Source organism: Pinus tabuliformis, chromosome 4_2 (genome assembly GCF_031772625.1).
Source record: "Pinus tabuliformis cultivar Carrire ecotype Pingquan chromosome 4_2, CPIR1, whole genome shotgun sequence".
Taxonomy (NCBI): domain Eukaryota; kingdom Viridiplantae; phylum Streptophyta; class Pinopsida; order Pinales; family Pinaceae; genus Pinus; species Pinus tabuliformis.
The window spans coordinates 827,379,310-827,523,488 of record NC_142304.1 but is presented as its reverse complement, the minus strand read 5'-3'; the positions used below and the strand labels follow the sequence as shown (position 1 = coordinate 827,523,488).

Genomic DNA, 144,179 nt, shown 5'->3' with positions numbered 1-144,179 from the left:
GACAAAAAAGCTACAGAGGTTTGCAACACTATAAGTAATACTAATATAATTTGTTTATGAATACCTAGTGCTTAAAAATAAATAGAAGCCACCTAATGTCCAATTTCAATGGGTGTTGTGGGCAAGGCAATCCTCTCAATTGTTAAATTTAACAGCCAACGAGTATTTACTATTTAGTATAAAACAATGGTCTCATGGTTGCTTCTTGCGCTTTCATTCATTTCTTGTGACAAATTTTGTATAGTTTCAGTGGTTTTAGATTAAGTTTTGAATTTTGGCTACCATGCCCAATAATAGTGATTGAGTGTTGCAACTGGCATCTCATAGCATTGCATAAACATACAATTTGTTTCACAGGCATTCATTATGCCTTAAGTTGTTATCATTCCTGTTTGTAATTTTCTATTAAACCATTAAATAATGATGAATTAATGTTTCCCTGTTCATGTTCAAACTATGTTAATACTTTTTAGTTCCTGTACAGGCATGGTTGGACCTTTGACAAATGAGAGTGCTACAAGAAACTCTATCTATTTTTGCTCACTGCACATCAGAAATTATCTATATAACACATTTGTTGGCGGAAGAGCTTGAGAAATTGACAGGCCCACTTCTGGCTGATACATATGTTACACTGTTGAAGGGAAGAAATGTGTGGTATGGTCAACGGATTGCAAAGGGAGAAATTAGGTCAGACATGGGGACATCACACAAGGAAAGGAATGATACAGGTTTAAATCCAATTTTGAGCTCAGGCAATATTTTTCTTTTTCTCTTTTATTTATTACCGCAATACATGTTTCATAGTTTAAATGAGACATAGCAACCACAAAGTGGGAAAACTGCTTTTGGAAAGCTTCCAAGGAGACCCATAAGCTTTTTAGCAGTCCTTGGCATAATCTAAAAGTAAGTTCATAATCCAAAGATGGCAGAGTATTTATGGTTGGAAATGCAGTATCAAATTCCATATTGCAGAAACATGAATGGCTACTTTTTGTTTTTGATAATATAGGGTGTATCAGTCGTGGAAGCATTCTATGAATTGATTTGCCAACCGAGTTTAAGTATCATGCACCCAGAGAGGAAAAAGGAGGTGGTTCCTGTGGAGCTATGTCCCATTCTTAAGACTCTGTACAATATCCTTATAAAAAGGTAATAATTTTATGTTTTCTTGTAAGGTTTCAGTGTAGAACAATCTTGTTACGAATGTCATATCCAAAGAATTTGTCTTGCGAAAGTGTCAATAGGACATCTAATTCCCTTTCCCCTAAACATGATCAAAGTTTATAATTTTTGAAATATTGGCACGAACAATCATTTATATTCTACACTTGAGAAAGGATTGACTAGAGCAATTTTAACCTCTTAATGCAGGGAAGCATCAACATAAGCTATATTACAAGCCTTGAGAGATGAGAATATGTATGATCGACGTCATCGTATTGAGATTGCTTCAGTAAATAAATGCTCCATGCTTCATTTGCCATGCACTCCGAAGACAGTCCAACTTGACAGGGAGTCAATTCTAGAGTGTTAAGATAATAAATTACGATATTTTGTGAGGGGGTGTTAATGTCGTCAGAGATTTTCTTCAGTGACCAAAAATACAGTTGTCCCTTCATTTGAAGTATTTTGTCATGATTGTGTAACTGCACAATAACAATGCATTCTTGGATAAAAATTGTTGTTGGTACTAGCTAAAAGATTTAGGTTGTGCAGTGCGTTATTGGTTTCTGGGTTTATCATTGTGTAAGCATGGAAGTGAACTCTTCACTCATCATGAGGGCAAATGGAATAACAACAGCAATGTGTGAAGACTCATTTTCCCTGTCGATGATTGAAGAGTTCACTAAAACCGAAATGCATTGATGTCAGTTTTTTTCTTATATTTATGTATGTAAGTTTCTTTTCTTATATTTATGTCTTACGGTGTTTCCTTTGCAGCATGTGGTGCAAATGCTAGTATATTTACTTTTATTTTTTATATTAAACATTATTGATTAACAAGTTTGAATTTTTATTATTCAACGATGTGATATTAAATTCATTAATAATTAAATTAATTCAATGTAATATTTTTTTACGTTTAAGTTGTTTAATTCGTATAATTTGAGTGTCCTACAAGTTTTTCAAGGCGCTAAATCTATTTTTACATTAAAAAATGTATCATAAACAACAAAAAATCACAATCTTGATTGAAATTGTATCACCAAATTATGGTCAAAAAATTTATTTTGGGGCTCTAGTATGATAGAGATGTAATGTAATGTTTAGCATTTTGAATAAGTTAAATTACATCAAAAAAGAAGAAGATTAATGTAATGTTTAACATTTTAACTTGTTCAAAATAAAATAAAAATAAAAATAACCCTATAAAAATAAAATAATAATAAAATTAAAAATGACTCATGGTATTCATGTAGAATATATCCTATTTAACTTGGGGAAATTAAACCAACCTAGATCCATCTTAACTCTAGATCTACCAAGAGCGAAGAGGGATCAAATCTATATTCACTCCAAAAGAGGTTTGCAAAGTTGTTTTGTCTAAAAGTTAGAATGCACACTTTTTTTATATCATATACTTTCATTTAAAGTATATATTAAAAAATAAGTAGACAACATTAAAATTTAATACAATTTCATTTAATTATTATTTATTTATTTACTTAGAATGAAAGCACGAAAAACTCCAAAGTACTTCCCTACATTTTGTAGATGATAAACGAGTGATCTTTTTTTCCACTGGAAAAATCAGTAACTTTCATTTATATTTGAAAATTACATAAGTAGATGCCGAGGCATTGCTGTATTGTTCATACAAAAATCCCTTTTTCAAGGTATTGTTCTGTAGGAATATGCAAAAAATTATTTCTGTGTTCATCATCAGGCTGTACAAACTGTCCAATGTCCATTAAAGGACTCTGCTATATAACATAGTATCCGTGATCTATATGTTTCTGTTAACAAAAAACAAAAATGCCATCATCAATCATCTGTTGGGACTGTTGTCCCTTTGTTCCCTTTGTTCTATGAATGGCCTGTGGTAATATTGGTACTCCTCTGCTCCATTCTGTTCTATTATTATCCCCTCGCCTCTGGGAAGTAGCGTGGCCTCTTTGGATAATTTGTCAGCATCGCTGTTATGCTCTCTGTAAATATGAAAACATGTGCAGACGTTAAAAGCAGCTTTGAGAATGAGAGCATCGTGTAATAAATTGCTGAGAGTGTGTGAGTGACATGTAGTAATGTTGTTAATCCAGTTAACAACCACCAATGAGTCCCCATATATATTGATGCTTGTAAGTTGATGCGATAATGCAAATTGAAGTAGATTGTGGACAGCAGATAGCTCAGCAAAGTTATTCGATCCAATGCCAAAACCAATTTTGGCAAGGAATCGGTGGTGATCATTTATGTGCAGAATAAAACCCCCGCCACATCCTTCCTGATTTGCTGCTCCGTCAAAATATGCCCACGGGACAGTTCTGTCGATTTCGGGCATGGGTTGTATGGTACGCGGTCTCGGGGGAGGGGGATCAGGTAATTCGTGATATGCTGCTATGATGGAGGCCTCAACCCGAGCCCAAATTATCGCTCTGTCATCGAAAATAGACCGGTTCCGCGCAAGCCATATATGCCAGGTAGCTACAGGGGGGAGATTTTGTAGTTTTGTGCCCGGATGACGGTGTGCCCAGTTATCCCATGCACTCCCAATGTCATGCCCTGTCCAATCGACAGCGATACCCAGCAAATTGCAGATGTTAATCCAGAGGTTGACGATGATAGGACAAAAGAGAAATAGATGATCCTGTGTCTCTGTTGACTGTTTACAGAAGACACACCAAGAGGGGCCAAATATGGCTCTGCGAGTGAGATATTCCCCTGTGGGTACAGTGCCTTTGAGAGCGCACCAAAAGAAAAGTTTTGACCGGGGAGAGGCCTTTAGTTTCCATATGGCTTGCCACCATGGCTGCAACTGGTCAGGCATTCTGTGAGAAATAAGAGCAGTATATCCAAGTTTAGGAGCATATACACCATGTTCAGCAGCGCACCATATGAGCTCATCCGGGCCTTGCTTGATACGGATGTGTGAATCAGTTAATGCCTCAGTGAAACGATCCCACTCCTGATGCCAATGTAATGGAAGGTTCAATTGCTGGGCGGATTTCCAAGCCTGTGAAAATATATCAGTGCGCTGCTGGTCTGCAATATGAGCAAAATGACGGATATCCCGGGCCTGTAGGTGTAGGATAAGATCTGGAGTAAGGATGTGTCTCCCCCCACAGTTAATCCAAGGGTCTAGGCCAATGCGACCTGTCAAGCCATCATTTATGCGCCAAGCAAGATTGTTCCGTATGAGAGGCAGAGATTGGATCAGAGCCTTCCATACCGATGAGCATCCCGAAGTTGACCAAGTTGGGAGACGGGCCCAATCCAATATATTGAGGGGCCAAATGTATTTATGATAAACTACCTGTGTCCAGAGATTTTGTCCGGTAAGCAGAATCCACCCCATCTTGGCAGCAAGTGCTTTTGCAAATTCAGGTAGTTCCTTTAGACCCCAGCCACCCCATTTTTTAGGCAGTGTGATTTTCTTCCATCCTACCCAAGCAAAAAATCTTTTATCCTGTCTCCCATTCCAGAGGTATCTATTGCAGAGCTGTTGTAGACGTCCCAGGATGTTCCTAGGAATCCAGGCTAAAGCCATCCAGAACACAGGGGTAGCTTCTAATACAGACTTTATGAGCACAAGCCTACCAGCCCTGGAGAGATATCTGAAGCTCCAACTAGTAAGTCTTTTCTCCAATTTGGCAACCAACCAGACCCAGTCTGCAATCCTTTGACAAGTCGGTTTAAGGTTGAATCCCAGATATTTGAGACCTCGATCCAGGGGGTGAACAGAGTATGGGAAAGCTTGAAGGCCGGTCTGGGTCTCCTGAACAGATGTGCGAGCACATGTAATGGTAGATTTCAGCTGGTTAGGTACCATACCCGTAGCAGAGGAAAACAGTTGTAGGATCTTTAAGAAAGATCGAGAGTCACGCACACTGCCATTTAGAAGAATAAGAACATCATCTACAAAAAGTAGATGAGAGAGAAAACAGTGATCCGAGATGCGGAGTCCCCTAATGTCTCCAGAACGCATAGCAGATTCCAAGAGACGGCTGAGGCCTTCCATGACCAGTAAGAAGAGGAGAGGTGATAGAGGGCATCCCTGTCTTAGACCCCTTTCAGAGTGAAAGAAGTCAGTGGCCGAACCATTGATAAGAATGCTGAAAGATGGTGTGGTAATGCAGGCCATGATCCAGGTAATGTAGGCATGTGGGAAACCCAGATGAATGAGAATCATTTTGAGATATAACCAGCTGACACGGTCAAATGCTTTGGATAGGTCGATTTTGAGAAGGATGGCTTTTAAGTTCTTTGACCAGATGGAATGGAGGGCTTCTTGTGCTAGTCCAATGGCCTCATGGATCTGTCTAGATTCTAGAAAAGCAAATTGCTGCGGGCCAATGGAACGAGAGAGGATCGGTCTAAGACGATTTGCAATGGTCTTCGAAATAATTTTATAGAGGCAGTTACATAAAGAAATGGGTCTGTAGTCATCAAAAGATGCAGGGGAGTCAGATTTGGGGATAAGAGCGATAAATGTAGAGTTGATGGCATGGTATATAGATCCAGATGTCCTACTTTCTTCAACCACCTGAAGCAAGTCCTGTCCCAGAATGTCGAAGAAGGCAATGAAGAATTCGATAGTCCATCCGTCCGGCCCTGGACTCTTGTCTTTCTTGAACCATTTCAGAACTCCTTCTAGCTCCTCAGCAGTGACCGGGTCAGTAAGGGTCTCCACATCTTCATCTTCCACAAATCTCGGGAAGTGATTAGCTATATTAATAATATCAAGTAAGCTTTCTTCACGCGGACGCCTGTAGAGGTTCCTGAAATGTGATATGCCCAGCTGTGCCAGTTTATTAAAATTGTCCGCGATGTCTCCATCCGGGGTGGGTAATTTCCAGATAGTATTAGATACCTTCCTGCATTTTGCATAGTTGTGGAAAAACTTTGAGTTGTCATCCCCAGCTTGAATCCATAAGGCTCGGCTCCTTAATCTAATGGATTCCTCTCTCTCTTTGAGGATCTTGGCTTTTTGATTTTCAAGGTCAATAAGCCTAGTTTTGTCCGCAGCAGTCAAGAAGCCCTGTCCTCTGTCATCTGTTAATGAACTTAAGTCCGCTTCAATCTGGGATAGCACCGCTGTTTCCCGATCAAATTTCTCCCTTGCCCACTTAATAGAACAATGCTTAATTTCTGATAGGTTCCTACAGAAACCTTTAGCAAGGGGAACAGATTCATTGATGGGATGAGAGGCCCAGAAATCTTTTATCATCTGAATGTATGCCGGATCCTTCAGCCAAGAAGGATTGAATTTAAAGGGTGCCTTGGGTTTCTTAAAAGGTCCCAGAATCTCCAGGTATATCGGATTGTGATCCGATATCCCCCCCGAGCCAACCCATTGCCTGTATAGGTGAAGTTGTTGCAGAAGAGGACCCTTTAACAGAAATCTATCAAGTCTTCGTGCAAGCGCAGCATCCCCTACCCTTCGATTCCGCCAAGTAGGTAGCAGACGCTGCACTGGTATATCCGAGAAATCTGATTGTTCCAGGAGATTTGTCATATAATCAGTGATAGAGTCAATTTGAGCCTCAGTGCCCCATGACTCCCTGTAACCCAGAGAAAAGTTGAGATCTCCTCCTATAATAACATGGTCCTCATTTAGTAGGGGCATCTGAAGTGTATTCCGCCAAAATGTTTCTCTCTGGGAGCATGGGGCATAAATATTGACAATTCTTAGATCCTTACCAAGTTCCGCCGAGAAGAAATCCAGGCCAATGAAACCAGCACCTCCCCAGGTTGAGATGGGCTTGATGGAACGAGGATTTATCCCGATGGCGATGCCTCCAGATCGACCCACAGCATCATTAGCAAAGAAGTTCCATCCAGGGACCAAAGATTGCATAACACCAATAATTTGATCTGCGGAGCAAAGGGTTTCTTGAAGCATGATAATGTCAATCGGCTCAGTGGCAATGAGCCTCTTCATGGCTAGTTTTTTGGAGGAACTAGCCAGACCTCTGCAGTTATATGAAAGGCACTTCATGGGGGAACACCTCTCGGGGTGTGTCCTGCTCTAAGGACCCCGTCTATGGTTGCTTGCCGGCCCGAGACCACCTCAGCCCCTGCTTGTTTGATGGCTTTGGAAAGGTGCGATTTTCGCCCTCTGGAATTCAATGATGTCCCCTCAGGAATGATAATGCCCAGCCCCGAGTGTCCGACAGCCTGATCCTTTGATGTGTTCCGAGACCTAAGGAAATACGGGTGGGGAGGGGAGGATGGACACGGGGAGGTAAAGGACCCAAGAGATGTAGAGATAATAGGGTCGGTGCAAGTGAGAGGTTGAGATAGAGAGCAGGGGATCATGGGGATATGTGCAGATGAACCCGAGTCATGAAATGCATTTGAAGATGAATGCAAAGTAAAAGAAACAGAGGTCATACCCGCTTCTGCCGCCGAGCGAGCCCTTGTTTTTGGTGGCGAGGATCTCCGGAGATCAGCGTCGCTCGCAGGTGGAGAAGTCGATAGGGCCGGACCAGCAGACGGCGGACGAGATATGATGGGGGAAGCAGTCCTCGTTGATGCCGGGGTGCCTTTCACTGATTCTGCAGCTTTCTTATTGAGGGGACAGTCCTTTGCGAGGTGCCCCACTTTGTGGCATCGCCTGCACCGATATGGTACGCCTTCATAATCCAACAGTTGAACACGAATACACCTGCCCCATTGAAGCGTGATCTGTTCCTCGAGTCCCTCTCGAGTGTCCAAATGAACCAAAATCCGAGCCAGTGTACGATGCCCAGATTCCACATAGGTGCGATCATAGTCCAAGTATGTCCCTAGGGCATTCCCAACCCTAATGAAAACTTCCTCGTCCCAGAATGGAATTGGAAGGCCAGGGAGTCTCACCCAGATTGGACCGGCACCTAGCTGTTCTCGTTCTGGATCAAAGAGAGGGTTCCATCGCTTGAGAAGAACAGGGGCCATTTCGATGTGCCAATATCGACCCAGAACAAGTTCTGTTTGGCTGACCTTGGAGAATTTAAGAGAGAACCAACCTCTGGGGAGGACATGGACTTCTGGTAGATCAAAAAGTACTCCACCCCAGATCTCCTTAACCCAAAGATTAAGTCTCTGCCTCGAGTATGATCGACCCCTGACGTGCCCAACCAACACAGTGTTTGCAATGTCCATATATTCGCCAAGCGGTTTTGCTTCGTCAAATTTGATGGAGATATCTCTTGCCGTCGATCTGATGCACTTAACCTTCTTAGATCCAGAGCGAGGGGCCGACGGATGATCAACCAGGGGGTTTGTGATGCCCTCCCGGGGAGACGGGTTAGTGGGAAAGGAGGATACCGCCGGCGTCTCAAAGCATCCCGATGGGCGAATACCAGAGGCCGATGCGAATGTAGCAGGTGTAGAGATCGGCGGAGGGGGGATCACCGATGGAATAGTGGCCAGAGGATCAAATGAAGGTGATGGCGGAGTGTTGGAGGCCAGAAATTGTAGTGCCCCAGGCGAGAGCGGAGGAACCTCAAACGGCGGAGATACAGGAGGGTGAACGACAGCAGAGAGAGGTGCAGATGCAGGTGTAGGTTGATGCGGCTGGGCAGATGAGGAAGCGGAATGGGGGTTTAGTGAGCGAGAGATAAAATGCGGAGTCCCAAATATGACGTTCTCCGGTGTGGGATCCGCCGAATAATCAACCTCTTCATACTCCCAACGATCCATAACTGAATAATGTCGGTGACAGAAAGGGACAGGCGAGAAATTCGATAGTGTAGCTGTAGCAGTGGCGAAAGCTGAGTCCGTGACCGTAACCGTCCAGGAGCTGTCGAGTAGCTGTCGGTGCTTCCGCCCTGTGGAACCGTCTGTGCAGATGCCCTACGAACCCTAGAATATGCCTGTAAACCCTAGCCTTGTCCCTTGCGCGTGCCCATTTCCTCTCCTGCCGGTTCCCCCCGTCCCAAACTTCTGATAAACGAGTGATCATCAACAACTGGCAACAATATCAAAGAACTTCCCATAGTGCACCAAATAGAAGAAATGGTACTTTCAAGGCGTTTTTTGGTTAATTTTAGCCAAAATTTAGCAGAGACTTTTAAAAACTTGAGTTACTTGAGTTTAAGCTATATATATATATATATATATATATATATATATATATATATATATATATATATATATATATTCTCTAGACCACTTGAGTTATCCCTCAAGGGCCTAACTCTGAGGATGTTGAGAAGAATTGACCATGTGACCTCCCAATAGCAAGGTTCTTTAGCGACTTGAACTCAACTAATTGAGCTAACCCTCAAGGCCACTTTCAAGGCAACTAATTGAGCTAACCCTCAAGGTGCACCAAATAGAAGAAATGGTACTTTCAAGGCGTTTTTTGGTTAATTTTAGCCAAAATTTAGCAGATACTTTTAAAAACTTGAGTTACTTGAGTTTAAGCTATATATATATATATATATATATATATATATATTCTCTAGACCACTTGAGTTATCCCTCAAGGGCCTAACTCTGAGGATGTTGAGAAGAATTGACCATGTGACCTCCCAATAGCAAGGTTCTTTAGCGACTTGAACTCAACTAATTGAGCTAACCCTCAAGGCTATGATGATGGTGATGATTAATATCCACTAAGATTTAAATGGTCCTCCAAACTATATGTCAAGGTTCATAATGTAACGAATATTCCGAAAATTAAATCAAATGTGAGTATAAGATGGACAATTTAAGATAAAGTGATTTTCATCTTCAACCTTCTTAGGATTGCAAAAGTGACAAACTCTTTCATCCCATGACATTTTGGGAATCAATCAATTCCTGGTTTTACTATGAAGCTTATGAAAAACAGTTCTTATATTGGAAATGTTCATTTTTTCCTAAACACTAGCCAAGATCGAAAGATAATTTTGGTTTGTGAGATTAAGATTGATCACCTCCTTATAATATCTCAGTTTCCTTTTTCCCTCTAGCTCTTTATTTCCCCACAATTTCTCCTAATTTGAAAGTAATAATATTTTAATATTATCTGCATTATACAATATGATCTCCTCCTTTATTTTCTAGTGGTCCAGCCAAGATTAAACATCCTTATGCCACCCTTGCTTGAGTCAAAAGTGAGGGTTTTGGCCACAATTAGAAACAATTTTAGGAAACCTTTTGATATCCATGTTGTATAACGTTATTTTATACATAAGATATATATTTATAATCATACTTTCAATGGAAAAAAACTTGCTTAAATCAAGAGAATAAGATAAAAAGTATCTAAGGAAACTAGCTCGAGTGGTAGTTAGTGGGTTTAGTTACTTGTCAACTTGGGTTCTATTCTCTGGAGACATGATAACCTATGTGGAAACACATATAATTTGATTTATGTTAGGTCCCTATAATACTAGTGATTCCCCCATTACTATTGTCATTGTAGCCCTCATTGTTATTATTGTGCCCCTATTGTCCCCATATTGTTATTATTGTGCCCCATAGAAGCCCACTATTGTAATTGTTGTGCCCTTATATTAATATTGTTATGTTGACTTTGATTATATTGTGACCCCTTAGACTCTTATATATAGAAAGGACATTTTGTCATTTGTATCATCCAAGAATTGTTCATTTGTGTAATGTAAAGGAAGTTGCCCCCCTCGAAGACGCTGATTTTGAAGTCGTTGATCTATGTTTTCTATCTTTTTGTGAGTTGGTTTCAGAACATTTGGTATCAGACCTTTGGATTCTAGGGTTTCACTGCTCCAAACAGGTTATCGTGGCATTTTCACTATAACTATTTCTCTACGAAGTTTTACAAGCTAAAAAAAACCCATTTGAGCCAAAATATTGTTGAAGCTCGAGCCCAAATTTCAAATCTTGTTTCACTCTATTTCCGGAGATACAATCTAAGACATTTAGGGTTTCTGCATGCTCCTGAATTACATCCCAAACAGGTGACCTTGGGAAATTTGCCATAACTTTTTTTTGGGCATCAATTAATGTTAATTTTTCTTCAATATACCCTTTGAATTCCTTCAAACTGATTTTTCAAACCAAAAAAAAAAAAAACTACACACCTTTTTTCACTTTGTAGGAGTACTTTGTTGTACTTGTTATTTGCGAAAAACATATTACTTAATGTGATTTGAGAATGATATCTATGAAGTATATTTTTAGATATATTGGACATTTTTTGGATAAACTATATTTTGAATGCATAAATATATTTAAATCTTTTGAAAGATTCTTAAAACAGTAAAATTATAATGACTACAAAACTCAAATATAAAAATTCCACAAATCTTTCTTAAGTTTTATATAAAACTAATAAAATTGTCATAAAAAAACCGAAATGTAAAAAAACCAGTATAGATCAATCCTAACCACTAATCTAGTAAGCTTCAAAAGAGATCAAAACTTTCGAACTACAAACTTAATTTAGAGTGCAAAACTTGATTAAAAGGTTTGTAGCATGAGAAATTTGGTCTTCCTTGGGGTCTGATATATCTGTGGTTAAAATGGATCTCTCTCTCTCTCTCTCTCTCTCTCTCTCTCTGATATATATATATATATATATATATATATAGTGATTCAATGCCTTTAAAATCCCCTTGGTCACTTGGATTTTGTAGACTACACAACATAAATTTGCAATGTTTAAATTACATTTTTGAATGCATAAATGGATTTAGTGCCTTGAAAAACTCCCTAGCCACTTGGATTGTGTAGTGTACATAGCTTAAACTTGCAATTTTGACAAATCTTTGTTGGATTTCATACAAAATTGACAAAAAAATATACCAAAAAAAAAAAACAGCCAAAAAGTAGAAAAGTGAGGCTACTTGAAATGTTTGAATGATAACATTTTATTCTTTTCAATTACTTTATACAATATATACATAGTTTTTTGTTTAACCATATTTATATAATTAAAAGTGAAATATTTTGTTTAACATGTGCATTGTAATATTATGACCCATATTATTATTTTTTTAATTTTAATTTTTTTTGTTAAGTGAATTTTATTGATGAATTGAAACTAAAATACATAATATATAATCATGACTCTTATCCTTTTCCTCACATAGTGTGCCATATACTAATAAGAACATCGCTAAGATGTACAAGACTGAGAATATCAAACATTGAGTTATAGGGGAACAAAAGAAACAATTCCTAAAGAGAATCATCCAAATTGGGGTCCGTCCTTAGAGCGAGCTTGCTTTCTTTTCTTTTTCAAAATTGTGACCTCGCCTTGGGAAGGTTGGTTTCTCAAGGAAATATGAAGATTATCCTTGTGTGTTGAAGGAGAATATGTATCAGAGTCTTGAGAAGTCGACACATGAACTCACTTAATGTGCTCAAAGAAACATTATTAACTATTTATGTACTAGTCGAAAGAATATGGTTCACACTAGGGTCCTCAGAAAACTTTTGAGGATCAGAATTCTATACCTTGTCCACCGAATGCATTTCATCATCAGATCCTCCATATTTATTTTCTGAAATAGAGGAAGCTTCATCCTCGACAGGAGGCAGGGCATAGAGCTTCCAATTTTTTCCATTGGAATTTTGAGTATTCTGCTTTTGGTGAGATTTGAAGAGAGGGAAAGAATTATGTAAATGGCCTGTTTGCTGACAAAAGTGATAGCGAAAAGTAGTATCCTCATATTTCAGAGCTCAGCTCTAGTGAAAATCACCTATTTTTAAGTTGATTTGATCTAGCAATCCTTTACTACTATCGATTTCAACACATATTCTACCATAGGTGTATATGCCAAGATACCTAGAAGAAGAATCAATTGCAACAAAATGACCAGGAGTATTTCAAATGCCCCAAAAGACTGAGAAATTCCACAAGTGAGTAGGCAGGCTAGGAACTTGAGCCCATATTGGCAACTTGGTAATGATTATTGAAGCAGGGTTAAAATATGGAAACCAAGGGGTTAGAAATAGACTGACATTGCCCCAGAACCACGACCCTTCTGATAAAACTTTCTAGTAGTCTTCCTATTCAACAAAAGCCATAATGAATAAACCTTTGCAGTAAATAACCTTGCAATCTTTGGTCCATGAAGAATATATCCATTGGTAAAGATCAATCGAGTGGGTACATAAACCATTAAAACAAAAGATAAGGGTTGAACTACATAGATCTGATGGAGATTCTCAAGGGAAGGGTGAGCGATTTCTAGATAGGGAACTTCCTTAATTCCAAACAGGAACAGCCTAAAAGTCATCTGGGATTGAGCTTCCTAAGGGGAGGGTCATGCATGCACAACATCTTTTAAGAAAAGGCCAAAGATATGGAAATCTTGCCCCCGGGCCCCCCTTGTAAACAAAGGACCATAAAGATAGTGACATGTTTTTCAATATTATAGACTTAGCTTTCCCCCTAGGCCCCCTCATTAACAAAGGTCCATAAAGATAGTTGCATATTTTTCAATATTATAGACTAAAAGAGAGGGTGAATCATCCAACTGCTTACCTTCGAAAGGTAGGCATTAAATGTCTAAGGGAATATCCACATAGAGCTTTAGGTCAAGCTTGAGTTCCCATAACAAATTTGTGGGGTAAACCCCAAGGAGGAATGAATGCCCAGAGAGAAGTTTGATAAAGATCTAAAAATAAGTATGCACATGAATTCCCTTCTCATCTATCTGCATGCTCTCTAATTGACGCATACATCTACTCTTCACATCTACCTATATGCTCTCCATGTTATTCCCATTAACATCATTGAGAAATTTCATACGCATGCAAACTTCGTTATGTAGCCACACATTCTCATGTTCCACATCTAATCGATTGACCTAATCCTGCCAACATTGCAAGTCTTTATTTGGAGTGCAAGAAGTGGTCTTAGGATTATGGAACCCGCCCTTATTTGGAATTGGTCCTAACAAACAATTGAAGGAAACATTCAAAGAGTGAAGAGAAGCCATCAAAGTATTGGTATGACCATATGACAAAAGTTTTTGAATTGTTTCATATGCATCCCTCCATTCAGGTTCTCCATGGCCATGCAAAAAATTCACAAATGGCTGGAGAAAACATCCAGAACCCTTGATCATAGGGCCATGCAAAGTCCCGATGCGAGCCAAGACAGAGAGGTCCAAAACATTGTCGCCAATGACCATGCTGGGCCTTACCACTATTTGGATGTAGGCCTAAACAATCCATAAGACATATTTTGCTTTAAACAAAGAGAATTCTAAAGGGTGTTCAAGAACAAAACCCTCGTTGTAGATAGATCCATTGTCATTCTTCTTATATGATTTTATTATAATTATTATTAGTAATATTTTTTTAATTTTACATATTGATTTTGCATAAAAAAATTGAATCAATTATACATTTCCCTCTTATTATTCTCATTATAAAGTAACTGAATTATTTTACTTTTAATTGCTTCCTTTTTTGGACGCACACAAACACACACATATATATTTTTCCCTTAGAAAAGAATCGTAATTTCTTTGCAACTTGAAAGGGAAGAAAATTAAAATTTGCATATGCTTGAATACATTTGAGATATGCAAGACGAAAATCTTGTGAGAGCATATAACAACGTCTTGTCTCTAAAACAAAAATAATACATAAGGGCAGCTAAGTGCTATAATAGTCGCGTAGATTCTCTTTCTTTCCATTATTTCCTGGACCTTTTTCCAAACCCATGTCAATGAGTCAACATGAACAACTGCCAACTCAGACACAATCACCATAAGGGAGTGTTATTTATAAAAATCTGAACTATTTGATACATGGACTCTCTTTGTTCCCACCAGCCCATCCTCTTTGTGTGCCACATTTTTCAGCGTGTTCAAATGCATGGATCGATTTGGTTTCTTGTACATTCTGCATGGGTTTTGCATGTTCATTGAGATTCTGATTTTTCATAGCATCTTGTATTGAAGGGTTCTTGATTCCTCTTCTTCATCCTTTGAAAAATTGGGGTCAAAAGGTTGCCAACCCTTTTTCTTTTTGGGTTTTTTTTTTAGCTTGTGGACAAGAGCCTTGTAAATGTTATACAGTAATTTGTTGCACACCCTGTCACATACCCTGAATTGTCGAACTTTTCCCAAAATGTCGCAAAGAGAAAAAAGTTGTGAATGAATTCACCATGAAAAACATTGATAAGAGCATCCCCGAAGAAAAGAAGAAGAAATGCCTTGAAGTAATTCTGGAAGAGCTTGTTAAAAATCCCTATTCGCAAGCCCAGCACTACTTTTAGCAGGAAAACCCATGCTAATATCCTTTGGTCTAACTAGTGACTAGCGTTGGTAGTACGAATTTGGATAGGAAAATCAGCGTTGATCCTCTTCATGCAGTTTCTCCAAAAACGGAGCAAAAGCTTCTCTTACTAGAAGCCTCGAGAACGATGAGCTAGTTATTGTTGAATAAGTATATGGTCGAGTTCTCCCATTTTGAGACCTTGATCCTACCTTTAGGGATATTCCCCTTAAGATGTGGACCTTCTTCCCCCTTTTGTGGATCCCTAACTCCCTTTCCTTCCCTATAAATGCATTCCCTTACACCCTCAAATGGTTGGTGAGACTAGATTGGTCATGCTGCTGCTAAATTGTGCCTAATTGATGTCAATTTGTGAAGGAGAAAGGAGAGCTTGAGAGGTCTTGGCTTAGACTTGGAAACCCATCCCGAAGGAGGCTTCCAACATCAAGGCAGTGGTTTTATGCTTCCCTCTTGTGTTTATTATTAATACAATGCATGTTTACTTTCCATAAGCGTGTAAATGACTACTTGCTTAGTATGATGCTCCTTGATCTGTCGTATGGTTTACATTAGAATGCATATGCTATGTTTTTCCTTTGTTGTCTTTGTTTGATCTCTCTTGCAGGTATTCATTCGCAACAGAATAGCGAGGATCGAGCTTGGAAGTGAGGAGATTGAGATTGACATCGAAAAGTGACCGCATAGGAGTGAGGTAGGCCATCTTTCCTCTCTCATGTCATTCTGATTTAAACTAGGAGAGTTTTGCATGTATTTGTTTCGGTTGTTACTAGATCCACTCATTGGACTAGAGGGATCGCTTCTATCTGTAGAAGGGATTGCCTAGATAACAAATTGGCAACTCTTAAGGGGATCCTATAGCCCTTTCAACCCTCCTATTGCATTTGGCCTTTTTGATTAGTTTGGCCCCCTTTCAATGATCCTTGATTTTGATTGCCTTTGATTCTGTACTCTGAGTAGTCAGTCATTTAGGGTATCAGGTGTAGGGTTTTTCTCAAGATCTACTTGTTTTTCCTAAAAATTCCTCGCTTGACGCATTTATATGAGTTACAGTCATGCTGATAGCGTTGATTTTTCCCAGTACAGTTGAGTTGGAAACCCTGTCTTCTACTGTCTGCTCGTGTTGGTCCATTTTCTCGTCCAACACGGATTTTGGGGCGTAAAGTAGTGCTGTCAGCACAAATTTTTCTGTGTAAAGTAGCGTTGATGACCTTGTCAACGCGATTTTTCTATGTAAAGTAGTGTTGATCCTTAAAATTGAGAATTTTTAGGGTTTCTACTAAAAATCCTAGTGTGTCCTGATCTATGAGGTCATTCTCCTGCTCTGTGTGCATTGAATTTTCTTTGATTTGTGTTAGTTCCTTTGTGGTGTGCAAAAGTCCCTCCCATTGTTTGAAGTGATGAAGTAAATTTTGGTCGAGTCTTTAATTCTTTGAGTAAATTAAAATTGTTGTTTGTTGCTTGTATGTTTGGAAGGAATATTGATTTGTTGTTGTTTGAGAATTATTAGTTCTTTTGAGACCATAACGAAATTGATTTTGCATTCATTTAGTTTTCATCTCATAATTTACTTTTCGTAAAGTGCATTAGATCACATTGCATTGAAAAGTCATTTTTTGAGATTTATCATCGAACATAGGTTATATTGTTTAGTGATTGAAAGCTAAAAGTGCATCGAGTACATTCTCATTCATTGAAAGAAAAATTGAAATCATTTCACTTTTGGTGGTTGTACTTGGAAAATGAAAGTGAAAGATCTAGTTAGGAAAGCTTTGTTTGTTGCATTCTTTGTTGTTGCATCATTATTTGAATCTCTTCCCTTACTAGATTAACTTTTATCGAAACTAAAATAATACTTTTCTCATTATAGTTGCATCATAGGTGTTCAGGTGACATCGTTTTGAGCCATAAAACTGAAAATTAATTGAAAATCAACTTAAAATTTACCTTAATTAACTTAAGGAGCATTTATCATTAACAAAAAATATTTAGAGGTCTAGGCAAGAGACATATTTCAGCATCATTAAACGTAGGAGCTATTGTTATTCACTAATGTTGTGTCCCGGTTGTTAGTGTCCATTAGTTCTAGTGATCAAATGTACTCTTTCCATGTGATCGGTAGGGTCATTAGGTCAAATTATTATATTTCCAAATAAAATTTGATACCTCTTGGTTGTCAAATGGTCATTGGTTTCTGTCTAGGTCATTGATACTCCCTCCACTTGCTCAAGGTCATCATCACTCATCATGGTCATGTCATCATTTAGGTGTCCTAGGTCATCAAAAGAGTTAATGTATCATCATATAGGTCATGGTCTAGGATTCACCTTTGATTGTCATCATTATATCAGTCATCAAAAGCAAAAAGAGAGTCATGTTCATCATTTGGGTCACCATCATGGGAGTTAGCAACTTAGGGACAAAAAGAATCAAGGTACCATTTCCTTGTGAAGAAATTATGCTGCAGTACAATCACCTCATCATGTCATTTCTCAAAAGTACATGTGATGTCACACCACCACCAAAGCAAAAAATCGAGTTTCAAGCTATTAAAAGACCATCCAAGCATTCAACAACTTCATTTCATCCTCCAAGAGCTCTTCTCCACCATTGTGCCTCATCTCAACCATTAGAGCATCGATCTTCATCATCAAAACACCTTGCCCATCAGCTCGTTGTGTTTCTACTGCCTGCACACTGCGCTTATGGACATTCGTTGTGTTTTTGAGTTTGAAGGTCAAAGCAAGAAAGAAACAAGTTATTTCTCATTCAAGAAGTTTTAAAACTCCTAACCAAGTAAGTGAATAATTCATGAGCCCTCTCATGCAGTGATTTCCTTCAAAAAATGATGAAATCCCTCTCTTAGGGTTTTATGCTGTGTTTTTAAGATTTCATGGTGTTTGCTTTATTTCAAGGAGAAAACCCCTACGTTTTCTACCTAAACACCATTGTATACACTTGCTAAACCCTCCCCAACCATTTCCCATACCTGTTTTCCCTATATCACCACTTTTCCCCAAAACCCCAAGCCCACACTGCGTTTCTGATGTGTTTCTGGTTTTCCCTGTGTTTTCCATTTTTTCCCTTCCTTCCCTCTCCCATTCTAAGAAATTTCACTACCCTCATGTCCCTAACATCTACCCCTACCCCCTAAATTTTCCCTAGAATTTTCCCTAACTCCTATCCCCTCCATTTCCCTCCCTAAACTAGTTGCTCTGTTTTCCCTGTTTTACAACCCTAAACCCCTACCATTTCCCCTATCAAACTAGGGTTTTTAGTCAAGCAAAACCAACAAGATGGCCATTGAAAAGAAGAAATACAACAAGGGGGGACAGGTCTCAAGATATGATCCAACTCATATGCAAGAGATAAATTCTTTAGAGTTCATCAAGAGGTCATTTGAACAAGTGGGTTGCCTAGGGTTTTGTGAGAAAGTACAAAAGGTGGGCTACCATTGTGAGTTGACTAGTCTATTTGCCACTAATTTCAAGAGGAACAAGACCACCATAGTAGGGATGGACTTCCTAGTTTTAGCAATGGTCATAGCTTCAGCAACTACTATCCCTAATCATGCTTACACATTGCTGCCACTATTTCAGGCCACTCGCTGTGCTTTTGGGAAAGTTTGACTTCAAGGCAATTTTCGAAGGGTTTGGAGAAGGTATCTGCAGTGATTGATGACTCCATGGTGTAGTAGACATCATAAGATTTCCAACCATACGTTTTTCAGCCAAAAAAACATTCGGGAAGGCCTCCAAAACAATCTCCAAACTTCTGTTGTGCTTTTGCTGCGTTTGTGCAAGATTTGATGTGTTTTTAGTGACCAATTTCAAACTTTGCTTCTGAACAGATGGGAATGAATTTCACAAAACGGAGAGAGGTTTTTATTCAGAACAAACTTATATAAAGAAACCTCTCCCAGTTTTTTAAAACGTGTAATTTTTAAAGATATATCATTCTATCTTTGTTACCTATTTTTATAAATTAAAAAATGCAGAAATTGGACCCTACATAAACGCAATGTGAGAATGCTGCGCTTTTTCTCATAGGCTCCAAATGAAGAATTATAAGCATGTGTAGGTGTCTATTGACTAATAAGTCTCATAAATCCACTTTTTGTCTCTTTTCAGCTCATTAATTTTCAAAAAAAGGTCAAAAACCATCAATTTTTCACCCTTTTGCCACTGTTTTGAGGCACACACTGCGTTTCTGGAGTAGTTGTGGAAAATTGAGTTTTAAGTGGTCTTGGAGAAGTGTTTTTTTTGTTTATTTCAAGATTCGGTGATATAGAGGACATACTCAACTACCATAACCAGTCTTCATTTCATCTTAAAGATGCACCAAAGTCATTTAATCAGCCTTCAAACTTTCGTTGTGCTTCTATGCCTGCACGTTGTGCTTTTGACTATGTTTTTTGTCATAATTTTCAAAATAAGTTTCTGACCAAATGAAGATTAATTTTTGGAAGAAAAGGAGGTGTTTGTTAAGTACATACTCAATCACAATAACCTCCTTCAGATTCTACACAGGTTTCATGGATTGGGAGATATTCAAACTTTCTTGGAGGCCTATTTCAGAAAATCAAATTCTCCAATTTAATTGCTTTTTTAGTCATTCCTTTGTGGCACGAACTACAAGAATATGGAAATGAATTTCACAAAAATGAGAGAGGTTTTGCTTCACAACAACCTTATCTACAAAATACTCTTCCATTTTTATAACAGGTTTTATGGTTAAAGAGATATTAGTTCATCTTTGACCCCTATTTTTCGTTGCATTTCTGCAATGCACACTGCGCTTCTGTGGAAGAAAGCCTGTTTCTCAGTTTCATGGTCAAGAGTTGACTTTTCTCAATGTAATTAGTCTTGAGATGATTCTAAATAATGTAATTAATTATTTTAGAGATGGTTAGAGTTGATTTACTTGTAATCAATGCTTTTAAAGTCAAACTAAGTCAGTTAGTGCAAAAAGGGAGTTGGTTTCTAACCTCCCTAGTTTTTGGTATGGTTAGAGATATTGATGTAATTAGTTCCTAGGATGATGGATTCAACCTCCAAGTAAGGAAATCATGTTTTGAGTTGAAAATCATTATATATATATATATATATATATATAATGATTTTCAACTCAAAGAAAGGGTTGGATACTTGGTAATCATAGTGTGGAGCTAGTGTACACCATTTTACAGTGATATTAAAGACAGTTGCAACTATAATCTTGGGATTCCTGTGGTATGCTTATTGACAGTGTTTCTTCTTAGTTTTATCATCAATTTGAAAGTTTATTTCTCCTTGCAACCATATGTATGCTTTCATGTGATGATCTCATTAGTTTTTAAGCAGAATCCATAAGTTGTATGCTTTGTTTTGATGAGATCTTCATGTTTGTGTTCCATTTCTTATGATGAATGAATTCATAGTCATATGCTCATTTTGATCATTCATTTTTCAAACCTATACCGCAATAAAAACCCAAATTTGTCACTAAACATACCTACCTTGCCTCATTTTTATCCCTGCAATTGATCATTCGAAACCTTGACCTAGTTCCTAGATCTATGACCTTGATCTAACAAACCCCATTTCAAAACCCTAATGAGCTGAATACCTAGCCTAAAATCCACATATTCTCTAGTCACTTCCATTGACTGTGAGGTTGTTTTAGAGAGAGCCCTCTTTGATTTGGCAGGGCTAGCTGCCAAGTCCAAAGTCGGTCTGAGGTTACCTCCTTGGCTTCCTTTCTCAACCTTGGGACACTGAGGAGTGCTAAAAAATTTGGCGTCGTTGTCGGGGAGCGAAAGGTCACATTTTCCCTGGGTATGAACAACAAGGATCAGATATGACTTGCTGCTGGTGGACAACGGTCAGACACATATGAAGGATAAACCATTCACCTGACGACTCCAATCAAATTTCAACCTAATTTGAAGACTAGGCTGGAGGATGAGCCTTACCAACATAAACATGAAAAGACAACATGGAAAGGTCAAGTATTCAACTTGGAATTTCATCCAAGATTTCATGTTCCTTGTCGTAAATTATTTCTTCTCTTTTCCTGAGAATGTCAAGAAGGTTTTCCAAAGTATATTGTATTTGAGAAAAGATCCCAAACCTGCATTTGATTCCTTTCCTTTGAAGATTGTGAATACAAATTCTCCTTATGCTTTTGATCTTGGTCAAGACCCTTCTTCTGAAACTTTTGTTGATCATATTCAACTTGATGAGCCTCAAGAGATCAAGACTAATCTTACAGCTTTTGTACATACTCCTATACCTTGTAAAATTCCAGATAGATACAAGCCACTCATCTTACCTCCTATACTCCATGATTTCCCTAAAAATTATTACAAATATCTTCCCCAGTTTGATCCAAAATATGGTAACATCATTGCTGAAAAACACATTCAGAGTTTTGAAAATTTTCTCGACCTTTTTGAGGTTGAAGAAGATGATGTCAGTATCATGATTTTTGCTTTATCTTTGCAAGGCGAAGCCGAGAAATGGTTCAACAACTTGCCAGCTCCAAGCATTTTCGATCTCCACTAGTTTGTGGAATTCTTCCTTGATAAATGGGTGATCAAGAGGAATCCTTTTATGATTTTAGAAGAATATAATCATTCGAAAAGACATCCAGGAGAAATAGTGCAACACTTTTCAACTAGGTTTAATCAAGTATACCATTCAATGCATGATGATATAAAACTACCTCCCGGTTTAGCTCTCTTACACTACCCGGATGCCTTTGATCTGGAAACGGCGTTATAATTGAGAGAAAGGAACACTATAGCACTCGAAGAAATGCAGGACGATGTAATACCTATGGAAGTTAATCTGCTAGTCAAAAGGTCAAAGTTGAAGGCAGAAGATAGGAAGAACATAGAGGAGGAGCACTTGACATCTTCAGAACTGAAACCTGACATTTTGGTAAGCACAATGGAAGAAATGATGCAAAATATCATCATGAAATATGAACTTGTTGTTCAAAAACACCATGTCCCACTTATCGCAGAAGAAGGAAAGGTTATTGGTCCTAATCATTTTGTTGTTAATCCTTGTTACCATAAATCAGAAAATGATTGTTTTATGTATTCAATCCAAGCCACGTACAAAGATGAAACGCAAAATCAACCTGTGGAGAAGCAATCAGTTGATCCAATATGTATGCTTGATGACATTACTTATATTGATGATTTACCCAAGTATGATCAGTATGATGATGACTATGTTATCGAAATTGAGGCTAACTCTTCAAAGCAATCAACTGCACGTTTTTGGGAGGAGGAAGTTCAGTTACAACAAATCAAATATAGCACTTAGCCTATGCATATCAATCATGACAAAAATGAAGAAAATGCAGAAAATTCTAAAGCAAGTGAAAGGTCTTTGCCTTTAGGTTTTACTGCATTTCAATTTTTCAAAGAAAACTTTCCCAAGATTAGAAATCAACAGTCTTTCAGTTTTGATATTAAGCACGAAGAATATAATGAAATCTTTATCAAGACTCCTTACCCTTGTGTTTCTCCTCATTTGAAAAAGTAAGAGAAAACTATAAGGTTTCCAAGGAAGCAGCTAAGCAAGTTGACAGCAATTGGCAACCTTCTCTTGAAGTTGTTGAAAATGTTATTTGTGATTTAGAGCCTTTTTTTCAGTCCACAATCACAGTTACCAAGCAACATTCAATTAGAAAGTGAAGTTGAAAGTGTGGAACATGAAGAGTTTATACAAGATCATGCAGTTTCATCAAAACCAATCCACAACAGGTTACAACAACTTTCTCATATTTGCAATGATCCATTAGGAAATTATATGGATGATATTTCTATTCAAAATTCAGATCCTTTAGCTAGTGAGTTTGAAGATAGGGTTGTTAAATATTTAGTTTGGCATCGAGCTTCATTGTCTTGTTCAGCAGGAGTCTCATTACAAATCTCATCTGAAAATTTGCAGTCATATCAGGACAATTACAAGTTAGAATTGCACGAGAGTAAGGATGAAAATGAAAGTTTATATTCATGGTATAAAGACCACCTAGAGCAGAATTACAATCTGTTGGATGAGCTAAACCTTAGTGCACATTTGTTTGAAGACCCTATTGCCAATTTGTTGCAGCCATATGGGAAGATGACTTTTCTTGTATTTATGGATCATGAGCACATGTTCAGTGGACACTTGGAGTTGCCTATCTTTTGTTTTTTCTACCTGCTCAAGGAAAATGTGAGCAGAATTCAAATAAGTAGCCATTTGCTAGATTGGTTACACTGGAGGGATCATTTCACATGATTGTATATATATCTTCAGCAGGTGGGCGGTTATCATCGGGATTTGAAGCCCGAAGTGAAGGCCCTAAGATCCTGATGGTCTGCTACCATAAGTAAGTTCGGTCAGTGGCCAAGTTTTTCAGTCAAGTCAAGTCAATTTCAATTTTTTTTAAGTTTAGTTAGTCAATCATTTGAGTATCAAGTGTTTTATTTTGACTCCATTGCCCAATGGATTAGGCTACTTGGTCTACGATGTTCTTGACACCTCCTAAAGGAGATTCCATCCCCAGTTGGAGCCAATGTTAGTGTCCATTAGCTCCAGTGTTCAAATGTACTCTTTCCATGTGATCGATAGGGTCATTAGGTCAAATTGTTATAATTTCAAATAAATTTTCAAATAAAATTTGATACCTCTTGGTTGTCAAATGGTCATTGGTTTCTGTCTAGGTCATTCTACTCCCTCCACTTTCTCAAGGTCATCATCACCCATCATTTAGGTGTCCTAGGTCATCAAAAGAGTTAATGTATCATCATATAGGTCATGGTCTAGGATTCACCTTTGATTTTCATCATTATATCAGTCATCAAAAGCAAAAAGAGAGTCATGTTCGTCATTTGGGTCATTGTCATGGGAGTTAGAAAATTAGGGACAAAATAATCAAGGTACCATTTCCTTGTGAAGAAATTATGTTGCAGTACAATCATCTCATCATGTCATTTCTCAAAAGTACATGTGATGTCACACCACCAGTAAAGAAAAAAATCTAGTTTCAAGCTATTAAAAGACCATCCAAGCATTCCACAACTTCATTTCATCCTCCACGATCTCTTCTCCACCATTGTGCCTCATCTCAGCCATCAGAGCATCGATTTCATCATCAAAACACCTTGCCCATCAGCTCGTTGCATTTCTGCTGCCTGCACATTGCGCTTCTGGACATTCGTTGTGTTTTTTAGTTTGAAGGTCAAAGAAAGAAAGCAACAAGCTATTTCTCATTCAATAATTTTTCAACACTCCTAAACAAGTAAGTGAACCATTCATCAACCCTCTCATACAGTGATTTCCTTCAAAAAATGATAAAACCCCTCTCTTAGGGTTTTATGTTGTGTTTTTAAGATTTCATGGTTTTTGCTTTCTTCCAAGGAGAAAATCCCTATGTTTTCTACCTAAACACCCTTGTATACACTTGATAGACCCTCCCCAACCATTTCCCATACCTGTTTTCCCTATTTCACCACTTTCCCCAAAAACCCAAGCCCACACTGCATTTCTACTACGTTTCTGGGTTTTCCTTGTGTTTTCCATTTTTTCCCTTCATTCCCTCTCCCATTCTAAGAAATTTCACTACCCCTGTGTCCCTAACATCTACCCCTACCCCCTAAATATTCCCCATAATTTTCCCTAACTCCTATCCCCTCCATTTCCCTCCCTAAACTAGCTGCTCTATTTTCCCTGTTTTGCAACCATAAACACCTACCCTTTCCCTTATCAAACTAGGGTTTTATGTCAAGAAAAACCAACAACATAGTTGGTGAAAAGAAGAAATACAATAAGGGGGGACAGGTCTCAAGATATGATCCAACTCATATGCAAGAGATCAATTCTTTAGAGTTCATCAAGAGGTCATTTGAACAAGTAGGCTGCCTAGGGTTTTGTGAGAAAGTATAAGAGGTGGGCTACCATTGTGAGCTAACTAGTCTGTTTTCCACTAATTTCAAGAGAAACAAGACAACCATAGTAGGGATGGACTTCCTAGTGTCATCAGAGGTCATATCTTCAACAACTATTATCCCTAATCAAGATTACACCTTGTTTCCACTATTTCAGGCCAATCATTGCACTTTTGGGACAATTTGACTTCGAGGCAATTTTCAAAGGGTTTGGAGCAGGTATTTGCAGTGCTTGATGAATCCATGGTGTAGTAGAAATCATTAGATTTCCAACAATACATTTTTCAGCAAAAAAATCATCTGGGAAGGCCTCCAAAACACTCTCCAAACTTCTGTTGCACTTTTGTTGCGTTTCTGCAAGATTTGCTGTGTTTTTAGTGACAAATTTTGAGCTTGGATTATGAATAGATGGGAATGAATTTCACAAAATTGAGAGAGATTTTTATTAAAAACCACCTTATAAAAAAAAAACATATGCTAGTTATTTAAAAAGTGTTATGGTTGAAGAGATATCACTCCATATTTGATCCCTAGTTTTATATAAAAAATGCAGAAATTTGACCCTACAAACGCAGCGTGAGCACACTACACTTTTATCAGAGGCTCCAAATGAAGAATAGCACGCATGTGCAGGTGTCTCTTGACTAGTAAATTTCATAAATCCACTTTGTGTCTCTTGTCAGCTCATGAATTTTCAGAAAAAAAAAAAAAAAGGTCAAAAGCCATCAATTTTTCACCCTTCTGCCACTATTTTGAGGCACACTCTGTGTTTTTGGAGTAGTTGTGGAAAATTGAGTTTTAAGTGGTCTTGGAGAAGTGTTTTTGATGATTTAAATATTTATTGATATAGAGGACATCCCAAGCTACCAGTCATAGTCTTCATTTAAGCTTAAATATGCACCAAAGTCATTCAATCAGCCTTCAAACTTTCATTGCGCTTTTGTGCCTGCATGCTACGCTTTTGGCTCTGTTTTTAGTCATAATTTTTAAAAGAGGTTTCTGACCAAATGGAGATGAATTTTGGAAAAGAAAAGGAGGTTTGTGTTAATGATTAGTCACGATAGCCTCCTTCGGTTTCTACACATGTTTCATAGATTGGGAGATATTCATACTTTCTTGGAGGCCTATTTCAGAAATCAAATTCTCCAATTTAATTACCTGTTTTAGATATTCTTTTGTGGCACGGATTCCAAGGATATGGAAATGAATTTCAAAAAAATGAGAGAGGTTTTTCTTCACAATAACCTTATCTACAAAAAATTCTTCCAGTTTTATAACAAGTGTTATGGTTAAAGAGATATTAGTTCATCTTTTACCCCTATTTTTCGTTGTGTTTCTGCAATGCACACTGCGCTTCTGTGGAAGAAAGCCTATTTCTCAGTTTCATGGTCAAGAGTTGAATTTTATCGATTTGATTAGTCTTGAGATGATTATAAATGATGTAATTAATTATTTTAGATATGGTTAGATTGATTTACTTGTAATCAATGCTTTTAAAGTCAAACTAAGTTAGTCAGTGCAAAAAGGGAGTTGGTTTCTAACCTCCCTAGTTTTTGGTATGGTTAGAGATATTGATGTAATTAGTTCCTAGGATGATGGATTCAACCTCTAAGTAAGGAAATCTTGTTTTACATCTATATCTAGTGATTTTCAAATTAGAGAAATGGTTGGATAATTGGTAATCATAGTGTGGAGCTAGTGTACACCATTTTACAGTGATATTAAAGACAATTGCACCTATAATCTTGGGATTCATGTAGTATGTCTATTGACAATGTTTCTTCTTAGTTTTATCATCAATTTGAAAGTTTGTTTCTCCTTGCAACCATATGCACGCTTTCATGTGATCATCTCATTAGTTTTTAAGCAAAATTCATAATTTTTATGCTCTGTTTTGATGAGATCTTCATGTTTGTGTTCGATTTCTTCTGATGAATGAATTCGTAGTCATTTTTCAACCCTATACCATAATTACAACCCAAATATGTCACTAAACATACCTACCTTGCCTCATTTTTATCCTACAATTGATCATTCGAAACCCTAACCTAGTTCCTAGATCTATGATCTTGATCCATCAAACCCCATTTCAAAACCCTAATAAGCTGAATACCTAGTCTAAAATACAAATATTCTCCAGTCACTTCCATTGACTATGAGGCTTTTTTAGAGAGAGCCCTCTCTGATTTGGCGGGGATAGCTACCAAGTCCAAAGTCGGTCTGAGGTTACCTCCTTGGCTTCCTTTCTCAACTTTGGGACACTAAGGAGTGCTAACACAGGGGGTGAAATCTTGTTCCACGTACAGAAGTGTATAGGACCATTCTCCAGTACTTTCGGGTATATAGGAGGCGCTCCACACATGGTGAGTATATGAGAATGCTCTCATCGAACGATTATGCATTAGACAACACTACTACAAACTATACTACCATGTACCATCGCATATATTTTGGGAGCCCCTTATAGGTTGTTATCCATCTATAGGTAACTGAGTTTGCCGCCTTGTATACCGTGATGCACCGAACACAACATTGGAGGAGATTGGTTGTCGTACATAAAGTCCTTGGTTCACCAAGGTGTATATTACAGTTCACGGTTGCATGGTAAACCTTTATACCTAGTTACCCTTTTTGATTTATTTTTGTTAAGTTCTAAAATCAATTAATTGACCACAAAAAAACATCCTTCATGTGGAAATACTCCTTAATAGATCTTAGGTTGAGACTAATGGCAACAGTTCCTGAGTTCACTAACCAGGGAAACCCCTCTGACGGGAATCCTAGTCCTTATCCTTCTTTTGGAAATGTTGGTGCTTCCCATATGGAAACATTGCCCCTTCCTGGGTTTACCATTGGTTTTCCAGTTTGGTTATTTTCGACCCCTATGGTTCTGAATGTCCAAATTGCTCCTCAACCAGGCTCTCCTCCACCTGAACAGTATCAACCTCTGGTTGAGCCTAAAGTTGACTCTTTGCCTTCTTCACCTTTTTGTTCTTCTTCCTCTTTGTTTGGTGAAAGCTTGCAAGCTAGTAACTAGGTGGATAAGAAGAAGAAGAAAAGGAATATTAAGAAGAAGAAAAATAAGCAAAGGGCCAACCAAGCAACCATTGATACAGATGCAATTGATGTTGGAAAATCTTCCAATCAACCCCGTAAAGTGAAATTACCTTGAAAGCTTTGTAAGGGTGACCACCTTCTTCGAAAATGTCCTGATATTCCCAATATATTAAAAGTGTGGTCCATAGGTTCACATCGACCTTTGTCATCAACCTCTAGAGATCATGTTGGTGATAAACCTTCAACTAGTGACAATAAAGCCCATGGGAAAAAGGGAAAAGGAAAATTTCCTTCTAGGTTATGTGAAGGGAACCATCCTATTCACCTTTGTCCTTATATGGATGAAGCCTCGAAAGCATTGGATAACCTTATCGCTTCTCAACCTCGTCTTATGACTAGTTGTCAGAAGCTTTCACTTGACCCTCCACTAGTTAATCAAGTGATTGATCAGAGCTCATCTCTGGTCAATCCCACTCTCTCTGAAAGTGAATCCAATGAGTCTATTCCCGACCAACCATTGGTCGAGAATATGGTTGATCCAATTCTGCTTTTAGTTGATCATATTTATCCTATAGAGAGTGAAGTTCATACCACTCAAGTTCTTCTGGTTTCTTCATATTCCAAAGAATTAGGGGGAAATCCTCATGTTCCCACGGTACAAGGGCGTGATCCTCCTATTCCCACGGTACAGGGGGGTGATCCTCTTATTCCCGTAATGCAAGAGGGTAGTCCTCCCATTCCGATGGCTCCCTCTCCAAGTAGTTTAGTCACTTTTTTTGATTGGAATCAACTGGTAGGATATCGTCTTCTTTCTTATGTTCCTTTTCAGATCATAGTACAAGCTTATAATATACCCGTACCTGGTACAATCATAGATGAAGGAGCATCTGTTAGTATTATGTACTCAACTACTTGGAAAGCTTTAGGTTATCCGCAGCTTGTGCCCATTACCCATAATTTGTTAGCTTTTAACATAGGAACCAATCAACCCCTAGGGATCCTTCCAAAGTTTCCTATTACTTTGGGAGGAAAAGTCATCTATCTTGACGTGATGGTTGTCCAAGGCCCTTTGGATTTTAATTTACTCCTTGACCCTAACTATGTTTATATCATTGGAGCTCTTGTCTCTTCTCTCTTTCGTGTCGTATGTTTCCCACATGAAGGAAAAATTGTGGCCATTGATCAAATTTTGTTCATTGGTCTTAATTTGACTCCTGATCAACCATATTCTCTAAATGGTCCTTGTATGCAATTGGTATCACCTGCGCCACAGGTTAATTATGTGGCCACATGTTCCATGCCCGCGTCTACTGATGATCTAGTCAGTGATATAGTGCATCATGTACTGGGGACATTGGAACTTGATCTTTCCATTAGATCCCTTGACATGTATCTCTTCCAGAATGTCATTCTCCCATTTGATGAGAACCTCTTGGAAGCCATGGTCTCTTATAGTCCATAATCAAGGTAATGAGGATAATTCTTTTACTATGTCAACCTTATTAAAAAATGAAATAGGTCCCCATGAGGATAGTTCTTTTACTATGTCAACCTTGTTAAAAATGAAATAGGTCCACATGAGGATAGTTCTTTTACCATGTCAACCTCGTTAAAAAATGAAATAGGTCCCCATGAGGATGGTTCTTTTACTATGTCAACCTCATTAAAAAATGAAACAAGATGCCATAAAAGGGTTCCTTTACTTGTGTCAAGCTCTCTAAACAATGAAATAAGGTGTCATGAGCTTGGTTTTTTTCCTGTGTCAAGCTCATTAAAAAATGAAACAAACCCCCTTCCAATTCGAGTCTTTGATTAGATCTCGTAAAATCCCTGTCTAGTATTTCACTTGATCTCGTAAGTGAACCTTCATTCTGTCCACCTGTTAGTAACCAATAATCTTCTTAGGTGAATGAAATGAAGCTTGGGGGGCATGTAACTTGCATTGAGTCATTATGTTGGGGGCATGCAAACTCATCTAAAGCATAGTTTGTCTCTCTTTCAAGCTTGTGTAAAAATGAAACCAAATCCAAGCATAGTTTTCTCTCAAGTTTCAATATTGTGAAAAAATGAAACTATTTTCAAGTATCCTAAAGCATATTTTCCCATGTTTCAAGATTATGTAAAAATGAAACCATTTCCCTTTTTACCTCTCATGATTGTCATTTTATCAGCCTGTTTTTGCTTGATGAGCCTTGGTTTTTTCCTTTCCATCATCACCATCTCTTTGACCAATCATATGTTTTCACTTGGTTGTTTTACCCTTGCATGAGGAACATCTGTGATGAGTAGTCTTATTAGCCAGACTCATGACCTTTGCATGTTTTGTTCAGTTCCATCTTGACCGGAACCAATTGCTATCCTTTTATTCCACTCGTTCCTCCAGGCGGAGTCCTCTTTCAGCTCTACTAGAACCAGTTTCTATCCTTTTATACCACTCGTTCCTCCAGGTGGAGTCCTCTTTTATATCTACAGTAACCAATTGTTATCCTTTTATACCACTTGTTCCTCTAGGTGGAGTCCTCTTTCAACTCTTTTTAGACTCCAAAAACATGAAAAGATTGTCAAGCACTTGTCTTTTCGAACTCGTAAAAGTAAATGAAAAGACATCTACTCAGTATAAGTTTAACCCTTTTCCAGACTGAGATGGATTGGCTACAAAAAAGGAATACCTTAGTCGAACATGGCTAAGAGTATCGCTTGAATACCATTTTCTATCTTTTCAGATTCGAGAGACTATCTATGAAAAGGGACCTTTGGAGTTTCCTTTTTTATTCTTTTTCAAACTCTCTAAACATGAAAAAGATGTCGAGTTATCCCTCCATCAGACTCATAAAACTTAAATGACACAAGACTTGTCACCATGATGAGACTGAGTTACTCCTTCCTAAGGCTCATTAAAACTTACTAGGATGGATTCATCCGAAAGATGAACTTATATGACAAGCATATGTTATCCTCTTCAAGCTTGCAATAAAATATAATGAGGTACTCGCTAGAAATAGTGGGGGGAAAATGGAAGTAAACATATATCCTGTATTTTGTATAAAGGAAACATGTCGCTCTTGAACATGACACTTATATGTATCTCGTGTCAGGTTTTGGGTTATCCTCACTTCGTCACTTATCTTACTGGGATTGGGAAATCCATTTGCCTCTCATATGGTAATATCCTATTATCACCATGACCTCTGATCCTATGTTGAGTCAAATGCTGCCAAATTCTGGAGTCGTGTCATTAATATGTTCCAGAGAAGTCCCACCTACAAATTCAAACCACTTATACCATGTTTGATTTTTTATGCAACAATCCTTAATCACTCTTGACAACTCTGCAAAATCCTATGTTTTGTGTCGATGATGTAGGAAACATTATGGCCCTCCTTCGACGGATCACTTCTTGTCGACTCCAGCTCATTATCCAGGAAGATGATCTAGAAAATCCCTTTAAGTACCTTGGAGCTTGCATGCCTCCATGGCAGGTTCTTCACATTCGATGACAGGTTCACATTGTTGGCACTCGATCAGATGATTCTGTGAGTGTTCGACTTCAACTTCCTTGTTCACACTCGTGGATTGTGCTATTGTACCTTGAGAACCATTGTCATTATTGGTGGTTTATCTTGTGCCTATTAATGATTTACATCATTGACCGGTAATCAGGTGGTTTCTACCATGTTTGACTTCAACCCATTTATTCACATGGTTAGATTCATACTTTGGTTGGATCGGGACAGAGATGAAGACCCTGGATTTCATCTGATAAATCCAGGCTGCATGGAGTTATTTAGTATTCATGATTGTATACATGATCCTTTCTAGTCGAATGGCTGTGTCCATGCCGTGGATCCATATACATGATCCTTTCTAGTCGGATGGCTACGTCCATGCCGTGGATCCATACACATGATCCTTTCTAGTCGGATGGTTGCATCCATGTTGTGGATCCATACACATGATCCTTTCTAGTCAGATGGTTGCGCCCATGCCGTGGATTCGTGTATTGTTAAATGCTTACTCAGAGATGTCATATATGTTGTATTATGTTTGATTTGCAGGTCTCCTGACAGTAGTTCTCCAAATTCCTTACCTTGACTTGTAAAGCACTTCAGCCATCACTTCCTGTTCTGACTTCATGCTTTAGGGGGCATCTGTTATACAGTAATTTGTCGCACTCCCTATCTCATACGCCGAGCTGTCAAACTTTGCCCAAAATTTCACAAAGAGACAAAAGTTGTGAATGAATTCACCATGAAAAACATTGATTAGAGCATCCCTGAAGAAAATAAGAAGAAATGCCTTGAAGTAATTATGGAAGAGCTTGTTAATAAACCCTATTTATAAGCCCAACACTACTTTTAGCAGGCAAACCTGTGTTGGTACCCTTTGGTCTAACTAGTGACTAGCACTGACAGCGTGACTTTGGATAGGAAAATCAGCGCTAATCCTCTTCAGGCAGTTTCTCCAAAAATGGAGTAGAAGGTTATCTTACTAGAAGCCTCAAGAACAACAAGCTAGTTATTGTTGAATAAGGATATGGTCGAGTTCTCCCATTTTGAGTCCTTGATCCTACCTTTAGGGATCTTCCCCTTAAGATGTAGCCCTTCTTCCCCCTTTTATGGATCCCTAACTCCTTCTCCTTCCCTATAAATGCATTCCCTTACACCCTCAAATGGTTGGTCAGACTAGATTGGTCATGCTATTGCTAAATTGTGCCTAATTGCTACCAATTTGTGAAGGAGAAAGGAAAGCTTGAGAGATCTTGGCTTGGACTTGGAAACCCATCCCGAAGGAGGCTTCCAACATCAAGGCAGTGGTTGTATGCTTCCCTCTTATGTTTATTATTAATACAATGAATGTTTACTTTCCATAAGCATGTAAGTGACTACTTGCTTGTTATGATGCTCCTTGATATGTCATATGGTTTACATTAGAATGCATATGTTATGTTTTTTCCTTTGTTTTCTTTGTTTGATCTCTCTTGCAAGTATTCCTTCGCAACATAATAGCGAGGATCAAGCTTGGAAGTGAGGAGATCGACATCGAAAAGCGGCATGGGAGTGAGGTAGGCCATCTTTCCTTTCTCATGTCATTCTAATTCAAACTAGGAGAGTTTTGCATGTATTTGTTTCGGTTGTTACTAGATCCACTCATTGGAATAGAGGGATTGCTTCTATCCGTAGAAGGGATTGCCTAGATAATAGTAAATGTCCTATTTGAAAGCATTTTCGACATATAAAAGCCATATTTCCATGATCCAAAGTTTGGATCCATTGAAAGGATCTATGTTTTAGTAGAATGCAGTTGGGTAGACCTTTACTTAAGTCTATTTCTACACATATACAAGCAAAGGTAAATAATCCTTGTTGCATTATTTCATTATCCACATTTTTTTTAAAGGACCAAATGTACTTCTAATGTTCTCTAGTACCTTGTGATGCCATAATGGAAGAGGAAGGTTTTCCAACCTTACTTAGACTAGCATTTTTGTTACCACCTTTTTTGAAGAATCAAACTCTAGAAACTATGGAGTGATGAAGAGTCATGCTTTTCCCTAAAACCAAGGCCCTTCCTGCAAGACTTTCTCTATATCTTCCTAGGAATGAAACTATACCACAAGAAAGCCTTTGTAACACAGATAATTGTCACAACTTTTTCATCCTATAAAAATTTGCTGATGTAGTGCCTCTAACCTTGGCTTAAACCCATTTAATATGTAAATGATGACCCTTGATGGAGGAAAATAGAAGAGATGATTTACCTCTTTAATGTTTACTTCCATTGTTGGCATTTGATCTGATTTTTCAGCAATATACAATCTTGGAATGGATGGAGGTTAATCCAATTAAATGGGCCCCTTTCCATGCGCCACATCCTTGTATGAAGATGAAGAAGTTGGCTCTGTAGAACCCACTGCATCCCCATGCAGCCTAAGCAAAAAGACAATGGAAGAACTCTAGGATATATTGTAGCCTTTCATTTGTAACAAATCCTACATCTATTTCCCTCGAATATAAGACATTGTAGGGCTATAGGAATCCCAAAGTGCTTCTCCAAGATCTGCTTTAGAGTCACCACTTTATCAAGCTCAGTGACTTAGATCTAGCTCGATTTTCATTTGACAGTCTCAATAGAAACTTGAACCCTTCTACGTGGTTACGATTTTCTAGATTGTCCACCACCCCAAACGAATGAATAAGAGAGAAGATCTCCTTCAAGTTTTCTCCTATTTCCATGGAACAATGCAAGATGAGGAGGCCAAACACAGAGAGTGGTGGAAACTTGAATATCTACAAAAGATAACCAAGAATCCAAAATCGAAAGAGCTACACCCTAAGACTCCCAACCAACAATCCATGCAAGAAGTGGCAGGCAAAATAATCCACAAAAGCACCACAAAACACTTTGATCTAGGCATCCCAACTTGCAAACCTTTAGTGCAAATGTAATTGCTCATCCTCGTCACCCCACATAGGGGTAAGATCATGGAAACGATGTGTTAGGGGAAGGCAAAAACCATGGCCATACAACCAAGTCTTAACCTGAAATAAACCTCCAAATAGAACCAAAGGACCCTCATAACATGCAACCGATCTAGCTGGGAAGAAAGGTAAATTTTGAAAATTTTGATCATCATTGAAGGTAGTTGATCCACATGGTACCTTAGCGCGATAAACCAATCTAGGAAAAATGTTTCTTGTGTGCTGTATGAGCTCACATAGGTCAATAATTTTACATCCTCGCTTAGTATCCTCCCTGAAAAAGAATTATAGCTTCCTAAGCTCGTTAAATGCTCACATGTAGAGCTTGTAATATTTGTGATGTGAAAGTTGGGATGTTTTAAGTTCTGCAACCATTTGAGCCAAATACTTCAAAGCATCTCAAATATTATTTGAGCTCACAGCTTGAATATATAAAAGGCGTTTTGTTGGGAGGCCCACGATGCCTTCAACCAACTATTTCTCCTGTTCTTCTATGCTGCTCATCTATTCGTTCTGCATTTTTGGGGGTCTTCGAATCATCAAACCCTCAACTCTCTCATAGAGCATTGAACTATTTTATTATAATTAACATTAAAATACTTTTTTTTTAACATTCTCCCTTTTTATAATTATATATGAAATTGATTTTGGAAAAAATAGTTAATATAAATATTTAAATAATTTTTTGAAATGTTGTATTGAAATATTAAAAAAAGAAATACAAGAATTATACATTTTGCTTATAGTCAAAAGTGAAAATATATGTATACATATTTTTTAAAACTTTTTAGTATGTTATCTCTTTAAAAGTTAATATAATTATGTTATTATTTATCTCTTAGAGTGAGAGTGAGAGTGAAATATTTTACCACTTTTCTTTTATATTAAATATGTATATTCACTTTTGTGTTTTTATTATAGTGGACATTGTTTTGTTTTTTTTTTAGATATATATATATATATATTTTCTTATGTTAAAAGGATAGATGACAACTCGAAATTGAACAAAGTAGAAATTATACATCTCTTTCATAATGGGATGTAGAATGCACCTCTCAACCCAATAAATTATATTACTTCATATGAATATTTAATTATTTTATTTATATATAAGAATGCTAGTGTAATATTTTTACCATATCTGTTTCATACCAAATATATATAAACCGAAACCGAAACTGCTCGTAGCAAACTGATTTCCAATCACTTGTTTCTTGCTGCCTTCTCCTGAGCAGCACATCTTAGGTAGGCGTGAACAGGCAGCGTGAATGGGCGGGCAAGCAGAGGACATCGTTTTGTGAGCACAGTGGACAGATAGCGTGAACAGGGTTTCATGAGCACAGAAGCAGAGGCAGCGTGAGCACAGAGCAGTGTGAGGCAGTTAACTTCTAAATAGGTAAACGTTCAGAACATGGAAAATGCTCAGAAGAGCCAAGGCGTAAAGAGCAAGGAAATTTCAGATTTTGTGGAAACAAATCATTTGGGTCAAGTCAAAATTGCTTCAACAGACAAAACATGAAGGTGGATTTGGGTAAACGCAAAGCAATATGAGGGAATTTTAAGGCGTAGGATTGCTCGCCTTAAATGGGGACAAATGAGAAGAAAACATATCAAGAAAAAGAAAAAGAAAATAAATAAGAGAAACAAAAATAAAGAAGAATCAATCATTTACAGTCCCATAACTACACCTCTTACTTGGTCATCAGATCTATATGTCCAAGAACTGATGAAGGTCAGGACAAGGCTGGAGATTTTGGAAGCTAGAGAACAAGAAAGGGATCACAAAATTTCAGAGATCACAGTTGCAAACCAATGCCTAATGGAAGGTAATAGAATTTTAAAAGAACAGGTAACAATGTTACAAGAGGCTTTAGAGCTAGGAAAATAAGAATGGAAAAACATGAAGATAGCGTGGCAAAACATGAAAGAAGTAATAACAACAAATAGAGATGTGATAATTTCTAAACAAACTCAGGTAGATACACAACTATCTCAACAAACATACATTTCCAAAGAGAAGGCAAAAATGAATGGGAAAGATAGTCCAAAAGAAATCAAAGCTAGAGCTAAAGACGCTAATGATTACATAAGGACAGAGGAAGAAGAAGATGCAAGTGCTCGCAGAGCACATGAAATAGAACAAAAAGAAAGACAGGACAGGAAAACAAACTTTATTATCAAGGGAATAAGAGATTATGGGAAGAATGAAAGTACTCTCAATTTGACAAGAGACTTTCTAAAAGAGGAACTACATTGGAAAGGGAAAATTTGCCAAGCAAGAAGGGTTGGGAGGATATGTGAAGAGAGGCCTCGACCCATAAAAGTCACCATGGCAAGCATACAAGAAAAACGACAACTTTTGGGCAAAAAGAGACTCTTGAAAGGCTCATACTTCTTCCTCGATGAAGATTTAACCAAAAAATAACAAGAGGAGAGAAAGGGTGAAGTGGAGAAAATTAGAACAACAAGAAATGAAGGGAAAATGACATGGTTGTACAATGGGAAAGCCGTTATTACAATGCTTGGGCCACCAGGCAAATCAGGGCAGCAAGTTGACAGTAAAGAAAAAACGGAGAATTCAATAATAGAGACAAAAACAACAAGAGCAGCATGGACAAAAAGGGGTGAAGACTCAAATTCGAGTCTTATGTGCCAAACTGCGCAACAGTCAAATCCTATCTAGGTCTACCTAAGTTTAGTTTGTTGGAATTGTAGAGGTTACCCTTGGAGGAGGGGACCCGGGTTAGGGCCTATTGCGGAAGGTAGAGACATAATTTGTCTCACAGAAACTCATGAGCACGATGGTTGCAAAACTCCTGTGTTTGACGATTATTTGAAGTTGGCAGTTTGGAACAAGGTAGTAGAAAATGGCAAAGGGTATGGGGGAATACTAGTTTTAGTGAAAGAAAAGAAGGTTATCACATTCAGTTAATTAAAGAAGATGCAAATAAACAATATTTATGGTTAAAAATATCAGAGAATGAGAATCACATAAGAATTGCAACATGCTATTTTGCCCCTCAAGTCTAAAAAACTTACAAAAATAAGGGGCTTGACAACAAGGATCCGTATGCAGCTTTAAAACAAGATATTGCCGTGTACTCTCAGCAGGGAGAAGTTCTTTTAGTGGGAGATTTCAATGCTAGAACAACAAATAATCAAGCTAGCATTCTTTGTTGCAAAGATGATACCAATCCTATTTGGCTCATTGAAGAGGAGAATCCCCAATGGGTGAGGTGTTCAGAAGATGAAAAATTTAGCAATCATTTTGGAGATGAGTTGCTTACGCTGTGTGGGGCTTTCAACTTAATTATTTGCAATGATCTAGATAGATGGAAAAGGTCTGGGAACTTCACTTGCAACACATACAATGGGGCAAGTGTCGTTGACTATGTGATGTGTTCACAAAACTTAATAGAAAAGATAGATGAAGTTAGTATTGGAGAGCATATTTGGGACTTAAAATCAGACCATAACCCAATTTTTATAAGGTTATCATTGTTAGAAGAAAGGAAACATAGGAGGAAAACCCAATGCTCTCGACAGTCACTATCAAGGGGCAAAATTCTTCTAACACAAGGAAATGGTACTATCTTCAAGACAATGTTAGAGAGATTAATTCAGAAGGAGAAAACTGGTTTCAAACGCTTCAACAACCATGAGTTAACAAATATAATTCAAAGTGCACTTGAGAAGTGCAAAAGAGAAAAAGATAGGAAATTAGAATCAAATTGTTTTCCTGTAAATGCTTGGTTTGATGAGGAATGCAAAATGGCAAGGATAACCTTGAAAAAGGCAGGAAAAGAGAAGATGAATGTAAAGTTATATAAGCAGATACTAAAAATGAAAAAAGACGAGTTCATGCAAACAAGGAGAGAAGAGTTAATATATTTAAGCAAGAATAATCCAAAGCTTTTCTGGCAGGAACTGCAACCAAGGAAGAAGCAAATTGAAAATAATATTACAGCCAATCAATGGTTTGAATATGCAAGGAAACTCTATGAGAAAGAATCTGAGGCAGAGTCCCCCCTAGGATCAACACAAATTCAAAGCTCTTCACATTAGAGGAGGTGGAGAATAGAATTAAGAAGCTGAAAATAAGAAAGGCAAAGGACTTGGTTAAACTTCAAGCAGAGTATCTAAAATGGGGAATGAACGCTCTTGCACTACACATCATGAAAACATTCAACAACATCATTCAACAAGGATTCCCAAGAGACTGGACAACTAGCCTAACATTACCCATTTTTAAAAGTGGATACATTAATAATCCATCCAACTATAGAACAATTATGATCAATCCTTTGTTTGCAAAGCTTTTCGGCAACATGGTAGAAGACATAATTAACAAGTGGGCAAAAGTAAAATAAAAGAGGGCAGGAGGACAAGCGAGTTTTAAGCCGAAACATTCTACAATGGATCATGGCATCACGTTGAGACACATTGTTGAAAAGGTTTGTGAGGACAAAGAAGAAGTATTTTGCTGCTTTGTTAACTTCAAAAAAGCATTTGACACAGTCCCTAGGGATAAGTTGTGGCGCAGAATGGAAGAACTTGAAATTCCTGTGCATTATAGAGCCGTTGTCCATAGACTTTATGAAGAAGTGAAAGTCAAAACTAGAAGCTCAACAGGTATTTCATAAAGCTTTAGAAGTGACATTGGAGTCAAGAAAGGTTGCCCTCTATCCCCCACTCTTTTTGGTCTATATATTGATAAATTGGAAGAGTGGCTAAATTTGCAAGGTGGAGATGGTGTTCGGTTGGGGGATTTTGTGATAAAGCTTCTTTTATATGCTGATGATATTGTATTGATTTCTAAATCAGTCCATGGATTGCCAATGCACTTATGTGCCCTTGAGCATTTTTGTAGAGTAGCGGGGATGCAAGTCAATACTAGCAAGACCAAAATAATGATTTTTTCTAATAAAAGGAAGCAAAGCCAGCATACTTTCTTCTTTGAAGACAACATTCTTGAAGAAGTAAATGAGTACAAGTACATTGGGATAGATTTCAATAACAAACTCAATTGGGAGGACTGCAGAAAGAAGAGAATTTTAGGAGGGTGGAAAGCATTATATGCTCTTCAAAACAGATGTAGAGAGGCAGAGTTATGGGATTAGAAAATGATTAAAGTGCTTTTTGGACTCCTAGTTTGTCCAGTGATGCTACATGGGTGTGAATTGTGGGCTAGTAGCACTCTCGTCTCAAAATGGAAACAAATTGAGAAAATCCAAAACGCTTGATCATGAGCAAGTTCAAAATAAAAAGTTCGGTACCTTATGAGATAATGTTGAGTGAAACAGGAGCAACTTACATTGAAGCAATTGCTTTGGTGCGGCTCATAAGATACCTAAAAAGAATTGAACAAATGAGAGTAGGTAGATGGCCTAATGTTATCTTCAATGAAGGCATGAGTGAAAGAAAGAAGACATGGATGAAACAAAACTACACATGGATGCAAAAATGGAATATCTACCTCAATGCCTGTCCCACAAATAGCAAGGAGCTAAAGGACTTTGTTATGGAGAAGTTTCGTAAAAAGGTATGGGGAAAAGAGTTGGGTAGAAAGATATGGAGAAGTTTCGTAAAAAAGTATGGGGAAAAGAGTTGGGTAGAAAGAAGAAATATTACATTAAGGAATTCAACTCTACGTGTGATTTACAACAAAAAGAGTTCATTGGAGCTAGCATTTTGTGGAGGGAAAAGGTTCTTATTGCTCAATTAAGGACCAACTCACATAAACTTCTGTGTGAAAGGCCTAAAGAAGCTTGGGAAGAACGGGTGTGTACATTTTGCATGTTTGGGGTTGTGGAATCGGAAAAAATTTCATTTTGGAATGTGATGCATTCAAACACATAAGAGAAAGTTATGAGAACATGCTAGCATCAATTTCTTGGCATTGTCTTTTCAGCGAGGGGATTGTTGGAAGGTTGGGTAAACGCATCATCAATTTAAAAAAGATTGAATTGCAAAGAAAAAATCAGGGAACTAATGATCTCATAGACTATTTTTAGTCTCGTGAACTTTAAAATATCATTTCATTTCATTATATTTACTTTATAATCAATATTTTATTTATTTATTTACAAAATACTTTATTTTTATTTAAAAAAACAAAAACATAACCGGGAAAGTATCCTCCCTATTAAACTATAAAATGCACAATAATATCAAAAACCTTATCTAAAAAATAAATAAATATTCAATTATAAAATACAAAATAATATTGAAAATCCGATCTAAATAAATAAATGGAAAAGAGTAATGTTAAAAACCTGCTCCCATCTACATAGAGAATAATTAAAAAATAAAACTGATTTACTAGAACTTATTGCCATGTAACGGCATTATTGGAAGAATAAAATAATCAGAAAACAAAAAAAATCCATTTAATTAAGGCTCGCCTTTTCCAAACTCCGCGTTCTGCCCAATCATGCCAGCACGTCGGTAAACATCTGACAACTTGCAGCCCGAGCCTATTCATCTCATCCTCCGAAGAATGACTTTGTCGTCGCACGACACCTAAGACACGCGCTTCTTGTACATCGAAGATCGCTATGAAAGCACAGGCGCCCTATTGAGTTGGGGCTCTACCTCGAACGGATCTACCGAGGGCTCCTCATCTCCGTTGATTGACAGAAAGCTGGGGGTGAACAGATCCATATTCGACACAATGCATTCCTCTACGAGAAAATGTGATTTCTTGGCGCTCTGTTATTTGATGCTGATCTGTCTCACGTTCCTTTCACCTCCAGCTTCAGCTGAACTCCTCTCAGGTTGGTATTTTTCTGGAATTGATTGCTTGCATTTTCTGTTTTCGTTAATGCACATCTCTATCAAGTATAACATAATCGAAATCCGTTTAATTTTAAACTAAAAGCTAGGCGTTGTGGGCTGAATATGATTTTTTCGAGCCTTTTATGTTCGTTTTTTTTTTTTTTTTGTTGGTTTAAAGCCTTCCTGTTAGTTCTATTTTGCAGTAATTTATTTTCAAAATGGATGAAAGATTTGGTTAATTTATTTTCAAATTTCTAGTAATAAAATGGATGAAGATTATGTATGACGGCTTAAATTTATTTTTGTTCACTTTATCTTGCGTCAATTTGGATGACATTATACTTTGCTTTGGCTTAATTTTTCTTTCTTTTGATTTATATTTTCTTATTTTATTTTTGTTGACTTTTATCTGGTGTGATTTTTTTTGGGGGAACTCATTGATTTATCTTAGTTTGGGTTAAATAGGCTGGAAGCTTATTTTGGGTGAAGTTTCTTTGCATTAATTTAGTTTAAATTTATTTCTGGTAGCTTCTTATGGGTTAATTTGATTTCTGTGTGTTTTGGATTAAATTTGTTTATGAGGAGCTTATTTTGGATTTATTTTATTTTTTATTATTTTGGGTTGAATATACTTTTGGGCAGGGGGTTAATTTGATTTCTATTATTATGTATGGACTAGCTCTAATTGTAGTATGTTTTGGTCTTTTTATGGGAATTCAGTGATACCAAATTTGGTATGGGAATTCAGATTTCTTGTTTGTGCTTTAGTGGAAAAAGAGGAAGGAGGGGTGATACAAATCCTTCATTGGTGTTTTAGATTGGAGAAGAGGAATCAATTAGACTTTTTGTTAATTTTAGATAATAATGGTATGTTCTATGCTTAGGAGCAATTTTACTTCAATTTTCTTATTAGCCCAATATCAATATCAGTTTAGCAATCACATCATCATGATAGTAAAATGCAGATAGAAGATAAACAATAACAGTAGAAGACTAGCCAAGACAAGAGGACACAAGATATGGCACCAGCTAGGGACAAACCCCAATGTGGGGAAACCCTTGATCAATTCTTCTTATAATTCTTCAAAAGTTCCGCAGAGAGAGAGAGTACATTATACAATTTTTCACTTGCCCAATCAAAGTGAAATCTGATTAGTCAAACAATAGTGAAAGAAAGCCCTAACCAGAAAGTCAACGCTGGTCAATAGGGAAGATTTTGACCTCCAAAACAACTCGGTCAAACTCGGTCAACTCAACCTCCAACAGCTAGTCAAATCAACTCAAAAACAGTGCGAAAGTCAAACTTGGTCAACTCAGAGGTCAAATCTACGGTCAACACTGGTCAAACAAATATGTTTGCCTTGATTTTTGTGCCAAAAAATGCGACTTGCCCAAACAGAAAATTCACTAAGAAAAACGCAGTCAAACCCTTCATGCAATTCGGTCAATGCCCAAAACAGAAAACACAGTGTGTCCTTCGCATGTGTGGAGAGAGAAGGCTGCCCTGAAGTTGTACGACCCAATCAGATGAGGAGAGAGAGATATGTGTGAGAATGAATGATGTCCAAATGAGGTAGATGCACCTTCTATTTATATGCAATGTTGAGGATGAATAGACATGTCTTTTGGGCTTCTGAGCCTACATTAGATCGCTGGCCGACCTTGACAATTTGTCCATAAACAAAATAAATCATAATTCCATTTGTACACGTCAAAATGAGATGATCTTTAAATCCATCTTACACCTCTCGGAAAGAGGAATCCAATAAAAATATCAGCTGCATCATATGAGCTGTCCAAGGTTAAGTTTGGCACTAGTTGCCAAAATTAACACTCCCTCTCAACTAGGAAGAACTCCACCTACCAAACCATCTGACAATCTGTACCATTGCTGTCATCCCTGCTCTGCTTTGCTGAACCATGAAGAAATAATGAACAAGAAACGATTGAGAATGTATCATACCATTCTCCATTGACCCGAAGTCAATCTCCAATAATCAAGAGTGTATCACAATACTCTCCACTGACCCGAAGTCAGTCTCCATTGATCCTAGATCAATATCAAACATCCTAGCATAGGGAGTATGGCAGTACACGATGCGTCCATCGGTAGTACTATGGTCCCTATCCTCATTTCCCTACTCATTGGCCAGATGAGAGATACTTCCCATGAGTCCCGGACTGCGTGGGTATGATGTGCTGGCAGGAGAAGGTGAACCACTCATCCTGCTCATATGCCATAGGAGAAGGTGAACCGCTCAACCTATGCATATGTCACCATTTAGTATCACATTTGAAGCTGAACCACCCACCTTGTACATTGCGCATCATTAGGGGAAGGTGAACCACTCACCCTATGGTCGCTCATCACTCCAAGAAGTACCCCAACTCCCCCGGAGCTCCGAGAGCTCAACATCCATCTCATATAGGACCCTCATAAGAGGGTCTCTCCACGACTCCAAGTCGTTCACGGAAGGTTAAGTTGACCTTCCCCAGAGCCTTCGTAAGAATATCGACGACTTGATCATTAGTCCTAATGTGTTGGAGCCTTATTGCTCCCCGTTGTACCATATCCCGGATAAAGTGGTATTTGATATCAATATGCTTTGAGCAGTCATGAAACACGAGTTTCTTAGAAAGACGAATCCCACTCTGGTTGTCGCAGAAAATCATGGTGGTATCCAACATATGCTCGAACAACTCATTAAGGAGCTTCCTCAACCAAACAACTTCATAGGAAGCCATACTAGCAACAATGTATTCAGCCTCAGCGGTGCTCAAGGCAACCGACTTTTGCTTCCTGCTCATCCATGATATCGAAGCAGAACCTAGAGAGAAGCAACATCCAAATGTGCTTTTACGATCCACCACATTGCTAGCCCAGTCTGCATCAGAGTAACCATGGAGCCTCACATTCCCGACAGTGTATCTCAGTCCATAAGTGATTGTGCCCCGAAGATATCTCAAGAGATTCTTGGCAGCAATCCAATGTATGTGATGAGGCTCGACCATAAACTGACTCAATGTATTCACTGCAAAACATATGTCCGAACGGGAGTTCACCAAGAACATCAGGGCCCCCACGAGTTGACGATACTCAGAAGGATTTCCCAAATCGGGCCCAACAACACTTCCGCATAACTTCTTGAAGTTAAGTTCCATCGAAGTAGTCACAGACTTGCAGTCCACCATACTAAATCTTCCTAGTAGCTTCACGATGTATTTTCCTTGAGAAAGAAAAATTTCACCTGACTTTTGCCAGACCTCCAAACCTAAGAAATAATGCATCAGTCCTGACTCCTAGGTCCTTCATTTCAAATTTGGAAGCCAACTCCCTCTTACAATGATGAATAAGAGGGTTTGCACCTGTCAGAAAGAGTTCGTCTACATAGAGTACCAAGATGAGAGGTCTATCATTCTCAACCTTAAAGTAAAGGTTTGGATTAGCTTCACTTCTTGTAAATCCCAAATTCATTAGATAGCTATCGATCCTCTCATACCAAGCCCGGGGTGCTTGCTTCAACCCATAGAGGGCTTTCTTCAACCTGCATACATGTGTCTAACGATCTTGAACTTCGAACCCCTGAGGTTGTTCTACATAAATTTCCTCCTTAAGTGAACCATGCAAGAAGACGGTCTTGACATCCATTTGGTGTAGATTCCATCCTTGCAAGGTAGCAAGGGCAATGATTAAACAAATGGTGGTGTAGTGGGCAACTGGTGCAAATATCTCATCATAATCTACACCTTCCTTTTGAGAGAAGCCTCGAGCAACAAATCTAGCCTTGAATTTTTCAGCACTTCCATTAGCTCCATGCTTGATCTTGTAGAGCCATTTCGAGGTGACAACGGATTTGTCCTTGGGTCTAGGGACCACATCCCATACATCATTCTTCATACTCTTCGTTCATTACATCCTTCCAAACTTGGTGCTTTGGAGCTTCTTTGAATGTACAAGGCTCAGATTGAACAATGGTGCTCATTGCAGTTAAGTACCCTTGGTAGCTATTCGGCTTCTTGCTTTAACGAAATGCCCCCCTTGGTGCAACATGTCTCTTGGCATCTTCAAGAGTCTCCCTAAGCCATGAGGATCTCCTTTTTGAGGAGGAGGGCGCATGAGGGGGTGGATCAACGGGATCCATTGGTCTTTTAGCATTGGGCATCGACTCATCCTGCGGTTCTCCCTGCTTTCCTGAATCTGCTTCTTTGTCCTTCCTTGGAAGTGGAAGGTTACTAATCTTCTCAAGGGCAACATCCTCATCGAAGGTGACATCATGACTTATCTCCGCTTCTCTTTGGCCAGGCACATAGATTCTATATGCTTTAGAAGTTTCACTATAGCCCACAAATGTTCCTTTCTTCCCAGAAGCATCCAATTGCTTCTCTTCTCTTTCAGCACATGAAAATATACAGGACTACCAAACTTCTAAAGTGAGAAACATCAAGTTTTCTACCGGTGAAAACTTCTTCCGGAGTTTTGGAGTCCAACGCTTGATGAGGGCATCTATTTTGAACATACACGGCAGTGTTTATAACTTCGGCCCATAAGAACTTCAGAAGGCTTTGATCATGAAGCATGGCATGAGTGGCTTCTACGATAGAACGGTTCTTCCTTTTAACAACACCATTTTGCTCAGGAGTATATGCAGTAGTAGTCTCCCTCTTAATGCCAACTTCTCTACAATAATTATTGAACTCATTTGATTCATATTCGGTTCCATTATCGGTCCTCAATATTTTGATCTTCTTCCCGGTTTGATTTTTGACCAAAGCTTTGAAAGAACGAAATCATGAGAATACTTCGTCCTTCTTCTTCAAGAAATATATCCAAGTTTTGCGAGAGAAATCATCCATAAAGATAGCATAATATAAATATCCTCCTAATGAGTTCACGGGCATCACAACAGATAGATTAGAATGAACCAATTGCAATATGTTGGTAGTCTTGCTATCACTTGAGGGGAATGGTCCCCTTATATGTTTTCTTTTGGCACATCCCTGACAAACACCTTCATCTACTACTTTAAATTCAGGCATACATGTTGATTTGTGGTAGCATCGGATGTGCTCTAGCCATGAAAATTGGTGGAGAGGCTAAAGCACATGAGATCTCCAAGACCCAGAAATGGTTTGGGGAAATTCCACACGGTTAGAGAGATATTAAAATAATTAATATTTTTAATGGGGTTTCTAAGTCTAATTTTAAGAAAATTAAAATATTAATGAGTATTAATATAAAACTGGGCGAGAATGTTCTAAATGACATGGATCAAGCCAAATCTAATCTTAGCCGTTGATTAGAGACTTAATCTCGGCCATTGAAGACTCAACAGGAAAAGTATAAGAGGAGGCTTGAGGGTCAGTTGGAGATACACCAAGATTGATCAGTCAGTTCGATTTTTTGGAGCGAGGTTTGCTAAGAAAATTCGAACAAGTGATCTGAGTTGCAGCGAGGGGCAGTGGGTACATAGTAGAGAGGCAGAGATAGTACCGGAGGGTTAATGCAGTGACTGAGGAGGCTACGCAGAGGTAGCTAGAAATTGCGCAGAGGCTAAGGGGCTTGCATAGGTGACACAGAAGGCCATAGAGTTGACGCAGAGAGGCAGAAGGCTAACGCAACGGTTCCAAAGCTATGCAGAGGTTAGCAGGGTTGATGCAGAGCCTTGGAGAAGCGCCGAAAAGATTTTTGTGGGGCAGACTAGTGCTGAGAAGCTGAATATTTGCTTCGGAGAAGAGATATTACTGCTTTGTAAAAATCTCTATTGGGTGAGCCAGTTTGGCACCCTAGTTGTGCTCAAGAAATCTGCATAATAAGAAAACCCCCAGAACTGTTGCACCAGTTTCCCGCATTGGGTTTTTCTGGGGACGATTGTAATAACGGTGTCCCTTGTGTGTTTGTGTATTATTTAGGTTGATGATTTGTATATGAGTTGAGGCTACATTTGTGTTTATTTTCAATATTTATATAAATAAATAATTTGTGAAGGAATAAACAAGTAGGTGAAATAAACCAAATAATGCAGTAGGAATTTTTGACGTGTCAGACTTAGAAATTTCAACATGGTATCAAAGCATTGCAGATCACAGGAGGACTGAAGGCACCAACATAATCAGAAGTATTTGCAGCAGTAGCAGCTGTCCTGAGAGACAGAGCTGCTCCTAAGCAGAAAGCAGTAGAGAAGGAGTGACGCAGAGGGCCTGCGTCATCATTTCGAGCCAGAGAGAGGGCCAACACAGAGGCAGAAGAGGCTCACGAAGAGCCACGTCATCCTACTCAGTTAGGTAGGCTTGACGCAGTTGGCCAGAGGAGTGATTCAGCCTTTGCCGGGATTGCGCAGAGCTGGAAGGCTTAGTTTCTTCAATTGCTGGGGCATAGGGAGCTGTGGGCAGATTGTGGATTAGGAAGCTGGTGGGGTGCTGTTGCTGTCGAAGCAAAACAATAACTAATGGGACAAAACCAAGGTAGAGCGGGTTGCTGCCTAGATGAATTTCTAGCCAAGAAATCCAGATCCGAGTTGCAGTTGCAAAGAGGATTGGATCAACAGTTGGCGAGAAGATTTCTAGCCGGGAAATCAGGACTTAGATGGAGATTTCCAAGAGGGAAGTCGAATATCAGAGGGAGTCCAGAAGAAGGAGTAGAGATGGCAGTAAACGGACTGAGGGATTAGGATAGGTTGGATGGGGCTTCCAACTTTGTCATCTGGAAGGCCAGGATCCTGTCAGTGCTGGATAGACATCGCATCAAGGGCTTCACCTTGAGAACTGTGGCTATCCCAGTCGATCCAACTGATAATGAGAAGTATGAGGATGCAATGGCAAAGGCAAAGTGCATAATCCTTGATGGGGTCAAGGATCATGTTGTACTGCATATTGTCGAGAAGAACACGGCAAAGGAGATGTGGGATACTTTGACGACATTGTATCAGGGCACTTTCGTGCAACGGAAGATGCTATTAGAGAATCAGCTGCGGTCGTATCAGATGCAGAAGGGGGAGCAGATAGATCTATACCTCCTCAGATTGTAGGAGATTCGGGACCAACTTACTTCCATAGGGGCCACATCGGATCAGGAGTTCATGGTGAGGACCACCTTGAATGCAGTCTCCGAGGATTGGGAGACATTTGTCCAAAGCATTTTGGGTAGAGCTAATCTTCCAGGATGGGAAGAGATGTGGGCAACTCTTCACCAAGAAGAGATCAGATGGTTGACCAAGGTAGGGAGTAGTAGCAAAGGGGGTCGAATTAAGAAAGAGGAGGAGGAGGATGTGGCTCTAGCATCTGCGAGACAACAAGGGAAGAGGAAGAAGAAGGATATCTCCAAGGTGAAGTGCTTCTATTGTGGGGAGCTGGGTCATTATGCAACCCAGTGTCGCAGGAAGAAGAATAAGGCAGAGGCTTTTGACTCCAAGGCAGCTCTAGTTAAGGCGGAGAAAGAAGTCGGGATTGATGATGACTGTGCCATGAGTGCTCATGCACCTCTAGGGAAGAGGCGGGGAGACATCGAGTTGTAGTCAGGAGGACTACAGAAGATGAGGGGCAGGATTCTTGAGGTACCCAAACTCTTGGATCATATCCGGGTATGGGAGCCCCAAATGACAGTAGCAGGATGACGGATGTTGGTAGAAGCAAGATGCGATGAAGCGACAAGGCAGTGCTAGAGTGCTGGGGTCTGTAACAACGCAGTGGGGGTTGTAGCAGTGCGAGAGGCACATCGGTGTTTGCAGCAGTGCGAGAGGCATAAAGGAGGTTGCAGCAGTGTGAGAGGCACATAGGTGTTTGCTAGAACGCAGAGGGAGCACAAGATAGCAATAGATGTAGCTTCAACATCTGGAGGCTTCAAGACTGACAAGGATGTTAGTAGTTGGGTAGATCAGTTACTTACTTCTCAGTAACTGAGTTGCAGTGCAACAGTTAGCAGTGGTAGTGCTATGGGCAGCACGATGCAGCATGTTGAGAGGGAGCTGCAGTACAGATGTAGCAGTGGCAGTGGCAAAGCCATGGGCAACAATACAGGAGGTAGTAGTGCAGTGAATGTTGGGCAACAGACTAAGCATCAACACAAGTACCGATGCTGGATGATCAGTGTGATGTTCAGTGGTGGAGCATTACTATAACACATTCCTTGCTAAGAGGGAGTGTTGATTTGTGGTAGCATCAGATGTGCTCTAGCCATGAAAATTGGTGGAGAGGCTAAAGCACATGAGATCTCCAAGACCTAGAAATGGTTTGGGGAAATTCCACCCGGTTAGAGAGATATTAAAATAATTAATATTTTTAATGGGGTTCCTAAGTCTAAACTTAGGAAAATTAAAATATTAATGGGTATTAATATAAAACTGGGTGAGAATGTTCTAAATGACATGGATCAAGCCAAATCTAATCTTAGCCATTGATTAGAGACTTAATCTCGACTGTTGAAGACTCAACAGGAAAAGTATAAGAGGAGGCTTGAGGGTCAGTTGGAGATACACCAAGATTGATCAGTCAGTTCGATTTTCTGGAGCGGGGTTTGTTGAGAAAATTCAAACAAGTGATCTGAGTTGCAGTGAGGGGCAGTGAGTACATAGCAGAGAGGCAAAGATACTACTAGAGGGTCAGCGCAGTGACTGAGGAGGCTACGCATAGGCAACATGAGCCACACAGAGGCAGCGAGAGACTGCGCAGAGGCTGAGGGCCTGCGTAGGTGGTGCAAAAGGCCAGAGAGCTGACGCAGAGAGGCAGAAGGCTGACACAGAGAGGCAGAGGGTTGACGTAGAGGGTTCTAGAGCTATGCAGAGGCTACCAGGGCTGACGCAGAGCCTTGGAGAAGTGCATGAAGGATTTTCGTGGGGCAGACTAGTGCTGAGAAGCTGAATAGTTGCTTCCGAGAAGAGGTATTACTGCCGTGTAAAAATCTCTGTTGGGTGAGTCAGTTTGGCACCCTAGTTGTACTCTAGAAACTTGCATAATAAGAAAACCCTCAGAACTACTGCACGATTTTCCCGCATTGGGTTTTTCCGCAAACGATTGTCCAAAAATAACGGCGTCCTTTGTGTGTTTGTCAATTATTTCAGTTGATGATCTATATATGAGTTGAGGCTGCATTTGTGTTTATTTTCAGTATTTATATAAATAAATAACTTGTTAAGGAATAAACAAATAGGTGAAATAAACCGGATAGTGCAGTTGGAATTTTTGATGTGTTAGACTTAGAAATTTCAACACATGTTACCATCTTTCTCACATCGGGTAGGGCTTTATGATGAAGATGAGAAAACCTTCGGTGCCATAATTCGGATTGAAGAGATGTATTGCAAGACATGGCTCATAGTGGACTTCCTCCAACTTGATATAGGCCGTCAACCCTGAATCCAAGAGTAAATGCTTCTTTGAAATTTCTTTTCCAAACACGCACCTTTCTATCAATGAATGCCACCTTAAATCCTTTGTCCTCCATCGCCGAGATAGATACCAGGTTATTCTTTAGATCATGTACATATAGTACTTGTTGTAGATGAATTGTGTTACCTTGATTCAATTGAAGAGTAACATTCCCAACTCCCTTCACGGGATAGGTGGCATTGTCTCCAAGAATGATTTCCAAATTTGTATCCTTTTCTATCAGATTTGAAAGAGCTTCCTTATACACAGTGAAGTGCCATGAGGCACCACTATCAATCAAACAATTTCCCAAAGTATCCGGAGGAGAGTCAGTAGAGAGGGAAGATATAAGATAAAATTCTTTTTGCTTGTTATCAACAACATTAGATTCAACATACTTGGAGTTTCTTGATCTTTTGGGAGGGCAACTATTTCCATGTTGAGTAGCAGGAACATTCCTTTTTCCTTTGTTGTTGAATCTGCCATTCCTTTGATTGTTGTTGCCCCAGAAATTGTTGTGGTTGTCATCATCATAAGGTGTATCCCCTCTAGTAGGACACTCCTTAGCATAGTGGCCAAACTTGTTCCAAATGAAGCATCTTCCCTTCCTTCCATTTTTGAATCTTGGTCTTCCTTGACATTGCTTCTTTGAACTTGCATTGTTCTTCTTTTTAGCATGAGCAGAGAATGTAGTAGGATCATTCCTATTTGAAGGCATATCCATTTCCATCATCCTTGTTTCTTCTTGAGAACATTTAGTCAGCAATTCTTCAAAACTTGGAATCCTACCGTTGTTGAGAACAGAAGTGTTGAAGACGTGCCATTCACGAGGGAGTCCTCCAAGAGTAATGAGAGTAAGCTCCTTATCAACAATAACTTCTCCAATCGAAAGAAGATCATTTTTGTTCTTAGTAATCCTCATGAAGTAGGATTGAATATCTTCATTTCTTCCCTTTATATCCTTCAGCTTGTTCTTGAGGAAAAGAACTTGGTTTGCATTGCTAGATTTGAACATGCCAACCAACCTGTCATATATCTCCTTTGATGTGTTCAAATTAGAGATGTAAGCAATTAAATGCTTATGAATAGAATCCTTGATGATCTTCTTTGACTTCAACCTTCTTGTACTTTATCTTAGCAGCAGCCGATGCATTTGAAGGAGGTTCCGAAATCTTTTCCTGCACATAGTCCATAACATCCTACTCTTCCAAAGTCAAATCAAGAGACATCTTCCATGCATGATAATTAGACTTATCATTGAGCTTGTCATCAGGCTTGAAGTAAGATGCAGAGGTCATTGACTCTTGTCCTTGTCCAACAAATCTCGGTGGTGATTTCTCTTTTCACTCTTGCTTGGGGTTTGTCTTCACCTCACCTCTGATACCATGTTAATTTTTAGATAACAATGGTATGTTCTATATGCTTAAGAGCATTTTAACTTCAATTTTCTTTTAGCCCAATATCAATATCAGTTTAGCAATCACGTCATCATGATAGTAAAATGCAGATTGAACATAAACAATAACAATAGAAGACTAGCCAAGACAAGAAGAGGACACAAGATATGGCACCAGCTAGGGACAAACCCCAATGTGGGGAAACCTTTGATCAATTCTTTTTATAATTCTTCAAAAGTTCAGCATAGAGAGAGAGTACAATATACAATTTTTCACTTGCCCAATCAAAGTGAAATCTGATCAGTCAAACAACAGCGACAAAAAGCCCTAACCAGAAAGTCAATGCTGGTCAACAGGGCAGATTTTGACCTCCAAAACAGCTCGGTCAACTCGACCTCCAGCAGCTAGTCAAATCAGCCCAAAAACAGTGTGAAAAATGACAGTCAAACTTGGTGAACTCAGAGGTCAAACCTGTGGTCAACGCTGGTCAAACAACTCCATTTGCCTCGATTTCTGTGCCTAGAAATGTAGCCTGCTCAAACAGAAAATTCCCCAAGAAAAACACAGTCAAACTCAGTCAACTGCAGCTCGGTCAACGCTGGTCAAACCCTTCCTGCAATTCGGTCAACGCCCAAAACAGAAAACACAGTTTGTCCTTCACACGTGTGGAGAGAGAGAAGGCTGCCTTGAAGTTGTACGACCCAATCAGATGAGGAGAGAGAGATATGTGTGAGAATGAATGATGTCCAAATGAGGTAGATGCACCTTCTATTTATATGCAACGTTGAGGATGAATAGACATGTCTTTTGGGCTTCTGAGCCTACATTAGATTGTTGGCCGACCTTGACAATTTGTCCATAAACAAAATAAATTCATAATTCCATTTGTACATGTCAGAATGAGGTGATTTTTAGATCAATCCTACACCTCTCGGAAAGAGGAATCCAATAAAAATATCAGCTGCATCATATTGAGCTGTCCAAGGTGAAGTTGGCCCTAGTTGCCAAAATTAACACTTCTCAATTAGGCTCAACATCGAAGACCTATCATTTTGGTGGCAACAACAATCTTCAACAGACGATACAACCAAACATGCCATTACTGCGGGAGTTTCACAGAAAATTTAGTGGCTTATATTGAAAAGGGACATTACAATGGGTTTTTGATTGGAGAAGAGGTATATCCAAGCATGCCATTACTGCAGGAGTTTCATAGACAATTTAGTAGCTTATATTGAAAAGGGACATTACAGTGGTTGGTATCAACGCTGTGTCACTTGCCAGCCTGATGGGGTTAACAATGAAAGATGGTGAACAACCCTCTTAAACAGTTCAGTAATATGTTGATGGGATCCTTGAAAAAGATGCTAGAGAAAGAAGAAGAAGTTTTTAATGCAGGAGTCAAGCTTGGTCATTTGTCTCCATCAAGAGAAGCCCTTCTTAGCTCGTTGGAGGAGGTGGAAAAGTGTGTACATAAATGATAAGGTGGATTAGACACCTTCTCAGCTAATGCAAGCAACTATGGTTCCAACAACGATTTACTTGGGTGAGCACATGTTGCTAAGACACAAGGATAAGGAGGTAAGACTTGTCACATATTGTTTAAGTGAACTCCTAATGGTTACAACTCCTAACCTTCTTTACATGGATGATATAATAAAGGAGATATTCCAACTGATAGTTGAAAGTCTTCCTTTCAATAAGAGGGCTAAGATTCTAAATTTGATGGCACAAGTGAAATCATGTGTTGTCATGATTGATTATGAGCTTATTCTATAGATGTTCCATATTTTTCTCGATGCTATCAATGAGGATCATGACAAATCTATTTGTGATGACATGAGAAACATTATGACTACAATTATTGAGGAAAGTGATGTTATTTTACAACCCATAATACCTCTGTTAGTGGCTATTCTGGAACAACAACAGGTCTTCTCTACCGTTGCTTACAACTTGGTACATAGTATTATCAAACAATATGAAGGGACGCTGAAACCTCACTTGTTTGATGAGGAATTGATGGAAGAAGAAGAAAGGGTTGATGGGATTTATGTGGAAGCACATTCTTCAGATGCCATCATATAGGAGGATGACAGTAGTGTGAAATCTAATATTATTGGTTGGAGTATCACTTCCCTTATTTCTTTTACAGAGAAAGTCCCCAGGGGCATACTCAGGAAGTGGTCCTGGCATACAGGTTCCGGATTTCATTTTATTGATGCAATAGGAATTCTTCAGATTCATTTGGGATCTTGGTATTGATGTGCAGACTTTGCAATTGCTTGAGGACAAGAAACCTTAGGAAGGGAGGACTGTCATGCCCCTTTCCAGGTGATCATCAAAAGGGGAAAAAGGGGACCCATGGTTTCCGTCCATGGTATTTCAAATGACCCATGGTAATCACCCATGGTATTCTGACAGCTCATGACTTTCAAGGGAAGATTAGAGCTCTCTCATGATGTGTGGAATTGGACATTGCTTTTGATATTTGGCCTGAGAGCTTTTGGAGCTTGAAGAAAGGGTAGAAACCTAGTGTGTGGAGGGTAGTTTCAGTGGTGCGAGATCCACCTTAGCTGATCCAACTATAATTGGCCTTGGTGTTGAAACTATACACCCTAGCCGATCTACAAGGAGGGATCATATTAAATCTCTTGTTTGTGCTTCAATGGAGAAAGAGGAAGGAGGGGTCATATAGATCCTTCACTGGTGTTTTAGATTGGAGAAGAAGAGGAGTCAATCAAACTTCTCAACTGGGCTCAACATTGAAGACCTATCGTTTTGGAGGCAGCAACAATCTTCAGCAGGCGATACAACCAAGCATGCCATTATTGCAGGAGTTTCACAGAAAATTTAGTGGCTTATATTGAAAAGGGACATTACAGTCAAGTCATCATGCAAGAAACCAATGACCCTGCCATACCTGGAATGCATTAAGAGGCCTCATCAAACTCAAGTCCCTAAAACCTTGCTGGTATACAAGTCATTTTTGGGTCTGCAATATGAGGCTTTATGGACTCATTTTTGGGTCTGCAATAGGAGACTTTATGAAACCGTTTTTTGGGTTTGAAATAGAAGGCTTTAGTGGAGTAATTTTCAACTTGCCCTTGAACATAGAAAGTATTTGCACATTCACAAGCATTATGTGTTCCATCAGTTTCAACAAGTTCTCTTTTTCTTTCTGTATAGTGATGAGTGTTAAATCTCTGAACCAAGAGTCAGCTTTATGCCATGAGCTCTGAATTTGAGGGCCTTCATTTTCCAAGATGGTCCTATTTCTTCTCACCAAGACTGATATCAAAAGCAAGTTTGCTAGAGAAAAACCACAGACATTTCTAAATTGGATTTCTTTTTAATTGAAAAGAGTACAAACTATCCCGTCCTACAATAAAATTGTTGACCTCTTCAGAGATGTTGGATTCCAAGCAAATTTTCATCGTTGTTCTACGCCAGATCTCTTTCAAGAAGGGGCATTGTAAAAACAGGTATCCAATGTTTTGTCTTATCTTGTGTAGGGCAAAATGTGATGCTCTTGCCATCGCTCTCCAGTCAAACTATCACAGGTTGAACCACTTTCTAAGAACTGATAACGGTATGTGAAGAACATGTTCAAGGAACCATAGCTGTTGCCTAATTTTGTTATCACTCTAAGCTTCTACTAGATCAGCATGTGGAAGGTTTCTCCATATGTCACTTTATATTTTGTTATTTGATACCGTTTTCCATACAACTGTCTGAATCATTAATTTGGGGAATGTAGAGTCTCTAGTACGATTTATAGATTACATGCTTTTAACAAGACTGTTGCATTTTTCCATCAATTATTTCCCACTCATGCATGCCCGTCCATCTCCACTCAGTCCTTGTGCTCGGCAGAAAGCATCTTGCATTTTCTTATCAATTAATATCCTCTTGTGCATGCTATTCCATTTCAACTTAATCCTTACCCTTGGCATTTGAGCTGCCATAATATACAGCTGAGATATATCCTATTTGAATGAATGCTCCCTTAAGTTTTAAAGCTTTGAAATCTCACATATGCACTGGGAATTCCTGCACAATTGGTGGTTCGAGAACCTTACCTTTGCATCCCTTGGCTAACACTGAAGTTTTTTCTCGCTTCTGTTAAATTTATTTTTTTACATTAGTTTCTATTAAAATTTCATTTATAACAACAATGATTAATCTCAGTTGTTTGGGTGATTTATTTTTTTGCAAAATTTGTTTCTATCAATTTTATTTTAGATTAGTTCTATTTCCTTAAACACTATTTTGGGTTAATTCTATTCTGTTAGGTTATTTTCCATCATTTTATTTCTATTATATTCAACTTGATTTGATTGTTTATGTTAATTTTACAGGGGAGGCTTTGCATCAGCCTAATGTGGGGGCTAGAAGCTTGCTTCAAAATTTAGCGAGTGAGTTTATTATATTTCTTAATTTTTTCTGTTTTTTTCCTTTTTTCTATTCTCCTGTATCTGAAGTCAAATGTTTCAATATGAAATGGATGTATCCATATATAGATACTACTATGGACTTGCGGCAAATTATTCCTGAGATTCACAAGAGGTAGTGAGAGAGCCAACACAAACCTGATTATGCAATAAAGACAAAAATAAACCTGCATCAGGGCAGATCAACACTTGAAGAGAAATCAGCCAATAGGAGTGCAACACTAGACTGAGAAATAACCCCATAGCAAGTGCACTCGAGAGAGAGAGATCCAAGCACAAGAGAGAGCAGAACACTTTATGATGCCCTTGGGAAAATCACTAATGAAGAAATGAATGAATCACGTGAATAGAAAAATACAAATAGAGAGTTGGGCATTTATACTAAGCTCAAGAGTGGGCACTTTCTCGAATAGACTTTTTGAGCCTAGGTATACAAGGTCAGCCTTAGCCAAACCTACAAATATAATAATGATACAATATAAGGTCAACCATTGTTAAAGTGAAGATTACACCTCTATTTTTCAACATTCCCCCTAATCTAAAGAGGGGGCTATAAAAGGAAGACATTGCACATCCCCCCTTAATGATGAACATGCATCAAGTAGAAAAGACATTACATATCATCCCTCTCTGGATGTCATATCTCTTCTGGTATCTAGTAGGATCTTTGGTATCATTGACCGTGCAACATAGTGTTAGTAGTGGGTGAAGCTTGAGTTCAATTGGCATATCATCGACCTTGGTGAGCAAGGTCTATGGTGGAGGAGGCTTTTGACGATACTGTAATTCGCCTTTGCGGGCAAGAATATTGTGTGAAATTTTAATTTCTGTTGTAGTTAGCTGGTTATTATTCTCCTATCAATTGATGATTTGTCTTTTGCAAAATATTTGCGGCAAATACTGAATAAAACACAACTACAACTTCACTGAAAAATAAATAACCACAGGAACTGAGAAAATTGTGCACACACACAAATAATGGACACCAATATTTTTGGACAAATGTCCCTAGAAAAACCCCAATGTGGAGAAAACTAATTCTGCAGATGAGTAATTTTATTGTTCTTTAGCAAATATATGATGAAGAAAATAACAAAATCGTTTTCCGTAAATTAGAAAACCTTTGGAAAGATATTTTTATCACTTCTGCAAGTCGATTTCTCCTCCAGGAATCAACTTGGCCACTTCTGAGCAATTCAGCCTCCCTCTGGCTTCTACTCGGCTCACACGTGCGGCCCTATCACTGGCAAACTCGTACTGTTGAGGAAATAACTCGACCTCCCTATGGAATTCAACCTCAATTGGCAAATCTGTAAGAAAACCACAAATTTATGCAACTGCTTATATGAACAATCTGAAATTTAATTTCTTTTCATAAAGACACAAAATTTCCCTACTTATTTTGCAGCGGAATAGGAACAAAAATAACACAGTCAAACAATATAAAAAAACACAATTTTTCTAGGGAACCCAACTGGGAAACACCTCTGCTTGATTGAGAATTTTATTGATAGAAGAATGAGCAATAGATTTCTTACAAAAACAATCTTGTTTCAATATAAACCAATCCGGTTTTCTCTGCTTAGTAGTTGAAACACCCTTGCAAGACCTGATCTGCTTCCTACATAACCTCTACCAATTTGTGCACAAACTTCTCTTGCACACCCTTCCTCTCACAAACTCACACACACAAACTTGTGCTCTTTATTGCTTTGTCTAACCAACTCTTGCTTACAAAACAATTGAATAATTCTGTGCCTTGGTCCTCCTTATAAGCTTTTCAAATAGGCGTAATCTGGCAAGTTTTATTTCTGGAATTCGAACTAGTGATTGATGAGTTAACTCAGTCTAACTGACTCATGTAATTCGTCCTGCCCAAATTTAGAACTTGAGACTCACGCATATTAATTTCCAAAACTAACTCGCACTAGGAGACACTAAATTGAGCCTCTCACTCCAACACATCAATCAAACTGCTTCATAATTGTCCTAACTTATAAGAACTTGTCCTAGTTTTTAGGAATTCATCCCAAATTTTAGGAACTCGTACCAACGTTTAGGAATTCGTGCATGCTAAGGAAAACTGCGTCTTGGTCTCTTTGGCTAAAGCACAAGTCAAAGAAGGACCTTTCTTGCTACCATTTTCAACAAAATCAACCTTCTTGTGCAAATCGATTTCTCCCACAATTTCTCCTTGCTATGACACTTTGTCTTGTCTGAGCAATTTGCATTGCAATTAGGGTAATTCACATCCTAAGTTACACGAAATGGTGAAACGGGTACAAGTTCCCGAAACGGGCGTGGGTACAAAACGTGACTCCCCCAAATTTTGGAAACGGGGAAACGATATATATATATATATATTAAGACATTTAAGAAATGTTATGTGCAATCATAAAACATACTTGATACATTATAATTTATTACATTTAAAGTTAAAACATTATGATTAAATTTACATCACATTTACTCATGAACAATCACATAATGAAAATAGCAATATTGGAAATTGGAATATCCAAAATCAACCTTAATTATATATCCAAATCTCAAAATCAACCTTTATTATATATATGAGGCTGCAAGTACAATAAAGACTATGAGGTTGCAAGTACTATAAAGACAAAAGACTAATCCTCATCAAAAATAGAAGTAGAAGCATGCTCAACAGTGGATGGTGGTGTTGAAGAAGATGATGGGCCAATTCCACTTCCAGGCTGGACCTCAATATTCAGGGCAGCAAGAGAGAGATCCAAATCAGGACTTTCTGGATCCACATCCCATTCTTTAGAAGGACCACTGCTATATTCTGGACCCCTACGAGATGCAAGGCGAAGGTTGGAGTGCACATAAACAAGATCCTCTGCCTTCTGTGAGCCCAACCTATTGTGCTTCACAAAATGAATAAAACCATAGGTGCTCCAATTCCTTTCTGCTGATGAAGAGCTTGCCACTTGTGAAAGAACACGAATGGCAAGGTTTTGCAAATGTACACCATTTGCTCCATGACAAATCCACCACCTAACTGGATTCATGGTGCTTCTCTCCTCCAAAGCTGATATATCTGAATAATCATCTAATCCTGCAACAAAACTGACAAATTCTTCCTTTACCTCCCCGTGTAGATGAGATGGAAATATTCTCATAAGGGATTTTTTCACCCCATTAGCCACCTCTCTATCCTTATGGGGTGTTTTCCTCTTCCCATTGCTTTGAGCAATAAGCTCCTCATCATAAAATTTGGGGTTCAAAGCATGTGCTAAAGTGTGCAATGGAGTATTGAAATTGTTCCACCTATCAACAATGATTTTCTTGACTAAATCAACAAAATGATCATCAACAAACAAAAGTTGTGGAGACTCTTGTGAAATGATTTCCATAGTTTTCTCAACCATGGAATCCATGCCATCATATACCTCTCCTAAGAAAGGTTGGTTAGTGTCAGCATTCTGAAGAAGCTCAAATGCAGGGGTTGTGAACTTTAGCAAGAAATCTATCTTGCTCCACCAATCCTCATCAAGGCACAATCTACACACCATATATCCCCACTTTGAATTTGCTTGTCTCCACTCAACCCAAAGTTGACTCACCACCATAGAAACTAATGCTTGCTTAACCTCAACAAGGCGACGCAACATCAGGAAGTTTGAGGCATATCTTGTCTCAACAACTTTTAACAACTCCAATTTGGAGTACTCTCGAAATATTGCTTGAGATTGGTGGTGGTTGGTGATGAATTTAACAATCTCCCTTGCTTCCCCTGTGATTTCCTTTATCCATGGAGTTTTGTTGTCTATCTCCTCTAATATCAGATTCAGATTTTGGACAATGCAGGGTGTCCAAAAGATGTGGTCATACCGGTCCCTTCAATAATTAAACCTACAACTTTGCAAAGTGGTGCATTATCCGTGATAACTTGCACCACCCTGTTAGGCCTTATTTGTTCAATAGATTTTATAATAACATCAGCAGTGAACTTTGCATCTTTTACCTCTCCTGAGCAGTCTTTCGCCTTTAAAAACATTGCTCCTTTGGGGAAGTGGCAATGATATTTATCAATGTTTTGCACCTTGTATCTGTCCATCCATCTGGAACTATGGTAAACCCAGAGCCACTCCAGAAGAACGAATTGGTGATAAGATATCTCCACAAGCTCCTTCTCATTTTTGAGAAGCTGAGTTCTGACTTTCTCATAGTTGGGCCCCTTGTACCCTTGAGGAGATTTGTTAATTGTCTTTATCATATGCCAGTAAGGAGAGTGAACAACATTGAATGGGATACCACATGCATAGATGCACCTAGCCACTTTGGAATCAATTTCTTCTCTCGCTTGCACATTCACCAATTTAGCAATTCTGCTATCTTGAACTGAAGCGAATGCCCCTCTGGTATTTTGGATGGTGGTTGTTCAAGTTGTTGAGTGGCACTGGTTCTCCTCTTCCTTACTCCAACTACAATCCTTGGCTCAATGTTAGGTGGAGCTTGAGGAGTAGCTTGACTAAGCTCATCATGCCTTCTTTTTTCCATCCGCCTCATCTTGCTCTCTTTGATATGCCTTCCTTGCTAATGGGTCTGTTGTTTTTGTGCAACATGCAATCCCCTGTCCTCCTCCATGCAAAATATGTGCCTTCACTCTTGGGTAGGATCCCTTGTACGAATTGCTGCAAAGATTAGATTGCCATTCCCATGAGCCATCACCTCCACATTTTTGAAGCTTCTAAACATGCCTCCAAAGAGGATAATATTCAGCCCTTGGGTTGGGCCCGGGGCTTGAACCTGCACCTTGGTTGGAAGCCATTGTTGCCAAAAAAAATAAAAGAAACAAATCTGTAAAGAAAAAGCGTTTTTCATATATTTGGAAGCATAAACCCTCGAAAAATAGAAGAAATAGTAGGAAAAAAACTAATAAAATGAATGCTCCTTACTCAATTAATTTTTTGTAGTTGAAGCTACCCCAAAATGCCAGAAAAGACGAGAAATGGCTGTAGCTGAGCCAAAAACCAAGAATGCTATAGTCAGAAACTTTGCACTCCAAATTTGCTGCTGAAATCTCTTTCTCTTGTTGCTGAAATCTCCTTTGCTCATTGTTGAAAACGCCTAGCTGAAACCACTGTTCTCTTCCTCTTTTCTCCTTGCTAAAATCGTCCATTTCCAAGTGAAATGACTTGCTCAATTCGTGTGATGAGGGAATGAGGTGAGAGTCTTTTTATAACTTGAGAGAGGCATCTAGAAGCATCCACAAGATATTTTATTTGCCCAATCAAATATTAAAAGCAAAAAAACTCAAATAAAATCGGAAAAAGCGTTACTTTAAGTGGAATCGCCGTTGTACGGCCTGGAAACTCGTTTCGACCGTACTGGCCAGGTCACGTTTCCCCAATGTGAAACGTGCCAGTGCGGTCAAAAACTCGTTTCCAGGCCGTACTGTACACATTTCTACGTTTTTGTTTCGGTTCTGGCCTGAAACGCTCTTGGGGGCAACGTTCTCTTTTTGACAAGATCATTAGGGCTCATAGAGGATTTCAAGAGGAACTTGACAACAAAATTTAACATGGAGGGTTTGGGGTTGATGCACTATTTCCTAGGATTGGAAGTGTGACAGAAGGATGGGGAGATCCTCCTTGGCCAAGGAAGATATGCTACAAATATTCTGAAGAGGTTCAGAATACAGGATTGCAGACCCATGTCTACGCTCATGATTACCAACTGCAAGAAGATAGATGCATCAGATGACAAGGATGTCAACCCCACCTTGTATAGACAACTCATTGGGTCTCTCATGTATCTGGTTAACACTAGGCCAGATATCTTCTTTGCAGTCAATACCCTTGGTCAATTCATGGTAGAAACTAAAAGGGTACATTGGGCAGCAGCGAGGCATATTCTGAGATATATTCGTGACACAGTCGAGTATGGGTTGAAATATACTCGAGGAGATGACATTAGACTTTGTGGGTACACAAATGCAGATTGGGCAGGTAGTTCAGTGGATAGGAAAACTACCTTCGGGTACTGCTTTAGTATTGGATCAGGGATGGTTTCTTGGTGTCGTAGGATTCAGAAGTCAATAGCACTGAGCTTTGTAGAAGCAGAGTATATGGTAGCCAACACAACTACGTGCGAATCTATATGGCTTCGGAAGCTACTAATAACCTTGTTTAGGCAAAGGATGGAGGTGACCAGTGTCTATTGTGATAATCAGAGTTGCATAAAGCTCTTTGAGAATTCAGTGTTTAGCGACAGGTCGAAGCACATTGATATTCGGTGTCACTTCATCAAAGATTGTGTACAGCATGGACCATTCTAGCTACAATCCCACCGAAGAGCAGGTTGTAGATATACTCACAAAAGCTCTAGGGAGAGCCAAGTTCATCTATTTTAGAGAAGAGATGGGTATAGTGGAGAACACGTTTCAGTAGCAGGGATAGGCTATTTTGGTTTCTCTTCAGTTGCAACAACAACAGATGTAGAGGGAGTTGTAGTGTAGATGCAGTGATGGCAGCAGTATGGTAGTGTCAGCAACAACACAAATGTAGCGTATATTTGAGTTGTGCAATGGTTGGTGGGCAACAACAGCCAGACATCAGCAATGTGACAGGAGATGATACAGAGACGGGGTGCTGACACAGGGGTTGCAGTAGAACACTGGAACACATTCCTCGCTAAGAGGGAGTGCTAGTTTTTCTAGCATCGGATGTGTTCTAGCCACGAAATTTTGTGGAGAGGCTAGAATACATGAGATCTCCAAAACCCAGAAATCGTTTATGGAAATTCCGCCTAGAAGTGTTCAGTTAGATTATTAACCGTTTTTTAAATATTTCTTAGGTCTAAACTTAGGGAATATGGTTAATTAATCAGTATTAATTGGGATAAGGTCAGAATCATCTAGTAACTCGCACGGATTGATCAAAAGATGATCTTAGCTATTGATTAAGTTTTAATCTTGGCTGTTGGTGCTCCAATAGTGGATTATAAGAGGAAGTCAATGTGGTGATGGAGAAATCATCCAGTGGAGATGTTGATTTGGGGTAGCATCGGATGTGCTCTAGCCACGAAATTTGGTGGAGGGGCTAAGGCACATGAGATCTCCAATACCCAGAAAGGGTTTGGACAGATTGTAAACAGTTTGGGAGATATTAAAATAATTAATATTTTTAATGGAGTCCCTAAGTCTAAACTTAGGGAAAATAAAATATTAATGTGAATTAATATAAAATTGTGTTAGAATGGTCCAAAAGTCATGGATCAAGCCAGATTTAATCTTAGTCGTTGATTAGGGACTTAATCTCGGCTGTTGATTTGTCAACAAGAAAAGTATAAGAGAAGGCTTGAGGGTCACTTGGAGAATACACCAAGTTGAACAAGATTTCGACTTTCTGGGGCAAGGTTTGCTGAGGAAGTCGAGAGAGTGATCAAAGTTGCAACTGAGGGGCAGTGAATATAGAAGCAGAGAGGCAGAGATAGTGTCGGGAGGATCAGCCTAGCAGCCGAGAAAACTGACGCAGAGGGTAGAAGCCGGAACTGCCGGGAACAACTAGAACTGCCGGAATAGCCGGGAAAGCTGACGCAGAGGGCAGAAGTCGGAACTGCTGGAACTGTCAGGAAAGCAAACACAGAGGGTAGAAGCTAGAACTGCCGGGAACAACCGGAACTGCCGGGAACTACCGAAACTGCCGGGAAAGCTGACGCAGAGGGCAGAAGAGGCTGACGCAGTCCCTAGAGGCTGACGCTGGGGTTTTTCGTGGGGCACATTGGAGTTGAGGAGCCACCGAAGTGTTTATCCAGGGTTTCAACTAGAGCATCTGTCTCCGAAGGAGAGGTACTATTGCTGAGGTTATTCTCTGTTGGGTGAACCGGTTTTGGCACCCAGATTGTATTCAGAAACTGCATAATAATAAAACCCTCAGATAGCTGCACCGGTTTTTCTGGGGACATTGGTCCAAAAACAACGGTGTCACTTGTGTGCTTGTTTTGTTTCCTTCATTTGATGATTTGTAATGTGTTGAGCATGTACTTGTATTTATTTCCAGTATTTACATGGTAAATAACTTGTTAATTAACAAAATAAGTAGGTAGGAATAAATCAGAAAGTACATGAAGGGTTTCTAATGGGTCAGACTTAGAAATTCCAACATGGTATCAGAGCGTGGTTGTAGATCACAGGAGAACTGAGGACATCAGCTGAGTAGAGCAGCGACAACAGAAATCAACTGTCCTGAGTGACAACGCTGATCCTTGCAGAAGGCAACAGAGGAAGGAGTGACGCAGAGGGATTGCATCATCACTCTGGGCCAGAGAAAGACAACGCAGAGGCTAAGGGGGGCAGAATCAGGCTCATGCAGAGACATGCAGAGGCCAGGAGGGCTGAAGCAGTTGGCTGGGGGAGCTGATTTGCTGGTGCCGGGATTGCGCAGAGCCAAGTGGCTCAATCCTTCAGTTGCTAGAGTATAGGAGGCTGTGGGTAAGTTGTAGAGTGAAGCTTGTGGGGTAATGTAGTCAGAACAATACTTAACAAGGCAAGACCAAAGGGAGGGAGTCGCTGCCGAGGCGGATTTCTAGCCAAGGAATCCAGATCAGTGGTGCAGTTGCATAGATGACCGGAGAGGGGCAACTTGATGGTTGGCAGAAGGATTTCCAGGAGGGAAATCGGGACTCAGAGGGAGTCCAAAAGAGAACTTCCAGACAAGAAGTAGAGAGACTCGGAGGAGTTGAATAGAGAACTTCCAGATGGGAAGTAGAGAGACTCAGCAGGAGTCGAACCAAGAACTTCCAGGCGAAAAGTAGAGAGACTTGGAGGAGTCGACAAAGAAGAGTAGAGGGATGGCCATGAATGGGATGAGGGATTAGGATAGGTTGGACAGAGTGTCCAACTTTGTGGTCTGGAAGGCCAGGATCCTGTCCATTCTAGATAAACATCGTATCAAGGCCTTCGCCTTGAGGGATGACGATTGTGCCATGAGTACTCATGTGCCACTTGAGAAGAAGTGGGGAGACATCGAGCTGTAGTCAGGCGAACTACAGGCAATGAGGGGTAGGATCCTCGAGGTACCCAACCTCTTGGATTATACCTTGCTACGGGAGCCCCGATGAGGAGTAGCAGTACTGGTAGATGTCGGTAGAGACGAATGAGGATGGAGCAGCAGAGGGAGCGACAGTGCAGGATTCCCAGGACAACGCGAGGCTAGCAGGTTGCAACAGTGCGAGAGGCACAGGAGTGTTGCACCAGTGCAGGATGGCACAGAGAGGTGTGTAATGGTGCGAGATGCAGGGAGTTGTTGCAGCAGCACAGAGGTCAGAGAGGGAGCACTTGTCAGTGACAGAGGGAGCTTCAGCATTAGGAGTGTCTCTAGCCTGACAGAGATGTCAGAGTTGGGAGATCAGTTACTTACTTCTCAGTAACTGAGTTGCAGTGCAGTAGTTAGTAGTGGCGGTGCTATGGGCAGCACGATGCAGCATGATGAGAGGGGATGCAGTGCAGACGCAACAGTGGCAGTGGCAGGGCCATGGGCAGCAGCACGGATGTAGAGGGAGTTGTCGTACAGATGCAATAGTGGCAGTGGCAGAGCCATGGGTGGCAGTACGAGATACAACAGTGCAGATGATGGGCAACAGGCCTAGCATCAGGGACCGATGCCGGATGATCAGAGTAATACTCAGTGAGGAGTATTGTTAGAGCACAGTCCTCGCTAAGAGGGAGTGTTGATTTGGGGTAGCATCGGATGTGCTCTAGCCACGAAATTTGGTGGAGAGTCTAAGGCACATGAGATCTCCAATACCCAGAAAGGATTTGGGCAGATTCTAAACAGTTTGGGAGTCCCTAAGTCTAAACTTAGGGAAAATAAAATATTAATGTGAATTGATATAAAACTGTGTTAGAATGGTCCAAAAGTCATTTAGCAAGTGAGATCTAATCTTAGCTATTGATTAGGGACTTAATCTTGGCCGTTGATTTTCCAACGAGAAAAGTATAAGAGGAGGCTTGAGGGTCACTTGGAGAATACACCGAGTTGATCAAGATTTCGACTTTCTGGGGCAAGGTTTGCTGAGGAAGTCGAGAGAGTGATCATAATTGCAACTGAGGGGCAGTGAATATAGAAGCAGAGAGGCAGAGATAGTACCGAGAGGATCAGCGCAACAGATGGGAAAGTTGACGCAGAGGGTAGAAGCTGGACTGCGATGAACAGCCGGAATTGTCGGAACTGCCTGAACTGTCGGAACTGCCGGAGCAGCCGGGAAAGTTGATGCAGAGGGCAAAAGCCGGAACTGCTGGGAACAATCGGAATTGTCGGGAACGCTGACGCAGAGGGTAGAAGCCGGAACTGCCGGGAAAGCTGACGTAGAGGGCAAAAGTCGGAATTGCCTAGAAAGCTGACGCAGAGGGCAGAAGAGGCTGACGCAGTCCCTAGAGGTTGACGCTAGGGTTTTTCGTGGGGCAGATTGGAATTGAGGAGCTACCAGAGTGTTTATCCGGGGTTTCAGCCAGAGCATCTATCTCCGAAGGAGAGGTACTACTGCCGAGATTATTCTTTGTTGGGTGAGATGGTTTTGGCACCCAGATTGTATTCAGAAACTTCATAATAATAAAACCCTCAGATCGCTGCATCGGTTTTCCCGCATTGGGTTTTTCTGGGGACATTGGTCCAAAAACAAAGGTGTCACTTGTGTGCTTGTTTTGTTTCCTTCAGTTGATGATCTGTAATGTGCTGAGCATGTACTTGTATTTATTTCCAGTATTTACATGGTAAATAACTTGTTAATTAATAGAACAAGTAGCTAGGAATAAATCAGAAAGTACATGAAGGATTTCCAACAGGTTAGACTTAGAAATTCCAATAGGAGATACTCAGTTGCCCAGGGAGTTCTATTTTCTCAGGAGCAGTAGTTCAACAGAGAACATAGAGCCAGAGGGTGAGTAGCAGGTGGAAGAGGAGAGTAGTAGCATCCCGAGAGGTATATTTTCAGTTCCTGTAGATTTTCAGTTCCCGGAAGAATCGAAGGAGGGAAGGTCGAAATCTCCAGAGTGCCAACGTAGGCTCAGCGCAGAGGGTGACGTAGTGGGCTCAGCACAGAGGCTGGGGAAGCTATTTTGGAGGCAGAAAATAGCTGTGGGGTGAGAGAAAATTCTCACAATATTTTTGCCAGTATTTTCCGCAGATTAGATTGCCACGCTGGGCATCTAAATTATTGTACTCAGAATTGCTGCTGAATATTAATAAAACCCTCATCCGTTACGTCGGTTTTCCCAAGTTGGGTTCTTCCGGGGACAATTGTCCAAAAATAACTGTGTCAAAATTATTGTGCGCTAGAATTTCTCAGTCTCCTGTATTTTATTTTCTACAGTATATTTATGGTGAAAATTGCAGCTGTGATTTTATTTGTAATTTGCCGTAGCAAATAAACTGCGTAATTAATTTTTTGAGTTAGAAGAATAATTTCCAGTAGCTGTTATAGATAAAATTTCACAATTGGCATTGAACAATGTCTCTGAGGATTGATAATATTCATCCAAAGTATATTGGGTAGAGACAAGCTATCAGAATGGGACAGGATGTGGTTTGACTTGCAACAGGAGGAGTTGAGGCAATGCTAAAGGGTTAGCATCACCTGGACCTATCAGGGTGCCCGACATTGTTGATTTAGTAGCAAGTAGCAACACATGGATCAGTTGGCAAGTTGATATAGTCAGTACCAGTAGTGAGGACAGTCACCTGGCTACAGACTAGTAGCGAGATGGATCAGTGGCAGTTGATATAGTCAGTACCAGAGTGACAGTTGCAGACTAGTAGCACTCAGATGTTGGGGAGCACAGTGCAGAGTCAGCAAAAACAGAGATTCTTCAGTGACAGTGCAGAGGCTAGTAGCAGTCAGAGACTCGGATGACAGATGCATCATATTGAACACAGTTGATTTAGTGTTTCAGATGCTTCTCAGTTGCAATTGCAACAACAACAATTGAGAGGTAGTTGTAGTGAAAATGTAGAGTTGGCAACAGTATGGCAGTGTCAGCAACAACACAGTTGTAGCATTAGAGTTGCGTAGTTGTTAGTGGGTAGTATGGCCAGACATCTGCAACGTGACAAAGGATGGTATAGAGACAAGGCGTTGTAGCAGGGTGTGCAACACTAGAATACAATCCTCGCTAAGAGGGAGTGTTAGTTTTTTAGCATTAGATGTGTTCTAGCCACGAAATTTGGTGGAGAGGTTAGAATACATGAGATCTCCAAGACCCATAAATCGTTTATGGAAATTCCACCTAGAGATGGCTTAATTAGATTATTAACCTATTTTTAAATATTTCCTAAGTCTAAACTTAGGGAATATGGTTAATTAATCAGAATTAATTAAGTCAAGGTGAGAATAGTGTAGAAACTCACACGGATTGACTTCAAGATGATCCTAGCCATTGATTAAGATTTAATCTTGGTCGTTGAAGTCCCAACAAAGGATTATAAGAAGAAGTCGATGGGAACTTGGAGAAGACACACTAGCAGTTCGATTTCCTTGGCGTATTGATTTCCAGAGAGTAGCAGTAGTTGCTGGAGAGCCAAAGATCGAAGCAGAGTCAGTGAGGGGCAGAGACAGTGATCTGAAGGAAGTTTTTCAGATCCGGAGAGGCAGTAGCAAGAGGCTGAGTTATTCACAGTGGGGCAGCGCAGAGGACTGCGCAGTTGCTTCAGAAGAGTAACTCAATTTAGTTGGAGGAAAAATCATTTTTAGTACCAGAGGCCGAACAAAGGTTCCAAAGTGCCGGAGAAGTGATTTCCTCAGTAGAGACAGGCATAACGACTTCATTAGAGGCAATTCAAAGGCTAGACGTCATAGGGCCTACACAAACACTACGCAAAGGGGCCAGGAGGACGAGTTTTCTGGAGGGAAGTTGTGTTGGGGTTTCTCGTGGAGAAAGGGAATTTCCCTTGGGTAATTTTGGCTAGATTTTCTTGCTGTTTGGAGTGCCAGTTGGGCATCCATAGATTGCACTCATAATTCACTGCTGCTTAATAATAAAAACCCTAAGCTATTGCATCGGTTTTCCCAAGTTGGGTTTTTCAGGGACATTTGTCCAAAAATAATGGTGTCTTTTTTATGTGTGTGTGCTAGTACTTTCTTAGTTTCTAGCGCTATTGTTTCCGTAGTTTTATTTGTGAAGATTGCAGTGTGATTTATTTGATATTTGCCGTAGCAAATAAACTGTTAAATTGATTAACAATTAGAAAAATAAATTCCAGTTGTTGCAATAAGATTTCAGTCTTGAAATTTTCACACCAAAGGCTCTATTTATAGAGAAAATCTCATCTCCAAGTGGTAAAGTCTTGATCCCAAGATGAAACGTCTAGATCTTTCCCAACAATTTGTAACCCTTAAATGGCCTGCACAGATCTTGAGGAGAGAGAGACGTTTTCACCTCATGGAGATTGGGTTGAGTGAAAATTTAATGTCAGAGTGGTTTGGACCACTTTAGAAATATTCTCCTTATTTTTCCTTGATCAAATCCCATTCAAATCAACAAACTTGGACCATCTCCTCAAAAAATTCGAATTTGCTAGGACATTAGCTATTGCCTTGGACCATCAATTTTTTTTTTTATTTTTTCTTCTTCTTCCGGAGGATAACTTCCTTGGTAAATGGAATCTTCCTCATTTTTGACTTGAATTTACCCCTTGGGAATTTTCACTTCATTTTTAAGCATTTTCACTTGGTGAGAATTTTATTATCTCCCAATTTTTATTTTCCAGCAAATTTATTTGCTAGTTTTTGCCAAAATTTAGAAAAATGAGTTTTGAGGGGTGAATAATCACTTTTTGACCCTCAAAGTGTGTCTAAATAGAAATTTGAGGTGTAGAGGTCTAATTTTGAGTACTTATACCCCTACAACTTCTCTAGACAACACTTATTAAGTTATTACATCTTACATTAAAAATTTGTTAAAAATCTCATCCAGTGGGAAATAATTAAAAACTGACACTTAGACTTAACCAAATTTCGCGAAACTTTAGAGATGATCTAGCATGGTAATATACATTCACTCTAGACTCTAGGATTGACCCTAAGACTCTACCATCAAGCCGCACTCTAGTTTTGGGGAATATATGGGAGAAAAACTCAACTAATTATAAGTGTGAAAAAACACAAATAATTATCTAAGGAAAAAAAACTCCCTAGAGTGAACTCTATTAAAATTGGCAACTAGGGCCAAACTCCATGTGGGTCTACTTATTTATGGCAGCTGATATTTTTCTTGGATTTCTCTCATCGAGAGGTGTAGGATTGATCTAAAGATCAACCGATTCCAACATGTATTCATGGAGATATGAATTTATTTGTGTTATGGGACAATTCGTCAAGGTCAGCCAACAACCAAATTGCCCCCATCTATCCTCAATGTTTTGCTATAAAAAGAGGTGGCTTGCAAGTCATTTGACACACACCTCTTGTGATCTCTTCCTCTCCACTTGTCTTTGGGTTTTGGTGGGAGGAGAGATCTTAAGATGATACGCTGCCCCAAGTGGAGAGACTTAACTCTTTCATGGAGAAGGCTCTACGCTATCATTTAGAAGCTTAACGCTATCATAGGAGATGACCTTAACGCAGTCATAAAGGAGGCTTTCATAGCACAATCCATGTGCCCTAAACGCAGACCCTAAGACGCTGCCATTATATGTCCTAAACGCAGTCATCTAGACGCAGAGTTAGGAGGGTCATATTATGCCCTAGCCGCAGAGAATAGGAGGGCTAATGACTGTATAAAGGAGGACTAAAGACAGGCCCTAACGCTGTCATAGAAGTGAACCTAAACGCTATCATGGAGATAGCCCTATCACAGTCATAGAAGAAGGCTTAATGCAGGCATGAATAAAGGCACCCATATGCAGTTCTAAGGAGAGGTCTACTCACTGTTACAAGAGACTCTCAAACGCAGCAAGAGGAAGACCCAGATCCGCACCACAGGTTAGTCTCATGGTAGAAGGACGCAAGGAGGTATGTGCTTGTATCATTCTCGGCACACTTATAAATTAAAGACGTAGTCTTCAGATGGACGAAGTAGAAAAGAGGCACTGTATTAATATGAATGATGTAGTCACAATTTCTGTGAATATTAATATGTATATCAGTGATATCACAACAGGTCTCGGTATATATACATGTGTATCTGTGCTCCTTCATGTTTTGTGTGCAATGAGAGGAAATAGTATCACATGCATTGGTGATGTTTTGAAGTCACTCTCTTTAGCATTGCTATGTGCTAGGCCACAGGCCATAGCACCATAGCTAAGACTAACTTGGGGCTGTTGTCTTAGGATTGTTTGGAGTTTGTTTAGATCAGCCATTCAGCACAATGTTGGGTGCAACTTGGATGGATGCAGCATGGACAATGAATGCATTGACTGTTGGATGCAGCATGGTTAATGCAGCACACTGTTGTATGCAACATGTAGGTGACAGCGTGATGATGAGTGCAACATAGTGGAGCATGACAGTGGTGCAGCATAATGATGATGAATGGTGCAACATAGTGCAACATGGTGCGACATAGTGATGATGAAATGCAACATGATGGGTGCAACACAATGATGATTGTAAGCAGTATGATGAGTGCAACATATTGTAATGAAGTGCAGCACAGTGATGGGTGCAACTTAGTGATGGGAGCAACATAGTGATGAGAACAACACAATGATGGGTGCAACACTGTGATGGGTGCAGCATGGTGATGGAATCACCTTGGAGAACCAATTGAAGCAGTATGCCTTCACCTGAGTTTAGATCAACTACCTCATGTGTTATCTTCTTAATGAAGATCTCTGCTCTTATTTTGACAAGTCAAATTGTTGACTTCTGATGTATATGTACTATCTCTCTCTCTGTTGAACTATTAAAGAACATAAGAATAGTTGATCAAGGGTTTCCCCACATTGGGGTTTGTCCCTGGCTGGCGCCACATCTTGTGCCCTCTTGTCTTGGCTTGTCTTTTGCGATTTATGTTTATGTTCTATTTGCATTTTACTATCATGCTAAATGTGATTGCTAATCTAGAATTGATATTGAGCTAATATGGAAAATTGAAGTAAATTTGCTCTCAGCATAGAACATACCTAAAATTAACATGGTATCAGAGGTGAGGTAAAGACAAAGCCCAAGCAAGAGTGAAAGAGCAATCACCAAAGACAGTTGGAAAAGACGAAAAGGCTCAATGGGTTCCTCATCCCTCTTCAAATTCACCAAGGGTGAAGTCGAAGCAAAGAAGATTATCAAAGTGGCGCAACGGAAGCATCTAGTGGCCTACCTACAGGTCACTTCAATGGGAAGTTCAGATCTAAGAATGGAAGGAAAGGCAGATGCCTTGCTTGCAATAAGTTTGGCCATTATGCGAGGAAGTGTCCAAATAGAAGGGACACATCTCTTGATGATGATAACAATCATTCTAGGGGCATCTTCAATGATCAAAGGAATGACAGGTACAATGGCAAAGGAATAAAAGGAATGCAAGTCATCAAGGAAATGGTCGTCTCTTCAAGAAAGCAAGGATCTCCAGGTATGAAGAATCTAATGTTGTTTCAGATAAGCAAGAGGAGATCAGCCGTGTTCACTACCTTTCCTCTGGACGCTTTGAAAAAGTGGTATATTAGTAGTGGTGCTTCAAGGCACTTCATCGGATACAAGGAAGCTCTCTCTAATTTGATAGAGAAGGAGATAATCGTGGAGATTATTCTTGGAGACGATGCCACCTATCCCGGAAAGGGTGTAGGGAATGCTACCCTTCAATTGAATGAGGGTAGCACAATTCGTTTACAAGAAGTTCTTTATGTACCTGATCTCAAGAAGAACTTGGTGTCCATTTCGACAATGGAAGTCAAAGGTTTCAAGGTGGCATTCATCGATGGAAAGGTACATGTTTGAAAAGGGAATTTTTCAAGATGCTTTTACTCTTGAGTTCAGGGTTGACAATTTGTATCAAGTTGCAGGAAGGCCATTGGGGACCATGTCAGTCGACACATCTCCTTTATATCACCGGAGGTTTGCTTATTATAGGGCCCTACCTGATGTGAGTCAGATGGTGACAGGGATGCCTGAATTCAGGAAGAGCATGGAGGTACATGTTCGAGATGTACCGAAGGAAAACTTACAAGGGGACCATTCCCCTCATATAGCAAGTCCACAGATTTGGAACAACTCGAGGGGTTTGAGATTCATAATCGGGAATCTCATGTATGCAGGTGGAAGAAAGCCCTCTATGGCTTGAAGCAAGTACCCCGGGCCTGTATGAAAGGATAAACAACTATCTAATGAAGCTGGGATTCACTAGGAGTGAATTGATCCAAACCATTGCTTGAAGGTTGTGGATGATAGACCTCTCATACTGGCACCTTATGAGGACGACCTCTTTCTGACAGGTGCAGACCCTCTCATTTGCAAAAGTAAGAGGGAGTTGGATTCCGAATTTGGAATAGTAAACTGCAAGCTCGTGACTACCTCGATGGAGCTTAACTTTAAGAAGTTATACTGTAGTGATGCCGGACCTGATTTGGGAGATGCCTCTGAGTCTCATAAACTCATACTAGCATTGATGTTCTTGGTGAACTCCCGTCCGGATATATGTTGTGCAGTTAGCATGTTGAGCTCATATATGGTTGAGGCCCACTGGATTGTTGCCTAGAATCATTTGAAATATCTTTAGGGCAAAATCTCTCATGGATTGAGATGCACTGTCGGAAATGTGAAGTTGCATGATTATTCGGATGCTGATTAGACAAGTAGTGTGGAGGATCGCAAGAGCACTTTTGGGTGCTGGTTCTCTTTGGGTTTTGCTTTGATATCTTGGATGAGCAAGAAGTAGAAGTCAGTTGCTTTGAGCACCACTAAGGCTGAATACATAGCTACGAGTATGACCTCATGTGAGGCTGCTTGGTTGAGGAACCTCTTTAGTGAGCCATTTGGACACGTGTTGGATACCATCGTGATCTTCTGTGACAACCAGAGGGGGATTTGATTGTTGAGGAATCCTGTGTTCTATGATTGCTCCAAGCATATAGACATCAGGTACCACTTTATTTGGGATATGGTACTTCGAGGAGCAAGAAGGCTCCATCGCATGGGATTGATGTGCAGGTCGTTGATATTCTGTTGAAGCCCCTGGGAAAGGTCAAATTCTTGAATTTTCGAGAACAACTAGGAGTTGTGGAGGGAGTCTCTCCTAAGGGTCCTATATGATATGGACATTGAGCTCTGGGAGCTCCGGGGGGCTTGGGGGTACATCTTGGAGCGATGAGAAACCATAGGGTGAGTGGTTCATCCTTCCCCTAGTGGTCTGCTATGTAGGAGGGATGAGTGGTTCATCCTTCTCCCGCTGAGACGCAGTCATAGGGTGAGTGGTTCAGCCTTCCCCTAGTGATTTGTTGTGTACAGGGTCAGTGGTTTAGCCTTCCACTGGGATACCCCCGGCGACATGTAGGCAGGATGAGTGGTTCATCCTTCTCCTGCTGAGACATCCTACCCATGCAGTCTGGGACTCATGGGAAGTACCTCTCATCTGGCCAATGAGTAGGGAAATGAGGATATGGACCATAGTAGTACTGATGGACGCATCGTGTTACTATCGTGCTCCCTATGCTAGGATGATATTGATCTGGGATCAATTGGAATTGACTTCGGGTCAGTAAGAGTGATATAACTCACTCTCTTTTGGAACTGATTTCGGATCAGTAAGAGTGGTATGACACACTCTCTTTATTGGAACTGACTTCAGGTCAGTAAGAGTGGTATGAGACACTCTCATTTATATGGGACTGACTTCGGGTTAGTAGAGGATGGTATGATACATTCTCGATCACTTCTTTTTCTTCATAGTTCAGCAGAGCGGAGCAGTGCAGGGCACTGATGATAGAGATAGTACAATTTGGTAGATGGATTAGCAGATGGAGTTCTCCCTAGTTGAGAGGGAGTGTTAAAATTGGCAACTAGGGCCAAACTCCATGTGGGTCTACTTATTTATGGCAGCTGATATTTTTCTTGGATTCCTCTTGTCGAGAGGTGTAGGATTGATCTAAAGATCATCCGATTCCGACATGTATTCATGGAGATATGAATTTATTTGTGTTATGGGACAATTCATCAAGGTCAGCCAGCAACCAAATTGCCCCCATCTATCCTCAACGTTTTACTATAAAAAGAGGTGGCTTGCAAGTCATTTGACACACACCTCTTGTGATCTCTTCCTCTCCACTTGTCTTTGGGTTTTGGTGGGAGGAGAGATCTTAAGATGATACACTGCCCCAAGTGGAGAAACTTAACTCTGTCATGGAGAAGGCTCTACACTGTCATGGAGAAGCTTAACGCTGTCATAGGAGATGACCTTAACGCAGTCATAAAGGAGGCTTTCATAGCACAATCCATGTGCCCTAAATGCAGACCCTAAGACACTGCTATTATATGTCCTAAACGCAGTCATCTAGACACAGAGTTAGGAGGGTCATATTATGCCCTAGCCGCAGAGAATAGGAGGGCTAATGACTATAAAGGAGGAATAAAGATAGGCCCTAACGCTGTCACAGAAGTGAACCTTAACACTATCATGGAGATAGCCCTATCAGAGTCATAGAAGGAGGCTTAACGCAGGCATGAATAAAGGCACCCATATGTAGTTCTAAGGAGAGGTTTGCTCACTATTACAAGAGACTCTCAAATGCAGCAAGAGGGAGACCCAGATCCGCACCACAGGTTAGTCTCATGGTAGAAGGACGCAGGGAGGTATGTGCTTGTATCGTTTTCGGCACACCTGTAAATTAAAGGCGTAGTCTTCAGATGGACGGAGCAGAAAAGAGGCATTGTATTAATATGAATGACGTAGTCACAATTTCTGTGAATATTAATATGTATATCAGTGATATCACAAGAAGTCTCTGTATCTGTGCTCCTTCATGGTTTGTGTGCAATGAGAGGAAATAGTATCACAGGCATTGGTGATGTTTTGAAGTCACTCTCTTAAGCATTGCTATGTGCTAGGCCACAGGCAATAGCACCATAGCTAAGACTACTTTGGGGCTGCTGTCTTAGGATTGTTTGGAGTTCGTTTAGATCAGCCATTCAGCACAGTGTTGGGTGCAACTTGGATGGATGCAGCATGGACAATGAATGCATTGACTGTTGGATGCAGCATGTTTAATGCAACACACTGTTGTATGCAGCATGTAGGTGATAGCGTGATGATGAGTGCAGCACAGTGAAGTGTAGCATAGTGCAGCATGACAATGGTGCAACATAGTGATGATGAATGGTGCAGCATAGTGATGATGAAGTGCAGCATGATGGGTGCAGCACAGTGATGATTGTATGCAGTATGATGAGTGCAACATAGTGTAATGAAGCACAACACAGTGATGGGTGCAGCTCAGTCATGGGAGCAACACAGTGATGAGAACAACACAGTGATGGGTGCAACACTGTGATGGGTGCAGCATGGTGATGGAATCACCTTGGAGAATCAGTTGAAGCAGTATGCCTTCACCTGAGTTCAGATCAGCTACCTCATGTGTTATCTTCTTAGTGAAGATCTCTGCTCTTATTTTGACAAGTCAAAATGTTGACTTCTGATGTATATGTACTATCTCTCTCTCTGCTGAACTATTGAAGAACATAAGAAGAATTGATCAAGGGTTTCCCCACATTGGGGTTTGTCCCTGGCTGGCGCCACATCTTGTGTCCTCTTGTCTTGGCTTGTTTTCTACGATTTATGTTTATGTTCTATCTGCATTTTACTACCAATGTGATTACTAATCTGGAATTGATATTGAGCTAATATGGAAAATTGAAGTAAATTTGCTTTCAGCATAGAACATACCTAAAATTAACAAACTTACATGCTAGTATAGTCCTAAGCTACCTAGGCTTGTTACATGGCTCTTTTTCATCATACTGGAACCATTTTTACATATATCTGTAGGGTTGCAGAATCTGAAAGACATAATGATGAGAAGAAGAAAAAAGGGGCTTGGAAACCTTGATGTAGTTTGGAATTCTGACTGATTTGATGGTGCAGGGATGCTCTGAGGTGTACTTTGATCATGAAGTCTTTGACAAATCTTCAAATGCACTTCAAGTTTCCAACAATTCAACATCATCTAAACGAACCACTTGTGACAAGTAAACAAAGCAGGCTTGCACGCTAGTTTGTCTCCTTCACATGGCTATGTAGCCGCTCAATGGAACGAACCTCTTGTGTGATTTTACTTTATGGAAAAAATATTACATTAAAATTGGTTACCATCAAGCCAAGAAGAAAAAAAGATAGTAAAATCCAACTCACACAATGTAAAGAATACACAACCACATGTTTGTAAATGAAGTTCTTTTATTAATGACACTTATCTCACAAAACAACAACCCTTTGCTAGAGGTGATATTAGCCTATTATAAAACTTTTTCAACCAACGTGTGTCACAGTGTATGATCACATTTGACTTGGAATATTTGCTTGATGCCTTCACCTTTTGACAAAATTGGTACATGGCATGTTAAGTACATATTGTTCTGAGCATTTTGAGACTTTGTTGGTATTTTAAACCCCAGACCTTGTGCATTGGTATTGGTGAACTGCCTCAGAAATGTGAAATACTGTTAACTGTGAGATTGCCATATTGAGAACTGTAAAATGAATACACCAAGGCCAAAGAATGCAGACATATTACAGACTCCGTGACACGACCATGTGGAAATGGCATAGGTGTGCTCAAGACATTGGGCGGACTAGCCCTACATAGTGCGATCACCCGTACAAAACCAATGAATCCTCTAAAACATGTGTCTAAGTAGGTCCATCCTAAGGCCTCCTATCCTATCTTGGATGAAAGGTCCTAAGAGTGGAGTCTAAAAGGACCAAGCATGGCTGACTGTAATAGGCATATGATACCATAATACATAACATCACATGGCCTACAAGGCTATTGACTTGCATTCTTTGTACTTACAATGGTGTGGCTGAAAGAAAAAATGGCTATAGGTACCCCTATTGAAATGAGGAGTAGCAATAATACCCATTTACAATCCAAGAAATAATTACTTAATATGCCTTTATAATGCTCAATTAGGGTATAAATAAAAATGATGATAAAGTTTAACAACATCAACTTGACTATAAAAAGGTGCAAAACAATACTTTATTGTAGAGTCCTTCAAAATCATATGCTTGACAAAGCCAAAAAATGCATTCCACAAATCAGTGAAGCTAACAAGGGTTTCTGTCAGTTAGTGTTGGAAGAATTTGTCATTGATGTCATAGGGTGAATGGGCCATTGATGAGTTTGTAGGTATCCCTAAAGGTGCCCCTGTATTTACATGCAAAAGGCTTTGAATTTGAATGCTTGACCATCACCATTTAGTTGCCTTAGTCATGCCTTGTGGGTCCTCTTGATTGGAGAAATATTAAAATTTGTTCAGAATCTGCCCCAAATTTGAATTGGTTTGATCCCATGAATTGCAAGCCTAATAACTCATTATTAAATCTTAAAAAGGGTGAAAATTCATGGCCTAAGGAGAAGTCTTTTGTGGCTTTCATTTAATCTTAAATTAAATATTTTTACTACAAAAACCCAAGTCGGCTTCAACACATATGTGTCTTTTAAAGGGAGAATTTCTATTGTTTTAACTTTTTAGGCTCAGGTCAGTCCTAAATTTGGCCTTCCTTGAAATAGTATTAGGCCCTAAATGGTTGTGGAAATTCCAAGCAAGGAATTCATGTATCTGAACTTAGAATATCTAAGGAGCAGTCTGAGGTCATGAGTTGTGTTGAAAATCTGGAGGAGGCTGAGATTCTAAGGGTTCTGGATATGTTTCTGTGGTGGTTTTCATTGGAATAAATTTAAGTTACTAAGGCCTGATGTGAGGCCCTTATTGAGCTAAAATTCGGTCCTCTTGAGGCAATAAGGCTGAATTGTTTAAGGACAAATTTGTGGAGACAAGTGTTGCTGATCAAGACTATTTAAGGGCCGAATCAGAGACAAGTCTGAGGCATACATTCGCTGGAATATATCCGAGTCTGAGGCAATCTAAGGCAGAAATCCGAGCTCTTGAGGCAGATCCGAATCTGAGGTAAAATTCAAGTCTGACGCAAAGATCCAAGCTCTTGAGGCATATCCGAACCCGAGGCAAGATCTGAGCTCCTGAGGCAGATTCGAACCTAAGGCAAGATCCGAGCTCCTGAGGCAGATCCGAACCTGAGGCAAGATCTGAGCTCATGAGGCAGATTCAAACCTAAGGCAAGATCCGAGCTCCTGAGGCAGATCCTAACCTGAGGCAAGATCCAAGTTTGAAGCAGACCTAGGCCTATTCTGAAACAGTTCATTCAGCTTGTTTTGAGGTAACATGAGGCCCAAATTAGGGTGTTTAGATTGCTGATTAAGAACTGTGTTAAGGTCTGTTTGAGCACCTATTAGGAGTAATAAGCCAGTGTTTTCTTTGGACTGTATATCCTTAAAGAATTCTACAGATTGAAACTAGAAGTCAAAATTGCAGCAACATATATGTTGGATATTTAAGGAGCATAACTGATGTTGAATAGAACATAGCAGAGATAGCAGTGTTTGAGAGTTATTGTAAGTGGGTTATTGTCGCAGTTAATAGAGCCCACATTTTCTTCTTCTGATTTTTATCTTAAGGGTGGCAGGGTGGTTGCTAAGCAAGGACGATGTGGCTTCCTTTAGGAGGTTGTTGTCTCTTCCAGTGGGAGCTAGTAAACCAGGGGGTTGTAGCCTCCTTCAAGTTGTAGCTTGTAAACAAAATTCAAACTACATAAATATGTTTCATGTATATTTGATGTACTCATGTTGATTATTTTTTGTACACTAGTTTTTGACTGTGTGTGAAGTAAAAAGTTCTGAAGGAGCGGAATACTGATTCACCACCTCCCCCTCAGTATTGTTGATATTTCCAACAATTGGTATCAGAGCAGGTTACCCTCAAGTAATCTAATCACTGGAGGGAATATCGTGATCAGATATGGATCAAATGGAAGGCATCTCTTCAAGAACAATTCAGGTTTTTGATGGAAATGATTATCCATTATGGCGCAGTTGCATGGAAAACTACTTGAAGGCTTTAGGAGTGGATATTTGGATCTCCATTGTTAATGGATACAAAGCTCCTAAAACTCCTCCAATCGATCCTGATGAGAAGAAGTTGTTTAGCTATAATTCAAAAGCTCTTCATGCCATCACAGGTGGATTGTCAAGAATCATTAAGACCAAGGTGATGACATACACCACAGCCAAAGAGGTTTGGGATAAACTTAAAACTCTTTATGAAGGTGATGATAAGGTCAAACAGGTTAAACTTCAGAAACATAGAGCACAGTTTGAAAATCTGAAAATGGATGAAACATAAGATATTGCAACCTATTTACTCAGAGTAGATGAAATTTTCAATGCCATCGGATGATTAGGAGAAGAAATTAAAGATCCCTTGATTGTACAAAAGGTATTGAGATCGCTTCCTTTGAGATATGATGCCAAGGTATCTGCCATAGAAGAAACCAAGGACTTGACCAAAATGACAATGGAAGAATTACATAGCACCCTTACAACATACGAAATGAGAATAGATACAAAAGCTGGACAATCAAATAGAGAAGCAACTTTAAAAGCCACAAAGAAGACAAGAAACAAAGAACTCAAGGTAGAAGGCACAAAAGGTGATATATCAGATGAAGAAGAAGAGAATTTCATTAAGAAGCTCAAGAAGGGAACTAGAGAACACAAAGGTAAGTTATCCTTTAAATGTTTCAATTGTGGCAGAATAGGTCATTATGCTGAGAGATGCCCTTTTGGGGAAACACAAATCTTCCATAGGAAAAATCTTTATTCTAAAGATGACAACAGTTCTGCAGATGAGAGTGATACAAAAGAAGGGGATGCAAGAGAAGTTCTCATCATAACCATGAAACCCAAAGTAATGATCATGATAACAAAGAGGTCATTGATTCAGATGAAGAAACAGAAGAACCAAACTTGAAAATAGATTCCTTTTGGGGACTCAAAAATGATTTAGAAACCGAATAGGAAGATGAAGATCCTAAAGAAAAATTGAAGAATAACGAAAAAGAAAATTCCAAGCTCAAAAACAAAATTAGAAAATTGAAAAGCCTACTTGAAAAACATGATGAAAAAAATCTCTTCAAAGGTCCATCTTGAAGAAGCAAAAAGAGTTGAGGAAGTAATGAAGATCCAGATGAAGGAGAAAGAAGAATATTGTAAGAAGCTTGAAGAGGAAGTTGTCATTGAGGGCTAAAGTTGATAAGCTCAATAAGAAATTCAACAACTTGCTAGTGTTGGATAACATTCTCAGCTGTCAAAGGCCACTAGGCGTTGAAATAGGTCTGGGCTATACAGGTGCATCTTCAAGCAAAAGAGGACACAAGCTCCAAGCCTTCGAAGAAAGAAACTAAAAGGGAGTCTAGAAATGCTGCTGCTTTTAAGAAGTTCTACGGATATTCCCAAAAACATCCATCAGGAAGAAGATCAACAATGGATTGAACCCCCTCCAAGGTAGAACTGTTGAGAAATCTATGGCAACTAGATTAGGGTGATTTCTCTTTCTTGATAACTTCCTGTGATGTTTTTTTACTTAACTTGATGTACTTGTAATTAGCTTCTTGTATACTTGATTATTATTGTTCTTATCAACAAACAACTATGAAACTATGAAGATCAATAGAACAAGAGGGCACAAGATATAGGCTGCTGGCCAGGGCCAAAACCTTTCCCTTGAGAGGAAAAGCCATAAGAATTCTTCTCTTCTTATAGAATCTTCAAATGACGAATTCCAAGACCTATTAGACCCAAGACCAAGACCCCTCCAAGACCAAGTCAACCTCTCCTTTGAACCTTCTCTTCCACAGAGTCAATCCAAGTCAAATTGCGTGAAAACTTCAGATTTCGGCTTCTATTACAAGTCTGCCACTTTTCGGCCCCCTTGTAGTCGCTGATTTTGACACGTGTGAGTGTTTTAGGGCAGAAATTGACCTTCTTTGTCCTTCACTTAGGATGGTTCTTTCTCCTTGATATCTCGGCTTCCAAATTGATCCTCTTTGAACCCAAACTTTGAACTTGTGTGAAGAATGCAATTTTGGTCTTGTTGCAACAGAAGGATGCCTAATTCCTTCGCACGTGTGAGAGAATTTGACCTAAAATTCAAATTTTCAAACTTTGATTTTCCTTCTTTTGTTCTCCTCCTTCGCTCTTTTTTGGTCTCTTTTTCGCCCTTGATCAAGCTTGTTGGATTGCCTCCAAATGAGGTCGAGTGCCATCTTATATATAGGCATCTAGGGAGCCCTAATGAGGCCGACTCCATCACTGTGGGCCAACTTGTCCTTTTGTAGGCCGACTTGGTCTTGGAGGGAGACTTTTGACTCATTTTGACTTTACAATAAATTCCTTTTACATAATACAAAATGCCCAATAGGGTCTTTTACATATGACAATGACTCTTTGACTTCTTTGACTCTATGACAAAGCCCTAGAAGCGAACAATGGGTGCTTGGCCTAAAACAAATTGACCTAGAGCATGAAACCCACGCAAAAAATAAAAATAATAAAATTTCTTTCTCTTTACATCAAATACATAAAATCAATAATACATAAGACTTTATGAAGACCAAACATAGTTACATATTTCAACAAGAATGACTTCAAAAGATCATCCTACTTTCCCTGGTATGAAAATAATTTTCTTGTTTATTGTTACTCTTGCAAATATTTTAGGCATAAAATAATTCATTGTAAAATCAATACAAGATGCAATTATGTAAGAAGTAGGAATGATTATGGATTTGCAAGAATTGACCTTAGATGAGGAAATGCTCATGGATCTACTAATAGAAACTACAATCCATTTGAACTACTAATGAATCAAAACATTGTATACTACAAATGCAATAATCTTGGTCACAAGGCACTGGATTGTAGGCTTATCAAAGAAAATCCTCCAATTATTAAAACAAAGAAGCTAACTGTGATATGGGAAAAGAAAAATGAAGATTGCAATCTAGCATTGATTGTTGAAGACAAAGAAGATGAATGGTACATAGACAGTGGGTGCTCGACACATATGACAAGAGATCAAAACAAATCTGTCAGCCTAAAAAGAAAAAGTGATTGTGTTGGGTTTGGAGATAACTCCTCTGTAAGATACTTGGAAAAGGTGTAATAAATCTTGGAAGTGAACATGCAAAAGAAACAAATGCTTTTTTGGTTGAGGATTTGAAGCACAATCTTCTCAGTGTTGGTAAAATATGTGATCAAGGGTATAATATCTTGTTTGATTCTCGAAAATGCGAAATTAGAGAAGAAGACTCAAGAAGATTGGTTGCAACAGCTATAAGAAGACCAAACAACATATACATTCTAGACCAAGCAGAGCCAAAGAAAATTTCATCCAAGCAAAGAGCTTAAGGAACAACAAAGAAGGAAATTACAAGAAGACAAAAGTAGTGTTGAGTGCCATGTGTTCAGGGGGAGAAGCGCAAAAGAAACAAGTCACACTTTGCCATTAATGTCAAACGAGGAGAAAGGAAGTGAGGAAGTGAAGCATGGAGATAGGGGGAGCATGAGTATTGACATCAATGACAAAGGGTGAGATTGTTGAAAGAATTTGTCTTTGATGTCAAAGGGTGAATGGGCCATTTATGAGTTTGGAAGTATCCCTACAGATGCCCCTATATTTACATGCAAAATGCTGTGAAAATTTGAATGCCTGACCATCACCATTTAGTTGCCTTCATCATGCCTTGTGGGTTCTTGTAATGTCCCAAACAATGTTCTAAAACTCTGACTTGGGTTCATAACCGGCCAAGGGTAGACTCTGACTCTGACTTCGACTTTGACTCGGTATCTACTGGACCGGTTTGATTTCAATGACTTGGTCGTTGTAAAAAATACTTTAAATATTTTCTTATTTATGAAAAAACATAATTTTAAAGATTTTCATTCATGTTTCCAAACACAGAGCATTAGAATATACAAAGAAGACAACATATGATCAAAGTAGGCTCGTGAATATATCCATTATATCAAAATGGCACCCTGTGCACTGTCCAAAACATACATGATATAGAGATCAGAATAAAATCACATAACCAAGGAGGCTCTAAATGGCCTCTACAACAAAAGTAAAACATCACTAGTCACTCGTCACTACTGGCTACTGCTAGAGAAGCCAACATCATTTGGCTTAGACTTTGAATCAGAGTTAGACAGGGAAACCCTTTGGCTCCTCCTCCTCATCACGATCTCCAACTACAACTGTAGAAGTAGTAGCACTGGCAGGCGCAACAGCTGCATGCTGAGATAGAAAAGCTATGCGCTTGCGTCGTGGCTGAGTAGAGGAAGTGCCTGCAACTGGAGGACTTGGGGCTGGACCTGGTACTAGTGGATCTACATTTAACTGAACATGATGTTCAACTATTGCCTCCATCTGTAAATCCAAATCAATACCAATATCCAAAAAATCCTCACATATGTTCACACAAATGCAATGAGATAGCTGTGAGGAAATGTGAGGGGGTTGGGTAGCTTTTATAGGCTTGGGAGAAGTTAGATGGACAAGCAAAAAACCTAAAACCAAAAAATAACCAAGTTTGGAGTTAGCTTTCCCTTCAAATTCTGCCACCACTGGGTTTGACTGGCTCGGCCGAGCCATCGTGAACCGGCCTTTGGACCGATTTTTGTGCCGAGCTGGCCCGGGCAGGGGTCCGACTTGGTCGGCTCGGTTGAATTTTAATACACTGGTCCCAAATTGAAATTTACAACAAATAACAGATACATGAACTAAGCTACAACAAATAAAATTTACCACACATGCACTAGTCAATAAAACACAAGAAATAGGGCGAATAACTGATCCATTTTATTAATGTGGAGAACTGAGTACATCAAATGATAAGAAAGGTAGAACCTGGGCTTGCTACTGCAAGCTACGCAAAACCCAGGTGAGAGTACAATGCTCAAATGCTGGAGAGGTTCTCCACCAAAATTGCGCCTTGCCTAGAAAATTCTGTTGCTATTTGCTAAATGGAATTGGAATATTTTCCCTGAAGAGTGCCTAGAATGAGCTGAAACTCTGCGGGTGGCCTCCTCACTAGAAACACAAAATAACCCAAAAAAATATCACGAACACTAGTGCTAGAAATGATTCCCACAAAATATGTGCAAAGCCCAAAAAATTACTATTGCTACTGCTGGAATAGAACTGGGATTTCTGCCCTCTAAACTGCTTAGGAAATTTCTGTTAAATTAACCCCAAACTCCTTTTAATAAACCCACAAAAACCTAGAAAGGGTTTGGGGTGAATCCACCGACCCCTTGTGACCCTCAACAAGTGCGAATTGCCCAATATGGCCAAAAAACGCCCCATAGAATTGATACTATAGTTTTAAATACGGAAACTGGTGACTAGACTGGTCCACCTAATAAACTGGGTTTCAATCCGGAATTGGTCAAACTGGGACTGGTCAGGTCTAAATGAATTGGTTTTAAAAAAATACATTAAATAATTATTTTGTAATGAAAAAACTATTTTTAAGATTTAAAACCATGATTCCAAGCCAATAGAGACAAAATATGCAAAGTTTTCTCATTTATATACCATGTAAAGGTGAATATATCAAAATGGCACCAAGTGCAATACATATCATCGACAAAATACATAAGCAATGAGGCTCTAAATGGCCTATAAAGTCCAAAAAAAATGCTACAGGCTATGAGGCCATTGGCCTACTACAAGACTACAAGTCTAGACTCTAGACTCTAGAGTCTATACATGATCAATCATCAAATTCATCACCACTTCTAGATCTGGGAAAATAAATCTGGAAGCTCCATCTCTTTCCTTCGGCCCTGTTGCTCCTATTCGCACTCCTTGAGGAATGCACAAATTTGCTCTTGCTTGCCTCCAGATCGTTGAGAAATATAACTAGTATCGGTCTTCATAATTGTATTTGGGTCATGATGTAATGTATTTATCAAAAGGAAGAAAAAGAAAAATTATTTATAAGCATGGGTTTCATGCTTTATTTATTTTGTTTCTAGGTCAATCCTCCATTGAAGACTTCTAGGATTGAGTTATATGTCATTGTCCTCATGTATTTTGGTCATTCATGCCTCCTCCACCAAGTCAACTTGTCCCCTCTACAATTCAGCCTCATTGTAGGGAGTTGACCACCTCAAAGACTATATATAAGCAAGCATTTGACCTACTATGGTATTGATTGAAGAATAAGTTCGATCTGAAGTAAGATAGAAAAGAAAAGGAACAAATGTCTAAGAGGAATCAAGAAGACAAAAGAAGAATCCGAGATTTAAAGCTTACATCCATCTCTCACAAGTGCGAGCATTTGCTAGGGTTGTTTGTCACGTACCCTACTTTCCAATTAATTTTTTTTCATATAAAAGGACATTTAAATTTTTTCCGTCCTATTAGTACATTTAGCACAATGTCTATATATTTTTCTATTGTAATTCATGTTCTCTGCAAATCAACATTATAATTCACCTTTCTACCATGAGGGTAACAACACTTGGTATATTCAGTTCTTACTCATGGTAGGTTAATTTACCCTACCACACATATGTCAACTTTAGCTATGAATTATTCAACTTTCCATTGACTTTGGTCATACTCATAAGTCTATCTCATTGGCCTTGGCGGCTAACCGACCGGTTTAGGATGGAATTGATTGGTTTGACCATAAACCGACCAGCTAGCACCATTTTTTGTTGTTGTTGTTGTTTTCAGTTTTCTGGGCGAAGGGAGGGGTTGAACCCAGTTTTTCTGCCGGTTTGAACTGGTTGGCTAATGAACCGACCGGTTTGACCGTTACTGGTTCAAACCGACCGGTTTTTAAAACACTGATTGATACTACTGAATTATGCCCAAATCTAGCACAAAAAAAATCTCCTAGCTCCGATTAAATTCTCCACTAAGAAATACCTCCTATCTCTCCCGACTCCACTTCTCTAAACCCCTGCACAGCACATGGTCAATAGCTTTTGCACCCTTGCCAAAATATAGAAAAAATGCCTCGGATAATAGCCTCCAATCCATCCCGACAAATAGCTATCTAAACTCTGGTCTAACAATAAGAGAATTCCCTTCAAAAGCTCGAAACCTCTAACCCACGCTTGCTCCCACAATGTGCTCCACAAAAAAACCTCTGTGCCCAAGAAAAACACACTGTTGAGCAAACTCCTACAATGATGTCCAATGGAAGCTCTTAATTAAGCTCCCAAATTGCCTCACTAAGGAGACACTCAAAGTTCTCCGAAATGAGGGTGGAATTCTGTTTGGAATTACTCGTGCTAAACAACACTCCGGCCCTTGTGTTAAACAACTCTAAGAGAAGATGCAATATGAAGTGTAATAGCCAAAAGATAATCCACAAAATGAGTCCATCCTCCTTTTACAATTTGTCCTCATGCTTCTAGACTCCTTTTTAATATTATTTTGTTGTTGGGGGCCATTTTCCACTAAGTTACTTTTTCCGCCATTTTAATAAAATAATAATTTGCTGCTATTCTCCAATAAAATAATACTAGCCACCTTTCTCCAATAATATTTTCCTCTTTTTAATTAATATATTACTAAAATTGGGCAAAATACCGTAGTGACTCCCATGCTCACAAAATTGGGGACAGTACAGTCCTATTGATTGGAGAAATATTCAAATTTGTTCGAAATCTGCCTCAAATTTTAATTGGTTTGACCCCATCAATTGCATGATAAAGAAAGCCTAATAACTCATTATGAAATCTTAAAAAGGGTTGAAAATTCATGGCCTAAAGAGAAGTCTTTTGTGGCTTTGATTTAATTTTAAATTAAATATTTTTACTACAAAAACCACAAGCTGGCTCCAAAATAGATGTGTCTTTTAAAGGGAGAATTTCTATTGCTTTTAGGCTCAGGTCGGCCCTAAATTAGGCCTTCCTTGAAATAGTATATATATATATCCTAGTTGTGGACATTCCAAGCAAGGAATTTGTGTATCTGAACTTAGAATATCTAAGGAGCAGTATGAGGCCGCGAGCTGTGTTGAACATCAGGAGAAGGAGGCCGAGATTCTAAGGGTTTTGGATATCTTTCTGTGGTGGTTTTTGCTAGACTAAATTTAAGTTTCTAAGGCCTGATCCGAGGCCATTCTTGAGTTAAAATTCGGTTCTCTTGAGGCAGTAAGGCTGAGTTTTCAGGACAAATTTGTGGATACAAGTGTTGCTGATCAAGCCTATTTAGGGGCTGAATCAGAGGCAGGTCTGAGGCATACATTCCCTGGAACATATCCGAGTCTGAGGCAATCTAAGACAGAAATCCGAGCTCCTGAGGCAGATCCAAATCTGAGGCAAAATTTGAGTCTGAGGCAGAGATCAGAGTCCCTGAGGCAGATCTGAACATGAGGCAGGATCCGAGCACCTGAGGCAAGATCCAAGTCTGAAGTAGACCTATGCCTATTCCGAAACAGTTCATTCAGCCTTTTTTGAGGAAACATGAGGCCCGAATTAGGGCTGTTCTGCTTGCCGATTAAGAACTGTGTTAAGGACTGTTTGAGCATCTATTAGGAGGTATAAGTCAGTGTTTTCTTTGGACTGTATATTCTTAAAGAACTCTTCAGATTGAAATTAGAAGTCAAAATTGCAGCAGCATATATATGTTGGATATTTAAGGAGCAGACCTGAAGTTGAAAATAACTTAGCAGAGATAGCAATGTTTGAGAGTTATTGTAAGTGGGTCACTGTCACTGGTACAGGAGCCCACATTTTCTTCTTCTGATTTTTATCTTAAGGGTGGCAGGGTGGTGCTAGGCAAGGAAGTTGTAGCTTCCTTCAGGAGGTTGTCGTCTCCTTCCAGTGGGAGTTGGTAAACCAGAGGTTTGTAGCCTCCTGCAAGTTGTAGCTTGCAAACAAAATTGAAACTATATAAATACGTTTCATGTATATTTGATGTACTCGTGTTGATCGTTTTCTGTACACTAGTTTTTTACTGTTTGTGAAATAAAAAGTTCTAAATGAGCACAATACTGATTCACCTCCATCCCCCTCCCTCAGTATTGCTGATATTTCCAACATTGAGCATAGGCACAATTGCTCAGGAATGGGAATAAAAACCCAAAGCTGTCAAGGAACAATCTCCAAAAGATGATAGAGAGCATGCTGAAGTGAAGTTGCCAAATGAAGAGGGTCAATAATGACCAATAAATGAGAGCAAACAGTGACCAAGTCCATCTTGTTTCAAATGGAGTATCAACATCTTGAAGTTAAAACTGGAGATATTTAGAGATTGACATGCAAATGAGTGCATGATTTTCGTTAATTTTTCCATCTCACTTGACTTTCTTTAAGGCATCCAAAGGTGCAATTTTTGTTCCAAATTACTCCTAACTAGTCTCTTACTATTCAAATAGGTTTTTCATGTATGACTTCACGAGTAGTAGTTAGTATTGGTTAAGCAGATTTCTTTCAGATTTAGCCATAATGAAGAACAAAAATCAAATGGCTATAAAAACAAAAACCGACTGCATCAATTGAAAGTATGCAAAAAGTAACGCATTGTAAAATAAAACAGCTCTCAAATAGGTGCCTGGATGACCAAGATATGCCTTTCAGAAGTTCAGAAACAGGGATTTGAGGAGGGTTCTTGAAAAAACTTGGAAACAAGCACAAAATAATCAAAACTTTATAAATGAACAACTCATTTACCCAAGAAAGAATTACTTGATATGCCTTTGTAATGCTCAATTGGGGTGTCAATAAAAATGATGATCAAGTTTAACGGCATCATCTTCACTATAACAAGGTGCCTGGATGACCAAGATATGCTTTTCAGAAGTTCAAAATCAACGATTTGTAGGGGTTTCTTGAAAAAACTTGGAAACAAGCACTAAATAATGAATCTTTAGAAATGAATAACTCTAGTAATAATACACACTCAACACATACATAGAATAAGAAAGTTATGCTTGTTTGAAAATCATCTTTGGAAATTGAAATGCCAACAGAGAGGTGTCCTCTAATTGTTGACGTGGATCCATATGTTGACAATTGATCAAGCTCAGGCCCTAATGTGGCATCTAAGTTCATCTGTTGATGTAGTAGGTTGTGAGTGTGCCATACAGCAAGTGATGAGTTGCCTTTGGTCTACAAGGGTCCACTTGGCAAGGTCCTAGTGTGCGGGCTTATGTTGCAAATGAGGTTTCTGCACATGTCAAGGTTCCATTTGTAAGGGCATCGTCTCCAAGGTGGTCCATGTAGTGGTCAAATGGTCCTCCACGTGGTGACATTTTTTACAAGGTGAGGTCACTCTCTTGTCAACATTACCTGCAAGAAGGGTCACCTTTGAATGCTTGTTGAGGCCCAAGGTGAGCTGTATCTGCTTCGAGTTGTGCTTGTTGTCAAATGGGGGCATGGATAGTATGGCGAGCTTCCTAAGGTGGAGGAGCTCACGTTCTAGTTGGTGCTTACACCAAGGGTGCTCTTGCAGGGGCCTAGGAGTAGGCATTGACCAAAAAATAAGGGTTGACTGACAGTGGTTAAACAACAGTAGGAACTTGTGATATTCAAAGAGTATGACGCATGGTTTGATGTAGAAGGGATCACCAGAAGGGTAAAAAGGATAAATAAAGGCTTGTTGTCTCTGCAGAATACGACAATTGGTGTGTCTGTGCCAACAAATACCGAGTCTGCAAAAACACAGTAGGCCAAAAGGTAACAAACTTCACTGGAAAAACCAAAAACCACAACAAAAAACCAAGAAACTCTTGCTGAATTAATATTAAATCAAAACTTTATAACATGGAAGTTCTTTTATCCCTAGGAAATAGATGATCATAGTTCATTGAGAAGACCTCTTCAGATTTGGGGCTAACGGAGGCCTATCTTGACAAAACTAAAGGCATGTACGATGCATGAATTGTAGCAAAATGAAACAACCTCAAACTGTCAATAGTGGATCCAGGGAGCTGCACATGCCTGATTTCAGATCTGAAAGAAGTGATTTGAAGCTTTTCAAATACTAAAAACAACTCCGAAACCTGATCATATAAAAATGAACAGATATCTGAGATGCACTCAAAATACATTCATAGCTATTGCAAGCTACCTCGATCTTTGAACAACATAGGATTTAACCTCTCAAGTGCTCTGATATTATGTAGGGAAATCACAAGTGGGCTAATCACAAGAATGAACACTGCATAGAAATAAGTTATAACTCACAAAGATCAAAGATCAAAACACCAATATTTATGGGGTAAAACCCTCAAAGAGGAAGACACTGTGCAACAAAAAAGCTGTATCACTGCTCAAGAAGGCTTACATTCAATACGATACTCTACTCCCTGGCATGTCACTATCATTGTGTAATGGTGCCTCAGAAAATTATGTCAAACAGAATAGAGAGAGGGATTGGCTAGGGTGGAATCTTTCACCACTGAAACCAATCAGAACTAAAAGGGTCTTAAAACCCTCTAGAGCCTCAGCTCACAAAACAGAAATATACGCCAACCATGATGAGAAAAATGATTTTGTTCTCTCTTATTTATAGATTCCTTTTGGGGTCTCTTCTCCTAATTTTAATTTTAAGAGGTAACAAGTTTCCCTCCACTTTGTCCCAAATTTGGCTTCTTTCACAAGTTTTCCTCCAATTACCCCAATTTACCCAATATTACCCCAATAACATTGAATAATTGGTTTCTCCCTTTATAATTGACTTAAGCCTATGGGGTTGGATAGGCTACTTCATCCTCCCTTGGGCACTTAATTAGGGCGTTACACATTGAAATGATCCTCTTGAACTCTTTAAATAAGTTGTGGGCCAATCAGATTGAGATAAGATTGTGACATCGAGGATATTAATAAAATCACAAAGTTAAACTATCATAAAAATTTGGGATCATGACATGTCAAGATAACAAAATGTTAGTCTTATCTTGACAATTTGGGTGAACATGTCATCCAAATAATGATCTATACTATCAGCTAAACATGAAGCACACATAACCTTAGTACGTTAGACCAAGTTGATCTTATAATATACCTAACATGATCAAGCTGCTTGCAATCGTTTTAGTGTATCATATAGGACCTCCATTGGAAGTTTATAATTTTTATTTCGTCTATTACTTAAAAACTTTCTAATTTCTAATATTTTAACATGATCAAGCTGCTTGCAACCATTTTAGTGTATCATATAGGATCTCCATTGGAAGTTCATAATTTTTATTTCTTCTATTACTTAAAAACTTATTATTTAGGTTGATGTAATGAATCGCGGGTGGTTCCATAAAATGGAAATTGTTATGCAACTAGCTCACAAAATAGAAGAACAGATAGATCAACGACTTCAAAATTAGCCTCTTTGAGGGGGCAACCTCCTTTACATTACACAAATGAACAATTCTTCGATGATACAAATGACAAAACGTCCTTTCTATATATAGGAGTCTAAGGGGTCACATTATAATCAGAGCCAACATAACTGATGCAGAAACTTCTTGACAACAGATTTATTTATATAAATATTTTATTAAAAGATGAAATTACAGATGATAGATGATGATGATTACAATGGGGTTCCTGGCTTATATATTGCCAAGGGCACCCTTTGGGGAAAGGGCATGATCTTATGATCGTGCCCTTTCATTTAATTTAACCTAAAATTAAATAATAAACCTAGAATTAAGTACTAACTAATTTTTTACATAACATTGCCTTCCTCTCGAAAGAATGCTTTGTCCTCAAAGCATATGTGACGACGGATGTTGTTGACAAAATGCTTCATTCTCCCAAGAAGCGTCTTCTTCGGGTAAGTTTTTCCACTTGATCAAATATTCCAAGATGATCAAGGTCCCACACTTTAAAAGGTCTTGGATTAATCTCTCACTTTCCGTTTTGGTGATGTGGATATCGGTATGGCTTGATGTTGATGGGGTCTGACCCTGCCTTGACTTCTATTGTATGCTCAATTTCCTTATTAGGTGGCATCTTCATAGGTAGGTCTTGAAATATTTTTTCATGCTTCTGAATCAGATCTTGTATCTCTGGTGACTCTTCTCTGGTCATATTTGCAAATAACATTTCTAATTGGTGACATTGTACTACATAAGCAGGTGCTCCTTTTCGACTCAGCTTCATCATCTGAGATGATGATACAACTTGATTTTCTAGTGCTTGGAATCCATGTAGTTTGTACTTCTGACCTCCCCATTTGAATTTTATAAATTGTACTTGATGGTTGGCGGCATAAGTACCTAAAGTTCGTAGCCATTGGATACCTAAGACTACATCTACTCCTCCTAACGGTACCGTGAAGAACGAAGACTCTAAATTAAAGTCTTGAATTTGCAAATTGACCTTATGGCATTTCCCCACCTTTTCAATCTTCTTACTGTTAGCTACCATCACTTTCATGTTTGGTAAGGGAAATTAAAAAGTATTGAGTCTCTTTGCCACGGTTGTATCTAAAAAATTGTGTGTGCTACCAGAGTCAATGAGAACCACTACGTTTTTCTTCTTTATGTATCCTTTTAACTTTAAGGTTTGAGGTTGTGATATACCTGTCATAGCAGATAGTGGCACTTGCAGAATACTTCCGTCATCTAATTCTGGTGAGAATTCTGGGGCATCTTCTGTTTCTTCTATGTTATAATCTTCACTGTTTGAATCATTGGTTGCTTCACAATTATATAGGTTCTTTGGTTCTTTTCCTTTAGTACATCTATGTTTGGGGTCCCACTTCTCACCACAGCGTTTACGTTTACCCTCTTTTATCCTTTGCATTTCCACATTAGATTTTTCATCTTCACGACGATGTGGTGGAACATATCTTGTATTATTTGAGTCCACATACTAGGGTATCCTTTGTCTTGAATATGTTTTTTCTGCGTTTGACCAAAATATTGGTTTAGATTTCTTTTCGGCTGTTTTTGCTTTTCGTCTTGCTACTTCTATTGATGTAATGTCATGCATCTCAAGTTCTGCTTGTAAATGGGTTTTGAGTCTCAAGACGCATGACTGAATTAGACAAGATTCTGATAACCCAGGTACTCGTGTTACCAAGGTCTCCCATTCTTGAGTGTATTCGTCCACACTTCCTTTTTGTCGTAATTTGATGAGTTTTGAAAAGAACTCTTCTTCCTTTACACCTTGGAATCTTTTAAAGAATGCATCCTTAAATTTTCTCCAGCTAATGACGTGTGTTGTCTTTTTCCACCACATATACCAGTTATATGCTTCCCTTCCATTTTCATGGATGCGTGCCTAAGCTTTTCGTCATCGTCATTGATGTCATATATCTCAAAGTATTCTTCTGCTTATTTATCCATGCAACATTGTTTTTTTAGTTTCCATCGAATTTAGGCATCTCGATTTTTGCCCATCGCTGGTATGTCGCTAATGGTTGAGCGAAAAAGGGGTGTTGATTGGTAAAGGTATCCCAGAATTGCTTGTTTGTAAGAGTTGCGTTGCTCACTTCTTGGTGGGGTGTCACTGATTTTTTTGGGGATTCAACTTTTTCATGAGAGTTTGTTGATTTTGTTGAATCTGATGAGATGTGTTCTTGATTCTCTTCATTTTCTTTTAATAGTTGTTCGGATGTACAATTCGCCCTTTTACACAACATTTTCAGCATTGTTAAGACCTCTCTGATGTCTGCTTCTATTTGGACATGGTAATTTTCCATCTTTAATTCTATTCGATTTGTCGTATCCTGAAGACTTTTGATTTCGTTAGCCTGATTTTTGATATTGTCAGCTTGCTCCTCAAGCTTGATCTGGAATTCATTTAATCTTTTACTGACCTCGTCGTGGTTGTTATTTATCTTATGCTCCGAGTCCAACAATTTTTTTTGGAAATCTGCCATTGTCATTGTCGACATTGAGCGAGTTTGTGGGGGCGTGTATTTATTTGCCAGCTTATATATATATATATATATATATATATATTTTAAATAATTAAATTAAATTAATTAATTTAATTATATGACATAAGTTTTTTTTTAATTAATTAAAATAAATTTAATTAATTAAATTAACTTTATATATATAGTTATATTATATATAAATTAAGGTATCATATACATATATTATAATTAAATTACGTTATAATTATATTACATATATATATTATATATCATAAACGTCAACTGCGGACAGTCACGTCTTATATTTTCACTGTTCAGAAAACTAGCGAAATATCACCGCAGATTTAATGCTAGGCTACGGATTTGGACGGAGCTGCTAGGGGAATAGCAATATGACGGCTGTGGATGGTAGGCAACAAGGGACGCGGTGTACGGGCTGGATGATGAGGGTTTTAGCATATCCGCAGAGGAATTGTTTTTCAACGATGAGCGAGGGATTGCGGCTAACAATCGGACAGGAGCAGCGGAGCAGTGACGTAGGGTTGGAATAGCAATGTAGGTTGACAGCAGCGTGGTTTGGTAATGGGGATGGGCAGAAAAATCGGGACGCGAGGTTTGGGATGCAGCTTGATTGAGCGGATAGCGGAGTACAACCTGAAAACCGAATCGCTCTGATGCCAATGATGCAGAAACTTCTTGACAACAGATTTATTTATATAAATATTTTATTAAAAGATGAAATTACAGATGATAGATGATGATGTTTACAATGGGTTTCCTGGCTTATATATCGCCAAGGGAACCCTTTGGGGAAAGGGCATGATCTTATGATCGTGCCCTTTCATCTAATTTAACCTAAAATTAAATAATAAACCTAGAATTAAGTACTAACTAATTTTTTACATAACAATAACAATAATAATGTAAGGACACAACAATAACAATAGTGGCTTTTATGGGGCACAATAATAACAATATGGTGATAGCATGGGCACAACAATAACAATAAGGGGCTACAATGAAAATAATAATATGGGAATACACTAGTATTATAGGGGCCTAACAAGCCTCTCTCCTTCAAAAAAGTGTTGTCCTCAACGCTTGAGTAATTCTGGATGCTTCTGTATAAAATTCTCATCCTCGCATGTGGAATCTTCGGTGGGTAAGTTCTTCCACTTGATGAGATACTTTGAAATTGATCGATTTCATAGCTGTTGATTTCTTGCTTTTGTGACTGCTTCAGGTTCCAATATTATTTTTCTTTCCTCGTCAAGTTCTGGCAATATTGTTTGAATTGGGAGCTTGTCTCCTATAACCTTCTTTAAGCATGAAACATGAAAAACTGGGTGCACTCGGGAAGATGCAGGAAGCTCCAATTTATATGCCATAGTACCAATCTTTTGTAACATCTTGTATGAACCATAATACTTTGGTGATACTTTATTATCCTCCTTAGCTTGCTTGAGGGACATTTGTTTGTATGGTTGTAGTCGTAGAAATACTCAGTGCACCTACATCAAAACTTCTTTTGCTGCGATGTTGATCTGCCTATTGTTTCATTCTATTCTGCGCCAAAATGAGGTTATCCTTTAAGAGTTGGAGAACTTCTTGTTGATGCTCGATGTGATCTTCCACTGCTTGAACCTTAGAATTTTCTCTTAAAGATGATGTGATGGATGGTGGATGATATCCATAAAGTGCCACAAATGGGGTCATTTTTGCTGCAGTATGGAAGGAAGTGTTATACCACCATTCAGCCAGTGGCAACCACTTGACCCATTGTGCTTGTTTATTAGATACAAAGCAACAAAGATATCCTTCCAAACATTTGTTCACTATCTCAATTTGCCCATCACATTGAGGATGATAAGATGAGCTATGAGCTAACTGAGTACCCAAACAAGAAAATATTTCTATCCAAAAATTTCCAGTGAAAATGGGATCTTTGTTGCTTACAATAACCTTTGGGTTTCCATGTAACTTTTGAATTGTTTCCATAAATGCAGTAGCAACTGTACTGACTTTAAATGGATGAGATAATGCACAAAGTGTGCATACTTGGTAAGTCTATCAACTAAAGTCTAATACCATGATGACACTCTTTCATTCGGACTTTGGTAAACCTGTGATAAAATCCATTGAAACTTCCTCCAACATTGACTTGGAATGGATAAAGGTTGTAACAGACCCGGGGTCTTAATTGTCTCAACTTTATTTTGCTGGCAAACCAAACATTCCAGCACAAACTTTTGAATATCAGATTGAAGGCCATCCCAAAAAAATTCCTTCTTAACACTGTGGTAAGTTTTTAAAAATCGTGAGTGCCCTCCTAAGGGAGAGGTGTGCAATTCCAGAAGAACCTTTTGCTTGAGTTGGGAATTCTTACAGAGGTATAAGCAATCTTTGTACCATAATGAATCATTTTTCCAGCTAAATGTATTAGATGTACTGGAATCTTGCTGCAACTTTTGAACGAGTGCCCACACTTCTTCGTCATTCTTCCATGCATCCCTTGCTTCGTTTATCCAATTTGGTTGGATAATAGAAATAACACAAAACAATGCTTCCACATCCTCATCCTTTCTTGAGAGTGCATCTGCAACAACATTTTGCTTCCCTTTTTTGTAGATGATTTCAAAGTCATAACCCAAAATCTTTGTGAACCATTTTCGCTGCTCTTTTGAAGATAATCCTTGTTCTAAAAAGTATTTAAGACTATCATGATCCGTTTTTACCTTGAAGTGTCTTCCCATTAGGTAAAGTTGCCATTTCTTAAGTGCATGTAGTATTGCCAACATTTCCTTTTCATAAATAGCTTTGTGTAAATACTCTCCTTTGATTGGACGACTTTCGAAAGCAATTGATCTTCCTTCTTGCATTAAAACAACACCAATTCCATTTCCTGAGGCATCACATTCCATAATAAAGGTTCATGTTATGTCTGGCATAACTAAGACCACTGCTTGGCACATTGCCTCTTTAAGATGTTCAAAGGCCTTCGTTGCTTTTGGAGTCCAAGAAAATGCATCTTTCTTCAGTAATGTTGTTAGAGGATCTGCTATTCTCCCATAATTCTTAACAAACTTGCGATAATACCCTGTTAACCCTAGAAATCCTCGCAGATGCTTTATGGATGTGGAGATTTTCCATTCCTTAATGGATTTAATTTTGCTAGGGTCTACCTTAACACCTTTATGAAATACAATATGACCAAGATATTCCACCTCTTGTACTCCAAAGAAACATTTGGAGGTTTTTGCATATAATTCTTTCTCATCCAATAGTTTGAGCACCCTGTCAACATGTTGAACATGATCCTTCCAAAACTTGTTGTAGATTAGTATATCATCAAAAAATACTAACACAAATTTTCTAAGGAAGGGTTTGAAAATGGAATTCATCAAATCTTGAAATATAGAAGGTGCATTGGTAAGGCCAAAAGGCATGACCAAAAATTCATAATGATCCTCATGAGTTTTAAACGCTGTTTTTGGAATGTCCAATTGCTCCATGTAATTCATCCAATAATTCATCAATGACAGGAATGAGAAATTTATCTTTAATAGTGAGCTTGTTGAACTCCTTATAATCCGGACACATGCGCCATGATCCATCCTTCTTGTGCACCAATACTACTAGAGCAGAGAAAGAACTTTGACTAGGTTGAATTATACCAGCCTCTAGCATTTTTGCAACCATACGTTCAATTTCACTCTTTTGGGCATATGGATATCTGTAAGGTCTGATGTTTGGAGAAACACTTCTTAGAATCAAATGAATCGCATGATCATGATCACGAATAGGTGGGAGGCCTTTGGGAGTCTCAAATACCTTGGAATGATTGTCCAAAACTTTTTGGAGATCTTGAGAAATAGATGATTTCGATGTGGGAACCTCTAGTGAACATAATTGTGCAATTACACCCTATTGTTCTTTCTTTAGAAGCTTTGTCATGCTGTTAGAGCTGATTATCTTTCTCGGTTTCCCTGCGATACCCCTTAATTCAACTTCCTTTCCTTCCCAAAAAAAATTCAAGAAAAGTTCTTGAAAATTAAAAGCTATTGTACCCAAAGATTGTAGCCATTGGACTCCTAGTACAACATCAGCACTACCCATTGGAATGGAAAGCATTGAACTATTCAATACATATTCTCCCATGGATAGCTTGATATTATGGCACTTTCCAGAGAAATTTATGGTTCCTCCATTTGCAACCATCACTTGACACTGTGGTGCTAGATATAGGAAACAATTCAATTCCTTGACCATCTTACAATGAATAAAATTATGGATACTACCTGAATCAATCAACACTATTACCTTTTTCTTCTTGATATGTCCTTCTATCTTGAGAGTTTGAGGAGTTGTAATTCTTGCCAATGGATTACAAGATATGGTTGGATTCATTTCTTTTTTCTCTAGGGTTGGTTCTAGGTGTATATCCTCTTCTTTTGACGTTTCTTGTTTTTTTCTTGCTCCTCTTCACAATCTATGTAAAATAAATTCTTCTCAGCACACTAATGGCCTTTAGTATATTTTCTATCACAACTGTAACAAAACCCTTTTGCTATTTTTTCTTCCAATTGTTGTGGTGTCAGCCTTGTAGGTTGTGGAAGGCTAGCAACAACACTTCCATCTTTATAGTTGTGAGTGGTAGGTTTCATTGTTGCCATAATTTTGCTTTCAATTTTTCTTGCCAACCTGAATGCCTTCTCCAATGAATTAGGTTCCCAAAGGCAAACCTCATGTTGGATGTTATCCTTTAAAATCCCTATGAACACATCAATCATATGCTCTTCTGGAATATCTTTTACTCTTATATTCAATTTTTGGAAGTCCTCAATGTGCTCTACCATTGAACCCTTTTGTTTGAGATTTATCAATTGGTTAAAAAGGTGTTGCTTTTTGTATCCTCATAATGTGCTATCATTTCCTCAAAAAAAATTGACCAAGTGACAATTTGTTTATGAGAGCAAAGCCATCGATACCATACAAACTGATCGAAATACTGCTCTATCTGTAGTATCCATGTTATGGGATACTTGCCATCAAACTTCCTCATATTGATCTTTGGAACATGGTGGGTCTTTAATCCAACGTTAGATTCTATGAAATCATGATTAACATTTCTTTTGTTCTCATCATGAGTTTCCTCTACTACCTTTTCACCATTGGGAAGCCTTTCTTGTAGCAACTTTGCCAAACCTCCTTTCAAACCTTCCAAGTCTTTCTTCAAATCTTCAATGTTTTCTTTCAATTTTACTTCTAAACCATTCATCACGCCATCCATCTTAGCTTCCATGCCTTTCTTCAAACCATCCACTTTAGCTTCTGTTACTTTTTGTGAGAGTGAAATTTGTTGCACTTGGTCTCATAATTTTGATATATCATGTTGCATTTCTTCGTCTTCTTCATGAGTCATGGTAGAGATTTCAGGTTGCTTACTAGGTATTTCCATTTTATTTCTCCGGGGCATCAATTATTGATAATTATGCTTCAATATGCCCTTTGAATCACTTCAAACAAATTCTTCAAACCAAACTTATGCAATTTTTTAAAAAGACTACACACTTTTTTTCGCTTTGTAGGAATTCGATATTGAATTTGTTTTACCTCTGTAATTTCGGATCTCCAAGGTTCGAAATATTGTCCTGTGGTAGCCCTCTGAGTCCTCTTCCCAACCCCACAAGTCTGATCAATATTGGATTCTCTAAGAAAGAGTTATGCCAAATATCCCACGATGACCTGATTATAGATTAGTTCAGTAGAGCGAACTTGTACAAAGTGCAACGTGTCACTGTTTTGACCTTCGGACCTGAAAACGATACACAGAAAATTACAGTCCGTCTTATTTTTGTAACTTTTTACGAAATTTCAATCTAATGCTCAGAGAAAGTTATGATGATTTTCCCAAGGCCACTTGTTTGAGATGTAATTCAGGAGCTTGCATAAACCCTAACTTCCTTGGATCATATCTCCGAAAATATAGCGATACAAGATCTGAAATTCGGACCCAAGGTTCATCAAGATTTTGATACCAAATGTTATGCAACCAGCCCACAAAATAGAAGAAAAGATAGATCAACGACTTCAAAATCAGCTTCTTCGAAGGGGCAACCTCCTTTACATTACACAAATGAACAAATATAGGAGTCTAAGGGGTCACAATATAATCAGAACCGACATAACAATAATAATGTAAGGGCACAACAATAACAATAGTGAGCTTCTATGGGACACAATAATAACAATATGGGGACAACATGGGCACACCAATAACGATAAGGGGACAACATGGGCACACCAATAACAACAAGGGGCTACAATGACAATAATAATAAGGGAATACACTAGTATTATAGGGACCTAATAGAAGTGGTAATCAATAAAAAATGAAAATCATGATGAATGCTATTTTTACCAGAATGCCAATAATTTTTACACGTTATAATCTTTTGAGTTTTCTTTAAGAGTATTTTCTGTGCGTTTTTGAGGCCTTAGATTCTCATTGTAATTCTTCTTAACCTGTTCTTGCAGGTTGCCCTATAAGTTTTGAGTTCCAGAATTACACTATAATAACAAGCCAGTGCAAAGGTCCAAATTACACACGGGAGCTTTGTTGTACTGCGTTCACGGAATTTGCATGTCCCTTTGTTCAATATATAAATAATCTGTCGACTGATTGCTCACAAACAATGTTCAGCTACATAAATTTATATGGAAAGTATCCACCAGGTCTCTTTAGTAATCTCTGTCAAGGAGATCAACATGGTTTATTGTGCGAAGCAGAAGTTCCATCACCAAGCTCTTCTGAGAATGCGAATGCTGCAGGGTCACGTCGGGTCTTGAAAAGTTTCTCAGTGTTTATCTGGCTTGTATTAATCAACTTATTCCCAATTTGGTACTTAAATTGTGAAATTGTTGACAAATATTTGTGTTTCACTTTTTAGTAGTTTTGTTCCTAGTAGAAACTCATGGTATTATTTCTATTCACTTGTCATAGATTTGCATTTAATTTGCCTTTCCTTCAGGAAGGCAATAATTAACCCCTCGTTCAGATGTCAACAGCGTTTCAATTTCTGGTATTTATGTCTATTGAAAAATGAAATGACTCATAATTAACCCCTCGTTCAGATGTCAACAGCGTTTCAATTTCTGGTATTTATGTCTATTGAAAAATGAAATGACTCTAGGGTGCTTGTCTCATTTTCGGTGCATTTGTGAAGCTAATTTGATCAAACGTTTAGGGTTAGGCTATAGCATTTGCTGAAGTGGTGAATCCCTCCTTGGCTGATTTCAGAGTCATTGATTTGAACATGATATACCCCAATATGTATTGCAGAGTTATGTGGAAAACAAAGGCCGTGATTTCCGTTTGCAAATGAAGATTTGCCTATTATTTAATGCTTGCTGCTTGCTTGATGGATATGGGCTCAAATTTTCTTTGGAAGTGAGGGACTTCCCTGATACTACCTTTGTTAGACATTAGCATTGTTGAGTTATGTGGAAAACAATGGCCGTGATTTCCTTTCGCAAATGAAGATTTGCCTATTATTTAATGCTTGCTGCTTGCTTGATGGATATGGGCTCAAATTTTCTTTGGAAGTGTGGGACTTCTCTGATACTATCTTTGTTAGACATTAGCATTGTTGGGGTTCATTTTCAGTCTTTGAAAGGTGGCAAGCAGTTCGGATGCCCCTCTTTGCTATTTGGACTATCATAGGTTAGAACTACAAACTAGCCATTAAAAGTTTTTGAGGTTGCCTAAAAATTTCCAGTGCCAATGTTGGTTATAATATTTTTTACTTCTGGCTGACAAAGCAGGTAAAGGTGAGATTTTGAGTTGTTTTCCCTTGAAGGATGCAGAAAACAAAGTCAAAGTTATAATTGATAGCCTAAAGTGTGAGAGCACTCCTTTGACTCAACATGTTTTATTCTCTGTTGAAAGTGATAAGACCAACAATTTGAGATGGCTGCATTATGAGATGATCCTTATTGTGACGAGTTATCAATTCCATAATGTCTCCTTTCGAAAAACACGCATGTCTACCATAGTAATTGTCCATAAAAGCAAACTAGAAAATTAATGGGTTCTCATATTCTGATATTTCTGAAACCTATAAATCTATTGTAATCTACTCTGCAACCTTTTTTGCCATGACTTTTGAATATAAAGAGCAACAAATAGTTTGATCAGTATCAACTCCTTTTTGTTTGATCAGCATAAACTCCTTTTTGGTGACACGCATGCAGCAATAAAAATGCAGAAATGGATATTTAAATTGGGACTATCATACTTGAGAAATTTGTTATGGGCTAGGGTATACATTCCTCTTGGAATATTAAAATTTAAAACTGGTTTTTCACAAGCAACCGAGAAATTATGCAGTAATCTATACTATGATATGCTTCTCAATCTGGTTCTATGATCCCATGTCGTTTGAGAAAACCACATCCTTGAATTTATCAACATGTCAAGTACTCCCTAAATTTATCAACATTCCAGATCAGGAAATCCCCATATAATAGATCAAAATATCAAGAGATAATTTGTCGTTTGCAGCACTAAAATTGATTGAATGCATCTTAAGAAAAGCTAAGATTGTTATGGTTCCTTAATCTGTTGCAATATTACAACTCTTGTTTAGAGGGGTGTATCTTTGAGAGTAAAAAAAAAACTTATTGAAAGTATTAGAGAATTTTCAATTAAACCAGAACAAAAGTTTATACGAATCAAAAAGTGGCTGTGCCAAAGCTAGCGGCAACACATGGATGATAGTTTCAGGATAGTTTTATGATTGAACAGAATACTAGACAATTTACTAGATCTTTTAGTAGCCTTTCTAAAAAGGAATTACAAGATTTCTTACAAGTGAGTTGTTTCACAAAAGTGACCAAGAAGCATACTACACAGAAATACATAGGCAATTTCAGTTCTGGGCACTTCCTTGAGCTTCTTTATCCTTAACATGAAGGAGCTTGGTTCCTCTATGCCCATAGGATCTCTCTTTTGGATGACAGAGTCCTCCTCTATTGGTCCTGGTTGGAGGGAGAGATTTTTGGATGCCAAGGAGAGTGTGTCCATGTGCTGAGTGACAAAAAGAAGTCTGAGATTAAAAGATTAAAGAATTGGCAAATATGAAAAATTGGAAAATTGAAAAGATAAATTTAAAAAAATTAAGAGAAATTAGAAATAGTTATACTTTGATCTTTTATCCACACCAAAACCAAATTTTCACACATTATTTGCTTTTAAGTATGAAGTTTGATAACTATCATAAATATTTTGGCAAATCGTTCAATGCAAGATCTTTTAAAAAAAATATTTTTAAAATGTATCATATATGAATTTATATAACAAATAAATACATCAAAATTTAAGATGGTTAAATATTTTGAAATGTGTCATATATGAATTATATAACAAATAAATACATCAACATTTAAGATGGTTAAATCATTCAAAGAACATGAGTGAAAGCATTGGTTGGCCAAAGGTAAAAATGCCAACACGAGTTCAGGTCTCGAAAGGAAGGATTTAACATGATGTCCTCGCATTACGAGCTTGGGCCTCCACAAAACTACCAAATATCTTGATAGAGTGCACGGAGGTCAACTTGTAGGGGTATAGCCAATTCTTGCTTATGCTCCACGAATCCACGAGAGCAAGCATAGTCGGATCTTCGTTGAAAGTAATTGAAAGTAAATTTAAACGAAAACAAATTGCAACCAAATGAATTGATAGTAAGGAGTTTGTAGTTGTACTTCTCTGTCCAAGTGTTAGCTAAAAAAGAATGCAATTCACCTTGAAACCTGCCCAAAATATCTAGGCATGTTGGCATTTCCACAAAACATCACGAACCTAGTTTTGGAAACCTTATTAATGTTGGCATTTCCAAGAAATATCATGAACCTAGTTTGATGAAGCTAATTTGATCACAATGATGGAAGCAAAAGTTCCATCACCAAGCTCTTGTGAGAATGCGAATGTTGCAAGGTTACATCAGGTCATGAAAAGTTTCTCAGTGTATATCTGGCTTTTACTAATCAACTTATTCCCATTTTGGTACTTCCATCATGAAATTGTTGACGAATATTTATGTTTCACTTTTAGGTATTTTTGTTCCTAATGGAAACTCATGGTATTATTTCTATTCTAATTTTCCTTTCCTTTAGGAAGGCAATAATTAACCCCTCGTTCAGATGTCAACCATGTTTCAATTTATTGTATTTATGTCTATTGAAAAATAAAATGACTCTAGAGTGCTTGTCTCATTTTCGGTGTATTTGTGAAACTAATTTGATCAAACTTTTAGGGGATAGGCCAGAGCATTTTCTGAAGTGGTGAATCCCTCCTTGGCTGATTTCAGAGTCATTGATTTAAACATGATATCTATTGCAGAGTTATGTAGTTTGGCAAACAATCCTTGAAGTAGTCACCACCCTAGACTTTATGTTTAAAAGAGGCAAGAGCCTTCAAAATTCACTAACACCTCCTCAATGAGCATTCTATTGGATCTCGAAGTCATTGTAGTTTGAGTGCCTAACCAATTTCTCAAGATCCTTTATCTCATAGATATAAATAGGCTTCCCACTCCATCTCTAATCCTTTCACATGGGGCCTTTCTCATGCAACTATGTTATATATAAGCAACTCGTAGGAATCATATGGAAAAGGCCCTCTAAAACAACATAGCCAAAGCCAAAAATCTTTTGAGCACAACTAAGAGACCTCCATGTGTACCATTGTAGAGTGTTTGATGCCACAAAACCTTTGGAAAAAAATTCTTTTCAAGCCAACCTTTTACTTCCATAATCTGGTAAGAAACCAAGCTAATGCCTTGAAAATTGGAATGCCTAGATTGATTAGGCGGGTAGATCTCAAGATTCCTGAAGGACCCTGCAATTGCTAATTAAGAATATATGTGGTTTGTTTGCCAACCTGCCCATCTCTTATTGGGCATCATTGAATTGGGATTGAAAATGGCTTCATGTTATTGATAGTTTCGCAATGTTAAAAAGTGCTTTCATTTTCCTAAGTATGTTGAGTCCATTGAATGTGGTGCTATATTTATCCTTGCTAAGGGGCATCCCCTTCCATTTCATATATCACCTATCTTTTGACCAGGGCCATTCATGGGGAGGATCTTATATTTGGGAGGCCCAAACTTGCATGGGCTTGTGGTAAGGTATATATGCCCCAAGCCACTCAAGGGAGCCCCTTTCTCCCTCTCTATATATACTCAAAGAAATCTTTGGAGCATACACTCCAAAGCTTTGTATATTGATTGGAAGGGAAATAGTCATGATGAGTAGTACAAATGTTTTAATGTTAAGGTTCCATCCAAGGTTTGTAGTTCACCTAGGGGGTGGAAAGTTGAGCTCACATAGGAATATTATTTCCAATTTTGTCCAAGATTTACATCCATTGATGCACAAGAGAAACTAGCAAGCTAGAAGGGATGCCCAAATACCAAATGATCACTTAGGGCTTATGTGCTTCTTATTTTAAATCTATTAGTGTGTGGTTCTTATTTTTGGAAAAAAATTGTAGTTGGAAGATTTACATTGATAAAAATATGCAAAAAAGATATAGGTACAAAGATAAAAGCTAAAAGATATTTCCATGGTCTATTTCCAAGGCTTAATAACTCCAAATCAAAATCTACTAGCCTAGTTTGCCGAATACCCAAAATAATTACATTCCAAAATTTCTTGCATGAGTATATTCACACAAGTTGGTTGCATACCAATTAAAAAAACAATACATGATTATATTGGATTATGAGCCCCAAGCCACTCAAGGGAGCCCCTTTCTCCCTCTCTCTATATACTCAAAGAAATCTTTGGAGCATACACTCCAAAGCTTTGTATATTGATTGGAAGGGAAATAGTCATGATGTGTAGTACACATGTTTTAATGTTAAGGTTCCATCCAAGGTTTGTAGTTCACATAGGGGGTGGAAAGTTGAGATCACATAGGAATATTCTTTCCAATTTTGTCCAAGATTTACATCCATTGATGCACAAGAGAAACTAGCAAGCTAGAAGGGATGCCCAAATACCAAATGATCACTTAGGGCTTATGTGCTTCTTATTTTAAATCTATTAGTGTGTGGTTCTTAGTTTTGGAAAAATATTGTAATTGGAAGATTTATATTGATAAAAAGATGCAAAAAAGCTATATGTACAAAGATAAAAGCTAAAAGATATTTCCATGGTCTATTTCCAAGGCTTAGTAACTCCAAATCAAAATCTACTAGCCTTGTTTGCCAGATACCCAAAAGAATTACATTCCAAAATTTCTTGCATGAGTATATTCACACAAGTTGGTTGCATACCAATTAAGAAAAACAATACATGATTATATTGGATCATGAGCCTGACTTCTTATCACCATTGGTTCGGATGTTGATGGAGATTTCTTTTTTTTGCTCCATTAACATCCAAACTTCTTTGCATTTGTTGGAGTCTTTGCTATTCCTAACATTCTTGAATTACTTTGAATTAGTGGTTCTGCCTTTTCTTCTTGAAGTGCCTCAACTTTCGCAACCTAATATTCCCAAATTTCCATTAGTCATTGACTTAACTGATTCTATGTACCCTGCCTCGAATCAAGAGAGACAAACTCTTTATTTGGGCTCTAAGTTACCATTTCTTATTGTATTGATTTTAGTTGTACAAGAGAATCTGCTTGTGATTACATTCCATTGGATTGCAAGATTAGTTAATAATCTTCCTTAGAGTTGACTTACCAAGTTGATTTCTATTGATGCTTCCTATTCTTCCTAGGCACTTTGGGGTGTTGTGTTGTAACATGTCCTATTTCAAAACAATCTCTATATCACAAAGAAACTCCCTCATAATCCAACTTCTAAGATTAAGAATAATTTTTTTCTTGTAAAATTAATTTATGGTTGAAACCCTTTGTTGAGTCCATTTCTACACATATTCAGGCATATGTTGATATGATATTCCTCTTAGTTTCATGACTCGCAAAATGTAAATTTCCTAGAGTTGAACAATAGCTTGAAGAGAGGGGAAACTTCAAAAATGTGAGGGAAAATTTGGGAGTCTTATCCAAACAAAAGTTGATGAATGAATGTTACTCAAAGGATTGAAAAAAAAGTCTAGGGTTTCATCCACAAACATGAGTTTCCTTGAAACTGCAAACCTAAATTAAGATTTAGATCCTTATCTTCTTCAATGTCAAACTCAATAATGAAGAAACCCTCTACACATGGATGAATGAAAGCATATTTTTTAATTATTTATTTCTAAAAGAAGGAAATATAGTCATAAATATTAGCTAACCATGTCCAAAAGCGGTTAAAGAAACATACCGAACAAACATGTCTGAAATAATATGTCTTCTTCTACATCTTGCCCAGTGGAAATGGTTAATGATGAAGTGCTTGTTATCACTTAGAGGAAACTTGACTGCGGGAAAACCGCTAAGGTAACCTCAAACCTCTTTGAGCTTTAAAGCCGACCCTTCAACCTGGAGAGGGATCTCTCCTTAAAACACAACCACTCTAGGTCACTGTAGTAGTAGGTTTTACAATTTAAGCTCTATGGCCAGATTTAGTTTGTAAGATGAAATTTGGTTGGGTTGTATATAAAAAATGCCATTGGGCATGGAGTCTAGTTTTATCAAATGATGTTATAGATCTAATGAGAAGGACACAAAAAACAGGATAACAATAACTCCTTTGACAATTTGAGAAATTTGGAAGAAGAAAACTGAAAAGAAAACATAATTATAGCTGATAGAAGCAACAAGTACTAATGACTGAGAAATACAAGAAATGAGCATGAATGAATCCCAATCTCAAAAACTAAAGTTTCTAGACATGAAGAAGATTTTTCATAAACAGAGAAATAACGAACATGGAACTACAACACATGAATTTTTTGCAAATGCTCATCAAAACTGCAATATATTTAAGATCTGCTCAAATACACCAGAATGTTAATATTTTTACAATAAAAGCCAACATTTTTCCATTCTTAAAAAATTGTCTTTATAGACATTACATCAACTGATCACAGGATTATAGTTTCAAACTTAATTACAATAATCCCAAAATATCAAAATATTCTAAGTTCATGCATATGGAGAATATTTTTAATTACATTAAGTTTTCTCTTAAATAAAATATCTGCTAGAAAATATGCTAAAATATAGGCTAAGAAAAGTATCTTCACAATATCTTCCTCAAAAATAGAAACAAGTCCATGACTGATCAAATTGAATCCTCGCTGGTAAATAGGTCCCTTTGTAAACAGGTTCAATCCTTCACCAAAAACTTCTTTTCTGTTAGAGTTCCTTTTCCCTCGGGTTTCCTAGTGAAATTCACTGATACTGCTGCTGTGAGCTTCTTTGGTTTCCAGTGTTGAATATTTCGTTGACAAAATGACTGTCAACATTTCCCTTCTGCCTTTTTTTTAGAATTCGCCGACAATGGGAATGTCAACATTTCTATTTCCAAAATTCGCTGACAACGGAGATGTTAGTGCTCCTCTTCAAAATCGATGACCATAGAGATTTCAACTCCTGTTCTTGAAAATCATTGACAATGGGGATGTCAACCTCTGCTTCTTTCAAAATTGTTGACAGTGGGAATGTCAGCTTGTGCTTCTTTCAAAATCGTTGATAGTGGGAATGTCAACTACTTCCTGCTCTGCTATATGTAAAGATGTTGTTAAGCACACTGTCAGAGATAAAGCCAAAATTGCTGTTTCTTAAGCATAACCAAAATTTTCAAAATTACCCTAAGCCTCCTAGTCGAGGGCGTTGGATGCTTTTAGAAGCACATCCAGCTTTGTTTCTTTCTTTGCCTTGTCTCCATAGGACCTTTTCCTTTAGTTTCTTTGTCTTTGCTCTTTTTAGAGTCTGCAATCTTCTTTTTGTTGATGATAAGGTCCTTCAATGGCAGATTATCTACATCAATTACCTCCTTGGCCAATTCTAGATTGCTCTCAACTTTATTTTAAACCTTAATTTCTTTGTTCGCCTTGCATGGGGTCTTTTGCCTCATTTAAAAGTTTCAAACAATGTCTCTTTAGCTTGGGTCTGAACTTTGACCTCTTTTCCTTTAATGATCTTTGGCATAGTTGTGTTTGCATGGGAGGCTTCAACAGGGGAACTCATGGCCTGAGGGAACGAATAGCAGAAGGTAAGATTACAGGGGATGCAGGGTCTAGTTTACTAAGCCTAACACTCTTTCTTTGGTAAAATTTGGGGATTTTAGGGCCAGAGGATGTAGAAGGGACCTCTGTGTCTTTTTGGCTAGGAGTTGGCTCAATAAGGGTTGTTTCTTGAGTCTTTTTCCCCTATTTAACAATTTTCTTCCTTCCTCTTCGAGATTTAGGGGGTTGAGGTTGAAAACCTCCCCAAAATAGGAAGTGGCTCCAGGTTCTTCTTGCCTTGGAAAGCTGGTTTTCAATTAGCAGTTTAATGAGGGATTTATGGTAGACAAAATGGGGAGAAGGGTCGGTTCTGGCTCTGAAACGAGCTGCCATATGCCTGAGACTCTCCAACAAATAGAAACAAGTGTTCATCCTAACCTGACCAACTAAATGTGCAAGAAAATGGAAGTGATAGAGATTTACTTGGTTGAACCTTCCCTCACATATGAAGTCTTGTTAAGTTATGCGAAGCAAGCCGTGCCATTTATCTTGTAGCTAGACCCTCTGAACCTCGGTTCTCCAATTATGATTCCTGAACTCTTCCTTCAGAAAGAAGGGCACATCAACCCCTGCCAACACATGGCTTCTAAAAACTTGTTCCCCATCTGCTGGCAAGGTTGTGGCCTTTGAAATTAGTTGTTCTGTAACAGAGAAGGAGAGCCCATTGAATTCCACCCGGTTTCCATCGAAATTCTAAGCAAATGAATGAGCCACGACATCGTGGTAGTTGGTGCAACGGTGGAAGAACTCACTCCAACTGGCCTGCTGAAACTGCTGTTGGATATTGGGATAAATCTCCAACAGATCCGGTGCTTTGGGCTCGACTCGATTACCCTTGTTGCCTTTCCCCATTGCAGAATTTATTTGGAAATTAAAACACCGGGATTTGATCCTGGATCTTTGCGGGAGAAGCCGGATGAAATCTTTCTAGTCGTTACCAATTTCGCAGCAAAATAACCAAACTTACAAATGAACTCATAAATTTACAAAGTGAAATGAGTTTAATCGGCAGAGAGGGGAAATCATTATATTTTAAACCATGATTAATCGATATATAATATACCGATGGCAACCGAAAAATCAATGATTTAACATTACACTTACCCGTGGCACACTTGCAAACCTCATCATTGCCGCTGACATGGTCAACGTAATTCCAAAATTTAAATTTGAAATTTGTTTTTGGCATTGACAATCGGCCTATCAATTATATCGGAAATGCTGATAAACCCGTTGTCAGCGAATTTCTTCAGAAAACATTATCGGAACATTAAAGCGCTGATAGCCCCACTATCGATGATTTCCCTATTTATTACAACTAAAATGCTGACACTGAAACTGTCAGCATTTTTTGAATTTAAAAAAAATTAGAGTTAACGTGATAACATTTCCTAAACGAGAAAAGAGGTGACGGGGGAGATCAAGCTTAATTGAGTCAATGCAAGAGTTATCACTTGAATTTCTAGAAGTTGCATCTGTGAGGCCACTTGTGAATGACACATTAGGAGGCCTATACATCGTTGTCTGATGCCTCAAATTTCCAACAAAAGCAAACACTGACCCATCATCACCATGGAAGAACACAAGAAGGACTGGAAGGTCTTAGATGAGCATGAGAGAACTCTGCATGTGGCTAAGGTTAAACATTAGCTATGGTTTCCTTGCATAGGAGAGGCATCTTGCTTCCATACATTTCCATGGTAGGGGTTATCTTTCCCAATACAAAAACCATTTTTTTCTTTTGAGTAGAAATTTCCCCATTGACATCTACAAAGGTTTCCAAGCATAACATCATCCCCTTCACATAGTGTTGGGTCAATTGTGGTGTTAAGGTAGAATTATATGCAAAGTGGACATTAAGAAGTTGGTTACTATATAATAAGAAGATACCTTTGATATTCCCTTACACACTTACAACTTCCAACTGGTAACCAAGAACATCCACTACAATTACATAGAGTGTTTTGACCCCGGGGGGGATATATTGAGTTAAATATATATGGCTTGATCCAAGGTGGGGCATCTATGGGGTTAATGTGTATGTAATAGGATCATCCTAATAATGAAGGGACAAAATGTGCAATATGTGGACAGGTAAATATAAAGATCATGTATTCATTATGGATGAGATATGGATGTACGTATGTATTGGGGTATTTGGAGGAGTTTATCCTATTATTATATGTATTAAAGTTGTGCTCCATGCTCACGTTGTTGTACATGGTGTGTGCTTCTGTTTTTTATGTCTTTGGATATGAACACTTGGTATCGTTGTTGAAAAAATTCAGCAAGAAATTCTCAATTTGATTTTACTTTGATTAAATTGAGAAAATTCGAATTTCCACATAAGTAGACAACTTGGATGATGTTAACTTGTGTGACATGGCTTGTGTCACCCAGTTTACGTAGTAAATTTGATTTGGAGGAGTTAGAGTTCATTTAAGCATGTGTGATTGCTAATTTGTAGAAATCAAGGTCAATTATCTAAGGTTGTTTTCAGTTAAACTAGTTCTGACTGTTGGAGGAACTAGTGGAGGGTTGTTGGGACAACGTCCCCTGCAATAAATTTTGTAAAAGTTCTTGTTATTATTGTAAAGTCTCTGCAATTTGAGGAGCGGGGCGCGCAGGTTGATAGGAGTCAAAGGGAATTTAGGAAGGTCAAAGCCCCTTAGTTTTTTAGGAGTTAAGTTTTTTTGTGACCTGCCCATGGTTTGCGGACCATGGTATGATATAAAAATGAGTCATAGAGAGTTATGAGAGATATCAAGAATCAATCTATGACTGAATTATCTAAGTAAGAGGAGTCTGTTTTCTATACTTAGGCAAAGGGGAAGGATCCTGCAACTGTGTGTGCGGAGACCTTCGTAAGTCCGCAACTGAGTACGCGAGCCCCTGCAGCTATGTGTGCAGGGTTGAAAGAGTCTGTAATTGAAGATCTAAGCATAATAAAGGTTGTTTTGGAGCATTATCTGCGTATCTGTGTATTAACATTTACTTCTGAAATCACTGTATGTTCGCTTTGTTTACTGAGTTTGTCATGGAAAGTACTTAATAAATGTGCGTAAATGTTAGATCTATTTATTTGCATGATGTGATGAATGTTTAGAACAATCGGTGAAGGGTTTGAACCTGTTAATTGTTAGTTACTATAATTTCCAAGTTTTAAGGGTTAAGGTTCGCGAAGGCCGGAATAAATCCCTAAGAGTATAAAAAACACATCACAAACTTCTTTGGATGCAGAAACCTAGTTCTAGCATCCCCTAATACTGCCTCGGGTGAGACTGCAGCTTGCGCTACGAGGGTTGTTACCGAAAGGGCCGGTAGTGTAGGGTTTTGTTGGTTAGGGCAACTAACTCTGAACCTAGGTCCAAGCCCCCTCAAGCCAACAAATGGTTCTCTTGCCAGGACTGAGATCTATCTGATGAATGTGTGATGTGGCATAAGTGGATATCGATTAAGTGTTGATTTGGGGTAGCATAGGATGTGCTTTAGCCATGAACATTGGTGGAGAGGCTAAAGCACACGAGATCTCCAAGACCCAAAAATGGTTTGGGCAGAATCTAACTAGTTTGGGAGATATTAAAATAATTAATATTTTTAATGGAGTTCCTAAGTCTAAACTTAGGAAACATAAAATATTAATGTGAATTAATATAAAACTGGGTTAGAATGGTCCAAAAGTCATGGATTAAGCCAAATCTAATCTTAACCATTGATTAGAGATTTAATCTCGGCTGTTGATGGCCAACGAGAAAAGTATAAGAGGAGGCTTGAGGGTCAGTTGGAGAACACACCAAGAGAGATCAAGAACTTGATTTTCTGGGCAGGGTTTGCCGAGGAAATTGAGTGAGTGATCTGAGTTGTAGCTAAGGGGTAGTGAATACATAGCAGAGAGACAGAGTTAGTACTAGAAGGTTCAGCGTCGAAGCCGAGAAAGGTTGACGTAGAGCCAGCTAGAGGCCACGCAGAGGCAGCCAGGAGTTGCGCAGAGCCAGAGAGGGCCAGCATGTGAGACACAGAGGCTCCAGAGGCTGACGCAGAGCCCAGAGAGGTTGATGCTGGGCCAGAGAGGCTGACGCTCAGTCAGAGAGTATGACACAGAGCCTAGAGGCAGCGCTGGGAGAATTTCATGGGACAGACTGGGAGCTGGAGAGCCGGATAGGGTGATGCAGTCCCTTTCAGAGTGACGCAAAGAAACATAAATTGCATTGTTGCTGTGGGATCATTAATCTGGTGATTTAGCCGGAATATCTGTCTCCGACTGAGATGTACTACTGCCGAGGGTATTCTCTGTTGGGTGAGCCATTTCTGGCACCCAGGTTGTATTATGAAACTGCATAATAATAAAACCCTTTGAATAGCTGCACCGTTTTCCCGCATTGGGTTTTTCCAGGGACATTAGTAAAAAAATAACGGTGTCACTTGTGTGCTTGTTTACTTTCAGTGGCTGATCTGTATGTGTTGATACTGTGCTTGTATTTATTTTCAGTATTTACATGGTAAATAACTTGTTAAGTAATTAAACAAGTAGGAAGAAATAAATCAGATAGCACAAGAAGAATTTCTAACGGGTTAAACTTAGAAATTCCAACATGGTATCAGAGCGTGGTTGCAGATCACAGGATAACTGAAGGCATCAACCGAGCAGAGCAAACAACAGAAACAACTGTCTCGAGTGACAGAAGTTGTTCCTAGCAGAAAGCAACAAGGAAGGGGTGACGCAGAGAGCCTGCGTCATCAGTTCGAGCTAGGAGGAGGATCAACGCTGAGGCAGAGAGGAGTAGACCTGACCTATGCAGTGCCCAATCATCTTTCTCAATCAGGAAGGATCGACGTTGTGGCTAGGAGGTGCAGATTTTGCTGGTGCCGAGATTGTGTAGAGCCTAGAGGCTCAGACCTTGAGATTGCTGAGGCATAGGAGGCTGTGGGTAAGTTGCGGAGCGAAGCTGGTGGGGTATTGTGGTCAGAACAATACCTAACAGGGCAAGACCAAGGAGGAGGGAGTCGCTGCCAAGGATTTCTAGCCAATAAATCCGGATCAATGGTGCAATTGCACAAATGATTGGAGTGGGGCATCTCGACATTGGCAGAGGGGTTTCAAGAAGGGAAATTGAGGCTCAGAGGGAGTCAAACCGAGAATTTCTAGACGGGAAGTTGAGACTCAATAAGAGTTGATCAGAGGAATTCCAGGAGGGAAGTAGAGAGACTCGAAAGAGTCGAAAGAGGAGCAACAAAATGGTGGTGAATGGGTTGAGAGATCAGGATAGACTGGACGGAGCTTCCAACTTTGTAGTTTGGAAGACCAGGATCTTGTCCATTCTAGACAGGCATCACATCAAGCACTTCGCCTTGAAAACGATAGTGATCCCAATTGACTCGGCTGAAAATGAGAAGTACTAAGAGGCAATGGCCAGGGCTAAGTGCATCATCCTTGATGGGGTCAAGGATCATGTGGAACCACATATTGCCGAGAAGGGTACAAAGAATGAGATGTGGGATGCTCTGAAGAAGTTGTATCATCATACTTCCATGTAGAGGAAGAATATTCTAGAAAATCAGCTGCTGTCATACCAGATGCAGAGGGGAGAGCAGATAGATATATTCCTCAGGCGATGGACAGACATCCGGGACCGATTGACTTCCATAGGGGCCACGCCGGATGAGGAGATGTTGGTGAGGACCGCACTGAACACAATCTCAGAGGAATGAGAGGTATTTTTCCAAAGCATATTGGGTAGGTCAAACCTTCTGGATTGGGAGGAACTGTGGGCGGCTCTTCCCCAGAAGAGATTAGACGACTAACCAAGGCAGGGAGTAGTGGTAAGGGGGTCAGAATCAAGAAAGAGGAAGAGGAGGATGTTGCTCTATCATCTGCGGGAAATTAGGAGAAACGAAAGAAGAAGGACCTCTCCAAGGTCAAGTGCTTCCACTGTGGGGAATTGGGTCACTATGTGAACCAATGTCCAAGGAAGAAGAGCAAGGGAGAGGCTTCTGAGACCAAGGCAGTGCCAACGAGGGCAGAGAAATAAGTGGAGACAGATGACGACTGTGCCATGAGTGCTCATGTGCCACTTGAGAGGAAGTGGGGAGACACCGAGTTGTATTCGGACGAACTACAGGTGATGAGGGGCAGGATCCTCGAGGTACCCAACCTCTTGGATTATACCTTGTTACGGGAACCCCGAAGAGGAGTAGCAGGATTGACATATGTTGGTAGAGACGGATGCGGATGGAGTGACAGAGGGTACTACAGTGCAGGAGTCCTGTGACAACGTGAGGAAACAGTGTGAGATACATGGAGTTGTTGCAACAGCGCAAAGGTCAGTAGAGGGAGCACTTGTCAGCGATAGAGGGAGATTCAAAATTGGGAGTGTTTCTAGCCTGACAGAGATGTCATAGTTGGGAGGATCAGTTACTTACTTCTCAGTAACTGAGTTGCAGTGCAATAGTTAGCAGTGACAGTGCTATGGGCAACACAATGCAACATGATGAGAGGGGATGTAGTGCAGATGCAGCAATGGCAGTGGCAGGGCCATGGGAAGTAGCATGGATGCAGAGGGAGCTGTCGTATGGATAAAGCAGTGGCAGTGGTAGGGCCATGGGTAGGAGTACATGATGCAACAGTGTAGAGGATGTTGAGTGGGGAGGCCTAGCATCCGCACAGGGACCGATGCTGGACGATCAGGGTGATACTCAGTGAGGAGTATTACTAGAGCACAATCCTCGCTAAGAGGGAATGTTTATTTGGGGTAGCATCAGATGTGCCCTAGCCATGAAAGTTGGTGGAGAGGCTAAAGCACATGAGATCTCCAAGACCCAGAAATGGTTTGGGAAAAATCTAACCAGTTTGGGAGATATTAAAATTATTAATATTCTTAATGGAGTTCCTAAGTCTAAACTTTGGAAAAATAAAATATTAATGTGAATTAATATAAAACTAGGTTAGAATGGTCCAAAAGTCATGGATCAAGCCAAATCTAATCGTAGCCGTTGATTAGAGATTTAATCTCGGACGTTGATGGACCAATGAGAAAAGTATATGAGGAGGCTTGAGGGTTAGTTGGAGAACACACCAAGAGAGATCAAGAACTCAGATTTCTGGGGCAAGGTTTGCTGAGGAAATTGAGTGAGTGATCTGAGTTGCAGCTGAGGGGTAGTGAATACATAGTAGAGAGGCAGAGTTAGTACCGTAAGGATAAGCGCATAATCTGAGAGAGGTTGACGCAAAGCCAGCTAGAAGCCTCATAGAGGCAGCCAGAGGCAACCAGGATTTGCACAGAGCCAGAGAGAGCCAGTGTGTGAGACACAGAGGCTCCAGAGGCTGACGCAAAGCCTAGAGAGGTTGACGCTGGCCCAAAGAGGCTGACGCTGAGCTAAGAGGCTGCGCTGGGAGAATTTCATGGGATATACTTGGAGCTACAAAGCTGGATAGGGTGACACAGTCCCTATCAGAGTGATGCAGAGAAGCAGAAACTACATTGTTGCTATGGGATCGTTCATCTGGTGATTTAGCTGGAATATCTGTCTCTGAGTGAGAGGTACTACTACCGAGGGCATTCTCTTTTGGGTGAGCCATTTCTGACACCCAGGTTGTATTCTGAAACTGCATAACAATAAAACCTTCTGAATAGCTGCATCGGTTTTCCCGCATTGGGTTTTTCCGAGGACATTAGTCCAAAAATAACGGTGTCACTTGTGTGCTTGTTTACTTTCAGTTGCTGATTTATCTGTGTTGATACCGTGCTTGTATTTATTTTCAGTATTTACATGGTAAATAACTTGTTAAGTAATTGAACAAGTAGGAAGAAATAAATTAAATAGCACAGGAAGAATTTCTAATGGGTTAAACTTAGAAATTCCAACCATAAGAAAGAGATCGAGATGTGGATAGATCAGAAGCTTCCCGAGTTTCCGGCTCAAGAAAACAAGAATCCGTGCCTATAGAAGGAAGAATGGTTGAATAGATACCTGTATACAAAAGAACACACAATTTTCTTTTGCTCTTTTCCATGTGAGTTATACAAATGGATGGCTAAATTGGCGGACGATCACGGTACGTGGAAGTTGTATAACCCTATTGTGTGGACTCCAGAGTTAGTGACACACTTGGAAGGTTCAGAAAACAAGATCGCGAGGTCTGTCGATTAATGGATTGATAATATTAGGGGTGGATTCATTGCTGAGTTCGCGATTGACACGTTTGTTAGTTATAGCGAAGCTGAAAGCTGGTTTTTCAAAGGACCAAGAGGTAAGTATCTAAAGTCCCTAAAAACTTGGATTAAAATGCTACTATATGAGAAACAAGTTATGCCATTAAATTGATGTTTAGACAAGGCTTAACGGGAGCTATACGAAGTGGGAATCCATTAGGAAGAGATCTAGATTCAGGTGCTGAGTATAGTCCTTTGTTGGGAACGTCTGATAGTGACGAAGAAAGTATTAGTCTGAAGACGCCTCAAGGTGCGCCGCAGACAGTAAATTAGGGTATTGCGGGAATACCACATCCATCCACTCCACCTCCACCATCACCCCCACCTCACACATCTACACCTACACCTCTGCCGCCACCTCCACCTCCATTATTCAGTATGGCGAATTCTATGAAGATGCCCATATTCAAGGGTCTGGGGACAAAAGACCCTGAACAATTCTGGTTCGTAACAGTTGATGTGTGGAAGTCACAGCAGATTATGAACGATGACCTGAAGAAAGCGCAACTGGTCACAACATTGCAAGATAGGGCGCTGAGCTGGTATATCAAGTGTAGTACGACTCATCCAACTACAATGTTGAAAGATACGAAGGATGCGCTGAATAATGAATTCAAGAAGTCGAAGTCTCAAGCTCAGTCTGTAACTAAGGTCAAAGAGATCAAGTAGAGGGTGTATGAATCTGAATGGGATTTTGATCAGAGATTGAAATGTCTGCTGCATCAGGCTAATATGCAGATCACGGATGAACAACACAAGGATTGGTATATTTCTTCGCTATTACCTCATTTGAGATCGCCACTGTCACAACAGATGATTGGAACACAGGCTGAGGCATTGGAGAATGCTATGAAGTTGGAAGGCTCACCTATTCAGGATACGAATATGAGAGTGGAACAAATTCAATCACAGTTGGCTAGTCTGCTGTTGCACTAAAAATTGTTACCTTGACATTCTGTAATCTATGTGAGTCCATTACCACTCATACCTTCCTCCTTTGCAAGTCTTAAGCCTCAGTTCCTCATATCAAGCCTTGAAAATTAGAGAAAGCCCTCAAAAGTCTCTAAAACTTTGGTTCCACACTTTCTCTTTGTATTACCTGCGGTCTTGCATCTAATGGTCATGTCTCCTGCGCACCTGAACGCTTTGTCTCTGTGTTATGGGTGCGGACCCTTGTAAAAGTTAAAAAGACGTGAGTATATTATGAAAAACTCACTTTTAGTCATTTCTAGAAGCTTTTGGAAGGAATCTTGAGGTGGCAAGTTCGCTCTCTTAAGGTTCATGCATCCCATACCTTAAGGAGCTAACCCCTTGATGTGAGGAGCTTATTCCTTTGAAGGAGGATTCTATCCCTTCATAGGTGGACCCGTAACCTCCTCCTTTGCACTATAAAAAGAAGCATTGGGCTAGTTATTGGGGAGGTTAGAAGCTGAATATTTTTGAGGTGAAATGCTGCTGGAACTTAGTCTTCTTTAGTTTAGTTTTTATGAGGAGAGATTATATACCTCTAAGATCTCATTTGGAGGAGTGCAAGGCTTGTCAAAGTAAAGGAAATTCCTGTTTCGGACCCTAGGAAGAGCTTGTTCAACATCAAGGCTGAAAAGGTTGTAAAGTTCTTCTACTTCAAAGTTAATACAAATAAGTTTGTTTTTCTCAATAAGCTGTTGATTCATGGTTTATTTTATAGATTCCTTGATCACCATAATTGACATGATTTATGATATTTTCTATGTAGGTGCTATTTAATGTTTGCTTGTTTCTAATTGCAGGTCTCTAAAGGTAATTCTTTCGAACAATTGGAGGTTAACTCTTTCGAAGATTGAAGGATGACTACTACGAACAAGCATTGGATCTAAGGTAGGGTCTTAAGACCTTTATAATATTTATTTATAAATCGCATATGTCTAGAGAAAGATATATTTGTTTGTCTGTTTGTTGCTAGACTATCTTCTGATACTAGGGAGATCGGTCTTGTCAGCAAGATCGATTTATCGGGCCAACAAATTGGTGACTCCACTGGGGAGCTGAATTTGGTTTTTTGGTTTTCCTTTGTTTTGACTTGAGAAAATTGTTTTCGTTTCTGGTTTTTGATTGATGTATACTGGCTTGGGTAGTTTTTAGAATATGGATTATTTTTTGTTTTTTTTCGAAGTTTTCAGGGGACCGCACATTCTCTTTATAGACAATGCGAGCATCTTTGCACTTTTCCTTTAGTAAACAGAGAGGGACCGCACCTATTTCTTCTGGAGCCTGCGAACCCTGTAATTTTTTTTGAAAAACCTAAGATATCTTCTTCCAGTTAAGTTTAGGTTTGATTTAGGATTTGTAGTGTCTACCCAGATCTATAATTTTCCTGTCAAAAATCTCTTGTGAGTGAGTTTCGATAGTATTTTTGTTTTAGATGATTTTCTAGAAGTTTTGCATGCTTGGATTGGTTTTCACTTGGTCTCTGTAGTGACTCAAAAATCAGAAGCTTGAGAAACCTTAGATCACCCTGGTGTCTTTTTGTCTTCTTGATGAGTCTGACTTGGTTGTGAAATCTATCCTTTGTGAGAAATAGATTCAGTTTTCTCGTTGCAATTCTTTGAACAAACTTTGTTATAAGTTTTGAATTTCATTTTTACAAAAGAAAACATATCTGGATGTTTTTTGATTGATTTGTTATTCTGAACAAATGAATCCTTAGTTTACTGAACAACTAAGTAAAACGTCCTCAAAAAGAATTGAAGCTTTTATTTAATTAGATTTTTAAAAGTTTTTAGATCTCAAAATTAGTTTTGTAGTTTTGAGTGTTTTTCTAGAACTTGTAAATCTCTTTTGAAGCAATTGTTTTTGTAGTTTCGAGTTTTGAAAAGGGAAAGGGATTTATTGTGAGCATTAATTAGTAGTCTCGTTTTGAGTTCTTATTGAAAAAAACAAAAAGATTTTCTTTCCATTTCCATGTTGAAAGAAAGAATTGTTTCTTAAAGAATTGCACTCTTGGACTCTTTCTTTTAGCTAGAATTTCATTGAAAGGAAAACGAATTGCTTATTATTTTAGGTGAATTTTTTAGTGTTTTTGGAGTCGAGTCTTCACACCATCAAAGTTTCATTTCCATACCTATTGACTTAAAGAACAACCCACAAAAGCAACACTTAATTAAAATTGATCTAGTAATCTTTTCTATTTCTAGGGCTCTTATCACCAATATAGCTTAGGCTAGTATCTTGGAGTAAGGAGTAATTAACTCTCCAAGATAGTTAAAACAAACAAGTAGATACATCTTGCGGTAGGAAATAAATCCAATTGTAATTGATACATTCTGGGAAGCTTCTCTTAAAGGAGTCAATCACGAGATCATGTTCGAACCTTTTAGACAATCAATTCTGTTTCATTGGTAAAGATAAAAGATTTGCACGTATTATAAATGGTAAAATTAACCATTGTCGAGGACCTTGAGGTCACTTGTTGGTAAACCTCGGATTGCCCATGTCGAGGAGCCTTAAAGGGGATTGAGCTTTGTTACTTTGCCCTTGCGCGTAGATCGGATCGTAGACTATCCCCCCAGTTGTATTTGTTGTTGTTGGTAACCTTAGTGTCCATAAACTTAAGATTATTTCCTAAGGTGACGGTGAAGGAAGGATATCACTGTAACTGGAGCAGACATCGACTAGACTCACTTGGACTCTCTGGGGGGTTCTCTTCACTCGAGATGGTTTTGTGAAGAAACTTGTGCCAGTCTGTTTCATTAAGCAAGTTGTCGGGGTAACTGTTCCAGCCGCCCTTTCTGTATTAAACTTCTACTACATTGGATTTCATCATCAACCAATGTTTTTAGTACGTGAAGTTACTGTTTGTGTGTGGTTTGAACTATTATATTTTTTAGGCGTGTGAGTCAATTGTTTGTTTCTTTAGAGACTTTAGGTGGTTTTATTGAAATTTTCTTTGTTTGCGTGTGATTAATTAATATTTAATCGTGGCTGAATTACCGAGACAATCTCGTAGACTTCAGGGGAAACCTCCTAAGTACACACCAAGCCAGCTTGAAGGGCTACGAGCTCTTGTATCACCTAGTGACAGTAGAGTTGGATCACCAGAAGCCAGAGAATCATATTTAATTGTTCATCCTGATTATCAAATACAAACAACAGAGTATATTCAAGAGCCAATTTCATTTTCCGAAGTTACTGGTAGTATTTCTCCTTCCAGTGAATTAGCTGAAGAACCTGAAATTTCTGAGCCTGACACTGAACCTGCTGCTACTCCAACTTCAGGATTTGCTTCTCCAACTTCTAGTGGTCTTGGTTCACCTAGGGTAGGAAATATCATTACTCAAAATCTTCCTTCTGGCCTCATTTCTATTGAAGAAGTTGTTAGTCTAGACGAAGACGTAACTCTTCCTGAAAACCAACAGACTTTAAATCTTAGGGAGCGTGGATCAATATTCTACAGTGCGTTTAGGAGTGACGTTTGGTATGTATCATTGAATTTTTTTTTAGAAAACCCGGGTCTTAGTTTTTCACCACCTCGAATTCCTTTTCATCCTACACCAAGAGGTTATTATCCTTCAATGTTTTCCCAATCACCGAAAACATTTTTATATGGCGGTCCTTCTGTTCCTTCGGGGTACCAGTCACTCACTGGAACTTTTTCGGGAGCATCTCCTCAACCAACTGAACATGATTTATTTGTAACAGTCCAAAGTAAATATAAAATTAATTCCCTAATTAAAATCAGAATCAACAAATAAGTACATACCTATATTATCTGTGATCAATGTCTGCCAGATGACAACAAGGTTTTGGGGACGACTCTCCACCCAACCGTAGGCTCAATTGTGCAAGGATTTGCTACAACTGGTCACCCCCGAGCCCTCAATCAACGTACTACTGCCAGTGACTCCTAAGTCTTAGAACTCCATTCTCCCAAGAGAATGCAAGATAGAATCTCGGAATGATGGAATGCATGAATGCCTCTCATCTTCCTCACCATCTATTAAATAGAACAACATTGGAAAGGTAACCACATGCACACACTCCATGTGTCTACATGCAACTTTCTTTTGATTTTTAGCTTTCTTGTTTTATTTCTTTACTTTTCTTTTGATTTTTAGTTTTTCTTGTTTTATTTCTTCTTTTTGATAGTTTTCTTGTTTTATTTCTATTTATTCTTATTTAGAGTTTTAGTATGGTTATTACTATTTTTATTTTTATTTATTTTCTTTGTATATATTTTTAATATCATTTATTATTTAATTATTTTTATTATTTATTATTAAGTGATTTATTTATTATTATTTATTTTATTATTTATTATTTATTATTATATTATTATTTATTATTCTTATTATTTATTATTTATTATTAAGGGGAGGGATATTACATACTCTCCCCCTTTAAGGAACTTCGTCCCGAAGTTATGTTGAATTATGTATTATGCATTATTTTTATTATTTATTATTTTATTTACTTCCTGTTGCCAACGCCCTCTGCTGAACTAGTATAACCAGCAGGCATCGAAAGTCCCCAACACCCCGGGAAATCTCAAGGAATCTCTGTGCTTTTTCCCACTTTCGGCACTAGGCTAAGCCTGACCCGGTCTGTATCCTAGTCCAAGGCTGGCTCCAAGGCTCGCACCTGACTCAGACCTCATCTGCCCCAAGGCAGGCATTCGGTCCGGTACTCAATGACCCCGGGCATCTCGCAAGGCTGGCCCACTCCCTCCACAACTACGAAGGTGCATAGCCCCAGGCATCGAAGTCCTTTACATCCCTTACAGACTTGGGCATCCCAATCCAATAACAGGCACCTAGCCTAGAACATCAGGCACTTGGCCTCCTCAAGATGGTGCCATAGCTCTTCAAGAGCTATCCATCAAGAGCTATACACAAGACAAAGGAACCATTGGCATATGTAGTGTTGATTGAGTTTTGTCCCCAGCCCATATGGTGTTACTTATTCTCCATCGTGCATATGGGCTCGCACGAGATCATCAAATAAACTGGCCCTCTCAGCCCATTTGTGGAGTACTGTGAATCATATGCATCCAATGCATTAACCATACCATCATAGTATCATAGGAAATAATCCACATGCCAACTCTTGCATGTCATCATAAGAACGTTCATCTTTGTTAATTGCAACATTATGAATAATAAGGATTTGCATGCTCATGCATGTCATAGATTTGTACGGAATTATCGCATGCTTCAGTTATACCATCAACATAATTATATTAAAGACATATCATGAATTCTCATAAATGAACCACATGTCAATAATCCTCATATTATAGCATCATAATTCCTATGCCACGTTATGCATATCATATCCATCATGAGTATTGAACATTAAATACCTATCATCACTTAGTAAATGAATATGTCAATATATATTGACATAACATCATAATACCTCTGCATATCGCTACTATCGTATGGATACCTTATCACTATAAGAACCATATGTACATCATTATCTTCCTACCATGATAGCATGAAACATCGTCAATATGTTTTCATCAAGTTGTCAATTACTTTTCAATAATCAGTTCGAATTCTTTCTACTATTAGTTGATTATTTACACCAATGGTATAATCATCTAAGTACATCATTAAATTTCACATGAGCCTCATCACCTTGAGTCTTAATCTCTCGTCATATATTCTTCCTAGTGATAGCATCATTATTTAAATAATCTATCTCAAAATTAAAATCCTTTGATTTTACATCCATTTACCCTTTGGCTTACTGATTCCAATACTGCTATATGCAATTGCATATAAACATTTTTTCATCATGATTTAATTTTATATCATGCTTAATTTACTAGCAAGGATTTGTTAATCCATGTTGACTTATTTAACAATCAACACTTCATCCACATAAATATTTTCCGATCTCGTTGAGTTCGTAAAGTTCGTATCTCAATACCACTTGATTGCTTTCTCCTAAATTCAGTTTCATCAAGTTGGGCAAAAGATTCTTTCTTATTAAATAGTATCATTATTTTAGATTTTGAAACAGTTGGAAACACTACTACCATCATTGTCCATGAGAAAATTAAATGTGGAAACGACCTCTTTTAACGTTATGGAAATTCCTACTCATGAAACAATGAGTCATGTACAATCTCTATTAATTGACTTTCACTTATTTTGTCACTATGTACACAATCCTTCTCAAGGTATCCGTCTAAAATTTCTAGCAACATTCCTTCCTATATCTTCCTCGTTTATTATCATTTGGTCACCATGCAACTTCACACCTTCACATTTTTAAAATATGTAGATCATCATTATGACCATTACCAATGGTGTTTCTAGCTCTACTCATTAATACCTTTAAAAGAACTTTCTTCTTGATAGAACATCCCTTCATTTTCTCCTATCCGATATTCATAGATATATTTTTCTTTTTCTCCCTGTCTTGATTTCCTACTATTCCATGTCTATTGGCTTCAAAAATGGAAGTTTCTTCACTTCATTCTATTTTATTAAATTGACTTGAATTTCTCACCTCCAATCATTGTGGTTTTTCCTCCTCTCCTATAGCATTGATATACCTTGGAAATGTTGTTACTATTTCCAACTTGGGTAAGACCTGATAAATAAATTCATTAAGATAGCTACCAAGTGTAATCCACTTATCTTTTCCTGTTTTAAGACATCAACATAATAAAATCTCCTTATCATACGTCTTGTTATCCATAATTCATTCATATAGTTAGTCACCTATGAAAAACTTTACAATGTGGCTCTCCCATTGTTATAGATGTTGTTATGTACACAACTTATCTTCTCCAATAATTCTATTTATCATACCTTACAGGTTCCTTAAAATAACCTTCATTATTACCCTAATTTTTCAAGTTCATTAGTTGATTGCCAATATTTTCTTCTTTATGCGCATCATCCTTAGATAGACCTTATAGTGATACCTTTAGAGTACCAAGTCATGATTATACCAACTCTTCCATTATGTTCTAAAATCGGTTGTTTCTTCTTATTGATTTCTTACCCCTGTTGTGATACTTCTTCTCTACGATCCAAGTTGGCCATAATCACATGAACTATCATTGGCAAGTTTCTCCTTTCCATTTCTCTTTCGACATCTTTATCCACTATATGTAATTAAACTGAATCACGAAACCTCTTGTAACATTATACTCAACATCTAAACTGAAATCCAAGTCTGTACGATTTGCCATTGAGAATATAGTAGTAAATGAACAGATACATGTAATATGAATGGCAATGGCAGTGTAAAATTAAATTTATTAGAAGATCATATTGAGAGAGTTGTGTTCTTGCAATAATAGACCAGAGAAATGCCAAGCAACTGCTATTGCTAAAGGACAATGAGAAAAACAATCCAACCCAAATAATTAGTGAATAGTATGATCAACATTCAAGGAATGTTATCTCTGTGTTTTTAGATCAGATTGAACAATGAAATAATGAACAGATGCTAGTGAACAATAAGATATCAGAGTTTATCCATTGTCAATTGGAACAGATTTCACTATTTTAGAGCACTTTAATTGGTGACAAATTTTAACTTCAATTATCCAAATACTTCAAAAACTATGTTGTAAAATGAACTAGTGGTGAGTGGTTACACTTGCATTAGAGAATTGTTACAAAAAACATGCCAGCAATTAGACATCGTTAATTATGGGTAGATTATCACCATCCAAGATTACAAGATTTTTTCCAATGAATCAATGAGTCATAACAAACTATATACCTTTAATTAGGTGACCCATTTAGAATTTCACTTTTTTATGTGGTTGTAATGGAGAGAACCGTTGTAGCACTTTTCTTTTTATGAAATAGTGTTTAGAAAATGATAAGAGAATGCAAGCACAAACAACTCAAGAAAATGAGATAGTGGTTTTACCATGTAATGAGATTCTGCTGTCTATAATGATGCATGGGAAAACCAATGAGGAACTAATGAGTGCACCAAACTTATATCAGCCAAACATTTTTAGTTGATCTTCCAAAATAAATGGTGGTACCTGTTTAGTCAATTTAGTGTTTCTAAATTGATGTCATTAATTGTCAACCCGGGGCTCGTAAGCTGATGAAGTGAAGGTGTACTATATGTACTTAAGCAACCTCTTAGAGTTTTTGTCGTTTGGGGGTGTTGTTTGTGGTTGATTTATCTTCCTAAAATGGAGTAATGATTATAGACAGATGAGTGCAAGTGTGTGAAAAGTGAGTTCTAGATGAGTGAAAGTGTGTGATTGGTGATTTCTAATTACTTGCTGAATTTGTAAAGGAAAAGAACTTGAAAGAAATGAATATCTTGAAATGACTTGAAAGCAAATGACCACGTTCTAATGGCATTAGTCTCTACCCATATTGCTGCAAATAAAAGAAACAAGAAAATCACTTCAAGGACTGATGATAATGGTTATCTCTTCCTAACTCCCTGCTTCTACCACATAGTACTGCGTAAAACACGATTAGGAAGTAGCTGAAAACAAATCCAAGAATTGATAAAAACTCTAAATGACAAATTATAACACTACTAAGCCTTTTCCATCATACTGCTTCCTACATATGTGATTATGTGTAACAAGTGGAAAAAGTATTAGTGCCACAAGCCAAGACTACTTAAAAACAAGCTGCAATTAATTAGTGTTCTGTTCTCTTGAAAGATAAACCATTCATGATAAAGAGAGCATAAATTAGTTAGCATCCAACTTGTAAAACTAAGCTAAAAACTAATCTAGAAAACAGAGTAAAAAGGGCAGCATTACGAATAAGACAACTGCAACTACCATTAGATATTAAAGCAAATACAACACACTCAATCCCGGGTAAAAACCTGCAAAGAAGCAAATCTGATCAGTGAAAATAAAGGCTGCAGCAATGAAAAGAAATCAAGCTGTACATAACTCAAGAAAAGGAAATGCTGTATGTGAAATAAAGAAATTGCAGAAGTATAAACATGAAATACTTATACAAGGGCAGTCATGAACGGGGGCCCTCCATCCATACAACCCACAGAAAACTCAGATGCTTTAAAACCTCAAAACAACACTGTTTCCATTACTTTATATGCAGAAATACATAGTCAAAAGTGCTGGAACAGCTCTATAAAAATAGATTTAAGAAAAGTGCTAAAATTCTCACAAGTTCATAAACTACAGCAGCTCAAAAGTTAACATAAGCGTACGCAGACGCAAGTACTTATAGGCATCTGCAAGATGGCCTAATGCGTAAAGCATAAAACAGAAAATAAACTGAATGTCATGCGTATTAAAGGTGCAGTGAACACGTCATGTGCTTCATGGTCGAGCTGGAGGTCCTGGTCGTTATGGGCAATGAATCCAGCATTGGATCATGTTCCCCACGGCTTACAAAACTCGGACAAGTCATCTTTTCCACCGACGTGACCAAACAGCTTACGCATCAACGTTAAGCTGCCTTTATTTGACCGTAACTTGACCCCCTTTGACCGGAGGTACAGATGACGTGGCTGGCTGAACTGATGGCACAGGAACCTCGAGCACATATATTCCAACATGTCCACGTGGCTCGTTCTGCAAAATAGCATGTGGAACCTTGAGATCAACAAAATGGCTGCGGGATCATCATATGGCTGCGGAATACCTGTAAGTATGTCAAAAACTAAACAAAACAATCACCCATTAGCAAAGCTCACTTGATCATGTTTAATGACAACTAATGTAATGATCTGGGTGGAAAATGAGGCAAAAGAGAGAGGAAAGTGATGAAAATAGTAGGTAATGATGGATGATAAGGTGTAAAGTAGAGACTCTACATACCCCCACTACGAGGGCATTGCATGTCCTCATGCAAAAACACTGATCAATCAACCTGCTGTGATGCCTCTGCCAAGACATCCAATCTCCTCTTCTTTCTCTGTGTAGACACATTGACCCTTGGCTTCTTTACTAAGCATCTGAACTTTAGGTTGATCAAGGCTCTGTCTAGCCTTTTGCATTTCTTCCTTAACTTTTTGTTACTTCTTTGCCACAGGCCCAAATGTAACATGGTTTTATCATGAATCATCTTATCCAATTTGGCTTGCTCTTTCAACTTTTCATTTTCTTGCATGATATGTCGATTTAGAACCTCAATCTCAAAAATTTCCTGTTTTAAGGAGTGGACTTGTTGCTCTAAAGGTTGAACATTGCTTGGGCCAGCGGCTGCTTGCTCCAATGTTTCCAGATAATTATACACTTTTTGCTGCTCCGGGTCAACCTCAGGTGACTTTTTGGGACTTGGTTCATAATCAAATTCAGATCCATGTTCATGCTCAAGTTCATGTTCAAAAGGACTTTCCTCACGTGGAGGACTAGTCTCAATATGCTCAGCGTGTGAAGGACTTTTCTCTAAGTCAGGACTTGTAGCACCTTTTTGAGGTGAGCTTAAGTCAATGAAGAATGACTGTTTACCCTTTGTGGCCCCTACTTTTCTGTTTTGTAATCTGCTGCTCCTTCTTACAGAGGTGGTACTCTGTTTTTCTTTTGGTACTTTTTGCTTCTGTTTTTCCACCTTTTTAGAGAGGGCAGTTTCATGGAGTTTGGCCATTCTTTGAGCTAAGGGCTGAGTGTCTTCCTCACTAGAATTCTCAGGAGTGAGGTAAGTTTCTTGGACTACAGATTTACCTTTATCTTGCTTTTGTTTCTTCCTCCCTTCTTTTCTTTTCTGAGCAATTTCTTGAGCAAGTTCTGAAAGAGTTTCAGTGATAATTCCTTGGGCTGCTTGGTTATCATCTTCAGTAAATCCAGGATCAATTTCCTGTTCAGGATGCTGTATATCAGTGTCCTCATCAAACTGTTCTTGAACAGTTTCCTCTTGGGCAGTTGTTTCAAGCATAGTGGTATCAGGAACAATAGTTTCTGTCTGGGCAGTAGTTTCTTGGTTAACCCCCTCTCCTCTTTTTCTTCTACTTCTTTTTGGCACTTGAGGGGACCCTCCAGAAGTTTCTCCTAATTCTTGAAAATGATTTCTTATGAGAAACCTCTCCCATGTGTCTCTTTTTGATTTTAATTGTTCCTCAACTAGCAATTTCACAAGACCGTGATGATATAAATGTGCTTCAATATTTCTGGGGTTTCTTTGGACAATTGCACACATTTTCTTAAGACTTGAAAGTAGAAAGTATGGGAGGTTAATATCATCTCCTAGAAAATGCATCATAACCTCTGCATGATAAACATATAAGACCCCAAATCTTCCCTCACAAGTGAAATTTTTTTGCACTAATAAGAGTAAGGTTGTCCATTCCTCCTTAACATAAGAAACAGGAATCCCTTTTGTGAAGATGCTAGTATCCATACCTGGGTTTTTTAAGATTTGTTTCCACTGCTGATCTTGAACTGACCGGTTCTTAAACCACCTTTCTCCAGTCTGTGGAAGTGAGGTAGCTTGTGCTATGCTGCTCTCAGTGACTGTGAATTGTAAGTCCCCTATCTCCACGTGATTATCTTTTTCTCTGAAGGACCTTGCAAAGGCCTTCGTAACCTCCTTATGGTAGCCTCTGAACTTCTGTATGCATTGTAACCAGTTTTCCTTTTGCAATGCCTCTTTGACCTGAGGATAACCCTCCAAAAACTTTGAACCCTCTGGTTCTGCCCTTAAGAGCTTCCCCATTGGCTCTTACGGCTCTGTTCTGTTTAAAACACGGCTTCAAAAACGGCCTTACACAGTCAATTCACGGCTCTGTTTTGGAACACGGCTTCAACGAGGGTCTTACATAGTAAATTCACGGCTCTGTTTTGGAACACGGCTTTAAAATGGCCTTGACTTGGTGGATTTACGGCCTCAACACAGTGGATTATGGTTTTAGCTCTGGATACGGCCGTAACAGACCTCCACTGGTGATCGGAGAGGGAAAACAGAGTATGGTGAATGGTGGCAGCGTAATGAGCACAGCGTAAATGGAATGAAACAGTGTGAGTGGAAATAAAACAGCGGAAGTGAAATGATATGAGCGTAAGAGGGTAGAAGGGTTATGGAATAATGAATGGAAATGGCTATGCACTTAGATTTCGGTTTCAGAGTTACACTTGGCTGCGTGAGTTGATGTCATATAGAGACGTAGTACATTAGGTTACGTCACCTAAGTACGAGATCTTAATGGAAGAAGCAGCCGTAAGTGAAATTCAAAATCGTGGTAATCAAGCACTGATAGACTTGGGAGATACGTGGGTATATGGCCGCATGACTGGTAATCATTACACTTAGTGGCAAGAAACATAACCTAGAAAACTTTGCATAATGAAATAACTGTAAGTTTAGGATTTAACCCATACCTCAGATTCCCGCTTAGATTTGCCTTTGATGACTTGCCACTAACCCTTCGCTGATTTATGGCTGTTGCATGACTATTTTTCATTTATTATTGATGACTACTGAGCTGCAAAGAAATTTCAAACAGACTGTGTTTTTTTATTTTTTTTTATTTTTTTTTTATTTTTATTTTTTATGCAGGTACAGAGAGCTGCGAAATCATTAGATGGCTGCAGAATCTTCAGATGGCTGCGGAATCTGCAGTAGTAGCCTCCGACTGCACAAAAACAACTTTTAACTATCTAAAAATGACTTTATTGATGGAATGGAATGTAGTGAGTGGATGGATGAATGAAAAAAATGAGGTGGAGTGAAAATGAATGAAATGGTGGATGAAATGGTGGTGATGATGAAATGAGATGAAATAAGGAGAGAAAGAGATTTTTTTTTTTTAGAAAACATGAGGTGTCAGGTGACCCTGATTTTCACCTCAGGTTTTCTGTATGAGACTGCCAATCAGAGATTGGTTTTCAGGCTCATACATTTATTCCTTTTTTTTTTTTTTTTTCAAAAACCAAAGATTAGGCTGATGGAGGAGAAGAATCCTTCTCCACCAACCTGATTGCAGAATCTTCTTTGAACAATTTGACAAACTCTTCTTTTGAGAATGGCTTCTGGTAGATTTTCAAGCGGTGGCCATTCACAATAAGAGGAGTATGAAATTCATCAATAGTTTTTACTCGAACTGCTCCATTGCTAAAGACTTCATCAATCTCATATGGCCCAAGCCAATGAGTTTGAAACTTTCCTTTGAAGTCTTTGAATTTTGAATCAAACAATAGAGCCCAATCTCCTTTCTGAAACTTTCTTTCTTTGATATGACGATCATGCCATTTAGATCTTTGATGCTGAACTAGATCGGTCCTTAGAATTGCATCTTGTCTGATTTCATCTAGTTCATTTAGCTGGTCCATTCTGTGTTTTTGAGCTTCTGAGAGGCTCATTCCCAATTGGACTTCCATCTTGAAGGTCTTGATTTGGAACTCAATAGGAAGCAGGACTTCCTTCCCATAAACAAGTTCATAGGGAGAATGTCCTGTTGTGTTCTTCCATGTAGTCCTATAGGCCCATAAGGCTTCAGGGAGCCTTTCCGCTCAATCTCTTCTATGAAGATGAACAGTCTTGGTGATAATGCCTTCAAGAACTTTATTGGTAGATTCCACTTGACCATTGGATTGGGGATGGTAGGGAGTAGATGTTCTGTGCTTGATCTTATATTCCTCCATCAGCTTCTCCATCAAATTAGATGTAAACTGGCTGCCTTGATCTGTCACAATTTCCCTTGGGACACCAAAACGAGTGAAAATATCCTCAAAAAGAAATTGAACAACTGAATTTTCAGTGGCAGAAGGCAATGCTTTTGCCTCTACCCACTTAGTAACATAATCAGTACAAACCAGTATATACTTCTTTTGCTTTGATGGTGGATTAATTGGTCCAACGAAATCTAGAGCCCATTTCTCAAAGGGTTCGATGCATACCTGAGGCTGTAGAGGCATTTCATTTGAAGGAGTTGGTTTCCCAACTCTTTGGCAGCTGTCGCACCTTCTAACATACTGCTTTGCATCTTTAAAGAGAGAAGGCCAATAATATCCTAGAGAAAGGATTTTATAGGCTGTCCCATTGTCAGCAAAGTGCCCGCCGCATGGTTCATCATGACATGCCTTAAGGATGTCAGGCATTTCATCTTCCCGAACACACCTTCTGATTATACAATCTGGCCCTGTTTTGAACAATTCATTAGAAATCCAAGAATAATGTGAACTCTCCCGAATGATTTTCCTTTTCTCATTAGGAAATAAGTGTAGAGGAAGCTTCCCTGTAACAAGATAATTAGCCATATCTGCATACCAAGGAGTCTTGGTAGTCACTGCAAACAAGTATTCATCTGGAAACTTATCTTCTACTGGAGAATCCTCATTAGTGTTTTGGATTCTAGACAAGAAATCAGCTACTGTGTTTTGCTTTCCAGGTCTATCTAACACAGTAATGTTGAATTCTTGTAAGAGTAAAAGCCATCTTGTAACTCTACCATTAGTGACAGGTTTGTTCATTAAGTATCTTATGGCAGAGTGATCGGTATGGACAAAGGTTTCATAGCTGGTTATGTAGTGTCTAAACTTGTTGATTGCATGTACCACAGCTAAGAACTCTTTTTCTGTAACAGTATAATTTAACTCAGTAGGAGTCAAATTCTTACTTGTGTAATAAATGGCATAAGGGATCAAATCCTTTTGTCCCAAAACAGCTCCTAGAGCTGTATCTGAAGCATCAGTAGAGATGTGGAAAGGGAGTTTCCAATTCGGCCCCCTTAAGATGGGTGCTTCAGATATTCTAGACTTTAAAGCTTCAAAGGCAGATTGACACTCAGGATTCCATTTAAACTCACAGTCTTTGGTAGGCAATTTGAAAAGAGGAGATGCTATCCTAGTGAAGTTTTCAATAAATCTTCTGTAATACCCAGTAAACCCAAGAAAACTTCTAACATCCTTCTGGCAATTTGGAACAGGTAACTTAGAGATGACTTCAACTTTGGATTTATCAACCTTGATCCCATCTCCTGAAATATGATGTCCTAAAACAATCCCTTCAGTAAACATCATAAAACACTTTTCATGACTTAAAGAAAGATTTGTTTCCTTACATCTTACCAGTACTTTTTCCAAATTTTCCAAAGCTTCTTCAAATGTATTACCATAAACCGTGAAATCGTCCATGTATACCTCTACACAATCATGAATCGGATCTGAAAAGATTCCTAATACAGCCCTTTGAAATGTAGCAGGTGCATTGCACAATCCAAAAGGAAGTACTCGGTAGGCAAAAGTTCCCCAAGGACAAGTAAATGTGGTTTTGTCTTGATCTTCAGGTGCTACCTGAATTTGATTGTACCCACTAAAACCATCCAAGAATGAGAAATACTTTTTACCTGCTAAGGTGTCTAGTACCTGATCAATAAAAGGTAAAGGAAAATGATCCTTTAAGGTTGCCTTGTTCAATTCTCGATAATCAATGCAAACTCTCCATTTACCATTCTTTTTGGGCACTATAACCAAGGGAGAAACCCATTGGCTATCTGAAATAGGGTAAATGAAGTTTACCTTGAGCAATTTCTGGAGTTCTTCTTTCACGATTTCCCTAAGGTTTGGATTCATCCTTCTTTGTGGTTGCCTAATAGGTCTGCTATTCTCTTCAATGTAGATGTGATGAATACAAGTCTTAGGATCGATTCCTTTCATGTCAGTGTATTCCCATGCAAAGGCAGTGGAATGTTTTTGCAACAGTTTAGTTAATTCTTCTTGTTGTGGTCTTCCCAAGTTTTTGTTAATGTTTAATGTTTTTCCTGGGAGGATTTCAACTGTAGAACTACCAAACTCTTCCATTGAGAAGAGAGACATTTGTCTAGAGGAGAGATATTCAATGTCTGCATCTATCTGAAAATGTTCAGAGTCATATTCTAAAGATACTTCAAAATTTTCTAATGTATTTAGAATTTGACTATCCTCACTGATCTCAGAGATAGTTAGAACAGGTTGAATAGTATCTTCATCCTCTACCCATTCATCTTCTCCTATTTCTGTTATAGCCTTTGCTGGGGGATACAAGTTGAACTTCTTGGTGGAATTACCATCTGATATATACATGTCTCCAGACCTACAGCTTATGAAAGCATCAGCTGTGGCCAGCCAAGGTCTTCCTAAAATAAGAGGATGTCCTCCTAGATTGTTCTTGGGAGTTAAAATCATAAAATCAACTGGATACTCCCAAGAATCTAGAGAGACTGGAATATCTTCCAATACACCATCAGGTTTAATGATTGATCTATCTGCAAGCTGCAGCAAAGTAGGTGTAAAGAGAAGGTTAGGAAGCTTTAACTGATCCATGGTCTGTCTACTCATGATGTTGATAGCGGCTCCTAAGTCAATTAAAGTATTTGGGATTTCAACCCCATTAATATGAGTTTTGACAATAGGGCTACCGGGATCTACATACTTTTGCATGGTAATCTTACCCATCATAATGTCTGCAATTTTTCCAACTAGATGTATCCTTTTAGTATCTCTGGTTCTTTTTACTGTTTTCTTCAAACTCAACTCCTTTATTGTCTTCGCTAGAATGGGAATTTCCTTAATGGCTTGTAACAAGGTGATCTTGATACATACATTCTTCAATTCATCTAGGAAGTTATAGTCAGGCACCCATATCTGCTTTTCCACCCCTTTGTCAATTTGCAATCTTTCAGGAAAGGGAGGTGTAGCTGCAGGTGTAGGTTGCTCAACTATGGGAGTTGTAGAGGTTGATTCTTTCTCTTTTTCTTTTTGGATATTTTGGTTTTGAAGTGACACTTCAGAACCTTTATTGACTTTGAGAGATTCCTCCTCAGAAATGCTTGGTTGTTGAACACTTGTAGAAGGTTGATCTAAGACTCTACCTGATCTAAGTTGTACTTCATTGAGAGGAACAACCATATAGGTAGGGAATGGTTGACCTTCCATCATGTAAGCATTTTGAGGGTTCCTATTATTTGGATTTGGTAATGGCTGAGAGGGAAGTTGATTTGATTTCTGCTGGGATCAAGGATAATTTTAGGGGCGAATGTTCGCCCTTTGGCGAAATTAAGGGGTTTTAAATTTTTAGTGGGCGAATATTTTGTATCATAGTACATTTTTACAAATCACCTCAAATAGCCCACCTTATATTAAGGGAGAGGGTAAAAAAGGTAAATTTAGCCCTTGAAATTAGGACTTACAACCTTCCATTCGCCCATTTTCAAGAATAGGTTTTATTTAAGTGAATCCACTCGCCCATTTTCAAGAATAGGTTTTATTTAAGTGAATCCTATGGGCCAAATACCATATTTATAAAAGAGGTATGGTAAATTAATAAAAATATAAATAAATGAGAGGTATGGTAAATAAATAAAACATTTTTTATATTTACTCCATAAGTCACCTTATATACATGTAAGGGTGTAAACAAATAAAAATATAAGTAAAGTGGAGGTAAGGTAAATAAATAAAATGTATTTTTATGGGCCAAATACCATATTTATAAAAGAGGTATGGTAAATTAATAAAAATATAAATAAATGAGAGATATGGTAAATAGATAAAACATTTTTTACATTTACTCCATAAGTCACCTTATATACATGTAAGGGTGTAAACAAATAAAATATAAGTAAAGAGGAGGTATGGTAAATAAATAAAACTTATTTTTATACTTACTCAAAAAGTATCGTAAATAAATAAAAATATAAATAAATATAAGTAAAGTGGAGGTATGGTAAATAAATAAAACGTATTTTTATAATGGTAAATAAACAAAAATATAAATAAATTAGACGTATCGTAAATAAATAAAACCTCTTTTTATATTTAGTCCATAACCCTCGTTCTATTTATGAAGGCTCAAGAAAGAGGTTTTATTTAAGTGAATCCTATGGGCCAAATACCATATTTGTAAAAGAGGTATGGTAAATTAATAAAAAATATAAATAAACGAGAGGTATGGTAAACAAATAAAACATTTTTTTTATATTTACTCCATAAGACACCTTATATTTACGAACAATCAAAAAATGAGTTATATTTAGGTGAAACCTATGGCCAAAATACTATGGGACAAATACTATGGACTAGATTGTTATTAATACCATGCAAAAAACCATTATTAACCCTAATATTAGAATTAATAAAAATAAAAATGGCACATGGTACTGACCCATGGTATTCACCAAAATGGAACATGGTATTGACCCATGGTATTCACCTGGAATGTAGCCTATTTAAATGGGGGAATTAGACTAGCATGTAGCCTATGCTAAGATTCATTGGGACTTTACAAAGTTTTATTATTTAGTGAAAGACTCGCCAAGATCTTACAAGATTTTATAATTGAATAAAATATTCTAATAAAAATAAAAATGGCACATGGTATTGACCCATGGTATTCACCAAAATGGCTCATGGTATTGACTCGTGGTATTCCCCTGGAATGTAGCCTATTTAAATTGGGGAATTAAACCAGCATGTAGCCTATGCTAAGATTCACTAGGACTTTACAAAGTTTTATTATTTAGTGAAAGACTCGCCAAGATCTTACAAGATTTTATAATTGAGTAAAATATTCGCCATGGTTGGTGAGAGATTCACCAAAAAATTATATATACATATTATATTATTGATAAAATCGCCTTCCATTTTTCCTATATACCATGGAGATTCGCCCATTTATTATATTTATAAATTTAGGGGGGGTTCTTAAAATTTTCCCTGGCTGGGATTGAAGTGCTAATTGAGAATTTTGATTTTGTGGAGGAGGTTGTTGTTGTTGAGGGTATGGCAATGATAGTTGTTGACCTTGGTTTGGGAGTTGTGGAGCTTGCTGATTCTGAAATGATGGAGGATATTGATAGAATTGTGCAAATCTCCCATAAGGATTTTGCATGCTTTGCATCCATGCTTGGAAAGCATTTTGAGGTTGAGGCCAAGGTTGTTGCCAAGGATTCCAACTTGGTTGGGATTGAGAATTCATAGAGTTGTTAAACCCTTGATGCTGTTGTCCTTGCCAAGGTCTCCTTGCAATAAAACAGAGAGATTCAAGTGTATCTGGATCCTCTTGAAAGACTGCTTTGAGGCCAGGAATTGAGGGACAATCCTTGGTCTCATGAGTTTCTGAGCAAATTACACATGTTTCTACAACGTGTGCATCTACGGGACATTCCCTTAAAGCATGTTTCTTTCTACATTTCGGGCAAAAGATAGCCAAAGCCTCAGCTTCTGCTTTTTGTTTATTGTGGATCTTAAGGGTATCAAGTTGTTCACTAAGACTCCCTAAGATGTCAGTTTTAAATTCATCAAGCATACTGCCGATTTCAGCCCTACTCACTGATCCTGTTGCAGATTTATTTGCCCTAAGGAGAGAAGGATCTCTAGGCCCTTTTTGAGTTTTTGATTTGCCCCTTGAGAGATGGATACAAAGTTCTGCTATGTCATTGAGAGAAAGTTGAGAAATATCCCCTTTCCCCATCATGTTTAAGATGTCTATCCATTCACCCCTAATGGCTTTCAATAAGAGGGCTTTTAAGGTCTCTTCATCCAAGGTATTCATTTTTGCTCTTTTCAAGTTATATTGAAACCTTTCAAGTAAATCTTCTAGACTCTCATCTTCTTTTTGTATCATTTTAAAAACCTCGTCCTTGTGATTAGTAGGCATGCAATATTCTAAATACCTATCCAAAAATGTCTGTTTCATCTCATCCCAAGTCCTAATGGATTGAGTGAGTAACCCCATGAACCATTTCAAGGCTTGATCCTTCAGTGTTGAAGGGAACAACTTGAGTTTCTCAGAGTCATCCAGGTAGTCATAAGTTCGACACACCACTTTAAACTCAAATAAGAATGTTTCAGGGTCCTCAGTCCTTAACCCATGGAAGTTAGGGAGGACAGATGGTGATATGTTTTTCATGGTGGCTCGGGAATCCTCATTAACAATGGGAAACCCAAATGAATTATCCCCATTTCTATTTCCTCCTCCAATGGGACCTCTACCTCCATTATTGTTATTGTTATTTCCTCCTCCTCCTCTACCTCTACCTCTACCTCCTCCTTCTTCCTCTGCCATGATGATTCTCCTAGGGATTTCAAAATCTTCTGGCTCCTCTACAAAAGGTGAATGAGAAGAGATTTCTCCTTCTTCTTCAGATGATTCCAATTCCTCAATTACAATTGGTCTTCCTGTAGGAGAAAGAGAAGAGTCTCTTCTTGGTTCAAACTCAATAGAAGGTGTAGGAGAGTCAACTCTTGGCTCTTGAATTCCAGGAATTCTAGGACTAGGAGTTTCGGTTGGAGATAAGGGGGGTGTCTCTTGTCTATCCCTTGAAGCAGATGGACTTGTAAAAATTGAACTTCGAGCTCTAGCTAAAAACCGTCCTCTAGAATCTCTAGCTCTATGCATGTCATTTTTTATTATTTTTCTTCAAGTCAAGTTAATAGTTCTTTTTCTGATCTTCCAGTTCACTCTAGGTGCAAGAAGAGAGCATACTCAAGAAACTACTAAATCAATAACTTTCTCCTTTCTGATCCTCCAGATCACTTTGAAGTGCAAGAGGAGAGCATACTTGGATAGGTTATTAACCTCTTTCCTTGAAATTTTTTTTTTATGTTTTTTTTCTAAGTATGGCTACTTGATTTCACTTCCCCGGCAACGACGCCAAAATGTTTAGTCAATTTAGTGTTTCTAAATTGATGTCATTAATTGTCAACCCGGGGCTCGTAAGCTGATGAAGTGAAGGTGTACTATATGTACTTAAGCAACCTCTTAGAGTTTTTGTCGTTTGGGGGTGTTGTTTGTGGTTGATTTATCTTCCTAAAATGGAGTAATGATTATAGACAGATGAGTGCAAGTGTGTGAAAAGTGAGTTCTAGATGAGTGAAAGTGTGTGATTGGTGATTTCTAATTACTTGCTGAATTTGTAAAGGAAAAGAACTTGAAAGAAATGAATATCTTGAAATGACTTGAAAGCAAATGACCACGTTCTAATGGCATTAGTCTCTACCCATATTGCTGCAAATAAAAGAAACAAGAAAATCACTTCAAGGACTGATGATAATGGTTATCTCTTCCTAACTCCCTGCTTCTACCACATAGTACTGCGTAAAACACGATTAGGAAGTAGCTGAAAACAAATCCAAGAATTGATAAAAACTCTAAATGACAAATTATAACACTACTAAGCCTTTTCCATCATACTGCTTCCTACATATGTGATTATGTGTAACAAGTGGAAAAAGTATTAGTGTCACAAGCCAAGACTACTTAAAAACAAGCTGCAATTAATTAGTGTTCTGTTCTCTTGAAAGATAAACCATTCATGATAAAGAGAGCATAAATTAGTTAGCATCCAACTTGTAAAACTAAGCTAAAAACTAATCTAGAAAACAGAGTAAAAAGGGAAGCATTACGAATAAGACAACTGCAACTACCATTAGATATTAAAGCAAATACAACACACTCAATCCCGGGTAAAAACCTGCAAAGAAGCAAATCTGATCAGTGAAAATAAAGGTTGCAGCAATGAAAAGAAATCACGCTGTACATAACTCAAGAAAAGGAAATGCTGTATGTGAAATAAAGAAATTGCAGAAGTATAAACATGAAATACTTATACAAGGGCAGTCATGAACGGAGGCCCTTCATCCATACAACCCACAGAAAACTCAGATGCTTTAAAACCTCAAAACAACACTGTTTCCATTACTTTATATGCAGAAATACATAGTCAAAAGTGCTGGAACAGCTCTATAAAAACAGATTTCAGAAAAGTGCTAAAATTCTCACAAGTTCATAAACTACAGTAGCTCAAAAGTTAACATAAGCGTACGCAGACGCAAGTACTTATAGGCATCTGCAAGATGGCCTAATGCGTAAAGCATAAAACAGAAAATAAACTGAATGTCATGCGTATTAAAGGTGCAGTGAACACGTCATGTGCTTCATGGTCGAGCTGGAGGTCCTGGTCGTTATGGTCAATGAATCCAGCATTGGATCATGTTCCCCACGGCTTACAAAACTCGGACAAGTCATATTTTCCACCGACGTGACCAAACAGCTTACACATCAACGTTAAGCTGCCTTTATTTGACCGTAACTTGACCCCCTTTGACCGGAGGTACAGATGACGTGGTTGGCTGAACTGATGGCACAGGAACTTCGAGCACATATATTCCAACATGCCCACGTGGCTCGTTCTGCAAAATAGCACGTGGAACCTTGAGATCAACAAAATGGCTGCGGGATCATCAGATGGCTGCGGAATCAGCAGATGGCTGCGGAATACCTGTAAGTATGTCAAAAACTAAACAAAACAATCACCCATTAGCAAAGCTCACTTGATCATGTTTAATGACAACTAATGTAATGATCTGGGTGGAAAATGAGGCAAAAGAGAGAGGAAAGTGATGAAAACTGTAGGTAATGATGGATGATAAGGTGTAAAGTAGAGACTCTACAGTACCCCTAGAATTTTAGGTCTCACTTCCATAATTTAATATCCTACTTTTGTAATGATTTTAGAGAAATAAGTTGGTTGTAGCTAGTTTAACAAGTATATCAGAGTCTAATAATAACAAAGTTAAAAAGTTATTATCAGAGTTTATGAATTTAATAAGATATATTTTATCATAAATTATCAATAATCACAATACTTAAACCATAAATTACCATAAATTATCAACAATCACAAATTTGTAGTATAAAACCATGGAAAACATGAGTTAAAAGGTCATAATGATTTCAGAATAAATCTTAGAGAATTGTCTCAATGTATAATCCAAATTCGAATGACTAAAGCTTAAGAATATTGGCGGCATTATTGTGCTAAGAAGGTACTTTGATCTTTGAAAGAAATTTATTCATCATTATATGTCACACCAATATTAATTCCAAAGATTCATGATTTTTAAGGATCGAAATTTTGTGCTTTAGAGTTAAATATTTAAGTATCTGTTTAAGCAATCATAACTTATGTTATAAGAATTAAATGGATTGCTTTTAACAAAATAAATCGTTAAACAAATTTATTGAATGTATCTTGAGATTTTTATGGCTATTAAATAATTACTTCCAGGAAATTTAAGAAATCAAACCATCAAAGAAATATTCCACACCATAATAAGAAGAGACACTGCCACCCGACCCAGAACCGGATCGGATGACTGAGAAGGTTATTCCTCCCCAACACCAAAAGAAAATCATTTTATTAATTATATGGCCTGCCTGCAAGCACACCCGCAAAGGCAACACCATATCGAATACCTAAATTACAATACATTTAGCCATATTAATTGCCCAGATAAGACATAAATTTCCTACATAAGACATAAGATTGTAAGCTTGCGGCCATGGATATGCGTGTTCCTGCAAATTCCATTGTTCCTTTCGACAACAATGTCGAGAAATATGCACACACAATAAGATCAATAGTACCATTTCCTCATCATAGCCCGATCACATAATCTCCACCCACTCAAATAGCCAACTGCATACTTGGTGGACCACGGTGTTTAACAACTAGCAGCAATCATTATAGAAGGGCGAGCAATTGTTTTCGTTCATATCAGAAGGAATGCAAATAGATTAGCGGACCTCCTTGCCAATAAAGGGGTGGAAGATAATCTGGCTTTGTGTTAGCTCACAGAGAGTTCTCTCTCAATTGTCACCAGGGTCTCTCAAAACAAGATGCTTCAAAAAAAGAAATACCAATTCACTTGTAATCAAGGGTTATGACAAGATTATTAGCTTACAACAATGATTTAATGAAGCATGTAAGGATTAATCAATAAAGCAAATAAAGGAAATGACAATTAGATGAAAATGTTAGAACAATAACTCAAATGCCTTAATAGAAAGTGCTCTTGAAAATCTTCACTTATAATATTTTATGACAAATGGAGCAAGTGAGAATTATGCAAATGAAAGCACAAGTAAATGATCGTAGATGAGATTACTAATTAGGAAATTAAAGATATACTACTTCAATCTAAAACACAAGTGAGATAAAGACGAATTACTCAATGTAATTTAGACCAAATAGCCAATGAGATCAAACAATTAGCAATGAAGTCTAGATTTATTAATGACCAAGTGAAGCAATCCAATAAATTAGATATAAACACAATTAATTGAAAATTAAATTAAAGAGTTAGTCACTTCCGCAAGAAATCCTCCCTTTTAAATAAGGAGATGGGATACAATAGA

The 144,179-nt window shown here is 38.6% G+C and overlaps 2 protein-coding genes across 2 annotated transcripts; one reads left to right on the top strand and one right to left on the bottom strand.

The window, feature by feature from the left end:
• Positions 1-2,992: 2,992 nt before the first annotated feature.
• LOC149172217 (uncharacterized) lies at positions 2,993-8,847 on the bottom strand. The gene is made up of 2 exons (XM_089426238.1): positions 7,220-8,847; positions 2,993-7,136 (listed from the first exon to the last, which is right to left on the bottom strand). The coding sequence occupies exons 1-2, from the start codon at positions 8,845-8,847 to the stop codon at positions 2,993-2,995; spliced, it is 5,772 nt and encodes a 1,923-aa protein (XP_089282364.1).
• Positions 8,848-41,264: 32,417 nt separating this feature from the next.
• On the top strand, positions 41,265-102,845 carry LOC149172216 (GPI-anchored protein LLG1-like). Its single transcript, XM_089424260.1, has 3 exons — positions 41,265-41,609; positions 56,729-56,785; positions 102,242-102,845. The coding sequence occupies exons 1-3, from the start codon at positions 41,507-41,509 to the stop codon at positions 102,652-102,654; spliced, it is 573 nt and encodes a 190-aa protein (XP_089280386.1). The 5' UTR covers positions 41,265-41,506; the 3' UTR covers positions 102,655-102,845.
• The last annotated feature ends 41,334 nt before the right edge of the window (positions 102,846-144,179 follow it).

Coding starts and splice junctions, on each gene's coding strand:
- LOC149172217 (XM_089426238.1), bottom strand. CDS start 8,847: ATGGATCGTTGGGAGTATGAAGAGGTTGATTATTCGGCGGATCCCACA. Junction 7,137..7,219: donor GCTGAGGTGGTCTCGGGCCG/GCAAGCAACCAT, acceptor ATATAACTGCAG/AGGTCTGGCTAGTTCCTCCA.
- LOC149172216 (XM_089424260.1), top strand. CDS start 41,507: ATGCATTCCTCTACGAGAAAATGTGATTTCTTGGCGCTCTGTTATTTG. Junction 41,610..56,728: donor TTCAGCTGAACTCCTCTCAG/GTTGGTATTTTT, acceptor TTAATTTTACAG/GGGAGGCTTTGCATCAGCCT. Junction 56,786..102,241: donor CTTGCTTCAAAATTTAGCGA/GTGAGTTTATTA, acceptor CTGTTCTTGCAG/GTTGCCCTATAAGTTTTGAG.